This window comes from Sphaerodactylus townsendi, unplaced genomic scaffold (assembly GCF_021028975.2).
Source record: "Sphaerodactylus townsendi isolate TG3544 unplaced genomic scaffold, MPM_Stown_v2.3 scaffold_18, whole genome shotgun sequence".
Lineage (NCBI taxonomy): Eukaryota > Metazoa > Chordata > Lepidosauria > Squamata > Sphaerodactylidae > Sphaerodactylus > Sphaerodactylus townsendi.
This window is the reverse complement of record NW_025950341.1, coordinates 160,528-304,706: the sequence shown is the minus strand read 5'-3', so window position 1 is coordinate 304,706 and position 144,179 is coordinate 160,528.

The window sequence follows — 144,179 nt, the reverse complement described above, 5'->3', positions numbered from 1 at the left end:
TCCTAGCAGATCCGAATCCATGGGAATCCATGGGATTCGGATCACCAGCCGAATTGCGTTTTTATTTTTTGGTGTTTTTTCACGTTTCGGCCTGCAGGGGGCGCATTTTTAAACATATCGGCACCAGAATTTCAGGGTATCATCAGGAGACTGTCCTGATGATACCCTCCAAGTTTGGTGCAGTTTGGTTTAGGGGGGCCAAAGTTATGTACCCCCAAAAGGGGTGTCCCTATCCCCCATTCTTTCCAATGGGAACTAAGGAGATGAGGGCTACCCTTTTGAGGGTCCATAACTTTGGCCCCCCTGAACCAAACTGCACCAAACTTGGAGGGCATCATCAGGACAGTCTCCTGATAATACACTAAAATATTGGTACTGATCCATCTACAAATGCACCCCTGCAGGCACCCCAAAATTTGCACAAGATTCTTTGTTCTGCAGTGACTTAGCTGCATTGCTGTCAATAGAATTTCTGATAGAGGAGCTGTGGAGTGCACATTTTTCATGGTAAACCCACAAAACTTTCAGTGTATCTTCAGGAGAGTCTCTGGATGACACCATCTAGGTTTGGGGAACTTTACTTCAGGGGGCAGTGGGAGATGGGCCCTACCCTTTTGTGTTCCCATAGAATTAAACCCCTGAAGTAAAGTTCCCCAAACCTGGATGGTGTCATCCAGAGACTCTCCTGAAGATACCCTGAAAGTTTTGTGACCATACCTTCAGAAATGTGCACCTCACAGCCCTCTACCAGAAATTCCCCATTGACAGCAATACAGCTAAGTCACTGCAGAACAAAGAATCTTGGGCAAATTTCTGGGGGTGCCTGCAGGGGATGCATTTTGAGATGTATCGGCACCAAATTATCAGGGTATCATCAGGTGACTGTCCTGATGTTGCCCACCAAGTTTGGTGCAGTTTGGTTCAGGTATGGACCCTCAAAAGGGGTGCAACTATCCCCCATTGTTTCCAATGGGAGCTGATAGGGGATGGGGGCTACACCTTTGAGAGTCCATAACTTTGGCTCCCCTGAACCAAACTGCACCAGTCTCCTGATGTTACCCTGAAAGTTTGGTGTCACTAGCTTTAAAAATGCTGGTTTGCGTGTTTCACCGCTCACTCACGCCAGCAGGCTTCATGTGCAGGAGCGGTAAAAAATGAAAACCGGAATTTTTAAAGCTAGTGGCACCGAATTTCAGGGTATCATCAGGAGACTGTCCTAATGACACCCCCCAAGTTTGGTGCAGTTTGGTTCAGGGGGGCCAAAGTTATGGACCCTCAAAGGGGGCCCCCTATCCCCCATTGTTTCCAATGGGAGCTAAGGAGATGGTGGCTACCATTTTGAGGGTCCATAGCTTTGGCCCCCCCTAAACCAAACTGCACCAAGCTTGGGGGTGTCATCAGGACAGTCACCTGATGATACCCTGATATTTTGGTGCTGATATGTCTAAAAATGCACCCCTGCAGGCACCCCAAAAATTTGCCCAATATCCTTTTTTCTGCAGTGACTTCTGCATTGCTGTTCAATGGGGAATTTCTGGTGGAGGGCTGTGGGGTGCACATTTATCAAGGTACAGTCACAAAACGTTCAGGGTATCTTCAGGAAAGTCTCTGAATGACACCATCCAGGTTTGAGGAACTTTGCTTATGGGAACAGTGGGAGATGGACCCTACCCATAACATTGAACCCCTTGAAGCAACGGTCACCAAACCTGGTTGGTGTCATGAAGAGACTCTCCTGAAGACACCCTGAAAGTTTTGTGGGTTTACCATGAGAAATGTGCACTCCACAGCCCTCCCACAGAAATTTCCCATTGGCTGCAATTGAGCCAGCCAGCCAGCCACTACAGAGCACAGAATCTGGGGAAATTTATTTGGGTGACTGTGAGGGGTGCACTTTTAGAGCTACTGTCACCAAAATTTTAGGGTATCATAAAAGTACTGTCCCTATGATACTCCCCAAGTTTGGTGAAGTTTGGTTCAGGGGGTCCAAAGTTATGGACCTTCAAAAGTGTAGCCCCCATCTCCTGTTAGCTTCCATTGGAAACAATGGGGGATGGGGCACCCCTTTTGAGGGTCAATAACTTTTCCCCCTCTGAACCAAACTGCACCAAACTTGGGGAGAATCATCAGGATAGTCCCCATATGATATCCTGAAAGTTTAGTGCTGCTAGCTTTAAAATTGCGTCCCCTGCAGGCCAAAACGTATAAAAACAGCAAAAATTCAAAAAAATAATAAAACGGACCCGAATTTTTCGGATTTACCTGAATTTTCGGGCATATCCGAATTGGCTATGATTCGGATTCGGGTATACAAATCATTTTATGCCCCAAAATACCCAAATCCGAATTTTACCGAATTTTTTTAGTATTGACCAACCCTAATGTCTACCAATTGCATTAGGAAAGACAGATTCAGGAGTCAAGACAGAATTTAGGGAATAAATTGAAAAAAGAAGGTTTTAAGTACAAGGATAATAGTTTATGGCAGAAAAAATACATCTTGTAGTATGATTGAATGCTTAGGTGCTATTTTATATAAATAAAATTATTAACAAGAGCAATGTTAAAGTATTGGACTAGCGTCTGGGAGACCCAGGTTCGAATCCCCACTATGCAGTGGAAGCTTTCTAAGAACTTGAGCCACTTACACACTCTCAGTCTAATTCAGTGATGGCGAACCTATGTCACGGGTGCCAGAGGTGACGCTCAGAGCCGTCTCTGTGGGCACATGCACACAGAGTTTGTCATGTGGGGGATGGAAAATCACATTGGGCTGCCCACACACACATCTAGGCTGGCCTGGGCCACTGAGCCTGACGTGTACGCACCACAGTGAGCAGGGAGGACTCGGCTGGCAGGCCTGGTGCCTGTGCTCCAGGTGGCTGCTGCCCGAGGGAGGGGGGGCGCAGAGGAGGCAGAGATGCTAGAGAGGCACAGAGTGGTGTGCATGGGACTTGCTGGAGGCTAGAGCTGGCTGGCCACTGCTCGAGCATGTGGGGCAGAGGAAGAGGGAGCCAACCGTTTTTTTCTAAACTAAAACCTCACATTCAGGTTAAATTGCCAGGTTGGCACTTTGCAATACATAAGTGGGGTTTGGGATGCAATTTTGGCTCTAGGTCTCAAAAAGGTTCGCCATCACTGGCCTAATTTATCTCAGCAAATAAAATGGAGGAGAGGAGAGTGATGTGAGCCTCTTTGAATCTCCACTAGGAGAAAAGCAGGGCATCAACAAAGTAAATTATGGCGTAGCTGAATTCTAGAAGAATAAAAATAATAAAATGAAATTTTTAAACCTAATTATACTAAGGAAAAGTATGCACACATTTAAACCTGGCTGTTTTCAGATGAGGTTAATACTGCTATTTAGAAATCAGTCATTCAAACATATTACTCAACTGTTAAATCATATGACAGATATTTAAAATGAAGTGTCTCTTAACTACTGGGCATGAAAGATCTCCTTGTCTGTTAGGCATGTAATATCAAAAAATAAATATTGAATCTCATATACTTGTAATCTAAATAAACATTTTGCAATTATTGATCACGGTCATTTAATGGACTAATGGCTGTCAAGACAATAATTCAGGTTGGCAGAGGATGTTCTCATTGGATACAGAGATGCCTAATCCTATTGGTTAGTGAAAATTTGTGGGCCATGTAAAGACATGCATATCTAAGGGTCATTACTAGTCATCAGAACATCTAGATTAGAATAGAAATCTCATGGATTTAGAGATTTCTTGTCTACAGTTACCTGGGAAAATCAATGTTGAATTTGCAGCTGACATCATGCGAAGCGCCCACCACAGAGCCCACCCGCCACAATGGCAGCCCACACTAGGCAATCCTGGTGCTGAATGCCCATGACATCTACCCTGGGAAAAAAATAACGCTGTTTGCAAAGTACAGCCATGCGAAGTGCCGTCGTTCAGCCGATGTGCAACCTGTCCATGAAGCACATGCTCATGCGAACATTCCACTGCTGCAGCATTGTCAGTGCACAATGCACAGCACAGCAGAATGCTATAATTGGCTGTGCAGAAACGGCCTGTTTGTGACTTTCTCACTTTTTCTGCCACACCATCTTTGACACTGCCTGCTCCAACTTTAAAGGCACACTGCTAAAATTACACAAAATACATTCTACAATTCTTATTGAGACTGATTCCTTTGGTGTCTCTGTGTGCCTTATCAGGATAATGTAACTTGCTGTCTATTAAAAGTTGCTATCTGAATTCAGATCCATTTGTGCATGAAAATTCTTGCATAGCTTCATGGGAGTTGTAGTTTGTCTCTCAAAGAGATGTATCTTAGCAGGCTTGATGCAATGCAGTGTTTCTGGCACACAGAGCCTGCATGCACAGCTAAAAGACAAAGTAGCTGAACTGTCCCTGTCAGGGATACATTTGTGCAAAGAGAGGGCAGTCAGTGGCTGATTATGCACAAGGTGTCTAGCTGCACAATGGGGGCAAATGTCTGTTGCAGTAGTTTCTTGTACAGCCATATTTCCTGAAGCCCTGCTTTCACTTGCCATTTTCTGTGTGGCCAGAGAGACCACTTGTAGCACGATTTTGATTTTCTTTGCCACCAAAGCAGTACAGCTTTGCCAGTGAGTATAGGATTGCTTTGGACCTCTTCTCTCTGCTCACAGCTAGCCTGCCTAACCTCATCCCTCCCACGGTTTTGCATGCCTTCCCCCTTGCCCCCTCCCTGTTGCCGACTCCTTCCCCCTTCTTGACCTGCTGGATTGTTTTTATTGCCTGTGACTTCCCCCCTCCTGAGCAGCAATGATGTAGTGGTTAAGAGAGCAGGTGTACTCTAATCTGGAGGAACCAGGTTTGATTCCCCGCTCTGCTGCTTGAGCTGTGGAGGCTTATCTGGGGAATTAACATTAGCCTGTCCACTTGAACGCATGCCAGCTGGGCTAGTCACAGTTCTTCTGAGCTCTCTCAGCACCACCTACCTCACAGGGTGTTTGTGGGGGGGGGGGCAGAAGGGAAAGGAGATTGTCAGCCCCTTTTAGTCTCCCACTGGAGAGAAGGGGGATATATATATTCAATTCTTCTTCCTCTGTATATCTTTTTTTTTAAATTTATTTATTGATTTTCAAAAATTAAAATGCATAATGGTAAATTAACAAAAAGAAAAGTACAAATAGTGTTACATAATCAGAAGCTGTCCATAAGTTCTCCTTTTCTTCAATAAGGGAATTATACAATAAAGAAAAAGAAAGAAAGGCACAAAGGCCTTTACTTACATGCTGTTATTTCACAACGTTACCACATTAATATTAATTATAAGAATTTTTTAAGAAAGAAAAAAAAATGTACAGTTAAACAAGTCATTATTGCATATCTTCCCCACTAGTACAATAGGGTGGAGATTCTTATGTAGCTACTAACCAGATTAAAAACTTGTCTTGCTACAGAGTGTACTAATATTCCCCTCCCCTGCTTCTAATTACGCTCTGTAGTTAACCCCTCCCCAGACCTCCCCGACAGCATTCCCGTATAAAATTAAAAGTATAAGCTCCCAAACTACTCATAATTGTCTTTAAAACATTTTTAATTCTAATCTACTATATTATTACTAATTATCTAACGTTTAAAACCAGTTATTCATTTATTTATTTCAGACATTCTATTCTTGTTCTGAAATATCTGTTGCTTCACATCTGTAAAAAGAGAGAAGAATTTGTTAGTATTTCAGTTTCATGTGTTTATATTGTATGAAAGTTTTATTAGTTCGTTTATAATAGTATATTTGTGTTATTCTATCAGTTTATGATTAATCAGTTAATAATTCCATGTTTTAAAGTTAGTATTCTATCGGTTTAATTGTTTGGTTATGTTTCTCTGACAGATATCTAAACCAGAATGTCCATTTTTTGACGTATTCTTCAGAGTCTTTATTCTTTAATTGGTTTGATAGCCTGTCCATCGTTGCATAATATGACATTTTATCTTCCCATTCTTCTAACGTTGGTATATAATCCATTTTCCAGTGTTTTGCCAAAGTAAGACGAGCTGCTACAGTCATGTATGTGAACACCTGTTTATGTTCTTTCAGTTTTTGTGTTTCCTCTAGTTCAGGGTCTAACAGGTAAGTTAAAGATGTCTTCTTAAATTGAATTTTTAGAATTTTTTCGATGCAATTATGCACCTTTACCCAGTACTTCTGTACCTCCTTACATGAAAAAAGGTTCCAATCTCAGTTTTACACTTCCAGCATAACGGTAGATACCCCTTTTGCATTTTTGTCAATTTTACGGGTGTTATGTACGTTCTATAAAACATTTTTAAACTGTTTTCCCATATGTCCGTATTAGGTGTTAGCTTATAAATGTCTATCCAGAACTTATTCCATTGGTTTAGTGTTATTACTTTCCCTGTGTTTTCTGCCCATTTCACCATTGCATTTTTAACAACTTCAGTCTCTGTAGCTTGGGTTAGTAATATGTGGTAGAGTTTGCTAAGTTCCTTCTTCCCTGTATATTTAATTCCTTCTTCTAGTTCTTTGGCTTCTTTAGTGAACCCCCAATCTTCCTTGTCCTTTATAAACTTGTCTCTTAGTTGTAAATATGAAAACCATTGGATCTGACATTCTTCCTTCGTGATTCTTATTCTCGGTTTAAATTCTATTTCTCTGCCCACCCAGTATGTGGTATCTTTATACATTATCCAGCTATTATTATTAATTGTATCCTTTATTTGCAGTGCTTCTGCCCTTGATAACCACTGAGGTATACCTGTAAAAAATGTGTCTCTATATTTGTTCCAGATCTTATATAATGGTCCTCTGACACAGTGGCTTTTAAATGCTGTGTTTCTTACCTCCTTACTTGATTTGTTTGGCCATAAATAATTGTGCCAGCCTTGTGGTAAATCAAAACCTTCTAGTTTAAGTAATGTTTTGTTGTTTAAATGAATCCAATCTTTTACCCATGTCAGTGCCGCTGCATCATGGTAGATTCTCAGGTCTGGTACTGCTAAACCACCTCTCTCTTTTATATCTATCATGTTTAAATATTTTATTCTTGGCTTTTGGCCTGACCATATAAACCTAGTTAAATCTGTTCTCCATGATTCAAAATATTTTATTGATGTAATTAATGGGATGTTCTGGAATAGGTATAACATTTGAGGGAGTGCTATCATTTTAAATATGTTAATTCTTCCTAGTAATGATAAATTTAACTGCTGCCATTTCTTCATGTCCTTTCTGATTTCTGACCATTTCAGCTCATATTTATTCCTCAATAGTGCATTATTATTCTCTTCCACTGTAATACCTAAATATTTTACTTTCTTTGCAGTTTTAATGCCCGTTTTTCTTTCTAGTTCCTTTTGTTCTTCTTTTGTCATGTTTAGTGCCAGTAAGTTTGATTTTACATAGTTAATTTTGAAACCTGCTACTTTTCCATATACTTCCACAATTTCTTTTAATGTTTTAATTTTGTTCAAGGGTTCGTCTAGAAATATTACCAAGTCATCTGCATAAGCTCTCAGTTTGTAAGTTACACCTTTAATTTTGACTCCGTTAACTTCTTCACTGGTTTTTATATTCCGAATCAAATGTTCAATCACCACTATAAATAATAGTGGTGATAAAGGACAGCCTTGTCTAGTCCCTCGGTTTATCTTAAATTGTTTTGTTAAATCACCATTTATTTTTATTTTCGCTTCCTGATCAGTATAAATACTGTTAATCGCATTCCAAAATGTCCCATTTATTCCTGTTTTCAATAACGTTAGCAGGAGGAAGGTCCAATTGACTCTATCAAATGCTTTTTCTGCGTCTAGAAAGCATAGCGCCATTTGTTTTCCTGGTGTACTGTTTAAATATTCTATTATGTTAATTAAAGTTCTCACATTATGTTTAATTTGCCTGCCTGGTAAAAAGCCTGTTTGTTCTTCTGAGATGTATTTATTTATTACCTTTTTGAGTCTGCTGGCTAGTATACCTGTAAATATCTTGTAATCTAGGTTCAATAATGATATGGGTCTAAATTCTCTCACTTCGTAAATTTCCTTCTTACCTTTAGGGATCAGCGTAATGTTTGCTTGTTTCCATGATTCCGGGATCTCAGCACCTTCTAATATTTTATTCATCGTTATTTCCAAATATGGGCCCAATGTCTCAATGTAGGTTTTGTAATATACTGCCGATAGACCATCGGGTCCTGGAGTTTTATTTTTAAGTCCTCTAACTGCTTCTACTATCTCAGTTAATGTTATTGTTCTGTCCAAGGCTTCCTTATCATCTTGTGAGATCTGATCAATTTTTTGTTTATCTAGGTAGTCCTTAACTGCCTGATATGGTATATTATCTCTGTATATCTTCAGATCTTTAAAAAAAATTAATTTCTGACATCAATATATCAGTATCTTGATGTAAAAATAATAATCCTAGTAGATCCTTCCAAACAACCGATTTCCCTATGCATTGTCTCCCATTGTCCTTCTTCCTTCTCACTGATCAACAGACTTGGATGACTCCAACCATCCTAGTTTCACAACACAAGCAATCAGTTATTTGAGATCACACTGGGAAAAGGCCCTTGATCTTGATGCTTGGCATTTACAGCACATTGGGAGAGGGATGATCCAGAACCTGGGGAGCTTAGCAAAAGGCAGCTCACATTGTCCTTTTGTGGTCTGCATGTTGCCATTACTCCTCTATCACTTCCTGCCAGAGAAGATATTCAGTGATCGGGCAAAGTGTGCAGGTGCCTTATAAAAGACTTTTCTGTAATAGTTCATCTTTTTATAACAATGCTTCACTATATCAATATGAGAATTTAAACATTAAATTAAAAATTAAAGCACACATGTGTGATAGAGTCTGCAAAAACAAGCTGAGATCACAGAGATCCCCCCCCCCCGTTCACAAGCAGAAAGCCAGCTGCTGGGTAATTCTTCCTGCAAACAGGGCAGTAGGTAATAGTACCAAACATGTCCTGAAACAAAGAAGGAGGAGGAGGAGGAGGAGGAGGAGGAGTTTGGATTCATATCCCCCTTTCTCTCCTGTAGGAGACTCAAAGGGGCTTACAATCTCCTTGCCATTCCCCCCTCACAACAAACACCCTGTGAGGTGGGTGGGGCTGAGAGAGCTCAGAAGAACTGTGATTAGCCCAAGGTCACCCAGCTGGTGTGCGTGGGAGTGTACAGGCTAATCTGAATTCCCCAGATAAGCCTTCGTAACTCAAGCGGCAGAGCTGGGAATCAAACCTGGTTCCTCCAGATCAGAGTGCACCTGCTCTTAGCCACTGCTCTTAGCCACTATGCCACTGCTGCTCCTCTGAGACTCTGAGTCTGCAGAGAATTTTCTTAGGGTCATGGGAAGCTTGCCATGCATAATCGACCAGTGAGTGATTTTGGAAAATATGTGCAGTCTTTCCTTTTTAAAGTATTTTTTATTTTCTCAGCATACAAGCTCCCCCACAAACATAAACACTTTCACACCACCACCACATCAATACAAAACAAAAATATGGAATATTTTCCAGTGACCCAAAAGATTGCCAATTGTGCATATGTAAGAGTGCAGACTACAATTGTGTAGACTTCAGCATAGAAATAAATGAGAATTATATAACAAGGCATGGATGAGCCATGAATGGGAACGCAAGTGGCTACTGTACAGCTGCAAAGCTGTTCACCATGGCATTCGAGTCAGGTGAAAAGCAACAAGGCAATCTGGTAAGGGAGCTCCGGGGTAGGGCGTTATACAAGCATGATGATAGATAGATAGATAGATAGATAGATAGATAGATAGATAGATAGATAGATAGATAGATAGATAGATAGATAGATAGATAGATAGATAGATAGATAGATAGATAGATAGATAGATAGATAGATAGATAGATAGATAGATAGATGAGAGAGAGAGAGAGAGAGAGAGAGAGAGAGAGAGAGAGAGAGGTGAGGAACTCAGTCAAGATATGTTTAGCAAGCAATAATGTTTGATTAAAGTTTTCTGCCCAATAGCTAGTTTTCTGCATTCTAGAGCCAGTCCACTAACCAAATAATGTAGTCCTCCTCACCCCATTCTTCCTACTCCTGCACACATTGGCTGTTTCTACATGGGCAAGCAAGTGTGGGTGCACTGACATAGTTGCAGTCAGTGCACCCTCCGGGGCCATTCACACGCCATTCTGCAAATGGCCCCAGTGCCCCAGCGGCCTGTGGGGCAGCCTTCGCATGGGGCATGAAACTTCCCCCCCTTACCTCCTCTTGGCTGCTGTTGCTGTAAAGAGGCCGGGGACATGCCCCCGCAGCCATGGTGATGCCTCCAGGGACGGAGGCCAGGAGGTGTGTCCCCTGGCTTCTCTACAGTGATGGCAGCCAAGAGGAGGTAAGAGGGGGGAAAGTGGCATGGGGAAAGCACCTGCTGTGTGAACAGCGCCCCAGGGATGGTGTTTTTAACCATCCCTAGGGCTCTGCTATTGGGCTGTGCAGAAACAGCCATTGTTTCATATGCTAAATTCTTTCCCACTCCTCCCTGTCCTTCCTCAGTGAGAAGAAATAGTTACCATTCAGATATTTGAATAAAACACTAATGAGAAATTAAGAGATTTTTCTAAGATATCTCTGTGTTCCTCCTCTTAGCAAATCTTCCCTTTCTTTTCATCCCTCCTTGTTCCTTTCTGGTGATTTTTGGTATTTGGTGGTTTTCTAAAACTACATAGAAGTATGCCCTCTGTTCCAGAATATCACAATATCCCTCTTAGTAAATGCTTTAATTCTGTATTCCACCCCCATCCCAACTTCAGTTTCTTTGGAAAATGAAGAAAAATATAGCTGGGTTATTTTTTGTCAGTGCTTATAAAGGCATTAAATTGTAGGATAATACACACAGCCAAGCTTATTCAAGCAGAAGTAAGGTTCATTAAACGGTAGAGTGCTTTATTTGGTTTTTATTCCTAATGCACAATAGGTCTCTGGTGAGTTCCTCACAGTGACTGGAAGAGACACATATTCTACTGAGGTTATTTCCCCCCTCTTTTTTTGATAGCTGAAACCAACATGAACTGAAATTCATAGTATCTGAGGATTCGAACAGAGACAATGGGAGTTACATTAACAGAGCTCCCCACAGTTCCCCCTTTAAAAACCAAGCATACTAGAACCCATATTGGATTGGGACCAGGACCCAAAGGGGATAAGGTTACATCTCCCCTCCATGATGTTATCTTGATCTAAAATGGCTCCAAAGACTTGCTTTGTTTACCCTGTTGACATAGCAGACAGATTCTAACATGAATCTTTCATTCTGTATTCTTTACTTTACAGAATCTTACATTTTGCATGATGGGTGGATGCGTTGGCAAAGTTCTTTGCACTGGACTTGAATTACCTCTAACTTTCTCCAATCATAATGTGAAAAAGGGGAAGAAGGGATTTCTACTACTGAAGGGAGGGACTGAGGGAAGGAAGTCAGTGTTCCTTGTCCCTCAGTTTCTTTTGAGGAATGCAGAATTCTCTGCCATTACATATACATTTGCTTTGAAACCTGAGAAACTTATGGTTGTTAAGAAAGTAAAATTAGTATCTAGAGACTCAGGTTCAAATCCCCACTTGTGCCATAAGCTTGCTGGATAACCTTGAACCAATCATACTCTATTAGCCAAACAACCTCCAGGTCTGTAGTGAGAAAAAAATGGAGGAGTGGAGAATGATGAATGCAGCTTTGGATCCCCATTGGGGAGAAAGGTGGAGTATAAATATGTGCATGTTATGTTTTTAAGCTGTTTTTATTACTGTTGTTCACCACCCTAAGCCCCTAGGGGGAGGGCGGTCTAGAAATTTAATTAATTAATTAATTAAATCAATTAAATAAATACATACATACATAAATGTTGTAATGCAGTAGTGAGTTACCCATGGCACTAAGACAGAGGTGTAATGTACTCTAACATTTACTGTTGTTCAAGACATTATTTATTAGTAATACAGCATTGTTGTTAGACTGGGATTAAAAGCCCTGGGAGAATTTGGGAGGGGTATAGAACCTGGGACAGTTTGTCAAACTTCAGGGGAGTCTGGAGATCTCCTAGAACAGTGGTTTCCAATTTTTTTTTGGGGGGGGGGGTTACTTGCCCCTTAGCTTTCCTCCCCTCCCCCACATACACATATGAACACAAACCTCTTTCTTGGAATTAAGTCAACTGGAAATTCAAAACAACAGTGGGAAGAGTGATACTGCTTTTCCTTTAAAAATACATCTTGGCTTGCAAAGCAGTCAGCCAGCAAGCCCAGCCTGACCCTGCAGTCAACCTCGCCTCCCTCTCCCTCAACCAAACAACACACACATGGGCCTACATGCATCCTTCCACAGGCTACATAGTGAGTAGAGTGCTGCTTTCCCGCTTTTAAAAATTTTGCCTTGCAAAGAAGCAGTGACAGGACCCTTTGTCTTGTCTCTCTGCTCCTCAGGGCTACAAAGCAAGGATAGTACTGCTGCTACTGTTGCTGCTAAATAAATCTTGTCTTGTGAAGCAGCAGCAATGTGGCTCTTTGCCTTGGCTCAACCCCCCCCCCTTATTTCCTTGTAAAACGTTTGTGAATGAAATTTGTTTTTCCAGGTGATCCTGCACACATGTGGTTTCCCCCTTTTTTTGTTTAAAGGGAGTTGTATTTGTAGCTACAACAACACAGATAAGAGAATCACTGCTACTCAGAGGACTGTTCTACCACCTATTAAGAAGCTTTGGGTAGACCTGTTTAGAGGACAGGAAATAGCAATCAGATGAGCTGCAAGCAGAGAAAACCTCCGTGAGAAACAAATCCAGCCAATGGAACTCTCAAGTAGCAGTAAATGGTGAACACAAGCAGCTGCAAAAATGAAAGTAAGTGTGCTAGTGGGGAAAGGGGGGGTGGGGAGGCAGGAAAAATAAAATGTATGCTGTACAGACAAAAACCCAAGAGGGTTTTTAAAAATGTCCTAAGGATGTTTTACTTGTACTGTGCAGAAAGAAAAAGCCAAAATGTTTCTTTCTGAGACAGTGGTGGCGAACCTTTGGTCATGCTGGCAGGGGCTGATGGGAATTGTAGTCCATAACATCTGGAGTGCCAAAGGTTCGCCACCACGGTTCTAAGATGTGCTAACGATATCTTATTTGTGCTATGCAGAATTGGCCACAGTGTTACTAAAGTTTGAGGGCACTGAGCTCCTTCACCTGGAATAGGCAAAACATGAAAGCCAAGAATTCCCTCATGCCATCTCTGACCTTCTTGCTCTATGGAAAATGAGAACGGTGTTAATGTTAGAGCAGTGGCTTTTCCTGACCTTGGACTGTTAGAAATGCCTGTATCTTTGACCCTGAGGCTGGCCCTGACAGACAAACAGCCAGTTTACAAAAGGCAATGTGCGGTTATCTGTGGATAATTATATGTACTTATCTAGTAAGTGTGTAGACGTTTTTCAAAATTCAAGTGGAAAGAGCCATGGTTGAACATCAAATTGTAATCAGTAATCTAATTAGGCTCCCTCTGTGAAGTTTCTCACATTTTCAGCAAAAACTGTTTTCAGGCAAATGGGTGGGGGGACTGCAAGGTGTGAAAAAGAATGAACAATAAATGGTAGTGTAAGCCTTCAAAGAAGCTGTCCAGAAAGAATGAATGAAAACTTGGTGTTAAAATTATGCTCAAGGATGTCAGCCTTCAGTATCTTCTATTTTCATTTAAAGCTATTTTTCCCTCAGCATCACAAATGAACAAAAGCAGATCATTAATTGTGGAGTCCATTAGAAACATGAATTGGTTAGGAAGGCATTTTCCCCCTGTAAATTTAAATAAAACATATCAGATATGCATGTCTTTAAAGACAAAACTTTGGCATGTTACAAAAGTTTTCAGAATTATTGTGAAACAATTTTAATATCAGTCACCCCTTACTAATGTTCTAATTTATATACTAAAAATCAAAACCAGCTTTACATTTTTTTTAAAAAAAGCTCAGCTCTGCACAAGCACAGGCCAAACTAGATTCATTTCAGAACACAAACATAAATTACATCATAAGATTACACAGGATGATTTTGTTTTCTAGAATACTTACAGTACTGAACAATAACAGTAACAGTCAGGGGCCAAATGTTGTTTTTACTTACTGAAAAAAATATTTTTACTTCCTGAGAAAATTCCCAGCAGGTAGCAAGTCTAAAAGATCTCTGATCTCCAAACTACAGGAAATCAGTATCTCTTGAGAAAATGGCAGCTTTGGAGTCTAGACTCTGTAGCACAGGCTGACCAGACGTCCTGCTTTTGGCGGTACAGTCCCGCCTTCAAACAATTTGTCCTGCGTCCTGCGGGTTATTGAAATTGTCCCGATTTTTGGGAGGCTGCCGCACTGCCTTCTGGGGCGCAAGGCAGTGCGGCAGCCTCTCTCTCACGCGGCCGCAGGAGCACGGCCTTCTGGGGCTTGCCATTTCAGGTGGGAAACAGCATGCCCCAGAAGGCAGTGCGCTCCTGTGTGTGCGTGCGCATGCGTGTGCGCGTGCAGCCGCCTACCCCTTGTCCCAGTTCAGAAAGGTGACCATCTGGTCACCTTACTGTAGCATTATACCCTGTTGAGGTTCCTGTCTGGAGAAGACAATGAAAAAAAGACAATCCCATTGTCATTATTGTCATTGGCTAGGCCTGAATTGATTGGCTATGGCTGCCAGGTAACCAACTGAAGCCAGGTTCCTGCAACAAATAACTGTACCTTTAAATAATTGTATGCTTCAGATTTACTTCTTCTGTCATTAGAAGGGGAAAATGACAGTTCCACTAGTTTTGTTAAATTTCTGTGCTCACTGCTTCACTCTTAATTAACATAGTAGCCAATTATACAGAAGATATTTGCAGTGTGGTCAGAAGCGGAGCAAGGGGGAACTGCGCCCAGGGCACAAACACTCCTGCCATGGTGCCAGCCACCTCCTCCCCACCATGGAACACCTCCAGAATGTCCCAGAATGCCCCTGCCATGCCCCCCACCCCCTGGCCATGCCCCCACCCCAGCATGTGCCCAAGGCATCGCGCTCCCCCCCGTTTGCGCTACACCACTAAGTGTGATGTGGACAAATGTCCTTTGCAGAATTATTTTTTGTACGGAACTATTTCCTGGAGCCCCACTTTCACTTTCCACTCTCTCTGCCACAAGCAAGTCCACTTCTAGCATGATTTTAATTTTTGGTTTACTGCCAGAGCAGGGAGATTTGCCAGGGAGTGCAGCTTTGCCCTGGACGTCTTCCCTCTACTGTCAGAACCTCCAATAGTTCCTCCCATTCCCCCCCTACTGCTGTGTGTGTGTGTAGGGGAAGGGAGGGGGAGAGAATATCAGCTGAAATCTCTGTGCCTTTAAGGCTGTTGATGGGTGAAGTTAAGGCCCGTGCAAGCAGCTACATGGTAGACGGTGGGCTGCCTCCTTGCATGTGAACAGAGAACACAAGGAAAGTCCTCTGGAAGCTGAGTTTGCAGATAACAGCCCCAAGGTAAGCTTCCCATGGGTAATGGGCCTGTGGGTGCTTTAGAAGATTATGCAAAAATAACTTTGATTTTGTAATTGGTATCTAGATAATAATAGCACACTAGATAGAAGGTGATGAATACATGGTGACTAATATTCACCATCTGTCCAGTGACTGATATGTTAAGAAGTTTCACAATAATTCACAAAGCTTTCAATGTGCCAAAGCTTTTTCTTCAACCACATGTACATTTACTGTGTTTTGTTAAATCCACAGATCAACAACTGCATCATTAATCCAAGTTCAGAGCCCGGAAATCTGTATCTATATATATATATATAAAGCTAGCAGTGTTTTTGTTGATGACAGTATACCTCAGTAACTGCTGGGCCAATTCCTCTGAAAATTCCCAGCCACTATAGTCAGCCAGGTGAGAGTGTTTTTAGATGTTCACATACCTGAAATTTCACACCTGGCCCAGGTAAAACCTTTTTCCTGGCACTCCCTGGTGAAGGACATGCAGCTGCCTGTGTGTAACTGTCACTTTTAGAATGTTTGTGCTGCTTAGAATGTTCACTCAGACGGCCAGATATGAGCAGTGAAAACAGTACATAGGCAGTAACTTGAGTGGAAGTGAAACACATACACACACATACACACGAGGGAGAGGAAAGGGACAGAGGGGGAGGCATGCAAGGGAAGAGAAGTGAGAGAGGGGAGAGAGTGAGCGGTGGCATGAAAGGGAGGGGAGGCAGGGGGCCCACCATCTTGATATGACCCACTTACCCTAGCGAAGGGAAAGGGAAGGGAAGGAGGGGGAGGGGTGGCATGCAAGGGAAGAGAAGTGAGGGAGGGAAGAGAGTGAAAGGCGACATGCAAGGGATGGGAGGGAGGGGCCAGGCACCCTAGATTTCCTGAATACTGCAGTTACAGTTAAGAAAACCAGGCACGCATTACTCAGGAGTAAGCTTGGTACCGCAACCGTGACATACTTTGAATGGCTGCGTCGCGCCTCTCAGAGGGTTTCCTCAGAAGAGACACCCATTGCCACCAACCAAACTTACTCCCAGGTAAAGGATCATGACCAGCCAGCCTAGATGTGTGAGAGGGGTGCCTTTCCATCCCCCCCCCCCGCAAGGAATGCAGGCACACACATCACTGACATCGCACAGTATCAGGCTGCGTGTTTGCATGAGCACGTACTGCTGGCCTCTTCCATTGATTTGCTGCTACTGTTCCTTTCCCATTTCACCACAATAAGCCACAGCAATGCATGGCCGGGCCCCGCTAGTTACATATAAGTCTTTATTCAAACTTCTCAACAAGGAGGTGGCTTAGCTAGCTGACCTTCAGTTGGGACCTGGAGATCTCCAAAATTGCAACTGATTTGTACACTACAAAGATTGGTTTCCCTGGAGAAAGCAGTTGCTTTGGAAGGTAGATTCTATTGTATTATGCCATGCTGAAGTCCCTCTGCTCTCCAGACCCCACCCTTCCCAGCACCACCAAATTTCAAGAATTTCCCAACCTGGATTTATAATCTTAGTTCTAAAACAATAAACATACTAATGAAGATGCCATCAGAATGGATCTAAATCATTACTGAATCTCAGTTTTCTAGCTGAAATAGCTTTTTCTTAGCCACAGTTTTATGGAATGAATGAAGAGGAATGATGACATGTTCTGTATTATGACCTTATAACTTGGTGTTCATAAGTGGACATTCTCATCTCCGGCTTTTCCTACCATTATTGGCACAGGGCAGCCTGATTGACACAGAAGGTAAAAGGTTAACTAAGGTTCTTCTTCCCAAATGTCATTCACTTGCATCACCGTGGTACAGAACATCATGTCTAGGGCGTCTTTTTACAATGAGTTCATGACCTGTTCAGCCTGGTCTGACAACTTGCTGCATGTTAATTAATGTCAGAACTGTTTAAACAGCAGCACAGAAGCAAACATTCTAGACACCAAAGGGAATCTTGGAGACGGTTGTGTTACTTTTTCAGTATTTTACTCCCCCCCTTTTATTTCTTAATATTCATGTGAAGCCTTGGACTTCAGCAGGTGGTTTCCGAATGAATTACTATCGAGCAATCAAACTGACAGCACTTGGGGTGCTAGATAATGATGTCATGTGTGCTTGTGACATGGCTAGCATGTTCAAATGTTTGATTTGATATTTTATGTATATACTGCCCTCCCCCAAAGGACTCAGGGTGGTGTACAACATGGTAAATGACAACAACAGCAATACAACAAGCCCAAGCATAATAATACAACATTTGCACCAGACCCTGGCAATAATCCAACAGCTAAATATAACTAACAATAATATTCCTATCTCAGGTTAATTACTAACAACATAATCCGCATAGCACATAATAAATTTTTCAATAGCATACAACATAATACATAGCATACAATATAATTCAGCATCTGCAGTAAGCACCTGCATAACATATCACATATAAAATATCATATACTTTAGCACCTACAATAAGCATCTACATAACAGTTTGCAATAGCCTAACAATATAATACATAACATACAAAACAACTATCCCTATACAAAATGTAACTAAAGCAGTGGAAAAGGTTGAGAATTAGGTTGAAAATTGTACTTGTAATGCAGGATAAAAATTAATAAAAATTATTAAAAATTTTCACATGAGCTTAAAATCCAACTCATGGGAAGGGGAGGCTAACAGATAATTGGTTATCCACAGAGACAGTTTAAAGCAGGGGCTTTAAAGCAGAGTTATCCAACTCATTTGTTACAGGGGCTAGATATGACATAAATTTGACTTGGTTGGGCTGGGCCCAGGAAGAGAAGAGTTTTTTTGGCTGATGAACCCCCAGCAGGCTGATAAGCTGGGGTGGGGGAGAGTTGATTGCCTCAGCTATTAAACATGCAGTAGGCTTCCCCACCTCAAACAACATTGGGTGAAGTGGTCAGCACTGGGGGGTGGTGACTACCTCAGCAGGTGAGCCCACAGCAGCCTCGCCAGCCCAGATCAGAACTGGGGGAGGTGGTCAGCACTGGGATGTGTGGCTGCCTCAGCTGGCAAGCCCACTGCAGCCTCACTAGTCCATTTCAGCATGAGTGACATACCTCAGCTGGTGAGGCCTGCAGAAGTGGTCAGCACTGGGAGTAGGTGTCCCAGCTGGCTAGCCCACTGCAGCCTCGCCAGACCAGATCAGCACTGGGGGAAGGTGCCTCAGCTGGTCAGTTCTGGGGGAGGAGGTTGGCATTGGGGGGGAGGCTGCCTCAGCTGGAGAGCATGCAACAGCCTCACCAACCAAGATTAGCACTGGAGGAGGTGGTTGGCACTGGGAGGTGGCTGCCTCATCTGGATAGCCCACAGCAGCCTTGCCAGATCAGATCAATACTGGGGGAGGTGGTTGGATCTGGAGAGTGGCTGCCTCAGCTGGCAAGGTTGCAGCAGACTCACCAGTCCAAATCAGCACTGGTGGGGGGAGTCCACAGCCAACCTGCCAGTCCAGGATGGTTCTGGGGGAGGTAGTCAGCACTGGGGAGGTGGTTGCCACTGCTGGCAAGTCCGCAACAGACTTGCTAGCCCAGGTTGGTACTGGGTGGGAGTGGCTTCCTTAACTGGTGAGCCTGCAGTGGGATCACCGGCCCAGATTGGCCCCAGGGTGGCTTTCCAGGACAGGTTAGGATTAAGGTGGTGCAGGTGCCTTTAGTGAGCCCGCAGTGGGTTGGGATGGCTGCCTAGGCTCACAAGCCCACAGCAGGCTTGACAGGCCAGATTAGGAGAAGGAGGTGGGTATGTGTCTGGAGTGGAGTGGGCTCTTCAGGCCAGATCAGGAGGAAGAGAGGGGTTGCCTCAACTGGCTTGTGAACTGGATAAGCTTTCTCAGGGGGCCAGATCCAACCCTCTGGGCTGCATGTTTGACATCCATGGTTAAAGTAACTCGCCTACCCTGAGATGACCTGGGGCAGAAGCAATGTCTTTTTATGCTCTTGTGGTCTGCCTCACATTGAATGCACATTCCCTTTGGGTTGGATTTTTGATTATACACTCATTTTGGTCTCTTCAGAAGTTACTATGTTCTCAGATCAGAAAAGCTCCAGATCAGAAAAACTGAGCAAAGTGCATCCATTATACTTTCATAATAAAGTATAGCATCTGTTACCCTTCCTTTGGGTTTTCCAGATCCTCCCTGCAATTTCCTCATCTACACAACAGCTTTTCCAGCCAGGATTGAAAAGGCTGTTTGTATTTATTTATTTTGATGCTGCCAGTCTACTGGTGGAGCAATAGACCTGTGTAATTGACATTGTTTATTATCTTGCAATGTTAATGTTAAACTATTTATTTGCCATTAAAGGTATTCGAAATCGAATCGACATTGTTTATTGCAGCCTTGATAGTCCTGAATTCACAAAAAGAAAAGTGGCAAGCAACCTCCCCAGAAGCAAATTAAAAGTCTGCAAAAGCAAATTAAAAGTCATGCCAGAAGAGGTGTCGCTTGCTGCAGAGAGAATGGAAAGTGAAAGCAGGGCTCAAGGAAATACATCTGTACAAGAAATCTTGCTGAGACAGACATTTGTCCCCATCATACAGAAGACACCTTGTGCGTAGTAGCCCAGTCACTGTGGAAGAGACACTTATCCCTTAAGGATGATGATTAAGTCATTAAAGTGACTTATTGATTGCAATGGCAAATCATTATTGCAATGGCAGATCATCTCCTCCTTGTGTGGTCTCACTTGCATGCATCCTCTACATGAACCTACATAGGACACATAGTCTGCTATTTGCACACATTCAGCCAGCGGCATTGACAGTGAAGTCAAAAATGGAGGTAACACTAGTGTCCCAGATTTATATGCGAACACCGAGTCCCCATCTCAGAAGGCAAGCAGAGATTCTAAATTCAAACATCTCAAAACTTAATAAAAACAACAACTGTGCACCTTTTAACCATTGCGGGGACAATTGCAGATGGGTCACATGCAGAAACTGTGTGAAAGTGTGTTATTAGGCACATGTACAGAGCTGATCTGTTTAGACAATTCAACACAATGGCCCTGGTGGGACATCCCTTGTATTACAGTTTTCATTGCTTATAAATATAATCAACAAGGACCTGGGAATGCACACAGAGGTGTTAGGGATTAAAAGCATTTTTCCGTGCACTGTGTGTCCAAGCTTGAAGTTTGCACCCCTTTTTTGGCCATATGGATTGATTAATGATTTGTGGTGCATTTTTACATTTTGCTTGTTTCTCATAAGAAAATCATAAATCCCATAGAGTGATGTACTTTTGTGAAGATAAGGCTAGAATATTAGCCAATGAGAATTTTAAATCAGCCCTGTCCCTCTACAGCAAGGTATTTCAGCTTCTGTATATCATAAAGATGCCTTGAACCTGGAGGAAAGATATGGTGGAAATGTTTTAATAAAAAATAATTAAAAGAAAATGTGCAAAACAATTTTCAGATCAGTCGTCCCTCACCCAAAGAACACAAAGTTAGTTTTAATGATTACTCAAAAAAGCACAAATACATTATTTATCTTTTGATTATGTGAATAAATTATAAATAATGAGTTATTAATACTTCCCATTTATTAGGTATCTCATATGCTGCCCAGATGATATATATATATATATATATTTTTATATATATAAAAATCTGTGAGTTGGGATGCCATCTGGGCAGCATATGAGATACCTATATATATGTATGTATGTATGTATATATATATATCTGGGCAGCCATCTGAGATACCTATACACAGAGAGAGAGAGAGAGAGAGAGATCTGCAGGGTCATTGATTTCAACCATGAAATAAGCCCTCCGTTCATGATGTCATAAACACCCAAGAGTATGTGTTAATATCACTGAGCTTCATTCTCATCTTTCTTTTCAAGCCTTGTGCCTGTCCTTCTGCATATCTGCTTATAGTCATTACTTGCTCTGTTTCAGGCAAGACGTTTTAGCTTGATCCTGGATTAATTCCTCTCCTTTTCTTCTGAGATTTTGTCCATTGTTGTCATGTTACTAAGCAACTTATCTCTTCCTCCTTGGGAAATATTCTGGTTCACACTCTAATCATCTCCAGAGTTGATTACTTCTACCTCTTCTAGCTGGCTTTCTACAAACATATCTTAGACTTTTTCCATACTTTGACTTACTCTTGATTTTTTGACAGTTGATCCACAAGTGTTTGAATCAGTGTGTGCATTGCTCTTCCACATGTATGCCCTCCTTTTACATTTTCACAGTTGTGAAGTCAGTTTATTTTTCTTCTGCTCATGCCTTCAATAATAAGAACTGTCAAGAGAAGGTGTTCTCATCATCAGTTGCCTCACAGCATCCCCTTGTTGTCTTTTTAATGGCCCTGGAATATCAACATATAAATACAGTATTCTAATATTTTAAACAAATTATCTGAATTCCCAACTTTTTTTAAAAAAAGTCTCTAGTTTCTCCCTCATGCAGATATGATTTTCTCATTTTCCATTATGCCTTCCATGATGCAAGAGATAGGAGACTTACTTTAAAAAAAAAAGGAAAGCTGGAAATTTAGAGAATCTGCTTAAACTATCATTACAATACTATATCAATATATATTGATATTTGAAAAAAAGCTGAAACCACTCATCTTTGAGGTGGAAGGGAGTAGTTTCAGTTGTTTTTTCTAAAGATATGAATATAGCACTGTAGTGTTTGAAGTTTAAGCAGGTTCTCTAAATTCGATGCTTTCATTTTTTTAAAAAAAGTAAGCCTCTAGCCCCTTTCCTAGTGAAGATATGCCTTTTCCCTTTCATCTCCATGGGAGAATGAACTAGAGACATCCTTTGAAAAAAATGAAAGCCAGGAATTTAGAGGACCTGCTGAAATTATCATTACAATGCTATATCAATATAATCAATATTTTAGAGCAGTTTTTTATTAAACAAGGGGGTGTTGTGATACTACTGATGATGATGCCAATGACAACAGCTCATTGAAAATGGTCATTATTTAAGGCACATGCAAAAGATAATAAACTGATTCAACTATTATGAAAATACACGAAGGTGGACATGCTGAACAGCTGTGCCTGAATTGATTTCAATGCTTGTGGATCAACTACCATGAAAATCATAAATAAGGTCTCATTTGCTCAGCAGCTGAACTCCCATCTCCATTTCAGACATATGGGAAAGTAAATTTCAAGAAGCCAAAAATCTTCATGGCTTTTTTATCATGCTCAGTTATACCCCAAATTTATTTTGCTATCCAGACCCTAGCACCAGTTAAGACACATGCCAGACGCAAAGGCTGAGCTTGTGTTTCTCCTTGCCAGCTTTGCCAGAAGTCCCAAAATCTCTATGGATATCCACTTCACCCTTGGAATGATCTTAGATGTTTTGTAGCTGCATCACATCATAAAAACACTGAATAACTTCTGTCATATATTACAGACCCTTATATATATATATTAGAAATCCCTAGAGAGCCTTAAGATGAAAGAGATATGAAGAAAGTAAAGCTCTCATCTTTGTGGACCAGCCACAAGGGGGGGCCTGGGAATCTCTCAGAGGCCCTTTCCACACGGGCCAATAACGACGCCCTGGGGACGGCGGGAGCTGTTCGCACAGGTGGCGCTGCCAAAACGCAGCAGCGCTGACCTGGCTCCCTTCCCCCTCCCCCAGGGTGGCCTCAGGCCACCTCCAAAAACCTCCCTCCTGGAGGGAGGTTTTTGAAATACAGCGCATTCCCGGCAGCACGATGCGAACAGCACCACCAGGAATGCGCTGTTGTCCCCGTCCTTCCCCACTCACCTTGTCACCATCATCGCCCTGCTGGCCTCCGAAGGCCCTCCACTGTCCTCCGACCCCTGGAGGTCAGAGGGCAGTGTGGGTGGGTCTACGGAGGCCAGCAGGGCGACAGCGGCGATGAGGTGAGTGGGGAAGGATGGGGAAGAGGCGGGTTGGCCGGGCGACGGCGCTTCGTGGCGCCATCGTCCCAGCTGGTTCTCGGACCGTCCATGTGGACGGTCGCAGCGTCGTCGGGTTGCCGTTCATTACGCCAACCCAACCACTTCCGCCTCCGTGCGGAAGGGGCCAGAATTTCAGCCCATCTCCAGAGTACTGAGATCATTTCCCCTAGAGACAATGGACACTTTGGAAGATGGATTCTATGGCATTGTACTCCACTGATGTTCCTGTCCCTTTCAAGCTCCATCTCCAAATCTGCAGGAGTTTCCCAACCTGGATCTGACAACCCTGCCCACTCATCCCCGCTGGTGGCTAGGAGGTTTCTATAAAGTGGTTCCTTTAAGAAGTGCATTCCCATCCACAGGATGTCTTCCTTCCTGCTGGCAGAGTTGTATGCAAAATCAGCTCTCATTAATATCATTATATTGAGCCCCCTTTGCATTGGCAGCCTCTTTTTTATAGATGTGATGAAAGAAATCAGTCATATCTATATGTGCTAAGATTGTCCAGCCCAACCATACAGACAGGTCCAGCCATACAGATTGTCCAGCCCAACCAGACAGGTCCAGCCCAACCATATAGACAGACCAGAAAGTTTATTAGGGTTCCGCAAGATGGCTTGCTCCAGCTACTAAAAACTAGTTGTGTGGGGAGAACCGCAGCCTCTGTCTTTGGATTTAACCACTTACTTCAGCGTATGCTTTAAGTAAAAAGTGGATTTTAATCTATGGTTATTGATCAAGCCTAGGACTTCAGTGGTGATTGTATCTCTGCCTTGTTGTCTTACAGCAACGGAGACAGCATGTCGTTTTGGCCAGTGAGAGATGCAGGGGACAACTCTGCTGTCCCGTTTTGCCCCAAGCCCTTTTATTGACAGTTTACAAGAGGAAAAACAAACAAGGCAGGCAGGCAGGGGTTTGCAGCACCTGGATACAAGACAATGAACAGGGCAAAAGGGTGCTGTGGGATTTGGGCAGGGGATTTGGCAAAATTGCACGTACACATTGGAGCCAGGACGTCTTGCAACCTCAGCGGTTTCTTCGAATCCACACTTTGGAAGGAGAGGTCAGTCGGGGGAGTGTAAGAGACCCTTTTCTGGCGGTGTGCCCCTGTACTCAAGCGTTTCCCAGGCACTCATGCCCTCCAACACTGCCTTAATGGATGGGGTCCATTAACAGTGTGATAGCTAAGTTACCTTTTTAAAAAAGAAGAAAATAAAATAACATTCTTCTCATTTTTGATAATATATTTTTATGATGCTCAGCACTAGAACAAAATAACAAGGATTTTGAATTCAACTGGAACAGCATCCAACTATTTTCTTCTGTGAACTAAATACAGGTCTGCCAGTACTAAAACAGGAAAAGATATTGACTAATTTGGTGTCCTCACAAGCAGAGAGAAAACCAAATATTACCCAAGAGCTGGAAAATTTGCTCTAAGCAAGACATTGCACTTTCTCTCTGTGAAAAGTGAACATACTAGTTCTTTGTTTATTATTTATTTTATGCTCTTCTTTTTAAATTGGGTATTGTTTACAGTTTAGCATTATTAAGAGAAATTCTCTTCCTCCCTCTTCATTGGATTTCTCCTAAAACCCAACATTCCTTTCTCTGTTTTTTAAAAAAGAATTTTGGTCAATAGAGAAAGCTGAAGAGAGAAGGAAAGGAGGTTCTGCAACATTTCAAAATTTACTCTACGGATGCTGAAAGGCAAATAATGTCTTCCCAAACCTCCCTATCTTTCTAGAGCATCACACTGTGGTGTGTAACTTCAACAAAACCTGCAAAAAACGAAACCTGCAAAAAAGGGCTCAAATTATGAAAGATATAACATACTGTAATACTACAATGATAAGTCAAAAAGAAATGAAAGAGAAATTCTTCTTTTGATAGGGAAAAAAGAATGAGAATCAATGCCTATATCTTTAAAAAATGGAAAAAAGAAATTCTGATCCCATGACAACCCTACTATTACCTGATTTCATCTCTGCCAGAAGGTTTATCATTTCAAACACCCTTACCTCCACATCCCTATTTAAGTGCTTTAGCATGCAATGGCCTTTTTACCTGTTCAGACTTAATAGGATTAATTCCCCTTGTGGTGCACACAATAGTTTCTTAAGCATTAACTACTTTTCTGCACTGGATGTCATATGCAATGCATTATAGAATTCCAATTAACTTTTCTGTAGACAACTCATATGCCTTAAAAATCAGGCCTTGGGAAGCAGAGAGACAGAATTCTTTGTGATAATAAGTGTTAGATCCCCTCTGCAATCAGAAGCAGACTTACTGATGTACCCTTTAGCCTCCATTAGACTTTCTAGTGGTAACCCTTAAATTGTAATTAAAGTGCTCAGCAGCCCCAGAATAAATGGATAAAATAAGGGGGCAGAGAAGAATTGAAAATGTTAACCCCCCTCCATAAATCATGACCCCCACAAGAAAACACAATTATATATTTAACAATCCAAATCTCACTATCCCAATTTCCATTAATTAAAGACATACTAGAAGAACAGTACATTTTCCCCACCCCCATTCAGTTGGCAACCTTAGTCATAAGGGACAACTTGCAAATTATAAATAAGGGCACACTCTGTCTCTTACCCTGGAGCTACTGTGCTGACATTAAGATGTTCAGAAGTGCATAGTATTCAAGACAAACATAGCACAACAGCAGAAAGGGATCTGTCAAGGAGACTTGACTTGCATGTGAATAAGGGTTTTGGTCAAGATAATTCTGGCTACATTCAAACACCTACAGCTACCCCTGTAGAAGATCCACTTCTATTTCCCCAATGAACAAAAGAATTTTGATATAATTAAGTTTACAATCCAGGCAATAAAACCAAGACATCCACAAGTCATTACAGCTCCTGAAACCGAGAGCTCCTTTATTTATTAAATATGAATTCATAATGCCATGTGAAAGCACCATGTGTCCTGTAGCTTTGTAAAACTCCTGTTATGAGAACACACCAGAAGTAGACTCATACAGGAGCATGTGTGTAATGGACTGATCCCTCACTGATTATTCTAGAAAATTCTTGCTGCTCTGTATACCAATTAAACAGATAACCGTGCAAGCCCTAGTAATGAATATTCCCACATGCAGCAATTATTTTATCTTGATTTTACAACACCAAAAGTGCATGTGAGGAACACAACTAAATCTCTCCACATGGCTGGCTCCCACTTGAACTTAATTTCTATTTAATTGGCAAAAGTTTCCAAAGGTGCTTCTGTTACATATAAGGTACTCATCTTCACTGTCATTGCTACAATAGTTGATGATATGTATTCTGCTACATCAAAGAATGGAGGTTGAGAATCACCAATCTCAAACTGTAATAGGGGTCTTTTTTGGGGGGCGGGGTGGTGGTGGAGGTAATTTCTCCCTTCCCAAAAGGATGGCTACTGTAAGTGCTGGATAAAGTTGTTATTCCTGCAACATATACCCTAAGAAATTGAGGAAGGTATTATCTTTCTCTGCAGCACAGCATGCAGAAAAGTAGGGGAAAATTTCCATCATTACTTTGAATTATCACCTCCCTGATGGATCTGTAAAGCTGCACAGATCTGAAGGAGTTTGTTGTTACATTTATCAGCATCTATAATGTAAAAGGTTGTTTGATGTCTAATGGCAAGATCACAGTGATAAGTATGATATATGCATATAAATAGGCACATATCCCAAGCACAATCTTTGTTTGGTTTTTCATGGAAATGATTGTAAGCATGTTTCAGTCATCAAAATTCATAAAACAGCAAATTTTCTCACCAGTGCAAACCTCCAAAAATTCTATACATTCATTGTCAAGTCTTCAGAGGAAAAGTTAAGAATGCTAAATCTAATCTGGAAATCACCCCATAGATTTTTAGTAACTACAGAAGACTAGGATTGCCAACAGGCCTGGAGAAAATTGATGTGTGGCAACTGAAGTTTTCCATGGCTTAGGGACAAAGGGGCAACTGAAGTTTTCCATGGTTAAGAGTTAAATGAAATTACTGGGCAATTAGCATCCCTTCTGGCAAATATTAAAGGTAGAGGCAGAAGCGTATGGGGGGAAATGGCGCCCATAGACAGCCATTCTCCAGGCGCCCCCCCGCTACACCAGGGCAGGGCTCAGGGGGTAGGCCCCCACCCCCTGAGTCCCACCTCCCAGGCCTTGCCCCCCTCCCAGCTCCCAGCTGGAAGCTGGTAGTTCCTTCTGCCCTCCCCTCTGGGGAACACAGAAGCAACTGCAAGGATCCATCCTTGTCTCCTTTGACTTAATAAGCACAGGGGCGGGGCTTGCAATGGGGGTCCACCCTGAGCCCTGCCCCGTGCTTATAAAAGCAAAGGAGCCAAGGACATAACCTTGCAGTTGCTTCTATGCTCCCCAGAGGGGAGGGCAGAAGGGACTGCCAGCTGCCAGCTGGGAGGGGAGGCAAGGCCTGGGAGGGGAGAGCAGAAGGGACTGCTGGCTGTTGGCTGGGAGCCGGGGGTGAGGCTTGGGGGGGATGGTGTCCTCAGGATTTCTTGGCCTGCCCACATCGATGACAACATGGGCAGGGCTGAGGACAACCAAGACGACAAGACAGCAGGACTTCCTGCTGCCTTGCTTTCTTACTGGTCATGTGAGGGGCTGATTTTGTGCCCCCCACATGACCAGATTAGAGGCGCCCAGGGACAGAGGGTCCTCCCCATCCCTGGACAGATATGCCACTGGGCACAGGACATTTTTTTTCACTCCAGGGACTTTGCAACTGTGCAGTGGACTAGTGGAGTTGCTATCCTTGCAAATAATGCACTTGAAAATTGAGTTTAGCCTGCTCATAATTCCTTTGTGTCACCTATACTCTCAAATTGCACATGTCTATGTCCGCAATTTATCATGTGCTGCCTTTCAAGTGTATCTTTGCAGTTGGTGACATTCACCAGTGTGCAGCTGATTAGTAACTAGAATTGTCAGCTTCCTTGGGATGGTGGGGCTGGATATCTCCTAGAATAGTAACCGATCTCCTGACTACACACATCAGTACCTCTAGAGAAAATAGCAACTTTGGAGGATGAACACTTGTGGAATCATAAACTGCTGAGGTCCTACTTGTCCCCCAACTCTATGGCCATTTCCGCACGGCGGTGGAAGCGGTGGGTCGGTGTAGATGATGCCAACCCGACTCCTCTGGGACCGTTCACATGAACGGTCCCAGAACCACCCGGGTCGATGGCGCAGAGCTGTGCCGTCGTCAAGCTGACCTACCTGTCCTGCGGCCCTCCGGCACGTCGCCGAGGCCAGTGGACACGCCCCCCTGCCCTGCGCGACTGCTCCGGAGTCACAGGGCAGAGGGGGTGTGTCCCCAGGCCTCGGCGACACGCTGGAGGGCCGCAGGACAGGTAGGTCGCCCGGACATAGGGGGAGGGAAGGCCCCTTGGAGCCACTGCCGTTCGCATGGCAGCAGCTCCAAGCTGCCGTTTTCCAAAAAACTCACTGGGGAAGTGAGGTTGGAAAACGGCGGCTTCGCACCGCTTGGGCGGTGTGGCTGCGAAGCAGCTGCACCCCCTGTGCGAATGGCTCCCTGGGGATGGCTTTTTTGCCATCCCCAGGGCGGCGTATTCCGCCCGTGCGGAAAGGGCCTACCCCTCAAATCTCCATGAATTTCAGATCCCAGAGTTGGCAACCCTATGGCCAATCTCAGTCAAAAATTAGCCAAAATGGAGCCCCAGCAGGTTCCCTGAAGTCACTTTCCATCCCAAACTCCACTTTTCCTAAGCTGCACCCCCAAAGACCCTGGAGGTTGGACCACCCTACTCTTCTCCCTACTCTTATGCAGATTCTTATTGAACTGGACCTTGGCAGTGGTCCCTAATTTAATTTTGTTTGCTTTCGTGTGTGTGCTCTTTACATGGAAGGGGGATGCACCAAGCATTGGGGGTCACATACAGATAGGACATTTGGGTAACAATTGAAGTGATACGATTGAATTGATCCACTCCAGTCAACACTCTGACTGAAGCATTCTGTACCAACTGCTGCTTCCACAGTGTTTTGATAGTTCTGTTCAAAATTAGAGATGTGGGAAACTTCCTGAAGAAATATTGGTAAGTACTATTGAAACACTTCTATCGCTCAAAATCCCTTGGATTTTTCTTTCAAACCGTGCCTTCATATTAGTGGTAAGTCTACTGTGAGGTCTTACCAATTTTGTTCATAGCTGGTAGAAAAGAGATGATACTATACTGCAGCCTTATAAGCAAGCTGCATTAATGTGTTTTGTGGAACCTGGCTAAGCACATGTGAAATGTGGCTCAGAGGAGGGGCACCTGCTTTGCACACAATTGGCTTCAGGTTCAATCCTCAACATCTCTAGTTGAAAAAGTCTGATGTAGGCAATGTGAAAGACCTCCACCTGAGGCCTGGAGAGTTACTACCAATCAAAGCAGATAATACTGAGTTAGACAGACCCATGTTCTGACTTAGCATAAGACAGCTTCAAGTGTATACCTTGAAAAATGCCTTTAGCTATGAGAATAATTGAAATTCCTCCAGTTTGTTTTTCTGAGCGGGAGACAACTCTAAGATTTTTCCTAGGTCTGTACAGCAACATCTTAGATTTATATAGTAACATCTTGCCACTGTGTAAACACAAAAATTACAGGAAGCCATAGTAGACTACTACTGGTAGTGGATGTAGTATCATTGAACAGTGAGTCTAATAGATAAACATTAACATTTGTTGTAAAAAAAACAATTGGTACTGTTTCCCTGATGTTAAAAAATGTAACTCTTCCATAAGTCAATTTTTTTCAAGAACTTTGATGTTCAGAAAAAGAAAATAGAACAACCAGAAGCTTTCCTTTTGTCACATTGCAGTCCACTGAAAGGACACAACTAGTGAAAAGATTTTAAATATGTATTGTACTCTTGGTCATTTCCTGAAAGTGGTTGTCATCTTTCTTGGAACTGCAGATTAATATGTAGATTTTCTTGGCAGCCATTGCCATGTAAAGCATTCAGTGATCAAATGGCCTATCATGACTCATAGGAGAAGGAAGTCTGGAAAGTTACCTATGCCTTGTATTAATTATTTTTTGATTTACGAGTTTGTCATTTAGAGGACTCTTGACATTCTGGGCCAAGGAATGCGTCAAGGAGACAAATGGAAGTTGTATTATTTTGGCTGTTGTTCCTATTAGATGGTAGAATTTGAGTTTGTGACAATGCATTATGCTTAAAGTGACTATATACCTCAGAGTCCCTTATTCCCATATTAGTATGATTCCCCCTTGAGATAGTGTAACCACCAAATTTCAAATAAATATCTGTAGATTGCTGATGGTGAGATACAAATAAGTCATACAAATAAATAACCTTCTTTAATACCACCCTTCTTTTAACAACAGTAGAATGAAAATTATTGGAAACAGGGTGAGTTTAGGACATTAATATGTGTGTTAGTTTTTCTGTACTGAAGGGAAAATGTCTTCTAGTTCTTTGTATCAGGAATGATACATCAGTCACTGCAATAGTAAAATGTGACCCAGGATTGAAAATATTTAAGGTCACCTGAACCACCAGACATCAAAGTAGAGTTACTTAAGCATTATTATGTGAATTAGTTTAATACCAAACATTGGAGAATGGGCAGAATGGACTATTCTGACCCCTTCTGGCTTCTTCAGAATGGCTTAAATAGACTACAAAGAAAGAAATTAGATTTATATTTCAAAAGGAAGAAACTATTCACTGTGCTTACTAATCTCAAACTTATTAATAGGTTATAGTTCACAAAAATTGGATTAGGAATGGCAACTGAAACAACATTTTTCCCCAAAATCGGTTCCTGAGTTAGTTGTATGAGAAACACTGTCCAAAAATATTTGTGTGGATCTAAATGATGACAGGAGAAGTGTTCATGGAAGTATATGTTTCATGCTTTCCGCTTTTAAAAGAAATCCTATTTGACCCCCAAATGATATTTAAAGAGAAGGAACTGAAAGGGTCCTCTGACCTTCTACAGGAACTGGGAAATATTGACCAGATCAAAGAAGCAGCTCCTCTTGAGCTTCCTACTTATTAGATTGGGGTCAGTTAATGTGTCACTAAGGGTTCTGTCACTCTACAAATCTCATATGGATCCATGATGTCCCTTTGAATAGGCATTTAGCCCATTAAATTCTTGGCTAATGGAAGAAAAAGGCACATACTGAATTCTCTTTTTTCCTCCCTGGGATTTTGTGCCCTCACCCAGAACAACTTCCAAGTTTGTGAATGTGGGCACTATATTGCTAATCTGAAATTCTTTTTGTGCATGACAGATCATCCTTCTGATGATATTTTCTCCAAATGAATTAATGGCCTTATTATATTTCCAAAGCCTCTGTGTATTCAATAAATAAATAATTACTGCATGGTTGCAATAGAAATGCTCTGTAATCTTGGGGGAAGAAGTCCCACCCCAGAAGCAACATTTTGTGGGCTCAGTGTCAGAAAGCTGAAAAATCAAATGGGAATTGCCCAAATCATGCATGGTGGCTGACTGATAATTTTGCTGTTTCGGGAAGACAATTGGATCCTTTTCTACAATACTGTCTACTCAGTCATGAGCTTTGCATTCAAATACATGTTTAGTGTCTCATTCTCAAGGTTGCAAGTTTGAAATTTCAAGGTCATCAAGGAGATGATTCCCTTGATGGTTTCTTTTAAGACTGCTTTGCAAGTCAGATTGGGGAACTATAGGCTGTGTGGATTGGAGATGGACAAGGGAGGCAATAATCTAGCATTCAACTACATCTTTCATTTAGCACATTTTTATTTTTGTGTGAGTTCTGTCTCTTTGGAGCTACATAATTGTGACTCTGGGCATTCACAGACACGATCTAGTGCACCTCTTAGTGGTGTGCAGACATATTATCATTTCTACTGCTCCTCAATAGTATAAAACCAGATACCTCCTTATAAATCCCAAGGTTTGGGATGTGGGAGACCTAGAAACCTTAGAGGATTGTTTTTACTTTAATGTATAGCTTTGAAAAGTTCTCATTTGCTTTCAAGGCCTCCCAAGCACTGTTGTTCCCATTGACAGTGATCTCACTGGGAATGCTAAAATATTGACAATATTTAAACTCTATTTTTATGGGGGAAGTTTTCACAAACTAGCAAGAAATGCAAAACATTGTAGCACGGATGTCCAAGCATCACTAGGAACCACTGGCTTATCCAAATCCTCTGCCCCCCTGCTCAGAACCATTATGTGCAGCAGAGGATATTAAGTCATGTCCTAGAATTGTCTGAGGCCAGAGCAGGCGGGCAATCCCACCGCTGAGAACCGCTTGGCCCCAGAACCCCCCACCCCAGAAAGAGAGGGGCTGGCAGCTCAAATGACCTGGCCAATGCTGAGCAGCGCCAGGCAGGGAACAGGCACAGTGGAACCCTCCCACGCTGATCGGAGGCCTCAGGAGGAGGGAGACTCACTGGCTGGGACAGGGAGTTGGGGTGCTGAGTAGCCATGCCCCAAATGCCTCCAAAGGAGCCCAGCACCCAGCTGAAGCCACAACAGGCCCCCTGAGTGGCTCGAAGGGGGCCAACTGGGTGATGAAGGTTGCAACTGCCTTCAGGCAATGGGGGCAGCCAACAAATGCTGAAGCCCACAATGGTAATGCAACCTGGCCCCTGCCCCAACAGGGAACCTGGGGAGGCCTGGGTTTAAAACGGCCAGGCCAAGGCCAGGGCAAGCCCAGGGAGAGGCCAAGGGGAGGGGTCTGGTTGGTTGAGAGGGTTAAAAAGTATGAGGGATGAGGATAAAAGAGGAAGAGATGAGGCAGCAAGGGAAGGAGCAGAGGAAGGGAAGAAGAGGGAGACAGGAAGAACACTGAGAGAGGAAAAGAGAACCAGCATTGGTGACAGGGGTGCAAGCCAGCTGAGGGAAAGGATAGGGGAAGGGTTCTTGCAGAAGACTGGTGAGAAGGCCCTGAGACAAAGGTCAGCAGACTAACACTTTACCCTGTGGCTGAAAATGCTGGTTGAGTTACAACACTCCCCGGCTACCGGGAGTGAGGATGGGCATTCCGTTGTCTGGGAAGGGCAAGGCAGGTTAGCACCAGCCCCAAGGGGCATGACTGGTGTGGCAGAGTACTGGTCAGTCATCTGGGCACTGGTCAATAATATAAATCATCATCATTGACCTGCATATGTCTTAGGCTTCCAAATGTTCTTTCTTCATGGTAGTTTTCCCACATAAATTCATTTCTCAGGAGACCCAAAAGACTGCCAAAGCACTGAGTGTGTTGCAAAGGATTCTGTAGAATATTCTGATGCACACATCAAGTTCATGAAGGACATGTCAAAATCTGGAAGCTTTATTGTGTCCCTGTGTGAACCAAGAATGGAAGCCAAGATATACTCAATGCTTGTTTACTACTACCATCTTTCTCCATGAAGTACTTTTAAGAAGCTTCCAAAGAACCTGAGAGCAGAACAACATCATTTGAAAACCACTGTATTTTGGGCTGGGCTGACTTGAAAAACATTCAAAAGAAATAAGACTTTTTTTTTAGATGGCACATTTCAGCTTTATTGCAACATGTGCACATCCCCACTGGAAGCTTTTTACTGTCTGTCCTCTCAGCATTATATGTCATATTTAATAAAAACAAAAAAAATAAGAACACTTCACATTTTACTTGCTTCTTCTCTGGACTCCTGCAAGTTTTGCAAATCAATGGAAAGTGTCTCAAATATAATGAAGAAGTAAACAAGCTGTCAAAAAAAAGGGATTTTTGAAACTGAAGGGATTTTTAAAACTTTCTTTTGAATCATTCCACTCATTCTAAAATAACCTGACATGAATAATGAAATATTAAAGGCAGTGTACAACTCATTTTGACCTGCTGTATTCTGCCAGGCAAGCTATTCTTCTGAAATGACAAACCGAGACGTTTTTTTTTTTTTTGGTTTCCCTCTGGGTGTGCTCTTGAAGCTTCTGCAAGCCTACAAAAAAAAAAGCTTAGATTGTAGTAAAGTGCATTGGATACAGGGGGACACTAAACACATGGCTACATCATGGAAACTGTTCAGCCTCCACAAACAGCAATTATGGCATAAGCAGATAAATAGGAAAGGACTAGTGGGGAATGCCCTGTGGAAGCAATCTGTGGAAGCATCTCATTTTCCCTTCTCTGCTATTTCCTCTCCCTTCCCTGAAAGCCCCTACAGCCTATTCCCTTTTTCTGCTTCCTTCTGACCTCTTCACCCATCCGCCAACCTTCCTATATCTTCTCTTCTTTCTTCCACTTTTCCTACTTCTGTTCCCCTGGCAAGCTCTTTCTGGGAAAACTTTACAAAATTTCAGCCCTGGAAATTTCAGCCACACAAAATTTCAGCCACTGGAAACCACACTTGCCTTGTATCCCTAGTTCATGCTATTTGCTCTTGTCCTCCTGGAAACCACCATACTCTCACTTTTCCCAGCTTCCTTCTATCCTTTCCACTCACCAACTAACCTACTTTTAATCTCCCCCCCCCCATCTTCAGTTATATTGATCATTTCTTTACTTCAGTTATACCCCACCTTTCTTCTCAATGGGGGCCCAAAACAGGTTACATTTTCACAGCAACCCAGTGGGGGAAGAAAGGCAGAGTGTGTGTGACTAACCCAAGGGCAACCAGTGAGTCTCCGTAACAAAATGGTGATTCAAACTGGATCCCTCAGATCGTTGGCTGAAATTCTAACCATTATAACACACAAGCTTTTATAGGCTGGCTACTGCTGAACAGTGGCTAACTGCCAGCCCTGGGTGAATCAGGAAAACTAAAGGCATTAAGTTGCCAAGTGACTGCACAAGGTTTGGCCTCAATGAGTCCTCTTTCAATCAAGCTCCAGTCACAGAACCTTGAAATGGGCAACTGTGAGCCATGAAATACTCCTGTACTCCAGATTTGCATTCTTTCCCATAATCTGGCCATTTCTTTTTCTACCTTCCCACATCCTTTTAATTGGAGCATGTATATGAGCTGGCTATTCATGGCTATTGACATTATTTTAAATATTGTGGGTTTTTTTAAAAAAAAATCTGCTGCCCTAGCAATGTGATACCATTTTGCCAGGGCTTAAATTGTATCTCTTGTAATATCATTCTCACGAGATTGTCATAGATGCATGATATCCAGGTTCCCCCTTCCCCACCATGGAAGAGGCATAAGAACATAAGAAGTACATAAGAAAGAGCCTGCTGGATCAGACCAGAGTCCATCTAGTCCAGCACTCTGCTACTTGCAGTGGCCCACCAGGTGCCTTTGGGAGCTTACATGCAGGATGAGAAAGCAATGGCCTGCTGCTGCTGCTCTGGAGCACCTGGTCTGCTAAGGCATTTGCAATCTCAGATAGTTCCGTGGGAATGTCAACTTAATGCATGACAACTCAATGCAAGGCAAACTGCTCACTGTCTACCTGCCTGTCCTTCTAGGGTTCAGGCAGTGGCTGGCTGGTACATTTCTCCACCCATCCACTCAGGGACTCAGCTGCCAGCTGGTTTTGTGGTTGCCTGTTTCTGAGGCTCAGACTGTGACTGGCCATTCCTCATATGCACCTCCTCAGGGGCTTGGGCAGCAGATGGTTAAGTCAGTGGCTACCTTGTACATGCCCTTTCATCCTCTTTAAGGCTCAGGTAGTGTCTGACAGGTATGCGTATTCACCAACACTTTCAGGGACTTGTAAGATAGCCATCTTGACAACTAGATGCCCTCTTTGCTTGAGCCTGGATGGCTCAGGCAAGGATAAGTGTACAGGCAGGGTAGTGATAGCAGCGATTCTTGGGCCTATTCTGGAATTTTGCCTGGCTTCAGAATCACTAAAATTGCCCCTTCTTGCTCAAGGTGGAGTTTATTATAATGCTCACTTTCCATCTGTGATATAGAATTGTTATGGCCTCAGAATTACATGTGGTTGTCAGAGTCTTCAGTTTTGGAATGTTTGTATTCCTTTCTTTTACTTTCGGGTGAAAAATTAGTTTTTCTTTACAGTATCTCTCTCTATTTTTTTTCCTGGAGTCATAATATGGATCAAAGGTTGCTTTGGGCCACAGAAAAATTATAAATATAAATAGCCAATGGTTCCATCGCAACATAATTCAGCCCTAATCCTACAGCATTATGCCCTCTGATCCCCTTCACCCAACCTAGCTAAAAGCTAAACCTTCTATATTTCAAATCAAGTTCATAGTTATCTGTCCAAGAGTTCTATTGTCAAGAATTCTCACCATGAAGGCATCAGTAGTTACTATTGAGGAATGCTTCTATCCAATGTGTCCTGTTTGAGACTCCTGGATCATGGGTGGCATATCAGATGCAACAGCAGTCTTATATTTGCAGCTGTTTTCCAAATTTCCCCAGTAATTCCCTTTGGGACCAACATGAACAGAAATAACCCCCTAATTATTTACATTTTTTTCCTAATCAAAAGCCAGATGATGCCTGTTTGTCTTTTTCCTTTGTTTTGGCAAAAGTGAATTCTCCTGACTTTTATCCTTACTCATTGGCTCTACAGGAGAAGCATATTATGTCCATCCCTGTCTATTTTATTTTTTCTTTTCCTTGTGAATTATGCAGCACAGAACAGCTCTTAATAATGGTCACAGTGTCCATGAATATCAGGATCTTATAGTCAGCATATACTGAGAAATATAGATTTTTGCTCATCATCACTAAACCTGTGCTAAGCCAGCACTCAGGCCTTCTTTAAGTCAGCACATCATAATAGGATTTGATAGGACCAGACTAACAGTACAGTGAGCCTATACACCACTAATGATAGATTTGCTAAAGTGTATGCCCAGAGAGAAAATTTGAATTGGGATACTGAAGCAGTTGTTTTCCAGAACCTGGAAATGTTTGGCTGAATGAAAATTAGCCAAAGAAGTTAGCAAAGATTGGGATTTGAAACAGCTTGCATTTGAAGCCATTTAAATTGGGAATTATGCCCATACTTGTGTATTTTAATGTGTATCTTAGACTGAAATTGCATCAAATTCCAGAATTCAGTGACCTCCACCTTCAGAGACCTTTTTATGTGACTGAGGGCAAAGGGATCAGATGGGTATGCAAAGGTCAGCATATGTACTTAAGCAGACATCTGTGATTTCAGCAGTGATACTCCAGTCAATGCACAGAGAGATTCCATCCATTCAGAGAATGAACCCAGAAGTTTTACACTGAAGGCAAAGTGTTGAAGGATTTAGTGAACCTTGTTAGTTGCTATTTGGAAGGAAACCCAAAATGGATTGTGAGTTCTGTAAAATTCTCATCTTCTATAATAGTGCTGCCAATTAAATTCCCCAATTAAGAGGATGATAAACTGCGGTTATTTATAGACAAGGAGGCTTATAATGCAAGGTTAAGCAGGTTATGGATGTTTATAATGCAAGGTTAAGCAGGTTATTCTGTTAACTAGGGACACACAGATGAAATTGTTGGCCTAGTGCACAGCGGAAGGACTAGGTGCCAACTCACCCTTGCTAGAACAGGAGGTAACTGCTTGCAGTATAAGAAAAAGAAACACTCAGACAGTAGATTTAGTTCCAACAGGAATACTTTATCTCTTGTTTCTCAAAGGAACAAAAATAACAATAACTATCCACTCTCTACTCTGACAACAATCTGAGCCCGAACCTGAAGGTGAAGGAGAGGTACTGAATTGGGTATGCAGTCTTCTTATATAGTTTTGTCCAGCAAATCATTAGCTAGATGATCTAATCATCCTGGCCTGTGACCTTTTCACTTCTGCTGACTGTTACATGCCAATCACTGCAGACCCAGACAGAGAGGCTCCGACCTTTACAATTCTGCTGACTGTTACATGCCAATCACTGCAGACCCAGACAGAGAGGCTCCGACCTTTACAATTCTGCTGACTGTTACATTCCAGTCATTCTAGACCAGCATATGACCACCTTGCAATTTTCAATATCCTGACACCTTCTCCATATCTGGATTTGGAATGTTGCCTCATTACATAATAATATTTACAAAACAAAATAATTACAAACCAAAAGTCATTCACATTATTTACACTCATTACATAGTTAGTACATAGTCAATTACACAGAGTTACTTTATTCACTCACTTTGTACAGAGTCCCTTGCCAAGTGTACATCTGCTAAACCCAAACCAAACCCCACCAAGTCATTATGTTTTGTGTGGTAATGGCTTTGTTAAGATGTGTTGGCTATGTTTGCAGATGATTCTGGTACTGCAACTTAATCATATTTGACTGTATCAGTTGTTTTACATTTTGGAATTTCCACAGCTACATGTTTAGTGACTTTTTAAAGGTTTTCGTTCTCTGCCATGGCTATACATGTCTGTGAGTCTTAAAACTGTTATAGGTTGTTCACATTTCTCGCAGGTCTTTTTAGGCTGCATAACCCATTGTAGCTCATTGCATTGCCTCATTAATAGCCGCATACTCTGCCTCAGCAGTTGAAGTGGAAACCGTTGTTTGTTCTCGGAGATCTCCAACAAATCGGATGGCTGCCATATTGCATATAATAACCACTCACTGACTTACATCCTGAGTCCCTCTGCAAATGAGCTTCGTCCGCATACACCACTAAGTCCCTGGTATTGTTTTGGTTAGAAAAGTGTAAAACCATAGTTAGCAGTTCCCTTCAAGTAACGAATTACCTCTTTTTGAGCCCCTGCCAGTCTCTTTCTCAGTAGGTTTTGCAACTGTTCTACTTAATAAACCTACAGCAAAAGCTATGTCTGGTTCTTGTCCAGTTAGCAATGTAGCAGCAGGCTGCCAATTAAGGAACGACATATAGGTCTTGCCTTTCAAATGCTTTTGTTGTTATCTTGCTTTACAAAAATCCAGCCACCATTGGGGTTTCTGTGCCACTTTGGCATCTTGCAGACCAGCTTTTGTATGTACCCTCTATCTTTTGTTTTTTGTGTCAGAAAACACATCCCCTTCTTCAGATTTACTGGACTTGAATACCCAGGTATTGCCTTCTTAGATGCCCAAGTCTTTCAGCTTTAAAGTGTTTAATACTCAACTCAGTGTGTAAAAGTTGTTTGATTTGGTTGTCTGTTCGCTTTGCAATACACAGAGATCATCAACATAAATCATCAAAGTATGATACATTTCATCACCAGTACCTCTGGGTATATATACAGGCATCGGCCCACACTTTGGTCAAATTTCATTTCACATAATGCTTTTGTGTATGCACCTTGTTTACCAAACATCTGGCTGACTGTTTCAGCCCTCGGCGTACAAAGCTTTGTTGAGCTTATAAACTTTTATCAACTTGTTCATGCTCACTTAACTCCTGGTGCTTGCTTCATGTATATGGTCTCTTGCAAATCTGCATTTAAATAAGCTGTTTCAAAATCAAAGTGCCTCATTTTAGTTAAAAGTCTCTTTGCTCAGCCAGAGCAATCACTAATCTCATGGATTCTGCCTTTGCAGTGGGTGCATAGAATCTGATCATAACTGTCAAACTTTGTTTGGAGAGAAGCCTGTCGCTTAATTAATCTTTGCTTTATATTTGCAAGTAGTCCCATCGGGCATAGGTTTACTACGCTTCTGTATACCCATCTTGCACCTAATGATGCGGCTTATCAGTAGGTTTATCAACAATGTTAAACACTTTTAAGTTCACCAAGGATTCGACTCATTGTCCATAGCGCCTGATTCCATTTTTTCCCTGTTCCTCAGGTGGACATTTCTAACATATCATGGAAACCTTGTGTGTTCTGTCCCTAATTGGCACACTCCCTCACTTCTTTTGTACCATAAACCTTTTGGTGGTATGCTCTTTATTTGCTCTTTTCTGATCTGCGTGGTATAGCTATTTTCTCCAGTTTGCTCCAGCCCCTCCTCTCCCCTGGCTTCCTTCCTGATCACTATCACTGTTCAATTTGTTGTTGCTTAAGGCTCCGGAGCAGATGTGCTTGACCTTGAACAGGGAGTGGGGGGGGTTGATGATGCTGTCACTCTAGGTACTGTGTCATGGCTTACTGGTGGTAAGAACACATCAGAAGCTCTTTGATGCACATGTTCCCAACCCATGTATAAGCTTTTCAAAGTTGGCACCATGCGTGGAGATAGCAATTCTTCCATGACCCAATGAAAATCTATAGCCTTTGAATTTATTCTCGCGATATCCTACAAAACGCAGTCTCTGCCATTTCTTTTGTCCCCTTTTTTTCCCGTTGCTGCTCCTGGGAATGAGGGACGTTAGCAAAACTCCCAAATATTCTAAGGTGTTTCAGGGAAGGCCTTTTGCCAAACATTCTGAAAAAATGGTGTTTCTATTGATACTTTGAACTCCACAACCTGTTTATTACATGTGTGGCAGCTAAGACAGCCTCTCCTTGCAGAAATGGAATGGAACCTTTGGCATCATTTGTATCATGCAATCCCCGCATTGTTTGAAGAATGCCTTAGTCTCCTCTCAGCCTAACGCCATTTTCAGCCCGGGCTGAACGGATTTGTTCTCCTGTGGCTAATACCTTTTCTGTGTCAGGCCATGTTTGGAATTTGTTCCCCATGAACTCACCGCCTCTGTCAGATTGCAGGCAAGCCACCTTGTGAGGGAACCTCCGTTCAATCATTGAGACTCCATTCCTTAAACTCCCTTGTAAAGCGCTTCCATCCTTAGATTTCAACAACAGCAAGCAGTAAGAATATCTGCTATAATCATCAATCAGCAGAAATATATATCGTAAGTACCCCCCCTTCAGCTTGCCATTGGAAAGGGACCAGCTAAGTCTGCATGGACTAGTTCAAAATGGTCTTTCCATTTGTCCTGTAGCTCTTTTTTGGGGATTGGATAGGATTTCACCGCTAACTCCCCACTACAGACTGAAACAGATCTTTAGGGAATACTTTGCAAGGCTTTACACTCAAATCACATACTTTTGCCAACTGCTTGATTTGGCTTAAAACTTTTACATGTCCTAGGACTCTGTGAAGATAGTGCACACAATCATCATGCATAGGCTTATTAGCTAGACTTGAAAACATTCATTACATTTTCATTTTGCCCTTTATCAGTCATAACATACATTTTGTCGCATGGGTGTACTCTTTTGCACACTCCTATGTCATTATTCTGCCATACTGTACAACCCTGTCTATCAAATATAGTTTTGTACCCTTTGTTCAGCTGACTAAACTTGGGACGCTTCAACAAACAAAAAGAAATCCAGTCCAGGAACACACAACACATTTTGCAACTTTTTTTACCTAGGCATGGTATGTGAGGCAGTTCCTTTGCAGCGTAACAGCAGCAGCTGGTGATCCATCGGTAAGCTGACATGCTTCACACTTGCCTTGGACTCCCTCAGTCAATAGGTGATGAGCATTTACTACGACATGCTCTGAGCAGGCAGAGTCCAAGAGCCAGATGGGTTGGTTTCTCTCTGGACATCCGGTTCTCAGCAATGCCGTCCAAGTAGTGCTCCCTTCTTTCCTCTTCCCCGTTGTCCTTTAGCTGGCCCCCCTTCTTCTCCCCCCTTGTGGGCATTCTCGAGAAGATGAGATTGAAGTAGAAGCCACAACGGAAACTTGTGAACTGCATACTTGACCTTGGACAGTTCAGGGAAAGCTAGGTTTTCACTTTTGCCTCTGGAAACAGCAGGCTTCTCTCTGGCTGTATGGCTTCAAGGGGCAAAACTCTCTTCGATTTCTGGAGCTCAGAAGCCGTGCAGTCACATAGTCTAGAGTCAAATAATCTTCCTTTATGCTCTGCATACTATAGACAAAATTGTCCCAGCTGTCATCTAGGGGAAGTATAGGCTACAATATAGGCCCTATGCTGTTCCAGTGAAAGTCATGCCTCTTGTCTTCCAGCTCGGCCAATGGTAATAGTGTAATGCGCAGCTATTTGGACATGGGATTGGCCACATATTTTCACCCCTCCTTTCAGCTTCAAAATTGTATAAACGCTCGCTGGGTCAAGATTACCTTTGGAACCAGCAGCTCATAGCGTCTGGTACAGGTCCTTCAACAACACCTTCCAGCAGTCCAGAAGCTCCTCTCTCAGCAGCCGATGAATATAGATGAGCTGGGAGTTTTCCACAGCCAACCATTATGGACGCCCATGGCACTTTGGCATCTGCCCCTCTGCTCTGCTGCTGTGCCTGGGTTCGGTGGGGTCTCACTACAGCCCATAAATCTTCAACGTGATGAGTAAAAGCTCTGCATTTTCACACTCCATGCTGAAGGTAGTTCCCTGCAGTCCAGCCGCTCAAAAGGCAAACTGCACATGGTGGATGTCAATAGAGTGTCACACTGCCTCGACACTCTCTAGCTTCACAGTGGTTAGGGATACTGGGCCCATGTAATTCAAATTGTTGGCCCTGTAATTGCACGAAGCGGAAGGACTAGGTGCCAACTCACCCCTTGCTAGAACAGGAGGTAACTGCTTGCAGAGTATAAGAAAAAGAAACACTCAGACAGTAGATTTAGTTCCAACAGGAATAACTTTGATCTCTTGTTTCTCAAAGGAACAAAAATAACAATAACTATCCACTCTCTACTCTGACAACAATCTGAGCCCGAACCTGAAGGTGAAGGAGAGGTACTGAATTGGGTATGCAGTCTTCTTATATAGTTTTGTCCAGCAAATCATTAGCTAGATGATCTAATCATCCTGGCCTGTGACCTTTTCACTTCTGCTGACTGTTACATGCCAATCACTGCAGACCCAGACAGAGAGGCTCCGACCTTTACAATTCTGCTGATTGTTACATGCCAATCACTGCAGACCCAGACAGAGAGGCTCCGACCTTTACAATTCTGCTGACTGTTACATTCCAGTCATTCTAGACCAGCATATGACCACCTTGCAATTTTCAATATCCTGACAGAGATAACAAAACACTTTTGAGATGTATTCCTTTTGAGAAACCAATAGTTAACTACTCCAACAGAACATCACAAAATTCTTCCTGGATTTTAGCACCACATGAGGGTTGGGAAAGTTTACATGTCTGTATGCTCCCTGCATGTGTCAGGATAGAAGATGAAAATCAAATATTTTATCCTGATAACCCTGTTTTCTATTTGGTGGAAACTTGAGCAGCAGAAGACTGGGGTGCGTGGAGTTGCTACGTATGTATGCAGATATAGCCATGAAACATAACTTTCTGTATGACGTCTTGCCAACTAGTGCTTGTTTCCAATAAGGTCAATTTAACTATTTGCAAATATAAAGGGAAGGGCTTTCCCAGAATACTAAGCTGCTTGTGAAAAGACATTTAAGAACATTGTTAGGTGGTGTGATGGGTCCACTAGATCTAATAGCTGTGAAAATTGTGAGCAATATAAATCAGACACAGAGGGTAATGTTAAGTAATGTTTATTGTTCCAAAATATTTTCACATTTTTTGAAAAACAAAGTTTTTTGACTTTTTGGGTCTCTAGGAGTGAAACACTATTGTCACAAATTCTGGGCCTAAAATATCAGATCAGTATAAAAAAGCCAAAGAAATAGATGGTGGGCCCAAAGAGGCCATACGTAAATCTAAGCTAAAATACCTGGGGCGTTTCCCCACTCTCCACGATCCCCCCTATGCCGCGCGCTGCTCTCAGTGCCCGGCATCCCTGGCGTGTGCCCAGGCATCCCCAAAAGGCGCCATTTACAAGAGTGCCAGGGATGCCGCGCGCTGAGGGGGCGCGACAGCGGCAGCGTCAGGGTGGCTGCGCTGTCGCTGCCCCTGTCGTGGGGAGTGCCGGGGGACCCAGCGCTACTTGAGGAGAGTACAGTGGGGCTTAAAGTAAGTGGGGAAAGGCCCCTGGTCAGCTGTACAGATCCACTAATGAACCCAGTTCTTTACTGAATTTACCCCTGGATATTTACATTTTGGAGGACAATCTTTGGCTCTTTCCACATGGCACAGGGAGAACAGTTTGCAGGCAGGATAAAGGAACACATTCTCCCCCTTGCTCTATTCACACACCTCCATGCAGGCAGTGACCAGAGCCTGCGGAGGCAATGCAGGCTGCTGTTGTGCCTTCGTATTGAGACACAACTTTTAAAAAGATACTCACCTCCCATGCTATATAGTCATGAGGTAGGGTAGGCATGCCCCACACAGCCATGCTGACATTTCACACTTCCACAAGACATCCCTGCAACCCAGCATGGCTACGCAGCCACAAGGAGGGGACATCAAAAACTGGGAAGCCCAGTTGAGTAAAGCGCTTCCCAGGGCAGCTGTTTGCTTATGAGTGGCTGCCAAACACATTAAAATGAAAGAATAGCAATTAGCGAGATTCTCAAAATAACCCATTTGGTGGGGAATGCAGGGCAACCTCACTTTAGGGGTGGGAGCTGTGTGAAGTCCCTCCCCCCGACACTGTTTTTTCCCCCATCCCAGGTTTATTGGCCCATGGAGAAGGTACTTTAGACAAGCATTTTACGTTCTACCAGGTCAGGAATACAAAGAATTATGAACAGACAGCCCCTATAATGGCTTCAGTGCACATTCCTGCTAGTGGCCCAAAGGTGGTACCTAATACATCTACTGCTGTAGCACTGACAGAGCAGGCCATCTTTTCTTTGCCCTTGGAATCTCTATCAATGCTTGCATCTGGAGTGTTCTCTGCCTGTTCATCTAGGATGTGGCCTCAGTCCCTGACAGATAATTTTATGGAGAATCGAAACTCCCTGCCAACAAATACTCTTGGTGGTGATGGCTCAAGTTCCCCAGCTACAAAAAGCCAGGGGTATATCCATCTAACTTCCAATGTTCAATGTCCATTGATAGATTTGAGTCATAATGATATAGGCTTTGCACCATCTGTCTCAAATATTTCACTTCTAAATGGAAGCATTTTTAAAGACTCTCACAAGCTACTGGACCAAATCATTGAAATAGATTGACTGCCATCAGAGGTCCCTACTCAGAATCTCCATTTTATCTCCTGTAATATCACTGGTTGGAAAAAATAAGTTTAATGACTTTGATTGTATTAATTACATAAGAACTTTTGATTGTATTTTTTATTTCAAGAAACTTTTTGTATGAAGCAACATATGTAGTGTCCCAGGCTTCTCACCTTCTGAGCTGAAGTATGAGCCTTTCAACACCTCTCCCCAGGTTTTCTCATATGTGCACCAATGTGGCATTGTGTTTAGGGTGTTTCACAAGGAATGAGGAGATTCAGATTAAAAACCCGACATTCCCATGGAGCTCACTGGATGACCTTAGGCCAGTTACTCATTCTATCTAAGCCTTACCTGCTTCACAACATTGTTGGGAAGATAAAATGAAGAAAGAAGAGCCATGTATGTGACTCAGGTTCTTTGGAAGAAAGACAAGAAAAAATACACTGAATAAATAAATATCAGATCACTAGAATCAAGTTAGAATTTAGTAAATTACAACATTGCAATGAGGATGAAAAGTAGAGCACAATATATGGTAAGTTGCAGAGTCTGACACTTTCTGAATGAATGAGACAGCTGATTATTATAATTTAGTTTACCTAAATAGATAAGACAAAGAGTGATCTAAGATAATACCAACGTGTGTCCAACTATCCATAGATTTCACAGAGTGGGATAGTTCCACTTCCTGTGGAGCCCACTGAGTCCCAGTGGTGTAGCTTGGGTTGCCAGTGCCTGGGGCAAGGGAAGTATTGTACCCTAACCCTTGAACTGTTAGCACTTGGTGAGTCCCTTACATCAGTCCAGAATTGAACTCCTCCCCCCCCCCAGCACATGTACTGTATTTTAAGAAAATCTGGCCTGCCTAAAATGTAAGCCTATTTTGAAATTAAAAAGCAAGTGATATGTTTTCCACTCTGGTTTGGTATCAAGGCTAACAACCCAAAGTAAAGAACAATATGGCACTTATTAGTTTGGACAGTACTTAAATCCCTCCTTACTTCTCAATTGTTGAAAGATAAGATTTGTAATCTACCTCAATTGTTATTCAGCACTCCTCGTTGTCCAGTGGTGTACTGCTTATAGCCGTGGTGGCAAACCTATGGCACTCCAGATGTTCATGGACTATAATTCCCATCAGCCCCTGCCAGCATAGGTTCACCACCACTGGCTTATAGGGACATGGGATATCTCATGTCCTTGGGGTATCCCATGTCCTCGGGTGTACGTTGTTTTATCACATGACAAAATGGTGTGTGCACAAGCTGCCCACTGCAGCACCTGTCCCAGGCTCCTGCAGGCTGGCTTCTACCCTCCCCAGGCCCTGGGGAGAGCAGGAGCCATCCTGCAGGGATGCAGGGGGGGCTCCATGGTGGTCAGTGGCATCCTGTCCTCCTGGGCTCCTTGCAGGCCAGCTTCTGCCCACCCCAGGAACTGGGGATGGCAGGAGCCAGCCTGCAGGGAAGTGGGAAGAGAGGTTCCATGGTGGGCAGTGGTGCCCCTTAATTTCAGGCTCCCAGCAGGGTGGCTTCTCCCTCCTGAGGTCCTGGGGAGAGCAGAAGCCAGCCTGCAGTAGGGTTGGTCAATACTAAAAAAATTCGGTAAAATTCGGATTTGGGTATTTTGGGGCATAAAATGATTTGTATACCCGAATCCGAATCATAGCCAATTCGGATATGCCCGAAAATTCGGGTAAATCTGAAAAATTAGGGGTCCGTTTTATTATTTTTTTGAATTTTTGCTGTTTTTACACGTTTTGGCCTGCCGGGGACGCAATTTTAAAGCTAGCGGCACTAAACTTTCAGGATATCATATGGGGGTGCCCCATCCCCCATTGTTTCCAATGGAAGCTAACAGGAGATGGGGGCTACACTTTTGAAGGTCCATAACTTTGGACCCCCTGAACCAAACTTCACCAAACTTGGGGAGTATCATAGGGACAGTACGTTTATGATACCCTGAAATTTTGGTGACAGTAGCTCTAAAAGTGCACCCCTCACAGTCACCCAAATAAATTTCCCCAGATTCTGTGCTCTGTAGTGGCTGGCTGGCTGGCTCAATTGCAGCCAATGGGAAATTTCTGTGGGAGGGCTGTGGAGTGCACATTTCTCATGGTAAACCCACAAAACTTTCAGGGTGTCTTCAGGAGAGTCTCTTCATGACACCAACCAGGTTTGGTGACCGTTGCTTCAAGGGGTTCAATGTTATGGGTAGGGTCCATCTCCCACTGTTCCCATAAGCAAAGTTCCTCAAACCTGGATGGTGTCATTCAGAGACTCTCCTGAAGATACCCTGAACGTTTTGTGACTGTACCTTGATAAATGTGCACCCCACAGCCCTCCACCAGAAATTCCCCATTGAACAGCAATGCAGAAGTCACTGCAGAAAAAAAGGATATTGGGCAAATTTTTGGGGTGCCTGCAGGGGTGCATTTTTAGACATATCAGCACCAAAATATCAGGGTATCATCAGGTGACTGTCCTGATGACACCCCCAAGCTTGGTGCAGTTTGGTTTAGGGGGGCCAAAGCTATGGACCCTCAAAATGGTAGCCACCATCTCCTTAGCTCCCATTGGAAACAATGGGGGATAGGGGGCCCCCTTTGAGGGTCCATAACTTTGGTCCCTGGGCAACATTTAAGCCTTGTACACCACTGCTAATTTTCCTAGGGAATTAATTGTTTGCAAGGCTACAGATTTACTATGTGAAAAAGGCCTTGTCCAGTGTACAGTGCATATGTCCATAGAAAGGATAATCAAAATATTTCCAGCCATAGCTGGGAGAAATGTAAAGAATAAACTTGAATTGATATATCTGTTGACCTCACATTTTATTATATTGAGCCCTTCATTTAATGTTGAGATGAAGCAAAAAAAATGGCAGTCTTCCTAGAAAAATATTCCTCCCCTAGTACCCCATGGAGACCATTATGTACAATGGACTTGCAATATTCTCCCCTCTCAAGAAGAGGAATGGAAGATCATGCAAACTGGAGTTTCACATGAATGTATAGGCCAGTGATGGTGAACCTTTTTGAGACCGAGTGCCCAAATTGCAACCCAAACCCCACTTATTTATTGCAAAATGCCAACCCGGCAATTTAACCTGAATGCTGAGGTTTTAGTTTAGAAAAAAATGGTTGGCTCCCTCTTCTTCCGCCCCACCTGCTCGAGCAGGGGCCAGCCTGCTCTAGCCTCCAGCAGGTCCTGCGTGCAACGCTCTGTGCCTCTCTAGCATCTCTGCCTCCTCTGTGCCCCCCCTCGGGCAGCAGCCAATTGGAGCACAGGCACCAGGCCCGCCAGCATAGTCCTCCCTGCTCACCACGGCGCATGCACATCGTGCTCAGTGGCCCAGGCCAGCCTAGATGTATGGGGGGGGATTTTCTGCCTCCCACATGACAAACTCTGTGTGCGTGTGCCACACAGAGGGCCCTAACCCATGTCACACATTACTTTAGGTGACAGGAACCACAATCACTGCAGCACTATGTAAGCTGAACCACTGTCAAGATGTTTTTGAAATGTATTATTTTACACCAAGTAATATCTCCTTTGAAGACAAAATGATTTCATTGCTTCCCCTTTTCTATCAGCAATGGGGATTTTTTTTACAAAGAATCAGCATGTTTCCACTCATTGTTGATTAACAATGTAAACTGTGAGATGAAATGACCATCAAATAATATATGCAGCTTGTTCTGTGAGCATTATCAGAAATCCTGGTGAGGGAGTTCAGAGCTAAAGTGTCACACTGCTGAGATTTTCAGTGCACACGGCATAGAAGCTCCACACTTTAGGGAAGGCTTATTACTCAGTGAGTCCACCAAAGAAAACAAATTATCCCTGAGGGACAGCAGACTCTCAGGAACAACATAGGGAGCAAAATTGAGATCTGCACCAGCAAGGGGAATTGCCAGAAATCACTCTCCCCTCTTTTGCAAATGGAAATGCTGGTTCTTCCTTTTTGCCCTACCCTTCACACCCCGCTGTACTGAAAATATGGATTTTATATTTTCCCTGCAATATGTACTGGCAAATGCCAATTGTCATATTTGTGTGTGTGTGTATGTAGCAGAGTGTTTACCTAAAAACAGGCCAAATGTAAAAGGTCTGTTTGCAAGATTAGATTAGTGAATGAGTTACTCCAATCAATAGAATCTGGAAGCCTCATGGACCATGGACATGCATCTTGAATACCACACCCCGCTAAGCTGCTGAAACACAATGATTCTAGGCTACTCCCTGTCACAAGGTTTTTACATTTCCTCTGCCTTTAGATACCATCTCCCTAACAAACGATCCCTTCCTGATTCATTTAAAGCCTCAGCCAAATTTAAATACCTGGGCAGAGTCTTTTAGAAGACACTCTGCTCAAAGCCATTCAAGGCTTTCCTGAAACAATCAAGAAAAATTTGGCTCTATTATCCCAACCCTTAGAAACAATAGATGAGCCATTGATTAGCTCAAGCAAGCAATCCCAGCATGGGAAACCCCAAAAGATCCAGGAAAACGAAACTGAAACTTACTAGCTCCTGCCCCTACCTGCACAAAAGGGTATAAAAATACTGTGCACCCTAGACTCAGTGCTCTTTACTGGCTAAACCTCTCTTGGTATAGTTGGTTGGAGACGTGATATATCGTCCTTCGCTTGGGTCCCCATGCTGGCATAGGGATCCTTGCCTTCTTCCAGACTTCTACAATTTGGTTTCTTTTGCATTTTCTGTAGAATGTTTCAAAAGCCGTTTCTGGTATAGCTGTTTTAAAGATCCCACCTAGCCTGCCTCTCGCACTGCCAAGCTGAGTTATTCCGCATTACTACTTCAAAAATATATATTCTAACTGTTAAGCTAGGTAGCATCCTCATGAGAAGGAAAAGGTTGTACCTTAAAAAAACCCTGAACAATTTACCTTATATATTTTGAAGATATGTTTCAGTATGAGGAAGACATTACTTAACAATAAATGACTTGGAAGTCACTATTCAAAGCAGCTACCTAGCAAGGGTTTTGACAAGGGATGAACCAAACATATCCACTTAGCACTGTGGGGGGGGGGGGATGAATGTTTCATACCCTCTCCTTGCGTACACATAAAACTGCCTCAAAGAAGGCTGTAACATCTACTTGGACAGGCAGTGGCTCTCCAGGATCTGCCTGATCCTTTTAATGGGAGATGAATCTGGATTGAAGCAGATGCGCTACCTGAACCATGATGCTATGCTCCCTCTGTTCAACTATTTCACCTTTCCAGCTCGTGGCAGCTATCACACTTACTGCTGCTGCCAGCCACCTGTTTGTCCAGTAACCAAAAATGTCAGGATGAAGGCAAGAAGCCTTCAGGGATAATCGTGTAGTCAAAGCTCACTGAGTTTTGTAACATCATCATGGGTCTAAAAGAGAGAGTTGTGCTGTTTTGAAGGTTCTCTGTGCAAAATTGATTATGTGTTTAAAAATGTGTGACTCTGAAGCTGTGTGAGCTACATTTTAATCAATATTTTATTGTCACAGTTTTTCCTTGTTTAAAAACAAAATAATGATTGGCATTCCAAGGAGGCATCCTACTGGTACACTAGGGCTGTATTTATTTAAAATTGTAAATGCAATAAGTCTATTTAAATGTGATAGTGGGCAAATGAAAGGTTACACAAAGATATGCTTTCTCTTAGTGAGCATATTGTATAAATTGGGCCTTAATGCATGCCCATTAGAAATGAGAGTCCTGGCTGTTGTGCTGTGATGAAATTAATCAGTGATTGAGATGGAAACCACTGAACAATGTGGGGGAAAAAAGAACAAGGGAAAGCAAGGAAGAAGAATGAGAAAAGTAAAAAAAGTCCTGCCAGTAGAACTAAAAAAAAATGTGTGTAGCATAAATATTAGACTGGGAGTGTCCCCCAAGCTCCACTGAATTAGTCTTCATTACACTGTCATCAATACTACTCTCTCAGACTAAGCAGCTTCACTTAATGAGCTGAAACATTCTTTTATTCTTGGATCTCTCTCTCTCTCTCTCTCTCTCTCTCTCTCTCTCTCTCTCTCTCTAAGCACAGAGGACCTGAACTGAAACCTCAAGGCAATTATGCCACTTTAAAAGATAAATGCATTTATCTGTCCACTCTCTCATGGTATTTATTGGGAAAATCACAAGCCATGCCGAAGTTTGACTTGGACAAACAACTTATGAGAATCAGAGAAGCTTTGAGGCAGTACTGGATTTACCTATAGGCTTGGCAGGCTGAAGCCTAGGCCTCAAAATCTAGGGGACCTCCGGCCAAGGTGTATCGTATTTTTGAAACTGTCATAGGTTTTTCTTACACATGCTGTCATAAAGCATAGTAGTCTTTAAACAACCCTGCACTAATTTTCCTTGCACTCCATTTCAGAACAATACTATCTAAAGCCAATAACTTGACAGTGGCATTGATTTCTGTATTGATTTTGCCTTCCAGGATTTCACTGAAGTGGACCCCATTTTGTGACCACATTTTGTGGACCTATCTTCCTCCAGTTGTGAAGGTGGGAGGTTGGAAAGGTCTCACAAGTGGAAAAGGGCCTCTCTTTATCTAAATCCAGCACTGCTTCGAAGTATGTCAACATCTGACATTATATAGAACATTACAGTGATCTCCTGAACATGAAGGAGAAACTGTTTTGTTGAGGCAAGTTGTCTAGACTCTAGCAGATAACATGCCTACTGTCTGTATTGTGGTGGAAGCTGCTCCCCTGTGACTGTCCTTACAGGTCAGTGTGTATTTTTGAAGAAAGAACATGAGCAGTCATGATTCCTTTCTGCACAAATGATGCTCTCCCTCCTGACCAGTTGATATTTGTATAGGAAAGACCTATATTGTGGCTCCCATTCCAGCCATGATTCTTTTATAACACTGATTAAAACCAGGTGACATCAGCATGAGAAGAAACTACACCACCATCATCTTGTTTCACCTCCTTCATATATCTGTGCTTAGCAACTCCCACCACACTAACAACAAACAACAAAAAGCCTTTATTGGCATGTTAAAAGAAAACCGCAGCTACAAAACAAACCAATACAGCAAAACACATCCAATGCAAGACCACACTATAGAAGGGAGTGAACTGGCACACAGTTAGGCAGCACAATCAGACGAATGATTGACATATGTACAGAGATTCTGTTTCAGATTTCATCAGGGAATACAAAGAAATTGTAGAGGGCCAGGGAGATTCTCAGCAAGTTTTAAACTGCATGTCGGCTCTTGGACATACAGAGTGATTATGATTTAGGTTTGCCAATCTCCATTTAAGGCTTAGAATTACAGTTCTGCTGGAATTACAGTTAAACTCTAGGGCCCTTTCCACACAGCAAATGTACAGTGGGTTGCAGTCGGGATAAAATAACCCACTTTCCTGTCTTTGCGTTCACATGCGTGTGCGCAGGCAGTGATTGGAGCCCACAGAAACAGTGCAGGTTGCTGTCGCACCTTCACACAGAGGTGCATCTATTTTTTTTATTTACCTCCCACTGATGTTTAGCTAAGCAGGCATGTATGAACGAACCCACACAGCCATGCTGTCTCACGATATGACCCATTGCACCTGCATGGATATGCAGATGTAAGGCGGGACATTTTAAAAAATGGAAAGCGCAGCCGATTAAATCTCCTCCTGTCCTGCCAGTTCGCTCGCAAGCGACTGCAACCCGGGATTTTTAACAAAGACTCACGAATAGTGTGATTCTTGAAAAATCTGGGTTGGGGGGGGAACATGGGGCAGACTCGCTATAGGGGCAGGGTTGGTGCAAAGTTCCCCCCAAAATGTTTTTTTTACCATCCTTAACCCGTGTTTATTGGCCTGTGTGGAAGGGGCCTAGGTTACAGAGTTCATCAGGTCTTCAGGAGAAAATGGTAGTGTCAGATGTTGGACTCCATGACTTCTCATTCCCTCTCCAGCCATGACCTCCAGATCTCCAGGAATTTCCCAAGCCATGTTATGGAAATTGGGGTACAACATTTCCCAGCCCAAGATTGCTGGGGCAAATAGGAGCCAGACACTTTTTCTCCTCCATTTTGTTATCACCTTACAATTTATATTACAATCTCAGGGCCTCATCAACAGTTAGAAGCCTCTCTAGGAATCCATAACCATTCATTTTAACCCTTTTCCTAATGAATTCATAGCCCTTGATAATATTTAAAGTAAAGTAAAGTGTTAAAATGTGTTACTTAGCAGTCATAAAGAGGCTGTCCCTTCTCTATTCCATTAAGAATTGGTGAGTTCCTTCTCTTCCTCATGTCTATCTATCTTCCTTTCTACAGGGTTTTATAATGGTTCTTTGCAACCCAGTGATATATTCATAAATACATTTCAAAAGACATTTATTTTAAGAGCACTTATGGTAGCCTTCCTTAAATGATACACCGGAAATGGCTTTTCCTTCCAGGGATTTCATGTGCTATGTATGCACATCACTGCCACACAAACCTTGAGTGGAGCCTTTGTGGCTTGCTCACTTATCTGCAAAGTAATCAGTGAGTGAAAATTAGACCCATCTCTGGGGTGTTACCAGAATTGAAATTGGACTTGGGAAGGCAATACATCAAACAAGGGCAATAGGGTTGCCAGCCAAGTGCTAGATAGTGGTGGGAGACTTGAGGGATGGGGAGACACAAATCACTGTTGCACAGGTGACACAACATCATTTCTGGTGCAAACCTGGAAGTGATATCAACGTATTAGAGCAACACTTTCATGATCAGCCACTGGACTAATGGTGATCTTCCCCATATTTTCCTCCCATTGCTGTACTGAGTGGGGATGGATGTCAAGGACTGCTCTGTAGCATGAGATTTGGCAGCCTCTGTGGAAGACATAAAGATAGCAGAGAGCTGAAAAAAGCATACATCACTGCCAAAAGGATGCAGGGTCTGACTTTTAATCATCATCTCATCAGCACTTTATTAGACCTGTGATATGATGCAATAGGAAGGAAGGAGACCAGCCTGGACTGTGCTTTTAGACTGCCTTGACAGTGATTGGCTGCAGCAGCTTTTAACAGAAGCCGGTGCCTCCCTTCCCATGTTCACAATGAAAATAAATCCTAATATTCCTCACTTGTTCCAGATCTTTGCTAATGAGACTGTGGTGCAGCACAGAGGAAAGGCAGATATAGCCAGTAACCCCCTTCACAGCTAATAAATTCAGAAGGAGTGCAGCAGGGACTGCAATGTGCAAAGCTTTAAATAAAACAAGCTTTTCAGGCTGTTCACTCAGGAATGAGTGGCTGTTGGGAATAATGCCTGAGCCATCTTTCAAAGAAGAACATCTTCCAAGCTTGCTCTGATTCTGTTTGACCCCAGGCTGGCTGTTTAGTGGTGACAGCTGATTAAGAGCCTCATGTATAAAGAAATAACCTGTAGAATAAGGATGTGTTTGGCAACATTTAGGTTTTGTCTGTAACTGAGAAATTGCCTAGAAAAGGTATCTGGTTCATAGTTGTTAACTGAGGCTCTTTCACCTTTTTGGCCTCATTCGTTGTTAGAAAGACAGTATAGGATAATGGTTGAATTAGGAGCTTGTAGTACCAATTCAAATTCCCATTCAGCTGTGCAGCTCAGTGGATGCCCTTGGATCTCTCTCTCTCTCTCTCTCTCTCTCTCTCTCTCTCTCTCTCTCTCTCTCTCTCTCTCTCTCTCTCTGTGTGTGTGTGTGTGTGTGTGTGTGTGTGTGTGTGTGTGTGTGTGTGTGTGTTTCTGGTGAATTCCACAAAGCACAAATATAACATCTTTAGGACATTATAAAAATATTTTGGGGAAGAACTTCACACAACTCTCCCACAATAAATTCAGCCAGTTATATTTCTCTCAACCTGGGTTTTTGAAAAATCACTACATAAGAACATAAGAACAAGCCAGCTGGATCAGACCAAAGTCCATCTAGTCCAGCTCTCTGCTACTCGCAGTGGCCCATCAGGTGCCTTTGGGAGATCACATGCAGGATGTGAAAGCAATGGCCTTCTGCGGCTGTTGCTCCCAATCACCTGGTCTGTTAAGGCATTTGCAATCTTAGATCAAGGAGGATCAAGATTGGTAGCCATAAATCGACTTCTCCTCCATAAATCTGTCCAAGCCCCTTTTAAAGCTATCCAGGTTAGTGGCCATCACCACCTCCTGTGGCAGCATATTCCAAACACCAATCACACGTTGCATGAAGAAGTGTTTCCTTTTATTAGTCCTAATTCTTCCCCCCAGCATTTTCAATGTATGCCCCCTGGTTCTAGTATTGTGAGAAAGAGAGAAAAATTTCTCTCTGTCAACATTTTCTACCCCATGCATAATTTTGTAGACTTCAATCATATCCCCCCTCAGCCATCTCCTCTCCAAACTAAAGAGTCCCAAACGCTGCAGCCTCTCCTCACAGGGAAGGTGCTTCAGTCGCTCAATCATCCTTGTTGCCCTTCTCTGCACTTTTTCTATCTCCTCAATATCCTTTTTGAGATGTGGCGACCAGAACTGGACACAGTACTCCAAGTGCGGTCGCACCACTGCTTTATATAAGGGCATGACAATCTTTGCAGTTTTATTATCAATTCCTTTTCTAATGATCCCCAGCATAGAGTTTGCCTTTTTTTACAGCTGCCATGCATTGAGTTGACATTCCCATGGAACTATCAACTAAGACGCCTAAATCCCTTTCCTGGTCTGTGACTGATAGCACTGACCCCTGTAGCGTGTATGTGAAGTTTGTATTTTTTGCCCCTATGTGCATCACTTTACATTTTGCTACATTGAACTGCATTTGCCATTTCTGAGCCCACTCACCTAATTTATCAAGGTCCGCTTGGAGCTCTTCGCAATCCTTTGTGGTTCTCACCACCCTACATAATTTGGTATCATCTGCAAACTTGGCCACCACGCTACCCACCCCTACTTCCAGGTCATTTATGAATAGGTTAAAGAGCACTGGTCCCAAAATGGATCCTTGGGGGACACCACTCCCGACATCTCTCCATTGTGAGAACTTCCCATTTACACCCACTCTTTGTTTCCTGTTTCTCAACCAGTATTTAATCCATAGGAGGACTTCCCCTCTTATTCCTTCATTGCTGAGTTTTCTCAACAGTCTCTAGTGAGGAACTTTGTCAAAAGCCTTTTGGAAATCCAAGTAGACAATGTCCACTGGTTCCCCCTTATCCACATGTCTGTTTACACCCTCAAAGAACTCTAGCAAGTTTGTAAGACAGGATTTGCCTCTGCAAAAGCCATGCTGACTCTTTCTCAGCAGGTCTTGCTTTTCTACATGTTTTATAATTTTATCTTTAATGATAGATTCTACTAATTTACCAGAAACAGATGTCAAACTGACTGGCCTGTAATTTCCCAGGTCCCCCCTAGATCCTTTCTTAAAGATTGGTGTGACATTGGCCATCTTCCAGCGATCCACTAAACTAGCGATTCCCCCCCCCGCCCAAAAAAACCTGGGTGAAAGACAATTCCACCCTGCTGAGCAAATGCCAGCAGTCAAGAAACATTTTATTTATCCTGCCCAAACCTCTTCATTTCTGCCACTCCCCACCTCCAATTTGTGTCCTACTGGAGAGTCACCATGAAGATTCCCCACAGAGGATTCCTTTGCTTGCAGCTCATCCATTGGCTATTTCACTTTAAAAAGTAGATGAATAAAGTTGTTTTGCTTAGCAATCCTGTGCACATGCCATTTTCCTTTTTTGTGTTGTTTTGATGGGGTTTTTTGTTTGCAAAGCTATGACAACACGACTAGAGAAGCTGCAATATGCACATATTTGGGTTTCTGTAGCTTCCCGGAGAGCCCCCTCCAAACAACAACAAAAAAGGAAAAACATCACATGTGCAGGATTGCTAGACAAAACAAACTTTAGTCAGCTACTTTTTATAGTGAAGTAGCAAATGATTGATCAGCAAGCAGAGGAGATGACTGTGGGGAATCTCCCTGGAGACTCTCTTGCAGCACACAAAATGGCAGGTGCTACTGTGAAACTGACAAGAGCTCCTTGCAGCAGGTGAGGGAAAAGATCTGTTTTGGCTGGCAATGCTTGTGTTCTCCCACGATGTGGGGACCCAAAATCCCAAAGCAGATATTTTTATAATGTCCTAAAGATATTATATATATACAGCGCAGGAATGTTGTTGGAGGGATGGCAGCATGTGATCAGTTTTGTTGATGTAAACACTGACATTATGTGTATTTAGTTCACATACCCTCTAGAGGGACCTGTAATGTATGTTTTCTGCTATTCAGAGCTCACAATGCTTCTGCTATTTATCCCCTCTTCTTCTTGTGCTTTCTGTCTTCTTGTAAGTTCTTGTGGCCTGAATGTTACCCAAACGGCTCGCATTTGTATATGCTCTGACTAAAGACCTGTTCCCTTTTTTAATAGGTCAGAAGCCAATAACCGCTTGTGCTCAGGGCAAATATTATTGGAACTGTCTTGCTTATATAGACTGAGGTCCAGGATTTGATCTAATGCCTCATAAGTTTGTGACAGATTCTTGGAAATTCTTAGAAAGTAATAGATTTATCAAGAAAAAAACACAACAACAAAGGGAACATTGAATAGAGTTTGAAATGCACACACACACTAAATAAACATTTGACAAATCCTAATTCTACTAAATCCTAGCCTAAACAAATAGTATTAATGTAAAGAAACTCTAAAGTAAAAGTGAGGAGAGAGAAGGAGGAGGAGAGAGGAAGATATACAAGCCTGTCCTAGTGAATTAAGTCTTGTAGAGTTTGTCAAAAGAGGGAGAAAGCAGAGTGGAAGAGGGCAAGGTGTTGGCACTGAGCATAGTCTCCATATATACCTACACTGGATAGGAGGACTGATGCAAAGTCCTGCATCAGCTAGGTTATAAAGATTATATGGTCACCTTTGAGTTGAATTTAATTCCAAGGGAAAACATAGTAAAGAAAATAAATATATCAAAATCAGAGACTGATGATTTGATATATCATTTCTAATTCATAAACAGATCTTGGTAAAGTTTTTGGAATGCCACATTTTATTTGTGGCCAGATGTGCAGATGCTTTGTAATAATCACAGGACACAGCTTGGATTAAATTGGGCTGCAGCCCTTTATTATACAGAAGCTGGACAAGCAAGAGGGGCGCATCGTTAGGAGCCAGTCAGCCCCCATTGCTGCTCCCGGTGACAACCCCAATCCTTATTGGGGAGGACAGAGAGGTACTGGGCTAGGGGGCATCAGCCCATCCTTGTGGCCCCCAAACTGCTAAGGTGTCGGGCTCGCCTGCAGAGGCCTCCATGGCATGCGCGTTGAGCCCGCCCCACCCCAAGCCTCTTATGGAGGCCCCCATATTTAGGGAGGTCTGGCACACAAGCTCGGCCCCACCCAACAAGGATGTGCTCGTCTGCCCAAACCACCCAAGGCTGTAACAATAAAGAGAAGACAAAACCCCAACTCTTACCTCAGGGAGGGAGGGTGGGTCAATTTGCTTCCAGGTGCCGAAAAAAGGCTGTGCTGCCTAATATATGGGAGCATGCTCTACCCTCAAGCCTCAAGCGTGTTGCATAACCATTGCTGGGTGGTGAGACTCAGCCACCCGGCTGGCCCAGGGTCACGCATGCTCCCTGCCTCTAGGAGCTATTACCATGTGCCCTGCCCCCTGCCGCAATTACAAGCCTAGTTGATTCTAGTGCCATGTTTAAAGGAGATGCTACTACCTTCATATGGGGGGGGGGTGAGTCACAGTCTGGCAGCAATGAGGCACATACAGTTTTAAAGTAATTAGAAAAATAAATATATGATGGTGTGAGAAGTGCTGCTAGTTCCGTGACTGAAATTCTTTGGTGTTTCTTACAGTTTGGCAGATGAGGAACCTCCAACTGTTCTTCAGTTGAAATCCACAGGTATACTTAGTCCTACAACAAAATTTCAAGAGGAAATTATAGGTTCTAATTTGAACAAAACCCTGAGATAATTTTAAGGGAAGCAAAAGAACAACTTTTTTTCTGAGAGGTGTTTTGTACACTTTGGTTGATTCCCCGTGATCAATTTATCGTGTGATACTCATGTGAAAAAACTTGGTTTAAGGAAGAACTCCCCACCACTTAAGTGGTAAACATGGATTTATCCTGGTTCTGGCACGCACTCCTCCCTTATCTTGTGTTTTTTCAGAACCTGCAATGAGATGCACCTTTTCCCCCAATCATGCTCCAAAGCTGGATCGGTGGGGAGAAACAGGGGACAGATGCGGCTTATTCTTCCTGCCCTTTGAACCTTCCAGCCAATCAGAGTGCAGTGGGCTGTGCGCAAACTGCGCGCAGCCTTTTTTTGTGCCACGCTGGGCATGGCTATGAAGGAACGTAAATAAGAAGCTATGCCGCAGTGGGGAGGGAGAAATGGTGATGAAAAGGTGCTGTTTCTTTTGAAACCTGGTTGTATTCAGCTTTAATTTCTCAGTGGGGAAATGGCCTTCATTTACTAACAAAATGTTCAAATAGTTGATCTGCTGCTTTGATGTGGCATAGTCCAATGAAAGCTGTGTTGTATTACTGACCAGATTGTTTTGTAAAATGAAAATGAACACGCATAAAACACTGATTGAAAATGTGGATCATAGTGTATGAATGTGTATGAAATCCAGAAACCAGTTTAAAACATTAAGCAGACAGAAATCAGAGTGATTTTAACCCTGACACATTTAAAATCATTACTAATACTTGCTTCTGTTTATAAAAGTCTGTATATGCTGTCAGCAGTGCTCCTGTGTTGAGCTGGAAGTACAGTTTAGATGAAATACAGGTATATTGATTTTTATAGTTTCTGCTGAGAGGTGTTGTCTTCCTGACTGTGAGAAACTAAACAAACAGAAAAGTGGAGTTCAAAGTTTCTGCAGTAATGGAGAAAAGAAATTAAAGGAGCTCTTTTGGTTATTGCTGTTATCATTATTGCTACTATGGTACACTGATATTTCCCCCCCCCCCTCAAAATGCTTTTTAAAATCCCCTACTGATGAAAGCACAAACACATTTTGGCTTGTTTGCTTTGGGTCGTCAGTGCCAACTAAGATATAATCAATAGAATAGCTTCAGTTTTCCCATGAATTAATGGGAAATATTGATGAAAATACAGTACAGTACATAATGTATTACCAAAGGAAACTATTAGCTGAAGTTAGCTAAGACTAGATTTTAAAGATAAGGTACAGACATTATTGCTGACTTGTCCATGAAGTATTACTAATGGTGCAATCCTGAGTGGGAGGAACAAAATTGCTCTGGATGCAATTTGACCCTGTGCTGGCAGGGCGGGGCAGGATGTGCTGCTATGACAGCACCAGCACTGAGAAGGCTTCTGAGGCAGGGAGGCACCCTGACACAGAGTCAGTTAGTTCACTGTCAGGTCTAAGCACAACACAGCAAGCCAGTGGGAGAGAAAATGCAACTTAGCGTTGTAAATGCTACTCAGTGCAGAGTAAATGGCATCTATGCCAGAAACAGGGCACTTATGTTGGTGTTAAGGGGCTGCTGAGCTACTTGATGGCTAGTTGCAAATGCTGTCATGGTGGAAACATTCCTTTGGCATAGCAACCCTTGCTGGAGCCAATAGGGGCATTCTCAGAAGTGGAGCTGACTTTAGTCTGTTTCATGAGCCCAGGAATGCCCCAATTTGCTGGTGTGGACTTCATTTTTTAAAAAGTTGGTGCAGCCCATTGGGCGAATAGGGGCTTATCACTGTGCTTGGGGAATGTTTCCTATGTTCTTGCTGGACATCCTCTTTGGGGATGGCTGGGGAGTGATGTGCTTGGCTGCCACTCAAATGCTCCTCCCCTTCAGGACTGTACTGCACTGCCCACCTAAAACAAAATATAACCTAAAAGTTCCTTATCAGGAAAAAATTACTGAGAAATTTTGAAGGATGCCAAAATAGAAAGTGCTTAATACTAGCATTTGGGGGGGGGGATGTATCCCTGGGTTGTCATCTGATTTCCTTTACATCAAAATCAGAAGCACATTGCTTCCTAAAATGATTATATGACATAGTCTGAAGAAAAGCCAGCAGAGTTTTTATAAAACTAGTCATGATTCTCTAAGGGCACTTTTACTTTTTCATTTTAACCTGGCTTTTAAAAAAAATGTTGGTGCCCCAACTTTCTGTAGGGGATGTACTAATGTTTTAAACCCCATCTACGTCTGTTTTTAAAAAGTATGCATATTGCTGTTTCCATTTACAACCACCTTGCTTTTTTTCTGGAGCTGCATGGTTGTTGTTGTTTTTTTGTTAAATGATTCCAGCTTTTGCAATATAGAAATATACTGATGCAGTGATCAAAAATCTATATCTAAATTTGGGTTTCAGGGGTTTTTTAAAAAAGGAAATTTTTGAGGAAAAGAATGTGCTGGAAATGGATGGGGGAACCAAAAGGCAGCATTTTCAGAATTCAAGATACTCTGCAGGACTTCCAGCCTACACAGGATTTTGCTGCGGTAGAGCTGACAAACAGCTGAACACCAACACATTTGCTCTTCCAACCAGTAGGGGTACCCCTTCTGCAGCGGAGGAGGCAAATGTGGCAGAATAAGGCTGCACCATTCCCGGAAGCTGTTTTGCTTCCCCCTCTCTTGATTGGGATGGTTATCACATAAGAACCAGGAGACAACGTATAAAGTGCTAAATATAGGTGGTTGGCATCTAAGATTCGGCGAGATGCAGTTAAACCCCTTTAGGAATCTTGATGTTGATATTAATGGTTTAATGATTCTGTGATTTTATGTTTCTGTAATGTTATATTATATTTTATGTTAATTATTATGTACAATTTTTTAATGCACTGTATGTACTATTATATGTTTTGGTCATGAACTGTAAATAAATGATTTGATTTGATTTAAGCAATAGACACATGGATGTACCAGCTCTAGGTAATGTCATTTTCATTTTTACAAACAGCAATAATATATAATTTAGGAAAGAAAATATTCATGGAAACCCATGAAACTAATCTTGCTTCATTTTAAATTGCTGTTAAGTTTCTTAAAATAAATTAACACAGTAGATTATGCTTTTAATCAGGTGTCTAATTACACATCATTAATAGCCTCATTACATCTTACAAAAGTTTCCTTTTTAGTAGGAAACTCTGCTTGAACTTTCTTTGTAGTCTGTTTATTTTGCAACTGATATAACTGGTTGCAGTTTTTAAGGCACTTAGGAGCACTTCCCTGCTGATAAAATTCTTACACGGAAGTCACTTCCATATAACAATCTCTATGAATCTTGCACATAGACTATTATATCTGGTGAACATACATTTATGTAGTAAATGCTGTATATATGAGGTATTCAGATGCTGGGAAAGCCTGGCCAATTGTGGCTGGCAATCCATACTCACACAGCAATTTACATGCATTGAGTATCATCAAATGTGACCGGTTATCTGACATATATTTATTTAAAATTGTATAGTTTTTCTAACTATTCAGAGCACTCTGCAAATAAAACACACAGAAAACCAATTCAAAACAATTACAACTCATCAAAGCAGTCCATAGCAAATTCCAGTAATTATGTTGCCAAAAACAAGCTCATAAGAAAAAAAATGCACTGAATCTCATTAGAGACTTAGCTGAGAAAGCTTGCTGAAACACAGCTCCATTGCAAAACTGCCTCCCCGTACTGTTTCAAGATTTCTACAGCAACCAGCTGAAGACTGAGGGGAAAGGATATGGAAGTATTGTATTGGCCAAATTGCCAAATATGCATGGTGTCATTTCCAGGGAAACCCAGGAGTAATGTCATACTTCTCCAGAAAGTGCAAGAAACTTTATGGCAAAACTATAACAATTTCTGCAATTTATAGAGAGGATGGATCATAGAATCATAGAGTTGGAAGAGACCACAGGGGCCATCAAGTCCAACCCCCTGCCATGCAGGAACATACCGTCAAAATACTCCTGACATATGATCATCCAGCCTCTGTTTAAAAACCTCCAAAGAAGGAGACTCCACTTTTCTCTGAGGCAGTGAATTTAGGATTGGCGATTTGGGTAGCCCTAATCATTGAATATGCCCAAATTGGGGCCGATTCAGGCACATTCAGGACACATTTGAATTCAGTGGCCCCAAATATGAGCCAATCTGAATATAAAATATTTGAATCAGCTTGTATTGACATTCAAGATTTGGCGGCATTCGGAAATCCCTTTAAACAATCCCTGCATGCCATGGAGACAGTTCCCAAGCTCTTTGTTGTGTTGTGTCTTTAAACATTGTTTCAAGGGAGTGAAATCCCATGAAACAATATTTAAATACAGAAAACAACAATCTAAAGACTCTCCTCCCTCCCCCGGGAACTGGCTGCATGTGGGTATTGTTTAAAGGGACTCCCCAATGCAGCCAGTTGCTGGGGGAAGGGGAGGAAATATTTAGTTTGTTGTTTTCAGTCTTTAAACATTGTTTCAAGGAAGTACACTTCACCAAACTTGGGTGGTATCATCAGGAGAGTCTCCTGAAGATACCAAGCAATTTTGGTGCTGCTAGCTTTAAAAATGTGCCCCCTACAGGCCAAACTCCCCCCCCCCCAAAACACCTAAAATACCAAAAAAATTGGACGGACTTTTCAGGATTCCCAAATACTTGGCTAAATGCCAAATAAAGGTTACTGAACTGAACTGAACTGACTTATTCGGGTATACTGATAATTTTAAAACTGAATAAAGCCGAAAGCAAATTTTGCGGAATATTTTCAGTATTGCTGAACTCTAAGTGAATTCCACTGTTGAACAGTCCTGACAGTCAGAAGGTTTTTCCTAATGTTTAAGTGGAATCTCTTTTCCTGCACCTTGAATCCATTACTCTGTGTCCTAGTTCTGAGGCAGCAGAAAATGAGCTTGCTCCCTCTTCAACATGATATCCCTTCAAATATTTAAACACAGCTATCATGTCCACCCTTAACCTTCACTTCTCTTGACTAAACATCCCCAGCTCCCTAAGTCTCTCTTCATTCATAGAGCATGGATTCCAGACCTTTTACCATTTTGGTTGCTCTCCTCTGGATGTCACTTCACAGTTTTCCCTGCAAGTGCTATCAGGCCTTTCTAGGAAATGAACATTTTATCAGCCCTCTCTGGGCAATTCCTAGCTCCACTGTTGTGCTGCCACACCACCTCTAAAGGGCTTTCAGTCAGTGTGGGAGTGCAGCCAAAAAGAAAAAAAAACTTAGCTACTTTCATTTGGGCTGAATGGAGGCCAGCCGCAGTGTTCCCAGCTCTAAAGGACTGGTGGAAGCCATGCCCCTGCTGCACCAACAGGCCCAGGCGTGACATGAGAGCACTAATGTGCTGCCGAGCACCAGGTTCAGGTATTATGGAGGGCTGCAGTGTCTGCCTCCCGACATTTTTTGCCCCTCTGCCAGGGTAAAAACCCCAGGGAGGGCAAATCGGCCGGCGCGGGCCTATGCCATATGCACAAGGCAATTCCCCAGATTGGGCTTCACTATTCTTGTTATACCTTCCATCTTTTGGAATTTCATATATTAATGAAGCTTTATTTGTCTTAGAGATAAAAACGCACCTGTAAGATTGATATAGAACATGTAAGATAAATATAGAAAAGAACCCATGACAAGAATTGCACAGATCTCTTGTCAGTAGCTTTAAATTTGTGCCTGAACTTTAGCCCCACATAGGGGTTCAAAACATTCACTGATGAATGTCAAATGGAGGGAAATTAAAATAATTTCTGCTGGCATTGGTGAACCAAACTGCATAACTGTACAAGCCAAATATTATTAAACAATTACTTATGAATATCTTGCAAGAGTAGAGGGCACATAGCAAGCACACAGAACCTAAGTGTGTGGATACATAAATCTGTAGGTCCTTTGAAAGATGGAATATTGAATCATGGAGGTGAGGCCGGAAGGTGTGATCCTGCTTGGTCCATCCACACATTTATCTAACCACACTGCAAATATATGCAAAAGGTTGTTAATTACCATGACTACATTGTGGTGCCAGACTACTTTGTTGTTCATTGTATCACAGTTCACCTCTTTATTTATGGTGTCATGGCTATTACAGGTTGTGCAGCAAAATGTTGGTCTGATTAAAAGCACTTTAGTAGCTCCAGCTGGAAATGCCCGTAAATAAACAAAAACAAAGTACTAAATCTGAGATTACCCTTCCCAGAGGTGCTGTTATCTGTTAATTAATGCTTCTGATAAAACAGTTGGCTGTCAAAGGTGCACTTTTTTGAACCTTGTGTATATGGGTTTATATGGCCATCAAATATTAATGCATGTAGATTGATGTAAGCTCAAATAATCATTTACAATCATGGCAAACACAGCTCTGTCAAAGGGACCTTTTGTGCTTTTCTCTGATCATTTTCTTGCTTGTTTGTAAGCCATTAGTTCTCATAATCAGTATAAGAAGGAATGAATAGGAGGTCAAAATGACTTGTGCTCCTTGGTTTGATGGCTAAGAAGAAAACAAGGCTTCAATATGCATATTCATTCTATGCCTGTTTAGTCATAATGAATCTTAATGGATTCAAATGTCCCATGACAACCAGAATAGATCCCTGCAAAAGGATTGTGCAAAATAGATCCCTGGGGAAGGACTGTGCCAAATTTTAAATACAGATATTATTTGGAAAGAGCAACAGTGAATTCAGGTTCTGTTCATTGGCCATTGGGATGGGCAACTGAATGAGTTTCAGTGCAGTTGTTAACATAGTTGCCATTAAAATGATTGCTTATATACAAGCTCTGCATGGCAGAAGAAGGGCAGTGGCTCAGTGGTAAAGCATCTGCTTGTCACAAAGAAGGTCCCAGGTTCAATCCCAGTATCAGGTTGGAGGAAAAAACTTTAACCTAAGTCCCAAGAGAGCCACTGTCGGTCTGGCAGACAGTAATGACCAATATACCAATGGTCTGATTCAATATAAGGCAGCTTCATGTATCCAAATATTCAACAAAATTTTGGCCTGTCAAAATAAATATTTGCTCTGCTGAAATCATTGCACACTTGTTAATGTCATTTTGGTTGATCCTAATAAGTTCTGGCATGACTTCTATTTTGGCATTTTCTTTGGACCAGCATGGCTATCTGCAACCTCTTTTAACATACCTATAGTTGTTATGAGGTATAAAATAGAAATGAGTTCCAAAATATTCCATAAATCGAACATTCCATATTATTCTGCGCAAGAATTGCTTCTTTTTAAAGTTTGCTTTTAGTTTGGTGACGAGCTCAACACTTTCCAAAGCAGTAAAAAAAATCCAGGAGTAATACTTCAGGATTTAGATTCCTTTGAATGCATTTAAGAAAACAAACAAGCAAACTTCTATCTTCATTGGAAGATCACCTTGAACCATAAAAAAGGAAGGATATAATTTTTATTAATTCATTAATTATACTCTAAATTTTTTAAAAATGTGTACTCTGAAGCACTAGCACCACATATTTTGGAAGTCAGATTTTTCAATAGAAACCCCCCCCCCCCGAACATTTATTACTTATCTTACTACTAATTTTAGATGGCATCACTTTCCAGTAAGCACCAAAAGTTACATGCCTGCAGAAGCAAACCTAGACCTAGATTTCCTGTGAATGTCCCCACCACCCACCTCCTACCAGTTGCCAGTGAGTACCTGGCAACACTACGTTGTTTCAAACTGGGAACTATGATCTTATTATTGAAAGGGTTCACGGATCCCAGGTTCAGATGTGGCATACAACAGCCAGCCCAGGGCTATAACCATCCAACTAGCGGACTCTGCTATTAAAGAAGACATGATGGTGAGTTAAAGAGCTTGGTGAGATATTGTGGAGCACAAATAAAATCAAATACAAATACAATACCTTTAATGGCATATAAACAAATAAAATCAAGATCTCCCTCCCCCAAAATTCCCAAATGCCAGAGTCCTAGCCTGGGAGAAATCTTTAGAAGCCAATATCACTTATCTAGCAGTTTTCTGCGTAAGGCTATGATGGATCTCGGCAGCATGCAGAGGCAGAAAACCTGACTGTAAAGTGTTAATCCCTCACAGAATCTGAGTATGTGAGTAATATGCTAGGAGTAGGTGGAGTTTGGAAGGCAGTCAGCTTCTGACAGGAATATAAGAAGTTGAATGGTGAGATCCAAATTGATCAGATGTATCTAGTGTCAGTGAATAGACCTATGGTTGCAGGGAGATGGGGTGATGGGGGAAATGACTGTACTTTCACCATAGAAGGGAATTATCTTCTAAGCAGAGAATTCCTAGTTCAGGTTCTAATTACATAGTTACATTGTCTTCTAAACAGGAACTGAGACAGCTGACTAGGTGAGAGTGAGTGTCAGAGAGGAACCATTCTCAAATCAAGAGGGGAATTTTACACTGCCTGTGGGAGAAGAATTCCCATCTCTAGTTCTAAGGAGGAATTGCTTCAACATCATCCCCCTTCTGATAGCTAGGGAATCTTTTCTATTCTATTTCCATCTGGCAATATTTCTTGTGTCTCTTTGAGCAGTGGTACCATACCTTCTTGGTTCCTTTCTGGCTGGATCCATATGGTCACTTCTCACTTCTCCCTACCTTCTCACTTTCTCCCACTTTTAAAAATCTTTACTCTTATCTGCTTGTGTGTGTACAGCTCTTACTTCTCTTGTTGATAGGTGATATTAGAGAAGAGGGTGTGAGAAAAGGGTAGGTGGTATTGTTAGAATAATTTTGTTGTTATATTTATTATCTTATGTGGAAAAAACAATTTCAGAACTTAATGGGGAAAATACATTCTTGTTCAAAAATATTTACAATCCAATTCCAGGCATTGTAGAACATTTGGGGGGAAACATTATTTTCATGTTCAAGACAGCTGATTACAATTTGTCAGCAAATTGTGATGGGAGGATAGAGATAATTGAATATCCTCAGCACTCAGTTTTGAAGGGAGTCACATTCCAAGCATCAGGAAATGTTTCTAACATTAGGAGCTAGTAAAATTATTTTGTTATTACCCTCTCTACTATTTATCAGTTAAGCATCTAGACTACTGAGAAGACCAAATTCACACCACTGTTCACTATCCTTTGGACCTTTTTGTGAATCTGTCCTTCTGCTAGCAACGTCTGAAGCAACATGCTGAACTCCTGTCAGAGGTGTAGCTAGGGACCCCCATGCAAAATCTGAGTTTTGTCCCCCCCACCATGGGCAGCCACTGTGATGCTAGAATCCACCCACACACAGCATCACTTTTAATGGTGTTTCAGCAAGGGAGCCCAGATTCTCCTTTTAAATCCACCTTGAAGGGAGAATCTGGGATCCCCAGTTAAAACAACATTGCAACATTTTAGGGTAGATTCTCCACCACCTTGAAACAGCATCACTTTCAATGTTTAAACTGCGGACCTCAGATTCTCCCTTTAATTCCATTCCGAAGGAGATGGATTTAAAAGGAGAATCTGGGGAAAATTGGAGGGTGCCTGTTGTCAGGCATGCAATTGTTAAGATAGCAGCACCAAACTGCAGGGTATCTTTAGGAGACTCTCCTGATGATACTACCTAGGTTTGGTGAAGTTTGGTTCAGGGGGTCGAAAGTTATGGACCCTCAAAGGTGTAGCCCTTCATCTCCTATTAGCTCCCATTGGAAACAATGGGGGATGGGGGCACCCCTTTTGGGAGTCCATAACTTTGGACTTCCTGAACCAAACCTCACCTAACTTGGGTGGTACAATCAGGAGGGTCTCCCAAAAAAATCTCTGAAATTTTAGTGGTGCTAGCCTAAAAACTGCACTCCCTGCAGGCCAAAAACTGAAAACACTAAAAAATACCAAAAAACCACAAACAAACCTGCAATTTTTGCACCCCCACAAGGGAGCGCCCGGTGCAATGTGCACCCCCCCCCCATTCTTCTGGTAGCTTCACCTCTGACTCCTGTTTGAGAAATTACTAGAGATTTGAGAATGGGGCCTGGAGAGGGCAAGAACTGGGAAGGTGAATCATGGCATAGAGTTCAGTGGGTATGATGGCATAGAGTTCAACCACCAAAGCAGCCAGGGGCACTGAACTTTGTAATTTGAAGATAAGCTGTAATTCTAGGAGATTTCCAGATGGTACTTTGAGGTTGGTAACTTTACAGAAGTCTTGCAGCTAATACAGAAGCTTTATAAGTGTGAATGTTTGCCTATTAATGACACGGATAGTAATAACAATAACAGTGATAATAACTGTGATAATGACAACAACATCTAATTAATCTGCTAAAAAGAGAGAGAGCTGAGTAATAGGAAGTTACAGTCTCCTTCCTCCCGGCATGTTTAGCTATAGAAAGCAGGCCTTTGTTCTTTTAGCAATTAGAGTGTATGTTAGAGAAAGGCATCTCATTGTTATCCTGACAGTTTATAATTAGTCAACTGGTGCAGAAAATGGTTCTTCAAAAATTTATACAGCTAATCAGTGCTCAAATAAACACTTGAAGAGAGGCTGCCAGCACAGTCAACGCTCAGCTTGATAAAGTTAAGGATTCCCCCATCTTTTTTTGTATAGGTAAAGGTGTCACTTTTGAAGTGAAAATAACTGAGTACTTGTGAATATTGCCAATGAAATGAAATGAAAATTGATTTCTGCAGTCGAACATCAGCCATCCTTAAAGCCCTTTCCTGCCCCACACCCTTTACCACATGCTTTGTATACTGGATTCTGTGGCTACCAATTTGAAGGGATCCAACCTCAAATGAGGATTATGCACATGTTATTTTCCTGTGTGGGACAGGCTGTTCAATTTCAAAGTCAATGATAATTGCACGTGTAGAAAGGAAAAATTATAAAGTGAACTTTGTAGATTTAGAAGGTAGACCTGTCAGCCCACAAGTGGGCGCTTCAGTCTCGCAGCTTGTATGCAGAGATTCAAACTACATGAACATGCCACAAAGCACTATTTTCCTATTGCTTTCAACTAACAAGAGGAATACATGTGATTATTAATTCTGGCACTGGAATGATGAGAACTTGCATGTGCTCTGACTATATCATGTCTAGATCTTGGAAAGGAGCTTTGGCCCAGTGGTACAGAACCAGCTAGGGATATAGAAGTTCCCAGGTTCAATCTCTGGTTTTTCCAGTTGAAAGGACTGAGTAGTAGGTGATGTGAAAGATCATTTCCTCAGACCCTGGAGAGTCACTGCGAGTCATAGTAGACACTACTGACCTTGATAGATCAATAGTCTGACTCAGTAAATCTAGAACACTGGCAGGTTTATGAGGAACTAGTTTAATAATATACTGTCTCTTTGTTAGTGACAAAAAAAGATACAAATTGCAGGATACAGACTCAACAGCAGATTAATTTTGCTAAGTGTTGTACCAAAAAAACTCCAAACAGACAAGTTTTTCCTCTCAATACTACCAACAACTGATGCCACTGATTTTCTCTCATAGATGCTCCCATTATAATTTCTAAAGGGGACATTAAATATGAATATAAAGCCCTTTGTTTTATTCTGGAAAGAGGGGGGAATCTAATTAACTGTTTAATGCTGCTCATTGAATGGCTTTTGTTGTTTCCTTCATGGGCTTCATAATTGCACTGCTGATTTTTAATTAAGCGTGCATTATGTGAAAGAAGCTACATAAATAATGGCACCAAGACGCACTTTAATATCTATTCATCATTCATTTAGAAGGTACAAAGGGCAAGAAAAATAATTATTGAAGCACGTTCAAACTGTGTAAAGCACGAGAGATCTCATAGCCATGCTCGTTATCTGATTAACTTTAGTGACAAATTTACAGCATAAAATGCACTGAAAAGATAGGAAAGATTTATTGGAGCATTTAGTTTATTGTTTGTTATCCTGATCTGGTGTTCTATGGATCATAACCTTGACATTCCTCACTCTATTTCTCTTTGGCAGGTTAGTATTTGTGACTTTATTTCCTTTGCTCAAATTGAACCTATAATTGGTTTTCCATTTGCCGTATGACTGGACATTCAGGAATTAATATGCTGCTATGTTGAGGATATGGCAAGGTATAATATGAATGTGAATTTTCCCACTCTTTTATTTTTTCTATGGACACTTTAATAGCAGCTTGGGTGCAAATTAGACATTGCTGAATTCTTCCCAAAAAAGACAGCATTCACAGGTTGGATCCATCGACACCATAATATTTAGTGTGACCCTTTAAGAACCCTCATCCTGTGCAGCAACCATGAAGCAACGGAGAACCATTATCTCCTCAGACACACTTTCTGTCACAATTTTTTGTGAAAGTTGCAATTCAGACATCATGCTATGCCTTGACATTCCTCAGTGTCATGGGAGATGAAGGAACAATGATGCATCTCTTTTCTGTTGTTTGCCAAGCTGATCCCTAATTTCTGCCTTTCCACCAATTGCTCATCACACACAACAGTTAAAGTGTGTACTTTTGATGGGTCAGCCTGCTGAGACCTCCTCAGACCTCGCTAGACAAAGAGGAGGTGGAAGGAGTCAGCCTCTGAACATGGCTATAGCTGAGAACAGGGAAACAGGCAGAAGTTGTTTCATTTTGCCCACAGTCCATTTGCCCAGGGACCCCAGCTGTACCTGAAACTAAACAACAATCAGGTTCAACTTAGGTTTGCTAAAATCCCTGGAACAAATGAGGAGACAGTTCCAAAGAGAAATTCATAGATGGGGGATCACCTTGTTGTATGGAAAACAAGGTTGATGCACTCTGCCTGGCTTGGATTGCCAAACAACCTAATTAGCAACAGCTGGCTTACCTCTCTCAGTTAGATAAGTGCCTATTGAAGCAAACAGCAAAGCATGGATGTCACAGGAATAACTTATCACTACTGCTTAAGTATTGGTCTTTCTACCTGTGCTGTATTTTGGACTCCTGATAGCCTGACTACTTTGGACTGAACCTGACTCATGGCTTGGACTGGTCTCTCTTGTGCTGACACCTTACATGTTAAAAGAACCATGCTTAACCTTGGATTACCCCACTGGCCACTCCTTTATTATATACTTGCTCTAGAATAGTAGTATAGCAGTTGTAGAAGAGGACAGAGAGTAGGACAGGGGGAGAAGCAAGTGAAGATTGATTATTGCAACACTTGCAAAAGAATATTTATTCATTTGTATCTTGCCTTTCTCTCCAAAGTGACTCAATTCAAAAATGTCTCAGCCTCTATTTCTACTATTGAGAACAACCAATCCAAAATGGAAGCCAAACAATTTCTGGAGCAGCCACCATTACCTGAATGAACAAAAACATGTAGCCATCCTCCACATACCAAACAAAAAAACAAAAAACAACCCAAAACATTTTTGAAAAAATTTGATCTGCAGTAATGCACAATAATAATAACTGCAGCAATCCCCGATCATATCCAGCATTTACTCCTGGTTCTCTTTTCAGTTGCCCCAGCATCTCAGCATTCTATTGCAGATGCCCCAGCTTCAAAATCCCTTTCTGCCCTAACATTGCGTCAGTTGTTCTATGTGAAACTAACAAAGCTGATTGAATTAACCTTGCTTTTTTATATCTTTGCCTGAATTTTAGCAATACAAGTTCTATGTGAAATTGACAATGCTGATCCAATCGACCCTGCTTCTTTGTATATCTTCTCCAATATTCCATTATTAGTTTGATCTGACAAAGAGAAAAAGAGAAAAAAAATTCTTGAATGATCATTTTGAAAACAGAGAAGGAGGGGAAAGAGAATATGGCTGAAGGGGAAGCTGGGTAACTACATGGGGTATGAATAATGGCTTGGTGTTTGGTGAGGTGGAGAAATAATGACCACTTTAATATGATTGCATGCTCAAAAAAAGGAAACAGAAAGAGATTTTTAAAAAAACAAGAGAAGTGAAGGGAAAACATTTCTGAAAACAGAATGAAAATGTGTTGAATTCAAAGAAAAAGCATAATGTTTGGTGGCAAGGCATGTTGTAACCAACTCATGACAAAAAGACCATTATTATATTTTCTGTCATTATTTTTAATTCATATTTGAATATGAATGTTATTTTGTCAATTTTGAGCTATTTTGTACATTATGATGTGCTGATTTGTTTGTATAGAATTTAACGAGTTTATTGTAATGATTGAAATGGTTAATAAACATATATTATATTTTTTTAAAAAATAAAAAAAGAAAGATTATTTCATGCAAAACTTGCTTTTACATTATGACACCAAACATATGAAAGCAGATAAAGACTTTGAGATCGGATTCACATGTTGTTGGATATTCCATCCCCATTGCAAGTTTCCTGCCTGGACAGGACAGTCAAGAGATAAATGTGTATTCTAGCATAACCATAGCAAGCAGGTGGCCTATTCTCTATTCTATAGAGAATAGTTTATTTAGGAATTAGTAAGTTTGTTTTGTGAGTCCCTGTGGTGGGTGTGTTTATTGAACCATTGGGATCAAGTCTAATCTTCTGCCACTGAAAAAAGCTGAAACTTTTTTTTTAAAGTGAAGGATTTTTTAAAAAATGGTCTCTTGCATGTAAAAGTACCAAAAAGGATTTAGAACCTTAGATGGCATCAGGGAAAGAGATGACATCTGTTTTAAATGCTAATGATGTAAGTGACATTTGGAAGAACTGTATTCCAAAAGTGAAAGAAAATACATGGCTTAGTACAAGTGCTAACCTTTCATTCTGCACAAGGCTGAACCTCAGGTATGCTTTAAATATCATTTTAAAATAACAGCAAACCACATTTGTCTCTGATGGCCTCCTGGATCACAGCGACTGTTCTCCCATACGGTGTCCATGTTTCAGATTTGTACTTCTTGGTACTTGGCTTGCCTTTTAACACAGATCACACTTTTTTAGTGTTGATAGTTGCTGTTTCTTTTTCCATTGAGACAGCGAACAAAGCAAAAGGTAGAGCTGATGCTTACAAGGTGACAAGAGTGTGCTAATGTTAGTTGAACAAAAATGACAGGAGATGAACTGGCAGTGCAAGCCATCCTAAGCAATGAATTAAAAGGGTGTTACACTGTTTAGGACTGCACCATTAGTGGCTTCTGTATCACATTAGTATTCCATTTTTCTTTCAAGGGCAACTAAATATTAATTTCATTTTACAACACTATTGCATTTTATTCACACAGCAATTCTGTGATGTAGGCTAAGTCAAGAGGTGGTGATCGAAGCAAAGATGCTGAATGTTCTTCATAGTTGCATAAAGGTGTGAGCCCTTGTCTCCATGGTTGAAGCCTAGGGATTTCGTCATTGGATCTCAGTGATGGGACTTTCTCCTATGAACTCTCACAAGAGCTGACTGTCAGGGACTTTCCAGGCTGTGTGGTCATGGCCTGGGAGTTTTTGTTCCTAACATTTCACTCACATCTATGCTGGCAGCTTCAAAGGCAGGTCATGGTAAGATGGATCTCTCTCCATGGCATCTTACCATGACATGCCTCAGAAGAAGCCGGTTGATTCTGCCCATGAAAACCTTTGACAATACATCTCGCAGAAGCCTTAGCATCTTCCTGAAGCACTGCAAATAAGACTGAAGCCTGATTGGCAGTACCTGAACTTTCAGGCTGTCTGGCATTGGGGCGGGGGGTAATTTTGATAGGTAGCCTTTGGTGAAAAGGCCTTTGGTGAAAAGGCAAGGATGAATTAGGAACAGTTTGGTTATCATTCTGTGCTTGGAACCCAGGTGGGATTGCCCATATTCCCGTGAATTCATTGGATAGCTCATAATGGATCCCTTATTAATTGAAGTACTAAAGATTTTACCCACTGCTGTTCAGCTATAAACATGATATCCCAACTGTACCTGTATGTGGCTATTTATGCTTTTTAAAAGAGTGTAGTCAGGGATCCCTAATCATATTGATCGCATGAGCACTGCCAAAATTTTGAGAACAGCTACTGAGAGCTACAACAAAATGTCTATAATGGGTGCGGTAGGGGACCCAATAAAAGTTTTGCAAACTATTAGAAGGTTCCAAGTCATACACCTTGTTATGATGGCAGCAGCTGTTTCTGAAAGGATGCTTACTACAGATGCATAGGCAGTGCCCCTTGGGCTCTTGCCCTATTATTGTGAAGTGGAAGAAAGCCATGATTTGTTATTTGCTTTGGGGAAGAAACCTGCAGGCATCAGAAAAAGCATCAGTGTGCACTATTGGGCTCATGGGCACCACACTAGGGAAACTGTCCTAATTCAAAAAACCAAATAAACAAACTGGCAGTTAGAGATGCTGCTGAAGTGCTCCACAACAGCTTAAAGTTCAAACATGTTGAATTTGTAATTCCTAGAAGTATGACAAGAGAAAACTTATGCCCAAAAATGTCTCCTGCCTGTAATTTTATTTTTTCTCTCTAAGGCCCTTTCCGCATGGGCACTAAAGAGCGCCCCAGGGATGCTAAAAACAGCGTCCCTGGGGAGGGGTTTGCATGGCCACCGCTGCTGCATCGCAGCAGTGCCGGCCTCGCAACCCCCAAGCTGCACAAAGACGCTGTTTCCAAACCTTGCTTCCTCGGCGAGGTATTTGGGAAGCAGCGTCTTCCAACTGCTGCTGTGCGAATGGCAGCGGCAGGAAGGCACCATTCCCCCCCCCTTTCCCAAACACCTTACTGTCCCCTCTGGCCTTCCGGTGCATCACACAGGCCAGGGGACATGCCCCCCCCGCCCTGTGACTTCAGAGCTGTCGCGCAGGGCAGGCAGGAGTGTCTCCTGGCCTTTGCAATGCGCCGGAAGGTTGGAGGGGACGGTAAGACATTTGGGGAATGGCGCAGCCTCTGCGCAGGCTGCACCATCTTCCCCAACCCTACCGGGACCGTCCATGCAAACAGTCCCAGGGGAGTGCGTCGGTGTCGTTTATGCCAATGCACCCCGGCACCATTGCAGTGTGGAAAGGGTCTAAGTTCTCTCTTCCCCCCTTCTTTTGGCATGCATTTTTTTGGCCTGGCTGCTGAAAAGGCAGATCATTTTGACATCAGCCTTAATTTGATAGTTGTTGTCAGTTATCTCACTCCGGGATGTGTACCAATTTTTTTTAGTTTTTTTTTTTTTTAGTTTCAGATTTTAAAAATCTGAACATTTTCAAAAATGGAAAAATAAAAGAAATGGTATTGTTGGCTTTTTCAATTTTGGGTTTTTTTTCAACTTGATCCTGAAAAATTCCAGGTCACAGAGCTGAATGCTGGCCTTGGCTCAGCAAAGACCAGTATTCAGTTCTGCGCTTCCACTGCCGCTGAATCCATGCGGACTCAGAGGCAGCATTCAGCAGGTAAGTGAGGAGTACAGGGAGGGGGAAAGGGTTTTGCCCCCTATGGAGAAAGGACTCCCTCCCCCTTTTTTCCCTTCCCCTTCTCCATCAGGTATCACAGATTTGGAGGACTTAAAATGCCAGAGAAACATCAGGAAGAGCTAGCTGACCTAGGGGGAAATGATATTTTGACCCATCCTGACCCTGAAAGAGGGGTAGGGTCTGGAAACTGATAAAACAGAGTAGACAGTCTTGGTGGGAGGAGGAGTCACAACTTCTCAGCAACTGCTTTCACTTTGGCAGTGTCTCAGGCTAAATTGCCCTTCTCCCCACCTTCAGTCACAAAAGACAATGAAAACTGACAAATAATAAATCTAAGATATCTCTTTCCCTTAGAACAAAAAGCAACTTGTAATATTTTGTTTTTCATTTATCTTTGCAGTAGCATGTTGGAACCAATGACACCACTGATTAAAATTGGTGCCCACTAATTATTCTATTGATTAAACTGATTAAAATTTGCAGTGCTAATTGCAAGACCTTCCTATTTAAGGGTTGACCTACATGTTCAGAATAATCACATATTTCATCTCTACTGCTACTGTGCCATTTCAGATTGTAGATGTAATGCTACATGCTAGAATGTTCCCCATTTTTAAAAACACTTTTCATACAGAAAACAGTTAGGTTTGAAATTGCCTTGCTGACTAAGTGAAAAAAGTTTTGACATAGGGAGTGATTTAAACATGGGTTTTCATGCTTATTTTTAAGTATTAGTCTAAGCAGCAATATACTGCTTGATCACTATAAGTAATTATGTCTACTAGAATCACAAATTGATCACAAATTGACAAAAGCATCATCAAATACTTACAGAAAATACTTAATATTTTATTGAAATGCTGTAAATTGGGTTGCAAATACTTGGTACATTGCAGCTTGCAAACTAGGGTTACTGTGTTGTGAAAGGCCTTTTGTGCACTTCTGGTCTCTTTAAGTTAAGCTTGCATTTCCTTCAGGTCAGATTCTCAATTGCGCATGTGTTTTCTCTTCTTCAGAACTCACTGTGCCACAGATCAGAGAAGCCCTGTGGTTTCCAAGAACAGAAAGCTTTCAATGGAAAGCTCTACAGAAATGAGATTTTCACCCTTCCTGTGGAGGCAGAGTGGTATGATTTTTGCTTCTGTTGGCTTTTCTGCTGCTCTCTGCCTTCCCCTGCCCATGCAGGAGCAGTTCTGCTAATATTTTTGCTAATAAGCCTTCTTTTTTTTCATTTAAGCACTTTTGAGTCATCTCAGGAACAACAGATAGAAATGATGGCCTTTTAAAAAAAATTAAGAAACAGGCAACAAGCAATGACTCGATGAGTAAATGAGGAAATTTGAGGAGACCCTACAGTGAAATATATAGTTGCACCAAAAGCCACAAAGGGTCAAAAACTCCAGATTAGAATCAAAGTATGCAGTTTCCCCCCCTGCCCAACTCATCCAAAAGAGTGTGGGGAAAACACTAACCCCCAAGGCATTTTGTTTGTTTGGGATACTTGGCTGGCTTGACCATTTTGCATACCTGCTTCTCAACCACATGACTTGGCTTTGTTGTCTTTTTGCCTGGCTTTCCCTTTTAATTGAATCCTGATATTCACTATCCTGTCAAAGACTGTTATTGCTGGAATATTGCTTTCAATGGAATATTGCTTTCAATGGAGACCCAGGTGGCCCATGTAACCCGGGTTGCGTTTTTCCATCTTCGCCAGGCCCGGCGACTGGCCCCCTTCCTCTCCCAGGCGGATCTGGCCACAGTGGTCCATGCAAAGGTCACCTCCAGACTAGACTATTGCAACTCACTCTACGTGGGCCTTCCCTTGCGGCTGATCCAGAAATTAAAACTGGTCCAGCATGCGGCGGCACGTTTGCTCACGGGCGGTGCCTTTAGAGATCACATCATGCCCGTGTTACGTCACCTGCACTGGCTCCCAGTTGAGTTCCGGATCGTCTTCAAGGTATTGGTTTTAACCTTTAAGGCCTTGCGCGGCCTGGGACCCTCGTACCTACGACCGCCTGGCCCTGCATATGTCCCACGCCGGTCCCTGGCGCGTCAGCAGAGGCCAACTTGCTGGTAAATCCCCACCCCCTCTATGATGCTGCTGGTTCTCTACCAGGGCCAGGGCTTTACGGTCTTCTGGCCCTGGCCTTGGGTGGAATGCTCTTCCTCCAGTTGTCCCTGGCCCCGCGGGATCTCAATGAGTTCCGCAGGGCCTGTAAGACCGAGCTATTCCACCGGGCCTTTGGTGAGACCAGCCGCTGATATGGGTGCCCGAAACAGCTTAAGAAATATTCTGATACCCACTGTCCCCCCCACCTTTAAGAGGAGTTTTAAATAGCTGGATGCCATCTATTTTAAATATTTAAACCTACTTGGATTTGGAAATTGTATGCTGCATTTTAAATTTTTTTAAACTTCTTGTTTTATTTGTCTGTTGATGTTGTGCACCGCCCTGAGCCCTCCGGGGGAGGGCGATATAAAAATGAAATAATAAATAAATAAATAAATAAAATAGCAGTGCCCGATTTTTCATGTGAAAATGCCCTGTGATAGATCTGGTGAACGTACCTGACATGAGGCTTTTTGCCCTGCTGTTGACTCTTCACTGCTCCCTGGTTCTTCGTGGGATTTGAGGCAAGGCTGGCGTATTATGCCGCAAATCTTTTTTCACAAGTCTGGTGCTTCTTCATTTGCACTGTGAGCTCTTCTGCAATGTCTTCCATGCATGTGTGGATGACCTCCATTTCCTGCATTCAGATTGGCAGAGTCTCCCCCCATTTCCCCCGCTTTCACTATTTTACTTTTAAAAGACTCTGAAAATAAAACAGGCACTGAGAATTGGTGCCCTCACCGCAACCCGTCTAAAATCCTTGTGTGTGCAATGGGACCGCTGTCCTCAACCCCTTCCTAAATCTAAATCCTTGCATGTGCAAGAGAATTGCCACCCTCCCGTTTGCGGTGCCTGCACACGCTGCGTTTCTGCCCAAGGTTTCTCACTCCTTTCTAAAAAACAAGGTTTCTCCCTCAATTTTTTTTCACAACAAAACGGGGGGGGGCATGATTCTCAGCACCTGCCCATTGGTGGGGCAGGTTAGAGAAGCGAGGCAGGAAAAATGGCCCAGTTCTGCTACAGAGAAATTTTGTACAGTGGTAGAAGCCTCCAGAGGAACAAAGGGGCATTTCAAAAGAACCTCAACCTTTGTGGTTCAGGAAATTTGCAGAGCAAAGCCAATGCCGTGGGGTGGCTCCAGGGCAGGGACATAGGTATAGATTTTAATGAGGGGTTGGGGGTGGGGCCATGCTCCCACCAGCCCCTAGGGCATGGCCACACCTTCCCAAGCCCCACCACTGGCCTGAGTGCTTATAAAAGCAGATCTCTGATGATGGGGATGGCAGACTCCCCTGCCCTGCCCTCCCCCCCCCACCAACTGGGCTCCCAGCCGGCAGCTGGCAGCTCCTTCTGCCCTCCCCTCCGGGTAGAGGTGTAGCTAGGGAAAATGGAGCCCAGTGCAAAATCTGAGTTTTGTGGCCCCTCCATGGGTGGCCGCTGTGAATTTGGAATCCATCCCCAAACAGCATTACTTTCAATGGTGTTTAAACTAGAGAGCCCAAATTCTCCTTTTAAATCTACCTTCAAGGGAGAATCTGGGGTCCCCAGTTAACTCATATTTTGCACCAGATTCCATTTTCAATGTTTAACTGGGGACCTCAGATTCTCCCTTTAAATCCATGCCAAAGGGGGTGGATTTAAAGGAGAATCTGGGGAAATTTGGGGAGTGCCTGCTTTCAGGGGTGCAATTGTAAAGCTATCAGCACCAAACTTTCAGAGTATCTTTAGGATAATCTCCTAATGATACCACCCAGGTTTTTTGAAGTTTGGTTCAGGGGGTCCAAGGTTATGGATCCTCAAAGGTGTAGCCTGATCTTCTATTAGCTCCCATTGGAAACAATGGGGAATGGTGCAACCCCTTTGGGAGTCCATAACTTTGGACCCCCTGGACCAAACTTCACAAAACCTGGGTGGTATCAGTAAGGGACTCTACAGATGATACCACTCAGGTGTGGTGATGTTTTGTTCAAAGGGTCCAAAGTTATGGACCCTCAAAGGTGTAGCTCCCATCTTCCATTAGCTCCCATTGGAAACAATGGGGGATGGGGCACCTTATTTGGGAGTCCATAACTTTGGACCCCCTGAACCAAACCTCACCAAACCTGGGTAGTATCATCAGGAGAGTATCTGAAAAAATACCTGAAATTGTGGTGCTACTAGCCTAAAAATACGCCCCCTGCACACCAAAAACCGAAATAACACTAAAAATACAAAGAAAACCACAAACAGGGGGTGGAGCTTCAGTCATGTAATGGGGGAGTTGAACCCGAGAACCCCCCCCTTTCCTACATACTTGCTCTGGGGCAAAAACACAGCAGCACTGGGTGCCTTGAAGAACTCCTGGTTGTATCAGGGCATTCCCCGTGGCAACAGAGGAATAATTTTGACATGAAAAATCAGCCAGTGCTTACTCCAGTTATTCCTGGTGTGGTGCCATGGAACCTGTAAATATGATTCCTAGTGCTCTCTTTTTTCTTAATCCAGGGGTAAAATCCAAAGGGTCTTCAATGAAACAGGTGAAAAAAAGCAGATAGCATCTTTTTGCACCCTACCAGATGACTTACTAGAAAAGTGCTGAACTCATATTGGATAGGAATGGTTGCGAATTTTTTCACTCAGCTCACATTTTAACTTATCTGTCATAAGCAGGGAGCTGACTTTTTATTTGGGGGTTTAGATGTTCTTGAGCAGCTAAAGATTCTTTGGCCAGTTATTTTGTGTGTACTCAAACATTACTGTATAGTGCAAACGTCAGAATCCCATACATTTTTATCTATACATATCCTTGTGGGAATCTTAGTTCTTCTCCATATAGATCTGTACTCTCCATGCACCACAGCCAACAGCTTACATACATTTTCAAGCACGCTAATTGTAGGATTCTATGACTGCAGGATTGTAGAATCACTGGTTCTGAATGTGAAGAATAGCTCAAAGTTACAGATAGGAGAAGATTTTCTAGAATTAAAAGGCGCACCCTGAACCTAAGGGGAGAGGGGGAGAGGGTGGCCAGTTCCAGGTTTGGAAACGCCTGGAGATCTGTTGATAGCCTGAGGAAGACAGGGATCTCAGTGGGGTATAATGCCATAGAGTACACCCTCCAAGGCTTCCATTGTTTCCTGGGGGACCTGGGGGACTGATCTCTGTAGTCTGTAGATGAGATGCAATTCTAGGGGATCCTCAGGTCCCACCTGGAGGCTGGCATCCCTATATGCATATGCGTTGTAACTTGTCTAATCCTCATTGTGTTTCTCATTTCAAAGCATGGACACACTACTCACCCTGTTCTCTGTTCCAAAGCACATCTAGCAATTTGTTTGTTTAGGGCAGGTTACAACAATAAATTAAACCTTTAAAAATTGCAATCAGTCCACTGTAAAAAGGTGCCAGAAAGCTCAATCCCTAACTAACTAAAGGAGGTGAATTTAAGAAAAGGGAAGGAGGGAAATAGGGAAAGGAAGGGAAGTAATGGAAAAGGAAATGAAAAAGGAAAAGGGGAGAGAGAGAATGGAGGCAAACTATGTGGGAATGCCATTGCTGCCTTCAATCATAGACCTGGTGGAACAGCTCTATCTTAGGGCGTTTTCCCACTTACCTTCTGCCCCACGCTACTGTAGGCAAGTAGTGCGGGGTCCCCCGGCACTCCCCATTACAGGGGTGGCGACAATGCAGCCGCCCCGATGCTGCCACTGTCGCACCCCCTCAGCACGTGACATTCCTGGCGCCTTTTGAAATGGTGCCTTTTGATGACCTTCCACGCAGAGCTGGTCAGGCAGCTCCAGGCTGCTGTCAGAAATGACATGCACTGGGAGTAGCGCGCAGCGACCCCTCACCCAGGTAAGTGGGGAAAAGACCTTACAGACTCTGCAGAACTGAGGTAAATCCTGCAGAACCTGGGTCTCATTTGACAGAGCATTACACCAGGTCAGAGCCAGAGCCAAACAAGTCCTGAACTTGGTTGAGGCCTGATGGTTATTTTTCAGGATAGGCACCCAGAAGTTGTAATTCATAGAACAAAGTGCTCTCTTGGGGGTGCATTTGGAGAGGTGGTTTTGCAAGTATGAGGGTCCCAGACAGTGGCATAGCAGCAACAGGGCAGGGGGGCATGACTCCCTGGGAGTGCTGGTGTGGGGGAGTGCCAGGGACATGGCAGGGGCATTCTGGAGTGGGGGCAGAAAACGCTGTGGCAGGGGCATGCGCAGCTCCCCCTTGCTCTGCCCCTGGTCCCAGACTGCTTAGGGCTTGAAAGGTTAGTACCAAAACCTTGAACCTGATTTGGTAGGCAATGCAGCTGGCAAAGCACTGGTTTGTGCTACCACCATGACATTCCTGTAAGATCTGTTACAATTGCATTTTGAACAATAATGCAAACCTGAATAATTTGTTACATGTCCTGATTGGCTAAGTTGCAGAACAATGCAATTAAGCTGCCACATTTGACTGCTGTCAAAAATCTAATGATAATATGGGCAAGACTGTTCCCCGTTACTGCCCATTGAGAGATTTATCTGCAATATCATTTGTGCAAGTTTAGCTTTGGTGGGGAAAAAAATCAGATTTCTTTAGCCTCAGTAGTTCCACTTATACTTTTTTTTAGAGAATGTTCATGAATTTCTTTAGGACATCATGCTAGCAAACCATACACCAACTGATATATTTGTAGACAACACAGAACCATTTAATGGATCATCTGAATCAATTTGATTATTTGAAGTGCAGCATTTTTTGTTGGCTTAAGTGTTCTGTTCCCTTTAATTTTTATTAGGCACTGCAAGTACTGTAGCTGCCTGAGTGAAAATGATGTTATCATAATAAATATATCCTTGCAAAAACTTCCCTTGGCTGTCTGGCATCTAAAGAAACCTAATGATTTACTTATCTTTGCATTAGTCAAATAACCCTTGAGTAAAACTACCAGCATAGAACAAGATGGCTAATATATGGATCAGTGGTGTTCATTTTCTAAACCATTTGTAATGGAAATAATCATAAAAAAGATCTTTATTTTTCATCTCAATTCATCCCAATATGTTTCTACATTAATATTAATAAAATACTCAGATAAACTACCATATATTCATTTTTAGAGCACCATATTAGAAAAGTAAAATAAATGAAATACTTTTGGATATGCATGAGAATAACTCCCAATAAATCCAGATGAACACAGAAAAAGAGGAAAAATTAAACCCTCTAAATAAAAAAGAGGAAAAAACTAATCCCTAACTAATAAAGTCACAGTCCTATAGTGGCATAGATACAACAGGGACATCAGGGGACAATTGTCCCAGGCAGCCCCCATTGAGTCACATGGGGGTGTAAAATCACCCCTACCCCTCCCCCTTCCCCCTTGCCCCTGCCCCACCAGACTGCTACTTCAGCCGGCAGAGCCAGCTGAAGATGCAGTCTGGCAGGGCGGGGCCAGGCCATGGGGGAAAGGAGACCTGGCCCTGCCAGCTGCCCAAGATCGCCACCATGCCATAAAGGTAAGTGGGGCATGGGGGATGGGAGGTAGGGGCACGTCCCTGGCTGCCGGGGGCCCAGCAGAGGCCTTCCCTCCCCTGCCACCTAAAAAGACCAGCCAGGTCTGCAGGGGCCTGGCACAGGCCTCCCCTCTCACCCCACACCACCCAAAAAGGCCAGCTGGGTGTGCATGGGCCCTGAACAGGCCTTCCCTCTCCCCCACATCACCCAAAAAGGCCAGCTGGGTCAGCAGGGGCCCATGAGAGGCTTTCCCTCCCCCTGCCACCCCTTCCCATTTTCCCCACCCTAGCCATCCTTTGCCACCTTCCCCCACCCCTAGCCACTCCTTGCCACCCTTCCCCACCCCTAGACACCCCTTGCCACCTTCTCCAATCCCTACACCACTCTCACCTCTAACTCAGCTGCCATTGTTCTGAGAGATGGTGATTTTGGGGTGATAGTGCAAAAATCATGAGGATCCAAGAAGATCTGTGTTTTCCAAGCAGGTTTTTGCACCATTGCAGTGCCACGGAGCATGGGATGTGTGATTGTTGTGTTCAGACATGTGTTTAGGGGTATGAGCTGTGACTGTGTCCAGTGTGTAACAGACTTCCCTTTGTGATGCACCTCTGAAGATGCCAGCCACAGATGCAGGCAAAATGTTAGGAACAAGATCTACCAGACCACAGCCACACAACCAGGAAAACCCACAGCAGCCAGTTGAATCCGGCTGTGAAAGCCTTCGACAAAACTTTGGATGAGATCACTGAACACTGCATTTATTTCCAGGTGAACACTATATAAATAATTTGTTGTACAATTACTTAACGTAAAAGTTTATTGGCATAAATGTTTGGAAATAATTTCTACTAAGGTGTGTGTGATTGATATCCAAGTTAACTGAATTCAGGTTAACTGATGTATTGTCCAGTTCTACTTAGTCTTTTATATGCAGCTCTAAGTATCATCATGCTGGCATTTTACAACTAAAATTTGCTGTTTTTAGTTCAAACAGAGATTTTGCAGTGTTAGCTATTGTTTTCCAACAATCATAATTTGATTTAAAGGGGTTTCTCATGTGTGTCACAAAGGTGATACTGCATGAGACTTAGTAATACACAGGTATCTTTGAGAAAATGTCAACAAATATTAATAAAACTCTTTTGTTTTCCTTGGAACTCCTCAGATGGCTAAGGAAAAAACCTTCCACATTTGCATTGACTTTAGAGTGAGTGAAATTATAAAGGCAACTTCAAAAGTCATAAATTGTAAAGGAAAAGAAGAAAGAAACTAACTTTTATACAATGAAGAGTTCAAAAAAGCATACAGTGGTAAATCATGAAGTCTCCTCAGTTCATTCTTTAATAACTAAATGGTTTAGTCTAGCTTCGTGACAACTCAACAAACAACATTAATCTCTGTCCTGGAGCCAGTTAGATGCTTCAAGACATATGTTGAACAGGATTTTAAAATAGCCATTGGGAATTCAAAGCAGTGGCTGAAGAGAAATGAAAGGCCCATAAAGCACAGGAAATTACTGCTCTGGTGTCTCCACTTATCAACACTGGTACTAATGGACACATGTGTGATAATGAATTAACTGGAAATAAATTAGATTAGTAGGTGCCTGGCAATGGGCAAATGGAGCTTGAGGTGGGGGATTTCCTGACCAGGGAATGGAATCCCTAGTCACAAATGATTCTCAGATAATGATGGACAATGTGTTGATTATGGTCTATGGCTAAGAGTCAGTGGGCAGTTGTTCATAGACATGGAAACAGTAATTGATTGAGGAAAAGCAAGATAAAATAAAAGGCCAAACACAGTCTAATTAGAGGTAGATGGTGTTCACAATGAAATTTGCTCTGATACTAAAATAAATGCAAGTTTATTTGCTGGAATGGGTAAGGACATTCCCAGTAGCACTGAAGCCATGGCAGCTTGACAGTCCAATCCAGAAAGGATTGGTGAGCCGGGACAGCACCACTCTGGTGTTGCCCCTCTCTCTTTACAGGGCATTTCCATTTTAAAAAGTTTTTTAAAGTTAAAGAAACATTTCAATGAATTGAGATATGCCATGGGCCCCTAAGGCTGGCCCTGGCCCTGATCTGCCCCAAGAACATCCCTGGCAATGCCGGTGCAGCATTTTGCACTGGCAGGTCTGGGTTATGGAGGCAGTTTCCAGGTCAGTTGTCCAGCTACCATGGTAGGTACCCCTCCCACTGGTGCATATGCTTCTTGTGCCAGCGGGGTGGGCACTCATGCTGGCACTAGGTTGCACCAGCTCCAGAGTGGGATTTGCTCCCCACCCACCAGATTGGGCTGCCCACATGATGGATAACTCGGAAAATCTCAAAGCAAGCAGTGGAGCATCCACTGATCTTATCCCTGATGGAAGACCTTGTCCGAACCTCTGAGGAACTCATCAAATTATCTCAAAGCCAAATGAGAGTGGGTGGCCAGCAAACTTCTGATCTGTAACTGGGGGTATTATTTGTAAACTGGTAGGAAAAGGAAAGTGACTCCTTCAGTTGTCATTGGTTCAAAGGAGGAAGGGAGCTCTTGACTGCTCGCCTAGAAAAAGGGGTGCCCAGCCAAATGTCTCTTTACCTCATCTTTTGGTTTGTTCAGTCCTGGAAGTTTGGGAGGATAGGGGCAGACTCATCCCTCAGATTATGAATACAGGGGATGATCCTCAAAGTGTTGGTTAACTCTGGTTAGCATTTGTTTTTAATGTTTTCCCCTCAACAACTAAACTTGCTACATGTTTGCCTGCTATGTCTTTGCTTCCCACTTAAATTAGACTTGTAGAACAATAAAGCTGTAATTAGAAACCCAAGAGTTTGATGGCTTAAAAATATTCACTGGAATTTACAGTGCTAGAAAGGACAATTATGGCTTTAGCTAAGACAGAAAAAAATAGAAGGTGAGGATGAGACATCCGGGAGAGTTAAACTGCTAATGTCTCTTTCTCATTGGCACAGACACACCTAACAAAGGTGAACCTGGAATCTTCTCTTCCAGTATTGGGAAGATAGTCCCTCACAAAGATTTTTCAGGTGGTGGTGGCACTGTCCTGGTTCTGATGTAATATAGGCAGAAGGAGGTCAAACTGGATTTCCTATAAAGCCAGCCTCCTCAGCCTCTTAGCATAATTGCTGAGCTTACCTGTGACATGTTTTGTATGCCCAAGTAGCCAAGATCCATTACAGCTGGCACTGGATTACAATGATGCACAGATGACAACGGTATGAATATCTGTCTGAAAATAAGAAGCCTGTGGCCTGTGACTAAAGGCTGGAGTGTGATGAACTTGATGAGAGTTACCCAGAAAAGTAGTGGAGACTTCCAGGAGCAGTATGTTACAGTTCTGTCCTAAGCCCTTCTAAGCTCATTGACATCAATGTATTTAGAAGAGTGTAGCTCTTCTTAGGATTGTACTGTGGCTGTTTTCATTTCGCAGTCTTCAGACAACACTCCTGACCAGTGAGAAATCAATAGTTACTCTAGCTGCGCATACATTTTCAGTATCCAGGACAATCAAGTTATAGCCCAATAGACACATTCCACAGAATTCTTCTGTAGGATGGGCCTCTTAAGATTTTATGAACAGTTTTGTAGTTAGTAAAGGTCTCCTGATGATTTTCCTCAAAGGAAAAGAATTAATTCCTAGTAAAACTAATTATCTGCACCTGTTAAACCCCTGCTGGAAACGTGAATGGTTAATTGCCTCAGATTATATCCAAAACTTTGATGTGCAGAAACATTTTTTTCCAATCTGTTTCTGCTTGAAAAAAAAAATTATTTATGATCGACCTCCTCTGGAAAGGCATTTAGTTTGGGATTTTTTTCCAGGCTGCCCCCCGCCCTTGCGAAACCAGTTTCTCATCTTTTTGCATTTTGAATACATTTGCCCCTAACATCTTGTTTTTTATATTCATGTTTCCTTTTCATCTGAGTTTCTGCTTTTCCAAAAGGTGTGACGTTACCAGAGGCTTGTGCTAAGTCATTCTCCTGAGGGGCTGTTGTATGGTTTTTGAAGAGTAAATCACATGGAAGTTTACAAAGCCAAAAAATAACTAAATGCTAGATGGCTGAATGTCTGCTACTGTTATAAGTGATCACAACTTATGGGACCTTCAAATCTGTCTGGTCTTCATTAATAAGGTCTCTTGCCATTCCTTTCTGTATTTCAGAAGGGCAAGATCACCCTCGTACTGGCCTTTTAAATATTTGCAAAGCTGCTTGTAGGAACTACATTCTATTCAGGGAAGCTGCAGCCAGCATAGATGTTTATTTATTTATTTATTTATTTATTTATAATTAGTCTTGTATACCGCCCTTCCCCCGAAGGGCTCTGGGCGGTGAACAACATGATAAAAACAATAATTACAATACCCCCATTAAAACAAATTAATAACAATGCATTGCAGTGGCATCCAACATAAACACAGACTTCATAAATCCACCCTGGAAAAACAAAACAGAGAAGTGAAGAACCCAGAAAGTAAAGGGGAGAGGGAGAAGGAAGGGGCGGGGCGCACCTCAGCAGCCGGCCTCCCCAAACGCCCGGTGGAATAATTCGGTCTTACAGGCCCTGCAGAACTCTCCAAGGTCCCGCAGGGCCCAAATAGCTGGTGGTAAGGTGTTCCACCAGGCAGGGGCCAAAGCTGTAAAAGCCCTGGCCCGGGTAGAGGCCAGCCGCATCATCGAGGGGCTAGGGACCACCAGCAAATTGGCCTCTGACGAACGTAGAGGCCGTGTAGGGACGTATGGGGTAAGACGGTCCCGAAGGTACGAAGGTCCCAGGCCGCGTAAGGCCTTAAAGGTAAGCACTCATACTTTAACACCGGAACTCAACTGGAAGCCAATGCAGGCGACGCAGCACAGGCTGGATGTGTTCTCGGAAGGCACCACCGGTGAGAACACGTGTCACAAAGATGCTTGACCAGCTTCAGCTTCCTAAGCAAACGCAAGGGGAGGCCCGCGATAGAGCGAAGCTACAATAGCTCCAATCCTAGAGGTGACCGCTGTATTGATCACAGTGGCAAGATCCGGCCTGGGAGAGGAAAGGGGCCAGCCGCCGGGCCTGTCGAAGACGAACAAACCCAACCCCGGTTGTGGCGGCCAATTCGTCTCCATTGAAAGAGACCTAATTCAGGTGGACCCCCAGGCTGGTGCACGGAGGAGTGCTGGTGCCAATGTAGCCCCCTCCCACCGCAGTGACTGAAAATCCCCCACCTCCCCCCCGCCGCCCAGCCAAAGGGACTCCGCCTTCGATGGATTCCTGAAGTTTTAACCTGCTCTGTTGCAAACCAACCAGCAACCGCTTCCAAACAGTGCTGTAGAGCTGCAGGGGCGACGATTTACCGCCCTCCATCAACAGAATGAGCTGAGTGTCATCAGCGCATTCGGTGACAGATCAGCCCAAAGCTCCGCACTAACCGGGAGCACAAGGGGCTCACGATATAGATAAAAGAACAACAGTGGGGATAACAGCGCTCCCTGGGGCACCACCCCGCATCGAAGCGGGCACCTCTGGGAGGCTTGCTCCCATCATTACACCTGTTGACGCCGGTCCTGGAGAAACGAGACAATCCACTGAAGGACAAAGTGCCCCGCGACTCCGGAAGCCGCCAGGCGGTGGGCCAAAAGCGGTCGCGGATCGATCATATCAAACGCTGCTGTAAGATCCAACAATACCAGCAGCGCCGATCCGGGCCTCGGTCAAGTTGTATGCGGAGCGTGTCTGGTGACAGCGACGGTGACAGTCTCACCATGCCCAGCACGGAAGCTGGACTGGAAGGGGATCAAAAGCCCGTAGGTCCTCCAGAAAAGCCCTGAAGCTGCTCCAACATCACTCTTTCAATTACCTTCCCCAGAAACTAAAGATTCGGAACGGGTCGCATCAGCCAGATCTCCTGGATCTAACGATGGTCTTTTCAAGAGTGGGCGGACCATCGTTCTCCTTCAACCCACCCGGAAAGACTCCTTGCTCAAGGGAGCCATTGATGATCTTCAACAGGTGGGGTTGTAACTCCCCCTGGTAAGCCTTAATAAGCCAGGAGGGGAATGGATCCAGAGTGACAGGTAGTAGGTCTTAACAGCAGCCAGGACCCTAGTCAACATGGGCTTGTGAGAGTTAGGGAAAACTGGGCCAAACAAGGGACAGAAGACGGCAAGGGAGCCTCTAGTTCGCTTAATTGTAGTCAACGCGGCAGGAAGGTTCCGGCGGATGACGCAACTCTTTATCTGCAAATAAGCTCACAAATGCCTCACACCCAATCTCCAATTCGGTGTTTGTAGCACCTTTAGATAGTGAGGCCAAAGACTGCACCAGACGTAACAATTGGGCCGGGCTATGTTTCTAGCCATGTAGAGAGCAGCAGGAAAACTCTCTTTGCCTCCTTCGTCGCCATCTCATAGGCCTTCATAAACGTCCTATAAGATGTTCGCGCAGCTTCATCACGAGATTTCTTCCACACTCGCTCCAGCCGTCTGAGCTCCCGTTTCATATGGCGTAGCTCCTCGGTATACCACGGAGCTAGCCGAGAGCGGGGGCGCAGCGTACTGTTGTTGGTGACCCTCCTTACAAGACCTCTTGAGTTTAGTTAAGTTTTCTCTGTAGGTTCAGTTTTATAGGCCTGATTTAAGTAATTGGCTGAGCTGAAAATTCTGCCAGTTTGATTTTCTTTCAAATTAGTAATTTCAGGGAGTAGACTCTTCCAGAGTTTCTTAATTTTGCCTTTTTGTGGTTGCTCACAGCTGTTTTCATGCACTCCCCCCTTTTCTGTTGTATGTGTCCCATTCCTCACTGCATTATTTATACTTAAACAATTCCAGCCAATCAGGTATCAGAGACCAAGCATAACATCATAATGCCACATAGACAGTTTCTTGTATTTTTGTCTGTCCCCTATAAGGTGGGGCAAATACTGAGGTACAGATCTATGTAGTGAGAGGGAGCAGCCATGGATCTTTCCCACCAGAGTTTATGAAGGTGGGTGTCCTCAAGAAATCAGCAGAGAAGTAAAGTTTAACAAATTTTATTAGAAGGTAAAATAATAAATTTACGAACATGCAGTTGGGGTACAACGCACACACAAGAGTACGCAAAGAGTCTTAAGATTAGAAATGGAGGAAAGATAGGTTTTGGAATAGTCGACAATGAGATATTTAGCTGTCCTAAAGAGACAAGAATCTAGAGCAGGGGTCTGCAACCTGCAGCTCCAGAGCCGCATGCGGCTCTTTCAGCCTTATACTGCGGCTCCACGTGGCCTGGAGGTAGGAGGGTAGCGTGGGTATGCCCCATCCAGCCCTTCAGAGCAGTGCTGGAAGGAAAGGTGAGTGGAGGGGCCAAACTGGAGGCAGCTCCGTGTGTGAGGGCACTGCTTTTCGCATCCCCTCCACTCACCTCTCCTTCCAACGCAGCTCTGGAAGGTTGGAGGGACATGCCCACAGTGCCCTCCAACCCCTGGAGGTCAGAGGGTAGCATGGGCATGTCCCTCCAGAGCAGCCGCCACCCCCCCTGCCATTCCTGCATCCACCATCCCCCCTCTGCCCCACGGAGCAGGCAGCTGCCTGCTCCATCGGGCAGAAGGGGTTTCCCTGCCTGGCGCCTCCGCCTCCCAGCGCTGGAAGGAAAGGTGAGTGGAGGGACCAAACCGGAGGTGGCTCTGTGCAGAGCCGCCTTCCGGCTTGGTAGATCTTCGGGGTCATGGAAAATGGGTCCAAATGGCTCTTTGGGTGGTAAAGGTTGCCTACCCCTGGTCTAGAGGAGCAGAGTTCAGTGCCTGCAGTTATCTCCAACAAGGTGGGTGAAAGTAGGTCTGGGAACAGTATAACCAGAACAAAGCATAATCTAGGAAATACTGAACACTGACTGCCAGGAGGACAGCTAATTTATAGGAATGTTTGGCTGTCTAGCAATAAGAGAGCTAACCTTCCCAGACAAAGGCAGTTCCTGTCCTCTGAATGAAGTGGCCACTTGACTTGATGGTTCAAACCAGGGAGCATCCTGCAGTTGCTTAGATTTGTGGTAGAACATGGTAGCATCATATTATTAGATCAATGGAATACATTCTGGAAACAAAATTATTCAAATTCACCCCGAATACAGATTTATGGGAGAATAGTTTGAAAATGATGTACAGGGATTATTTGACTCCAGAGAGGTTATTTAAAATAGGCAAAAATAATTCAGAATTATGTTGGAAATGCTCCCTAGAAACTGAAACATTACAACATGTGTGGTGGGATTGTGGTAAAGTGAGGAATTACTGGTTACAAATACAGGAGCAGATCACTCAGATTGTTGGGCAACAATTTACGTTTCAACATGTCATATATTTGATGAGTCTTGCTCTTTCCAAGAATGAGATACCAAAAAGGTATGAGCATTTATTTTTTCATCTAGCAGCGGTGGCCAGAATTATTCTTGCTCATTTATGGAAGTCAAATAAATTACCAACACTGGAGGAATGGAGGGAAAAGGTGGAGAACTTGTCATGGATCGAATGGCACATTTGTTGAGAAAATTGCCTTATGAGAGTTACCAAGACAAATGGGAACCTTGGGTTGAATACATTAAAAGTGTTAAAGATGATAAATTTATACTCATAGAATATTAACAATGACATTTCTTAAAATAACATTTTTCGGAAGTTGTTTGAAGATATGTGGCCTCATATTTAATAAAGAATTGTAACGAATGGTTATTCAAGGGACATTTAGTATAATATGCATTATATTAGTAAAGAGTGTTATGTGTGTATACATTTAGAATGTATTTAGTATGTTGGTGGTTGTGATTGTTGTTTATTTTGGGTTGAGTATGATAGAAACTGCAATTTATTTACGAGGGGTGAAGTAAATAGAAATTGTTTCTGTATAGCATTATTTTAAATATTGTTCCAGGTGATGTTAGTCATATTGGGGTTTCTTTTTGAATGTAATATTCGGTGGTTAGGAACAAATAATTATTTTTGGTTTCTATGATTGAAAATAGTAATATTGTTATTGACTGCAATTGTTATCGATTGGTAGAGTTGGTTTTTCTTTGCTACTACTACTACTACTACTACTACTACTACTACTACTACTACTACTACTACTAATAATAATAATAATAATAATAATAATAATAATAATAATAATAATAATAATAATAATAATCAACATCTTCGAATTAACAAAATTAACATCTGTCAAATTCAGAAGGCAGCCCTGCTGGGATCCGCATGACTACTATGCTGATACATTACAACTTGCTAGGCCTCTGGGCAAGGATCGAATTGTAATGAAGGCCAACAACCAGGTAAAGATCTGGCAGCTGTGAAATCTACCATCATCATCATCATCATCATCATCATCATCATCATCATCATCATCATCATCATCATCATCATCATCATCATCATCATCATCATCATCATCATCATCATCATCATCATCATCATCATCCTGACCTCACGATTGTGGAAAAAAGAAAGGCTGTTTCTGCACGGCGTCGATGGGGATTAGGTCGGCGCATTCTGCGCTGACCCAACCCCCCTGGGACCTTTCGCATGAATGGTCCCAGAAACAGCCGGGCAGACGGCGCCACGGAGCACCATCACCCGGCCAACCCGCCGTGTCCCTGGCCCTCCGGCGCATCGCCGAGGCCTGGAGACACACACCCCGGCCCTGCGCGCCTGCTTCAGCATCACAGGGCAGGGGGGCATGTCCCTAGGCCTCGGCGATGCGCTGGAGGGCCGTAGACAAGGTAAGTGAAGGGAGGGAGTGGGGGGGAGGCACCTGGAAGCCGCTGCCGTTCGCACGGCAGCGGCTCCAAGCCAGCGTTTCCAGAAAACCTTGCTTGCCAAGCAAGGTTTGGAAACGCTGGCTTCGCGCCGGTCAGGCGGCGCGAGGGCAGCGCGGCGGCGGCGCAGCAGCTGCGCCCCCTGTGCGAATGGCTCCCTGGGGACAGCATTTTTGCCATCCCCAGGCCACCATAAAACGCCTGTGCGGAAAGGGCCAAAGTGTGAATAGTCGATGTTGCAATTCCTGGTGACAGTAGAATCTAGCTACTTGCACTACATCCTTCCAGACACTGAATACTTTTTTATCAACCTCACATCCCCACCCCAAATTAAGTTTTAGGGTTTTTTTTAAATGCACCTAACCTAATCTTGCTTCAGTGGTCGTTTTTAAAAAAGAACTAGTTTCTTTCTATTCTAAAACCTAAGGTTTAATGGAAAATATCCTTGAGATGGATTTTAAACCTTTAAAAAAGTTTAAAGGAACTGTAATGAATTTTTCTGACTGCTCCTGTAATGAAAATCTAATTATTTTTCAAGAATTCTGGAGCTCTCTTCTGAAAAATGTAACAATAGAACAGTCTAAAGCACTTTAAAAACCTCCAGGCTTCAATTGTTTTGAAGCTCAGACTGGACACTACATTTTTTTTTCATTGATCTATGCTTATTACTGTTTGACAAATAACCTTACTTCTTTTTAATTGCCTAAATGTTGCCTAATTAGGAAGGAACAAAAACTCTATGCTGACATTTAATTTCAGCTATTTTAATAAATTTCAAAACAACAAACTCCACCAACCACAAAGAACACAGCAGCAGAGGTGTATCTAGGCAAACTGGAGGCCAGGGACATAACTTGAATTTGGCGCCCCCACCCCATATGGGTGGCCACCCTCCCCCACCCATGACCAAACAATGATTTTTGTACCAGGTCACAAAACACCTACCACCCCCAGCAAAACATACATGGCTCTCTCCCCACCAACTCTCTTTCCTAATTTTGTCCTCACACCAACACTATGACGTATATTGTTAGCCTGAGAAACAGCTCCAAGCCAATGCAAGTGTGCATTAAGCATGTAAATCTCTCACAAATCACCCCAGCAAAACATTTACCAAACAAATGTCAGCATCATCTCTCACGAAACACCTCCAGTGGAATCCACCCCCCAAAAGCATCACTTTCAATGGTGTTTAAACTATGGAGCCCAAATTCTTCTTTTAAATCCACCTTAAAGGGATAATCTGAGGTCCCCAGTTAAAACAACATTGAAAGTAATGCTGTTTTGGGGTGGATTATCCCCCACCCTGAAACAGCATCATTTTCAATTTTTAAACTGGGGAGCTCAGATTCTCCCTTTAAGTCCATGCCGAAGGGGGTGGGTTTAAAAGGAGAATCTGAGGAAATTTTGGGGGTGCCTGCTGTCAGGGGTGCAATTGTTAAGCTAGCAGCCCCAAAATCTCAGAGTGTATTTAGGAGACTCTCCTGATGATACCACCCAGGTTTGGTGAAGTTTGGTTCAGGGGGTTCAAATTTATGGGCCCTCAAAGGTGTAGCCCCCATCTCTTATTAGCTCCCATTGGAAACAATGGGGATGGGGCACCCCTTTTGGAATTGGCACACCTGGTCTTTAAACCTCAACTAACTTGGGTGGTATCATCAGGAGAGTCTCCTAAAACATCCCTGAAATTTTGGTGCTGCTAGCCTAAAAACTGCGCCCCCTGCAGGCCGAAAATTGAAAAAACACTAAAAATAGAAAACATACACAAACGAACCTGATATTTTTGTGCCCTCCACTAGGTATCCCATATCCCTAGGAAAATAAGCCACTGCACAGCAGCAATGCTAAACTTCCACAGAACAGTTTCCCTTCCAAAAAAACCCCAACCTTCTAGAAATTAAAGGGGGAAAATAGATAACAATAGACATACATACCCCCAGTGCAACCAAAAAGCAGAACAGAAATATTTCCACAAATAAAACAAGCAGAAAGTGAAGGCAAAGTGGGTGGAACAACCATAGAAAGCAATGGAACCCCCACACCCCACCCCCCAGCAGACCTAAAAGAGAAAGGGGGGGATCAATGGATGGCAATAGTAAGAAGGTAAGTAAAATAGCTTTAAAAAGGACAAAGTAGAACCTCCCCCCACCAAGCACAAAAAGGATTAAAACACAGTCCAACTTCAACGTAAGCAAAATTATAGCAAAAGCAAATAATAGCAAAAGCAAAGAACCAAAGGAAACAAAAGGCCTTTAGGTCTTAATAGTCCCTTTGCTCCTCTTCTCTTCTCTTCTCTTCTCTTCTCTTCTCTTCTCTTCTCTTCTCTCCTCTCCTCTCCTCTCCTCTCCCCACCCCCCACCCCCACCCCAATGAACAAATGTAAAGATAAAGAACTAAGAAAACTTTAAATAGTTTGTAAATGAGCCACTTTGTTGATAATAAATGATCAGCAATCTTTTCCAGGCTGGCATTTTCAGGCTGGTATTTTCAGATCTGATACACCAAATGCATATCTCTACAGGATACTGTAGAACTGTTATACCAGTTCAGTAAAATAGTATGATTGAAAGTCTGCTATAGTTTCCATTTTGAGCAGCAGTAGCACCCTCTTGTAGCCACAATATGTCCATGTTGTTTATATAACACATGCAAAAAATATTTCCTCAGTCATTTTATATTTGGAACATTTGCATGAAATCAGGTCATTGAATTTGAGGGGTTTGATACCTGCTGCTTAATCCAGCCTTAGATCCTAATCCTCTAGTTTGAGCCATCACAAATGATTACTTTGGAGGTAATTATGATGTCACTAAAAGAGCATTATGCATTTGGATGGGAATTAAGCAGCAGGAGCTGAATAGCTTTTAGAAACAAGGATCTGTTTTTCATGCAGGTTTCTGCCACACTCTCAAAACATTCATACACACATATACACACATAAAAAATACGGTATTGTAGAAAGGTAGAAAACAAGATTTCCTTCGTTTCCAAATCATTCAGGCTTGTTGACAATATCACGAAGGTAACAGGGTCTATTTTATGGCAACATTCTTAAAAATACACTTTTATGTGAATCCAAAACTAAGAGAAATAAAGCTTGCACCATCACCCAATAGTATGAATTAAAATTGCCCTTATGCCGAATACATTTCTGGTTTACATGTATGTAGTGTAAAATCTTGAAATTATATGTTCGCTTACATACAGGGAGTCAAAAGAAAACAGCTTTTTTTAAAGTAAACTGTACATATTTACCCACATGTAAAAGTTTGATATCTACCTAAAATGACTTGCTGCCTCCCCACTCCCCAAATAAAATTTTGATCAGCTTTACTTGTGTGATGTTGCATGGTAGCAGAAGATCTAGATGGTAAGTCAAATTTTCATCCATATTAAGTGGATCAAGCTTAATGGAGACCACATTTGAGTGCAATAATGTGAAATCATTCGGGGGTAAATTTATATTGCTGAATTGCCTGATTTTGAGGGGAAACGCATAAACTTTATATTTGCCTAAGCCAGGGGTAGGGAACCTGCGGCTCTCCAGATGTTCAGGAACTACAATTCCCATCAGCCTCTGTCAGCATGGCCAATTGGCCATGCTGGTAGGGGCTGATGGGAATTGTAGTTCCTGAACATCTGGAGAGCCGCAGGTTCCCTACCCCTGGCTAAGCTCACAGAACTTGGCTTGCTGGATTTCCTATCAACATCCTTTTTCACTAGGTTCGCAATGAGTTAATTGAAGCAGCATTTTTCCCTACCCCAGTTGTAAAACTTGGGTAGCTAATTTATATTTTACGAATTTATCGATGTGTCTTGTGCAATTCGGTGTCTCCTGGTCTTTAAAGTGTAATTGCAAATGGTAAAAAATACTGCTTTCCTCTTTCTATAGATTGATTTCAAAGGCACCTTAATGAATGTTTCTTGCCAAGCTAGGGTCAATAAGATGATCAAAGACTTTGTGGCTAAGCTGTAAGCAGAGAGCAGAGCAGTCTTTAGTTTGCTTTTGAATAATATTCATTTTCTTCTGTCTTCATATTTGGACCTCCTAATAGACCAAACTGTTCCTCAGTTTCCACAGTTTGTTTGTATAGTTCTTTTGCACATGTATGTCCTATTTAATCTGTTAAGAATGGACATGATCCAGCCAAATGTCAGCACTTCTACAACCCAATCTGTATATATTTATGCCAAGTAAATCTTCATGCTGTCAATGGAGCTTACTCCCAAGTGGGACATTACTCCACACTAGTATACCAGTACTAAATGTCAATTTTCTTGGTGGCATGCCAAAATTTTGACTATTTTGGAGTACATTTTGTCGTCTTTAGATATTTCTAGTTATATGAGTATCTTTCTCAAGACACACAGAACTCCAGCATTTTTTGTGTGTTATTGTGTTGCACAAAACACACATAACACAGAACTCCAGTGTTTTGCCTTGTGCATAAGTACCTTCATATTTGAGATTCACCAGTGAGCCAGGAAGTGGGTGTGTTCCAAGTTAACTAGAAATAACTGGAAAATCTTTCTCCTTTAAAAATCTTACCCTGAGCAAGTAACTTTGTTCATTGTTCTGATGTGCAATACAGTATGCTGTAAAAAAAAGAGAGAGAAAGTTTAAAAAGTTTTCTGGCTAGTTAATGTTTCACATGATAACTGAAAAAGTGACAGTCTGAGTTTCCTCTCTTACCATTAATTCTTATATTGTGACACTATAAGGTGAGAATAGAATCTTGAAAGTATCGTTTTTCTTATAATAGCTCTGTATTCTGTGCTTCTAGCTTAATGATGACCATGACAGTGTCACTGTGGATAATGCAGTGTTATCTTCAACAATATCCTATTGGCCAAACTGGTCAGATGAGTCAGCTATCCTTCGATTCTTACAAAATTACACAAGGCAGAACTCTGTTACACCATTTACAAAATTTGGTCTACCTACTGGACTTCTACACATTATAAAAGTCTGAGTTATTCCAATGGGATTTCAAAGAGATTTTCTGCTAAGCTAGGTGCTGGGCTGAATCCCAGGGGGTGCTCCATGTTGGTATGTCACATAAGCATCTACAGTAACCTTCATAAGGACCGCCTCTGTGGCAGGGACCAACAAGAGCTAGCTGTTTAGGCTGTATGGCTAATTTTCCACAGTGAACACAAAGGTTAAAAATCTAATTCATGTGAGACTTCTCCTGTCCTTCAGGTATTTTGCAGAAGGGAAGGTAAAAGGGATACAGAGAGGTAGGGCAAAAGGGAAAATTCACCAAGATCTACAAGGCTAAGAGTCCTATCTTGGGGGAGGGGGGAGAGAAATCCACTTGTGAGAGTGCTGCATAGCAGCTTGGCAGATGTGCCCTCCCTGGGGGCATTTAACCTGGTGGAGAGGTGATTCCTCCACCTTGCGACCACCATGGCCCTCCCCAGAACTGGAACACTGTGCCAGCATCCCAGCACCCCCCACCACTGCCACCAGTGTGGCAGGGAAAGACGGTAGGTATGACCGGGGGAAGATGACCACCTCCTAGTCATTCAGTATGTTACGTCAGTGGCCAAGAATACAGACTTACATAACCCTTTCAGGTGGCATAAGCCTGTTAAATCCATTAGGTGCTTCTTGATTACAGTGATGCTTTCATGCTTGCAAAGAAATCCATGCACTACTGAGAAGACTCTTGGGAGGTGGCCGCTGGGTACAGCCATGGTGCCTTGGCCGGGCACCATGTTCTTGGGACTGCCCAGGTCACCAGTGTATTGGGTCATACTTACTTAAATTACTGGACATTACTGGGTGTGCATGTCCAATCTTTCACCCTTGATTTTTTGAGTAGTGGCTTATAAGAAGTGTATTGGCCTATTTAGGATATCAGCATTAATGTTTTTAGTGAACTAGTCATTTTATATAGCTGCACACTAAGCTATATGTAATTATTATGCTGCCATCCCATGCCATTAAATATACTATGTTATCTAGTGACAGACAGCACTGGGAAGCACACTTCCTGTGTCCCTGAAATTAGCCAGCGGGTACAGAGGTAGTGGTCCTTTGATAATAGTTCAGTAAAATTGTTGGAGATTTAATTATTCACAATAACTAGTATGGAATAATGGTTTCGAAATCAAGCCATAACCCCCCGAAGTTGAGTTCAAATGTTGCATCTGCAGTTTTGTTATTGTTAAAAGGCAAAGGCGTATTTTCAGTTGTTTAGAGCAGAATTGTGGGGAAGAGCAAAGGGCTGAGTCCTGTGGCACTTTTAAGACCAACCAAGTTTTATTCTTGGTATAGTCTTTCATGTTCATGCACATTTCTTCAGATACACCAAAACAGAAATCACCAACCATTATGTATGTAGAGGGTGGAGAGGATGTCACCTAGGGCCAATAGGAATAAGTAACTGAGCTTTAAGTAAGATTGGATTAACACAGATGGTGAAACCTGTGAATGGCAACAAAATAATATACAATGCAATAAAAGAGTTTACAAACAGATGCAGAAATGTCTAATGTCATTCAGTTGCAACATCTTTGAACTATTTTATTATGCCGTATGCTAGCTGGTTGCATTCCCAGGTTTTACCACTTGTGCTAATTCAATCTTACTTAACACCCAGTTATTTATGGATGTTGCCCCCAACCAGCCCTTCCAGGCAGCACCCCCACCCCACCCCACAATCTACTTTTATATAATGGTTGGTTACTTCTCCTTCTGTGTATCTGAAGAAGTGTGTAAGAACACAAAAGCTTATACCATAAATAAAACTTTGTTGATCTAAAAGGTGCCAATAGACTCAGACTTTTTTCTGCTGCCTCAGACCAACATAGGTACCCACCTGACTTGAGTAAAGCACTGCTAAACCTACCCAACCATGGATACATTGGGTATCCTTTGGCAAGCTGTTATTAGTTTCAGCCTCTCTCTCTTTTCTCTCTCTCGCACACACACTCTAATTCTATGATGATAACAATATTGATTAAGTTTACAAAGTTGTTATAAGGTTTACTGAGATAGCATGGGCAATTGCATGAAGGTCTCAAAATGACCAAATTGGGTCAGTGATGCAGATCTACATTGCATTGATTGGAAAGAGAGGTGGTTCTAAATAGAGAAGATGATGTACAATCTACCTGTTGTAGATTTTGTAATATATATGCAAGAAGCAACAATGATTTGGATCTGAATTCTGAGAAGCATGCATTTTTTTATTGCTTGCAATGTACAATACCTGCCAGCATGCAGAATTTTTTTTATAAAGACAGATTTTACACATTTTTAATGCACATGTTACTTGTTAGTTTGAATATTTTGTTACTTCTCAAACCCTGATAATGTGCCAGCCCCCATGCTTGCCTTTTTGTGTAACAATACATTGGGTGTCATCCTGAAGAAACTCAAACCATTCTGAATCATTGCAGAGCTAAAGGATATATTGTGAGGATAAACTATCTTGTTGTCACTGCCTGTTTTCTATTGCCATAAAAAATTGATCCCAGACTGAGATCTAACTTTGCCAAGTTTCAGGCAAGAGCAAAGATTTTAAGATAGTATGGGGGAAGTGCTGAAAAAGACAGACGTTTAATGACTTTGGCGCTCAGAGACGCCACTTGTGATGCAATGCAAGAAAATAAGTGGTGCTGCAGAGAATCAAAACAGCCAGATATTGGAATATATTTACAAAGTCCCACAGAACTCTGAATTCAATTCTTGATGCATGGAGTATTTCAGTTTCATGCATATTTCTCTCATCATCATATTTCCCCCTAATACCCAAGGGAAGGCTCCCCTGCTGATCAGCATTTTTAAAATCATTTTTACAGTCTGCTTTGATCCTGAGAACTGTTTTATGGGATTCTTTTAAAGTTGCATTAGGGTGTTTTTATGCTGTTCCAGTGTTTTAAATAATATATTCATCATTGTTATGGTGTCTGATATTTTTATTGTATATTATTTATTTAGTACATTTTAATCTCACTTTTCCTTCAGAGAATTCAGGGCGACCAATATCAGTCTCCCCTCCATTTTACCCTCACAACATTGTGTGAGGTAAATTAGACTCAGTGTGTGTGTCTGGCCCAAGGTCACCCAGTGAACTTTGTGGAACAGTAGAGATGGATGTATTTGTTTGTTTATGTCCTGCTTTTCTGTTAAACCCTACCACCACCTTATTTGAACAGCACTTTACCCACTACACCAATCCAGCTGCCTTTGAAAGCTACCTTGCCTTTGGAAGCTACCTTGAGGTTCTCTGGAATGCAGGTACAGAGTTTTCTAAATAAATAAATAATGCACTCCACAAAGATGAGGCAGGTTTTTTTGCATACCTGGAAGAATGCTGAGGAAAATACATATTTCTTCATACACTGGCTAATGGGAAGCTCCTGTCCCAAATGGGGAAAAAAGACTGCTGCCATGAAGCCTTGGGACCAAAAACTACACGCTACAACTCTGCAAAACTGGGAAGCAATAAGCTGCTTTCCATTTGCTTACCTTCACCTACAGGTGGAGGAGGAGAAGGAAGTTCTGGTATCCGTAATTAGCCTTAAGGGATGAAAGGGTAGTCAAATAGTTAAGAAGGGAGCCAACTCTCACTTTTGTCAACCTGTTGATATTTCATCCCTGTGAGTGAGATTCCATCCTGGATAGTTTTTTGGGGGGCAGCAAAAATTCTGCAGAACCTGCTTTGTCCACCCTTGCAAACTGACCATGTCCTTCACAATATTGAGCTTTGGAGGATCTTCATCCCTCCAGATAGGCTGTATACAAGGCTTCTTAGGGAGGCTGGCTATATTCCTGTTACAAACTAAAGAGGCTTCACAACATTTAAAGCCTCCATGTTCCCTCTAAAAGCAAACTTCATGGTCTGGTGCATATCAGTAAGAGAATGAACTTGGTTCATACACAAAAATGGTAGGACTTTGTGCAGGTTCAGTGGACTCCCCAGACAGGCAGAAAAAAAAATCAGTTTGTTAATTAAAGAAAACTCTTCCAAACCGTATAGAGCTACCGTGACTGCCTGAAACTATGGAGTCTTAAAATGAGCGTATACGTGGTGATTCTCATATCAAGTCTCCATAGTTTCAAAGCTGCCTCCCTGAAAATAAAAAGGGGAAAACATGTTGCCAAAATCAGTAGGCAAAGCTGAGTTGATTCATGTACTTAAATCAGTGAAAGATCACCCAGCAGTGATACCAACAGAGGAAACATCCCTGGGGAAAACTCTGCAAATGGCAGGCAGCATGAGGAATCACAAGTAGTGCAAAATGGTGGGTGCAACAGAACAAACATAAGAACATAAGAACTAGCCTGCTGGATCAGACCAGAGTCCATCTAGTCCAGCACTCTGCTACTCGCAGTGGCCCACCAGGTGCCTTTGGGAGCTCACGTGCAGGATGTGAAAGCAATGGCCTGCTGCTGCTGCTGCTCCCGAGCACCTGGTCTGCTAAGGCATTTGCAATCTGAGATCAAGGAGGATCAAGATTGGTAGCCATAGATCGACTTCTCCTCCATAAATATGTCCAAGCCCTTTTTAAAGCTATCCAGGTTAGTGGCCATCACCACCTCCTGTGGCAGCATATTCCAAACACCAATCACACGTTGTGTGAAGAAGTGTTTCCTTTTATTAATCCTAATTCTTCCCCCCAAAATTCTTCCTTTTATTAGTCCTAATTCTTCCCCCAAAAGTGAGAGCTCTTACAAATAGAATGTTTCCTGCTCTCTTCACAGCAAACACAAAACATTTTGAAAATGTTTCAAGGGGAAAAGTTGCCAGTTGAGCATTTTCAAAATAAAATGTTTTGAGGAAACATAAAATGTTTTCCAAATGTTTTGAGCAAAAAGCTGTGCAGATATCCTGCAAGAAACATTTTATTTTTCAAACCTCAAAATGTTTTATTTGTGTTGTACGGCATGGACTACTCCCTCCCCCAACCTGCTCCTCTAATGTGACATAGCACATAAGACTTATGTGTTACAGCAGGCAAGAGAAGAGAACAGCGGGACAGACCCAGGCTGGGGCAAGAAGGTCTTGTGTGGCTGTCAGAAAAAAAAACAAAAACTTTCCTCTACCCTGTTTCTTGCACATTGTATGCCAACAGTGGAGTGTGTGTTTTTTCTCAAGGATTTCCTCCTTAATTGCTACTCATTTTTCTCTGTTATGGAGGAAAGTGACTGCATTCACTTCAATAGAATGAAAGCGCAGAGCTACAATCAGGATAATTATGAGACACGGTTGTCCATCAAGATAACCGACTATATGTTTTTCTACATAAAGATCAAAGTAGAATTGTAAATCCATCCACCACATGTTAGACCATCTTTGTTTTAGAATGTTCCACTTGGGTCCTAGTGCCTGCCTACCTAGTTCTGCTAGTTAGGCACTAGGACCTAAGCAGAGCATTCTAAATTAAAGACAGTCCAGCATGTGGCAGATGAATTTAAATTCTACTTTGATCTTTATGTAGAAAAGGGTACAAAAAGGGGGCGGGGAATGCCCTGTCTGTTGCAAGAGGTTTATTGAATGGAAATGTAGGCAGTTGAAATGGAATAAAGTTAAATAAATTCACCCGATAACTGTTGCTAGATCAAAGTAATATTAAAGAAATGACTACAGAGGCCAGTTTAAAAGATGGTAGCCCTAATGCTTGCACCCTCAGACCATGTTGATTGGGCTGGCCCTGGTATGAACTAGAGTTGTGCTGACTCCATATTTTGGTAGCGGTTTGCATTTCAACCATTTAGTCTATAATAAAAAAACATACACAGGACAGTTTATCCCTATTATTCTTGTAGGATAGCAGACTTGTATGTCAAATCAAACATCACTAAACCCTACTTTGAATTTTGAAAATGTGTCTGAGACAAAGAAGGTCATTGTAGCAAATATTCTTTTAGCAGCAAGAATTTGTGATTGCAGTTTTGTAAACTTACAAAGTAAAACCACGATATCTAATACTAAGGTCACTTTCTCAAGGAAGATATCTCTTGTGTAAATGATGAAAAATGTCTCTTACAAAGAAATGTAAGGGTCACCAATAATTTAGGTGACTCCCCAGGAATGGGAGTCCATATCTATATCTATATCTATATATATGGAAAACCCTCAAAAGCTGGCCTGGTGAAGGGGGAGGGGATAAAATATTGAAAGCCACTGTCAGGTAAAGGAAAGGAGGCAGGATAATTAGCCAGCTCAAGATACGGTGAGTATAGAGAATTGGTGGTAGGGAACCAGTGTCTAGAGTAAAAGGTGGAAATCATATAATGAACCAATTCTCTAAACAGAAGTTATAATTCCTAATGAATGAATAATTTCCTTCAAAATATTAAAACAACAAGCGTAGCACCTAGGCAAACCATTTCAGTGTAGCAGATAGCTCTGGGTTGGGTTGCAACTCCAATTGAAATACCTGCTTAATCACAAAGCTCATCATGTGACCTTAAGCCAATTGCTACACATTTATTAATTTAGATTTTTATATTCTGCTTTTCTCTCCAACAGAAATCCATCATTTCCTTTCTTTCAGTTTTGTCTCCATTACAACCTTGGGGGATAGTTAGGCTGGGAGAGAGTGTGTGGCCCAAAATCATTCAGAGATATTCCATAGCTGAGTGGCAGATTTAAAAATGAGTTCCAGATCCTAGTGCAACCACTCTAAACCTACTGTACAAGCTAACACCTTTCTTGGTGCCTACCAAGGTTTTTTTTAATGGGCAGGGCATTACCCAGCAGGGCTTCTGATTGGCTGTACAGTTATTTTAAATAATTATTTTGGCTGTGGTGGTCACCACAGCATAAGAATCTTCACTGTGACTGAAACTAATCTGTACATAAGAAAGAAAATATTTTTGAACAACATGGTTAAGCAGAACTTCTGCCTGATATTGCAAATATTACTTTTAGAGTTATATAGAACCTCGGTCCCTAACATTTCATCATTGGCTCCTCCTCCTATGGAAGCCATCTTGTGGTTGCATGCACCACTTTAAATCAGAATCCCAAAGGTTGCCCCCTCACTCAAAGAGGTTGAGGACCCTCTGATCTAAACTCTGCACTTGACTGTCCTCTTGACTGATCTTGCAGGGTAGTTGTGAGAATAATAACGATAACGATAACAACGATAACAACGATAACAATGATAACAACGATAACAACGATAATGATAACAATAATAATATTTACACTGCTCTGATTTCCTTGAGAGAAAAGTAAGATGCAAATACCATAAATTAACATTTCCTACTTTGTCAAATGAAGAACCCAGTATTTATTAACAATACTGAGCAAGCAACCTTAACCTATAACATCAATCTCCCATTTGAACATTGTTAAAGAATATTTAATTAAATGTTTGGGAGTATTAGAAGGCTTGGTATCTAGTAGACAACAGTACTCTATTTAATTAGCTTTAGAATAAATCCCCTCCACCTTCCAGTGACTCTTAACCATTCTGCATACAACAGTCTTTGCTGGGGACATATTTCAACCTGAGGACACTGCCCTGACATCTAGAGTAGATAAATGGAGAAACTAATCCTATTGATCAACATTTCTGGCATTGGCTGTAATCCTATTCTCAGTAACTCCCAGGTGTGAATTGATGGCTGCTCTACTGTAGAGCACTTTGCTCACATCAGATTGCCTACCTGCTGTTAAGTGAATCACTTTCACAGCAATATCTGTTTGAAGGCATTGAAAAGCTATATTCATTTGAGTTATGAGAAAGAAGTGATCGCCTTAAAAAAATATAATTCCCTCACTGTAGAATTCAGTGCTTGCAACTGCTGCTTGAGCTGGCATGCTTTAGTCTTTGGGATCAAGAAGACCAGGGAAAAGAATAACACAGCAGCAAAACTGGCAAGGGAATATGCTTTAAGCCTTTTTCTTTAGCACTGCTTACAGATGATATCCCTCTGTCCCATCTTTGTTTTTGACCGCAGTTTAATAAAAAGGGAAGTTCCTCTAGATAATTCCTCCAAGCTGGTTAATACTTGCTCAGCCAAATTCTATTGAACCATGAACAGAAATTGCCTATTTCTACATGAATACTCAGGACCCATAGAACAGCATTATTAGGAACAAATAATGGATATACAGGTAAGTTCCAGATGGGGGGAGGCACTGGAGTGCTGAGGTACCCCTGTCCACCCCCAGGTTCTTTGCTTGCACCCTTCTTCTTGCCCTCTCACCTGCACACACACCCCAGCTTGTGTTCCCTCACCTGCTTATCGAGCCCTTGTGTTGACAACTATCTGCGTTGCAACAGCCTTTTCCCTGACAACAAGGGATGGTGTGTGCTTCTGTCAATAACTCAGAGGTACTTGATTTCAGAGGTACTGCCTGCACACTTTTCTCTTGTGGTACTGAGAAGTGTGTTCAGCTGGGAATACTAGCAAAGTGCTTGTTACCTGCAGATAGTACATGTGCAGGTAAAGTGTTCATTAGCTAGGGGGAGTACAAGTGTAGGTGGCAGGAGAAGAGTTAGTAGCCAAGGGCCCTGTCATAACACTAGACTACCAGCAGGTGCCCCACCCAACTCACAGTATGTTGAAGCCCACCTTGTACATATATATAACAAAATGTTTAATTAAAAGAACATTTAACTTAACACTATTCCTTCACTGTTCAAGAATTTCTCTGTATAGCATCCCACTCTTTGTAATTTTGGTTTAACTGGGAGAATTTCTATAATGAATTTCAGAATTCAATCACCATTAATTTGCCATAGATCAAAATAAACTTCTGTTTATTTGCAGCGTTTTGCCCACCTGTGTTAGTGTTTTAATAATGGTGCAGGAACACACATGAATACTTAGTCAAATGCTACAGAAAAAAGAATCTATGCATAATTGCAGATTTAATCACATCAAGATTGCTTTTTTAATAATATTTTTATTTTTTTAATTAATTACGGTTTATTTGATTTACAAAGTTACAGAAAAAATGACTCCTGTATATCGTTTAAAATTTCCAAAAGCATACAAATGAGAAAAAATATAGATGCTAGAATCCCCTAAATTAGGGGTTGTCATAAAATAGTTAGCTACATAGTTATCTACATTTCGTTCTTGTGGCTTCACCAATCATTAACTAGTATAATCTAAAGAGTGAAAGTTGGTTAATTATTTGCTCGCCTGCTATATAAGTTTAAATAAAACGTAAGTTATCACACTTCTGTCAAAGTTGACAAATCCTCAAATCAGAAAAATACTTTTTCATTTTTTTCATTTTTAATTGTATCATTTGAATTTTACATTTTATAATAATATCCTTCTTCATACATTTTCAAATAAATTTTCCCCCTTTTCTCCCTCCCCGTTTCATCTTCTTCATAGTTTTGTCACACAAACAGCAGTAAGTTCATTCTCTGTAGCCTCTTTTCCCATATTTCTTTATTGACTTGAGCTTCTTTTATCCAGTCCACGTAAATTGTCCATATCTTCAAAATTTAATTCTGTTTATCTTGCCACGTCTTATTTTTGGTTAGTATATCGAAAAAAACAAGTGTCACTTGTCCCCAGATATATTCTAGCCATTTCTGAAATGTCCATTTTTTCTTTCCAGCCCAAAGCTATTGTTGCATGGGCTGCTTTAATCATTATTTTATACATACAACTATATTTTTATCCACCCTTCTATCCTCCATTACACCCATGAACAATAAATCATTATTTAAATCAATATTAATCTTCACCAGTTTCTCGATATATAACAATATAATTATCCAAAAAATTTTCACTTCTGCACATTCTATCCACATATGGCTATAATATGCTTCTTGGTCTCCACAGTGCCAGCATTTGGAACTAAGTCCTTTTATCATATATGCTAGTTGTTTTGGTGTTCTGTACCATTTCAATATCACTTTTCTTTCTAACTCCATATATTTCTCGATTTTTATATTTTTTCCAACTGTCTATTAATTTTTCAGTATTTCCAATGTCTAGAAATCCTTCCTTCTCCCATTTTTGACTCAATGTTCTTGTCATGAATTCCTTATCATCTACCATATATTTGTATATATGGCCTAGAATTTTCCCTTTACATTTTTCATATACTTCCAGACATTTTGACATTATACGTTCTCCTTTTATCCGTGAAACCTTTATCCTTTCCCAAATGCTTCTCAAAACCAACCAGTTCTCATTTCCTCCTATCTCTATGAAATTTTGTAATGTCATAATTTCTCCTCCTTCCCTAATCAAATTTGCCACAGTTTGAATTCCTTTTCTTTTCAATATTTTATCACTTTTCCCCCTTTTTTTCCAGCCACACTTCCCAAAGGTGCCACATCCAGGGTGCCAGGCATCCATTTACTTCTCCATTTTCCCCATATATCCAGCAAGACCTTTCTTGGCCCTATTGCTGTTTGATTTCCTTTCTTCAACTCTTTATTAAAGATACCATGGACACCAACTCCTACGTTTATTTCATTTTCGAACTTAACCCATTTTTCGACATTATCCTCATTTATACTAATCAGACTCTTAATCTGAAATGCTTCATAATATTCTTGCATTTTTTGTCATATATATGATCTTATTCATAATTCTTGTTTTTTTATTATTTTTCATAATTCTTCATAATTCTTGTTTTTTATTATTAAACACCCAAGCTTTCAGCTTTCTATCCCAATCCTCAAATTGCTTCTTCTTAATTTCCAAAGGAAGAGTTTGAAATAGATAAAACATTTTCAGCATTATACCCATTTTTAATGCTTTGATTTTTCCTGTGATCGATAAGGTCTTCTTATCCCATTCTTTTATTTCCACCTTCATAATTATATTTAAACATCTTCTCCTTTCTATGTATTATTGTAATACCCAAATATTTAATCTTCTTTTTTTACTAATCCTCTCTCTAATTGTCTTTTTTCCACATTAACTCCCATTATTTCTGTTTTCTCCATGTTAATTTTTAATCCTGAATATTTCTGAAAATCTTCTAGAATTATTTTTAATTCTTTCATTGTATTAGCCGGATTCACTGTTATTACTGAAATATTGTCTGCAAATAAGTTTAACCTTATTTCTTCATGATTCACTTCATAACCTTTTATCCTTCCATTATTTTTAATCCTTTCCGCCAAAAATTCCATTGCCATTATAAACAGATATGACGATAGTGGACATCCTTGCTTTGCTCCCCTTTCAATATTTATAATTCCTGTCCACCCATCATTAATTCTTATTTTTGCCCTTGTAAATCCTATTTTTTGTAAATCCTAAATCTTATTTTTGCCCTTGTAATTCTTTGTAAATCTCTCATATGGTGTTTATAAATTGTTTTTCAAACCCAAAATTTTCTAGAGTTTGAAATAAGCAATTATGACTAACTGTATCAAACACTTTATATACATCTAACTTTATCATGGAAAATACTTTTTCAAATAGTATTGAATCTGTTTGCAAAAAATTCTTTCAGTGAAGACCAACCGTCTTCTTTCTGCCTTTGTGTTTCATTATTTTGCAAGGAGAGAGTCAGAAGATCAAGGTCCATGTAGATCCATATTTTGACATACCAATCGTTAAGAGAAGTAATCTGTGACATCTTCCAATACTTTGCTTATTCGATACGAGCTGCTGAAGCTATGTAAGTCAACAATTTAAAACGAAAGGTAAGATTCTTATCCTTATACAATCCCAATAGATATACTCCTGGTAACATCTCAAAATCGGTTTTTAGAATAATTTGTGTTTTGTTATGTATTTTTCCCCAGAATCTGTGTACTTTTTTACATGATCACCATGAATGGAAAAAGGAACCTATTGTTTTTCTGCATTTCCAGCAGAGAGGTGAGTATTTACTATTCATTTTGGATATTTTTGAAGGTGTTACATACCATCTATGTAAAATCTTGCCTATGTTTTCTCATATATCTGTACAAACATTTCATTAATGTGCAAGTGCATCTAAATAAAATGGGGGAAGTACCCAAAGAATGGATGTAAATGGGAATTGTTGCAAACTGCATGGGCAGACTACTCTGTAGAAAATGTGACCAAAAAACCCCCAACAAAACTGAGCATTGGGGTATTTTTTATGCATCCTATCCCTCTTTGAAAACAAGAACAGCCAATTAAGAATGCCAAGATAAAAGGAATATGTATTGATCAATTGATTGGTTTAGGGGACTTTAACCCTCTCTCTTTCACTTTCTCAGTACACACACACACACACACACACACACACACACACACACACACAAGGAATCTTACAATAAATCCAGACATAAAAGTCCATTCCAGTAATTTCTTTTTAAAAATCATTAGAACAAAAAAATTAAAAAATTAAAAACATCAACAGTTTAAGAACTTTAAAAAGACATTAATAGAGATATAAAAATCTTTGAATAATATAATCAGTGGCACTTCGCAACTTACAGAATACCAAAAGTAACAATAATAGGTACATCTCGCATTGCCTTAAGTCTCAGTGAGAAAGGAGGACTACAAATAATGTAAATAAGGAAACAAGATAAAAGTTATACAGCCAGAATATTAGTTACTTATTCTGATGATGTATCTACTGATTTTATATCAAAAAATAATACTCAAAGTGATTGACAAAGTACAACGTTATAACAAATAACAATAGCACATAGAGAATCATCTGACTCTCTTCCACTAAGGAAGAAGACTTGGTTTAAAGGAAGGAATGTAGCTCCAGAGGGGAAAACAGTTTTAATCTAGATCAAGACTCCTTCACATGGAGCAAGATTCTTTACCAAGTAGATCATTCTTTCCAGCACACAGTTAATTCTAAATCTAAGAAAAAGTGAAATATGATGGATTGGTAACAAATCAGGCTACCAACATCTGACTGGGATTTGGAGTTCTACAGAAGTGCATCTAATCTCCAGACGATAGGGGTGAATTCCTCTAGAGAAAATGACAGGTTCAGAGGGTGGACTCTACAGCATTGTGTCCCTGCTGACTGCCCTTGTGTAGGCTCTGCTCCCAAATCTCCAGGAATTTCCCAACATGGAGTTGGCAAACTTAGCAAGAAAGGAGAATTTCAGGGAGGGAGTTCCATCAATGTTCCTACCCAGGCCTTAAACCGTGAAAGTCATTGCTGGGATTTGACTGTAATTGTACTTTGGAATGAATTAAATCAAACAATAACACTCTTCAGATAGAGAAACAAACAGGGGCATGTCACATCACCATTGGTGGCAAGCATTTGGGAAACAAAATGGATTGGCCAGGATGGTTGGAAATGCAAGAAGTCTGACTTCTACCCTTGAACTTTAGCTTCTGACTCCAGGGACCCTTGAGCTGGAGAGTATATTATCCATTCTGTATTAAATCTGGATTATCACAGCTTCAGCTGAACTGTGGCAGTCCAAAAGTTAAGATCAACTTTAATTCTCTCCTTAGAAAAGTTTGCAGTCTTTATTCATTCATAACATATGGTGCTCTAACAGCAGAGGCATGTTTTCTTCCCATCACCAACATGGATTCTTACAAAAATTCAGTGCTAAAAAACAGTCCTTTAGTAATAAATACTTAATTTTTAATCTCAAAATATCTCTCTGTTGTTCAATGTGCCATCAAATGCGTGATTGTTTTTCCTCCTCAGTGGCTTACTGTGAAATAAATGCAATTATAGTCAGCTCTAATGACAAAAGCATTTAAGATTTTTTCTTAATTATTAGCACAGCAATTGTGTATACTCCATAATGCTTAATGATCCTTCTCAAGCTTCATGGAAATGTTTATTCTTTTAAAGATTCTGATTAAACAAATAGCACAAGAAGGGAGTGATTTTCTAACTAAGACTTTTCATATCGCTGTAGGATGAACTGTACTACCTCTGTTACACAAGATGACCCTGCATGCCTCAGAATGAGTGTATACCTTTGATCTGTTCAGAGCTAAGGACATTCTACAAAGCTAAGGACATTCTGCAGAGACAGTTGCACTTGTTGCTGCAAAGCTGCGTTAGGGGTAGCTGCACCTGTTAAATTTTTGTTTCCAAATGGCTCTGAAGAAAATAAAGAAGATGAAGAAGAGTTTGTAAGCTCTCTGACCAATCCTATAATATATATATATATTTCTCATAGCAGTATATTTTCCTTTAAAAATCATATTGGGAAAAGCCAGTTGCCAAAAGCACTCCTATGGGTGTAGGTAGCCGCATGATCACCTGACCACAGCCAAAAGGTCAAAACTACTTTAACAAAAGCTAAGATAATGAGTTACTCCAGCATAACCTGGAGGTCTCATTTGAGTCACTCTAGAATGCTTTATCACTACACCCTTGCTATAGAAACTGTTAAAGGATAAAGAAGATGGAAAGTTAGATTAGCATCAGTTGCTGAATTTCACTATCTCTTCTAGCAACAGATGGTTCCTTCCTTGCATTTCCCCAACCTCTAGATATGATCTCCCTAACAACAAGATCCCATCCTGAATCAATCAAGCCTCATTCAAATCTGAATACTGAAGGCACAGACTGTAAGAGTTACTTTGCATAAAGCCATTCTGTGCTTCCTGATATAATCTAGGACCAATTGACTCCCATTGTCCCAAGGTTTAGAACAATAGAAAAACTTTTAGATAGGGCTCAGCCCAGCAAGCCCAGCATGGGATGTTCCAGAGAATTTAGAAAAATGAAACTTAAAACTCACTTGTTCCCACCCATACCTGGGCAAAAGGGTATAAAAGTTTAGTTCACCCCAACACATGTGCTCTTACTCATCTGTACCTTCCTTGGTCTGGTCAGTTTGAGACACGATATCGTTCTTCGCCTGGATTCAGATGCTGGTCATTTGAATCTTGCCTTCTACAAGATCTTCTTCAGCTGAATTTAGGTAACGTATTACCCTGAAAAACCCCCTCCATTTCTATCATCCAATCTATCTTTTAAAACCTTTTAATATCTTAGGAACTTGAATGTATGTGCCCTTATGTCTTACTGTGTGTTTGTATTTTTGAACAAATTTATATAAAACATTTAAATTCAATTTGGACTCTTGCTTCTCTGTGGAATATTCATTGCCAGAATTCCTTCCCTGTATTATACAGTCTAAAAGATCTCCTCTTGGCCCCTCTCGCTGCCAACGTGAGAGCTCATTCCTCTTTGCTACTTTTAAAAGCTATATGTGTGCTGTTACACTTTTAGCAGCTGGTGGAGAATCCCTTTAATAAAACCCTTACCCCTGTTAAGGCCATAACAAGTTGATTATTGTACCACACTTTTCTTTAACACAAGAAGTTTTAAAACAGCTTAAAATCATATTTCCTTCCCCCCTCCAGTCATCTTGTGAGGTTGGTGAGACTGAGAATTCTGAGAGAACTGTGACTAGCTCAAGGTCACCCAGCAAACTTCTAGTGGAGGAGAAGGGTAAACAAACCTGGTTCATCAGATTAGAGTTCGCGTTCATGCAGAGGAGTAGGGAATCAAACCTGTTTCTCCAGATTATTGTTTATCACTATTAACCACAACACCATGCTGGCTCTCAGACAGAAGAGACATTAAAGAGACAGACATCCCATTCCATATTGTCACTTTTGTGTTTGTGTTAAGAAAGTAGTATAGTTGCCATGTCCCTATGACTCCAGGCTGTGATGCTACAAATGGGGGTATTTTATTAGAAGGGTTGGGGGAGGGTCACTTAGGAAAAAACAATACTAATGCCATCTGCTTTTCAATCTGTACTCTGATGCTAGTGTGGTTCTTTGCAAATGGGCTCAACAATCCACCTTTTATGCTTAAAAGTTCCAACATGATTACTACTGGTTACTCCTCCCCAATATGGATAAGTAAACTGACTTCTTCCTCATGATTAGCTGCCTAGTATGTCAAGAAACCAGAAGCAGACATTTCAATGATTTTGTGATCTGTGGTATTAAATATAACTGTCAGTTCTGAATAGTGGGCATCTAGGTAATTGATATCCCCTGTGCACTTCAGCAAAGTGGAGAGAGGTAGAGAAAGCAAAGTGGAGAGAGGTAGAGAAAGAGATGTAGAGGTATTGTCCCCAGTGAGCCACAATATAAGCCTATTGGGGCTTTGTTTGGTTTAACAGATAATACATTTTAGTGTCCCTATATATACTAAATATAATATAAGGAAGGGGTCACTCTGAAAACACATATATGTAACCCTGTTCACGGCAAACTCAGTGTTTTTCACTCTGATTGAAATTCCCTTGGTGACCCCCCTTCACTGAGATTGTTATTGACTTCAAGATGAAGAAAAGGGCATGGATGGAAAGAATAGGCAGTTTCAGGAAAGGCAATGCTTGTTACTTTTCCATAGACCCTCATCGTTTCACTGTAATCCACCAAGGGAGAAGCATACAAGAGCTGAACTTCACTCGCAACACCTTGTTTCATGTTCTGCATGGCCCTGGAGGCCCCTGTGAGCATATGAATCAATACTAGAATTCAGACTTCACCTCAACAGCAGAAAAATAGCCTTCCAACTATAGGCCTATTTTCTTTATCCTTCAGAGCCTAGTGTGTAACCTGTCAAGGGGAGGTTATGGCTGGCAAAAAAGTTTTAAAATAAAAACCCCATTTTCCATATGTCTACTCCATAATGGGTTTCAGCAAATAACCCACAAAATGGAAAACTGCAAAGTCTGTTTGATTATATTGCAGCAGCAATATTGAAATCATTAATACACTTACTATTACTAAGCAATGCACCTTGCATTATAATGACAGACCAGTGCCTTTCTGGCCAGCCTGGAGGCACCACCAACATAGCCACCCTGCCCTACCCTGTCTTGCATGAGATACACTCCTTTCATTCTATACCCAGCCTGCAGAACCTCTGGGTCCAGAGAGCCCCCAGCAGGATTGTTAACTCCAGGTAGAGAAACTCCTGAAGATGTGGGGATGGAACCCAGGGAAGGAGGGATTTGGGGTGGGAAGGATCTTAATGGAATGTGATGTCAAAAAAATCACTCTTCAAAGCAGCTATTTGTTTCAAGGGCACTGATCTCTGTAACATGGAGATAAGTTGTCATCTGGATAGCCAATATAAAAATCAAACTGATCACATAATTGGAAATGGAAGATGGTAAAGCTCTATTATCTCTAATAAAACAAGACCAGGAACTGATGCTGGTACAGACCACACATTGTTAATACCAAAATTTAGAATACTGCTGAAGAAAAACACCAAAATATTCATAGTGCCAAAATACAATCTAAGTAAAATTCTTGAAACGATTCAAGATCATGTAAAGAACAGAATTCCATTACTAAGTTCAAGTGAATGTGGACCAGAAGAACTATGGGTTGAAACTACAGATACTGTCAAAGAAAAATTTTCAAAGACAATTCCTGTAGTCAAAAGAAGTGAAAAACCTCTTTGGATAACTGAAGAAACTCTTAAAATGACTAAATAGAGTGTCAGGACCTCATTATCTGGTCTTATTCCAGATAATTATCTGGTCTTAGTTTCCAGATGGGAGCAGAATATTTGGTATGGGGGAAGCATCTTGCCTGTGTGCAGGATGTTTACTTGCTTTGACTATGCGTGCTTGTTATGGAACTACCTTCTCATGAGAACTTCAGAGTGTTGATCTGGGGCTTGTGGGAGTGCATAATTGTACCAGTTTGAGAATAACTGTTGCTGGCTTATTGGGATTGGTAGGAGGGGCTGAGGTAGTTTTGCTGGGGTTTTCACACCCATTTCCAATTGGACAAAGTGACTTTTGAGAGTGACTTTTGTCAATAAAATAGATTTCATTTTTAACCGAGTCTGCTTTATTGAGAAATTTAGAGAACATGACGGATAAAAAGCAAAATTAAAAAGTACAGAAACAGAATCAAAAGACTAAATGCAGTGTTCCAGCAACTGGCACATAGAAACAAAAAGAACTATTATAAAAACCAGTGTAAAGAAATAGAAAAGAACAAGAAAAAAAGAAAAACAAGAGATCTGTTCCACAAGAGCCAAGATATTAAAGGGAAATTTAACTGAACAGGACAAAATAAAGAAGAAGGTGGGAACAATACACTGAAGAACTATATAGAAGAGATGAAAAGATGACAGATTTCTTCTAAGAGGAATTTTTTGAAGAAGAACCTGTAGTTTTAGACAGTGAAGTGAAAGCGTCAGTGAGAGCAATTGGAAGAAACAAATCACCAGCAGAATATGGGATATTAATAGAGCTATTCCAAGCCACAGAAGCCCTTTCCACATGGGCCAATAAAAGCGGGGGAAAGGCAGGTTACATGAACCTTCCCTATCCTGGCCCCTTCGCACGGCTGGCTGTCCCATGGACAGCCTGTGCATTGGCCAGTGTGTGTGCCTTCACACGAAGGTGCATCATTTTTGTTCTTCCCTGCTGGCTCCACCCCCCACCCCCACCCCCACCTGCCTGCAAAGCAGGACTGACCCCACAGGCCATGATACTGCCCATTTCCCCTGCATGGCTCCACAGATGGGAGCCAGGGAAGGGGTTTTCGAGAATTGCGTTATGTGTGATTCTCTTGTTTTAATGCAGCTCACAGCCCCAGCCATTCACTTGGCCATGGCTGTGAGCCACGTTAAAACAAAAGAATCACACATAACGCAATCCTCAAAAAACCTGGGTTGGGAAACGCGTTGGGATCAGGATCAGTACAAAGCTCCCCCCCCCCCCGGTTTTACTGGTGTTATCCCAATTTAATTGGCCCGTGCAGAAATGGCCAGAAACCAAGTTCATCAAAATCTTGACAAGAATATGCCAACAAACATGGAAGACAAAAAGAGGCCCACAGACTGGAAACTCTCAATTTACATTCCAATCATTTTTAAAAAGAATGTCAACAATTGCAACAAGCATCAGACTATTACCCTAATTTTTCATGTCAATAAAATGATGTTCAAAATCTTACAATAATGACTGTTGCCATAAATGGAATGAGAAATGCCTGATGTTCAGGCTGGATTCAGGAAAGGGATAGGCACTAGATGTTGTATTGCAAATTTATGTTCGTTTCTGAAGCATACTAGAGAAATTTAGAAGAACGTTAGCAGGTGTTCCATACATTATAGCAAAGCTTTTGACTGTTGTTCACAAAACTAGGGTTGTTTTTAAAAGCAATGGATGTATCACATCTGATCAGATAAGCAACCTGTAATCTGGACAAGGGCTACTGTTAGGACAAAATGTGGAGAAACAGATTGGATTCCAGCTGGCAAAGGTGTTAGTCAAGGATGTATTTTACCTCCCTATATGTTCAATCTGTATGCAGAACACATCATAAAGATGGATTAGATTTAGATGATGGAGAGAAAATAGGCAAGAGAAACATTAAAAAATGTGAGATACAGAGATGATACTACATTACTGGCAGAAAATAGTGAAGATTTGAAACAACTATTGGTGAAATTTAAAGCAGAAAGTTTCAAAGCAAGACTACACCAGAATATCAAAAAGACAAAAGAAATGAGAACTGAGGAATTACTCAATTTTAAGGTTGACCATAAGGAAATCAAAATGGTTGAAGAGTTTATATTCCTTGACTCCATCATCAACTAAAAGGGAGACGCTACCAAGAAATCAAAAGATTGAAGCTGAGAAGAGTAGCCATAAGGGAGCTAAGAAAATTTTTTAAGGGTAAGATTGTGTCACTGGCAAGCAAGATCAAGTTAATTCATACCGAATTATTCATTATTACTATGTATGGATGTGATAACTGGACAGATTACCTTCACAATATATGCTATTCCTTTATATATGCCCTTGTTTCCATTTACAAGCTACATTATCAGATCAAGCATTGGAATATAAGATATTGTCTAAAATGTAATTGGGAGGGATCTCCTTAGGCAAAGCATTATTAGAATTTCAAAAGAAGACAAGAGAGTTCAAATAAAACTATACAAACACACATACAAACTTGTGAGGATTTTCCCTATCTTTACAATATATGTTGAGGTTTTTATATTTGATCAGTTTTATGTAAACTACATTCTTATATTAATCACAGTAAGATCTGTGTGGATTTTCTGTTCCATAAAATTTGCATTGTGAAAAACCATACAGTAATAGCTTTGAGCCTGTACATATTGTTTCATTGTTGTGACCCTTTCTTTCTTACTGCCACAGAATATAAAGAACCATGACTAGAAAGACCCATGATAGACAGATTACCTTCACAATATATGCTATTCCTTTATATATGCCTCTGTTTCCATTTACAAGCTACATTATCAGATCAAGCATTGGAATATAAGAACATAAGAACAAGCCAGCTGGATCAGACCAGAGTTCATCTAGTCCAGCACATCACTACTTGCAGTGGCCCACCAGATGCCTCTGGGAGCTCACATGCAGGATGTGAAAGTAATGGCCTGCTGCTGCTGCTGCTCCTGAGCACCTGGTCTGCTGAGGCATTTGCAATCTCAGATCAAGGAGGATCAAGATTAGTAGCCATAGATCGACTTCTCCTCCATAAATCTGTCCAAGCCCCCTTTAAAACTATCCAGATTAGTGACCATGACCACCTCCTAGGGCAGCATATTCCAAACACTGATCACACGTTGCATGAAGAAATGTTTCCTTTTATTAGTCCTAATTCTTCCCCACAGCATTTTATGCCCCCTGGTTTTAGTACTGTGAAAAATTTATCTCTGTCAACATTTTCTACCCAATGCATAATTTTATAGACTTCAATCATATCCCCTCTCAGACGTCTCCTCCTCAAACTAGAGTCCCAAACGCTGCAGTCTCTCCTCATAAGGAAGGTTTCCCAGTCCTTCAATCATTCTTATTGCCATTCTCTACACTTTTTCTATCTCTTCAGTATCCTTTTTGAGATGTGGCGACCAGAACTGAACACAGTACTCCAAGTGCGGTCACACCACTACTTTATATAAGGGCATAACAATCTTTGTAGTTTTATTATCAATTCCCTTCCTAATTATCTCCAGCATAGAGTTTGCCTTTTTCATAGCTGTCATGCATTGACTTGACATTCCTATGGAACTATCAACTTAGATGCCCAAATCCCTTTCCTGGTCTGTGACTGATAGCGCTGACCTCTGTAGCGTGTATGTGAAGTTTGGATTTTTTGCCTATGTGCATCACTTTACATTTACAAGTGCACTGTATTGATTTCATTGCATTTCCCATACATTTGCCTATGTGCATCACTTTACATTTACAAGTGCACTGTATTGATTTCATTGCATTTCCCATTCTACAGAATCCTGCCTACTTCACTGACCCAGCAATTGCATCATGGGCCTTTTCAACAGGGTGGTTCATCTACTTCAAATGCCAGCTCTACTGACCCTGAGACTTACCTGCAACCGATGAAGAATATGTCAGGGAGATTACAAGGGGGGCTGGACAAATGATTCTTGAACTACCTGCTGCTTCACCATATCTTTGAAGCTTGTTGGCATTCTGATGTAGAACAAGGTTTTAGTCTTACCTCTGGAAGCCATTAATAGACCAGGTCACCACATCATTTCTGAACTTTAAGGACTCTTTCATCCCATTCAGATCCAAGGGAAAGAGGCCAGTTGTCACCAAAATTGAAAAGGAAGCTCAGATCCATCTTTTCTATCTGAAGTATGACCTTCTCCTAGAAATGCACAGCAAGAGTCATCTCTTTATATCGTATCTGGCAACATCTTGCTATAAAATAGCAAATAGGAAATTCCCAGTGATATATTTGCTCATTTTCTTACTAAATCTAAAATATGATGATGGGGAAATTTGAGATGTTTGTCTGAAGGGGTCACAAAGAAGATCAAAACCAAAGTGATAGAAGTAAGCTCTTTACTGTAGAATCCTGCCACCTTCTCTGACTGTTTTATGGGCAAGTACCTGTCCACTAAGTAGGGTCTGCTGTATTGGCAGTGCTCCAGGGTTAAGACAGATATAGTGCTCCAGACAGATATAGGATCTTCTACATCAGCAGGATATTAACATACAACCATTATACTCTTCCCCACATGTCAGTGACACACATCGGTGCTCCATCAGTCCCTTAAATCTTCTTCTTCGCTCAAGTCTCCTGGGCACCTGTGGCATGGTGGTAACTGGTACCTTGTGTATCACTATACTAACTAGGTTCTGTGATTCATGTGTAATAAAGTGGGGGTTACAAGGAAAATCATGTTTGGCACATGCTCAAGAGAGGACAAAGGTAAAAGATAGGAAATAGGAGAAGGTCATAAAGTAATGGAATGTATGCTATCTGTGTTAGGAGATGAGGGATGACTGGAAGCTGTCAGGACAGCATGTGTCTTTTTTCTAGGTTGCTTTTCTAAGCAAAGTTATCTCAACTGGTGACATGACTACTTATGCCAATGATTTTCTACGCAACACTAATAGGGAATAAAATAATTTCTGAATTTATCTTTTAGTGGCCAGGTGATCTTTTAGACGCCATTGTTTAACACTGCATAATCTCTACGTAGCTGGTATCAAGTTATGATGATCTAAATGGAAGAAATTATATTTTATTGTCATGGGTCTGGATCCACAACATATGGAACAACTGTGGCAGACTCATATCTAATGAACTGAATTTGTTTCCCTGCTCCTACACATGAAGCTTGCTGGGTGAACTTGAGCTAGTCACAGTTTTTCAGAACTCTCTCAGCCCCACCTACCTCACAAGATGTCTGTTTATTTTATTTATTTTATATCCAGCCCTATCCCCACAGGGCTCTCAAAGGGAGAGAAAGGGGAAAGGAGTTTGTAAGCAGCCTTGAAGCTCCTTACAGGAGAGAATGGTGGGGTATAAATCCAATTCCTCCTCCTCCTCTTCTTCTTCTGCAATGGCACTCTGAAGACTGTATAAAACTAGCCAGAAATGACAGAACTCAACAAACATAATGATACTGTGAATAGCCATGATTCTCACATGGGAGCTGCATCAACACATCAATGTTGCTCATAGGCAGTAGCATAGCAAGGGGTTCAGTGTGTATACCTCAATTTATATGTGTACCGAAAAATTTGGGTTTGTTAGCATTTTTTGACATTTTAAGTGTATTTATGTTTTTGGCCTACGGGGGGCACAATTTTAAAGCTAGCGGCACCAAAATTTCAGAGTATCTTCAGGAGCTACCCCTTTGAGGGTCCATAACTTTGGATTCTCTGAATCAAACTTCACAAAACCTGGGTGGTATCATTAGGAGAGTCTCCTGAAGATACCCTGAAATTTTGGTGTACCCCTGTCAGGCACCCCAAAAGTTCCCCAAATTCTCTGCTTTGTGTAAGCAGGGTGCACATTTTGCAAGGTGGAGGCACCAAACTTTCCGGGTGGCTCCAGGAGAAAGTCCTGGCAAGAGCATCCAGGTTTGGTGAAGCTTGGTTCAGGGGGTTCAATTTTATGGACCCCTAAAAGGGTAGGGCCCATCTCCCACCATCCTCCAAAGCAATGTTCACAAAACCTGGGTGGTATCATCAAGAGAGTCTCCTGAAGATACCCTGAAAGTTTGGTGCCTTGAAAAATGTGCCTTAAAAATGTGCACCCCACAGAAACCCCCAGAAATTCCCCATTGGCTGCTATAGAGCCAGTTCAGAGCACAGGATCTCCCAGGCTCTTCTGCAGCAAGTTCTATGGTGGGAAAAATTAATTGTTTTTTTTCCCACCATGGACTTCAGTAGGTCTTGCTCCCTTTAAATCCTGTGCCCCAATCCACACAGAAAGAACAACACTTCTCAAACACTTCTCAACACTTGTTTAACGGGAGCCCAGAGGGTCTCTTTATATCCACCCCTGGAGGGGGGGAGGTTGGATTTAAAGGGACCCTTTGGGCTCCCTTTAAACAACATGGGAAGTGTTGTTTTTTCGGCATAGATTGGGGTGCAGGATTTAAAGGGAGCAAGAGGGGATCTTTACATCCACTACTTTTAAATCCTTTGTCCCAATCTACGCTGAAAGAACAACACTTCCCACAATCCTTTTCACCAGGCATTGTGACTTGCTTATGGGTCACAACTCAAGGTTGGGAAACCTATTCTAGAACACCTGGAAAAATTGGTTGCAGTGAACAAGATGTCTTTGAGGTCATCTTGTCTGTTATTTATCTCACTGAGAAGCCTTTCAGTGAATTGCAGAGGTTCCTGGAACGTAACTGAAAAAATCCTGTATATTAACTGGGAGGGGGAAACATCTTACAATCAATCTCAAACAGAACCAACTCACTTTTATTTTTATTGTGATTTTGATACACTTTTTTATTTATAAATTATGACTTATATCTCATCTCATTCTGTGTTAACTTTCATTTCAACAAAGCACAGCTGGAGACCATTATATTAGATATAGCCTAATGGATAAATAGATGTATGTGAGAAAGGTTTTTTTTTTTAATTCATGCAAATGTTTCCTTTATTGGCATGTTTTTATTTTTAGAGCAATTTCAAAATAAGATTCATTTGGATTGATTTGTAAGCATAAGTGAAAGTTTATATATGAGAGAAGAGGAGCTGTTCTCTTTGGTTATATGATAATGAGATTCTCATTGAATTTTTAGTTGAGTACAAAATGAGCTAGGGAAAAAGAAATAAAGCTAGTTTGGTTTTTATCTTGACTTTCAATATACAAACAAAATGCCGCAAACAATTGGCATTTTGATTGTTTTTGCAGAATTGTCATTTTGTCTGATAAACATGAAATCTATTTACTCAAGACCATGGTGAAAGTATATCTATTAACTTTGAAGGTGCTTACATAAATATCCTTCTTTCACATATGCAGTTTGGTACATTTGCAGGTTATCAGTATGTTGTACTCATAAGAATAGTTTGTTATGCGAAACACTGATTTGTTCAGCCCAGACGACCTTTGAAAGTATAGATTTTTATGTAAAACTACCAAGCTAACTAACCAGCAGTAAACATTAGTCTGCAAAGGCAGAAATCCTTGTGCAAATCTGGAATTTTCTTCTTCACTAGTTCTGGAATCATTGTGGATATTTTTGCCTGATTCTTTCCTGTCCTAATCTCTATTGCCTATGATTGCATGAGTTGGTAAAATTTCAGTGGGTACCATTTCTCACATCATGAGGTGTCAGTTGCAAGAAAGATTACACCCTATTAAACTTCTATGTGGAGGAACTGCTGGTAGGCGACAGCATAAGGATTGCATAGGTTGATTTGTAACATTAGCAGAATTGGGGAAATAATCCAGTCCCATGCATGCAGAGTTGCATTATGTTAAACTTACTGCAACAAAGGGATTTGCCAAAATCCAACAAAATAAAATAAATCCAACAAAATAAAACACATGTAGGACTTCCAGCACCAAAAAGTCCTTCAGGATTCAAAAATTTATAAACAGAAAGAAAACACAAGAGGCTGGGAACACAAGAGAACCATTAAGTAGGTCCCAAACAGTAAAGAGAATATAGAAGTACATACTATGCCTCTTCCTAGATGTCATGTGGGTTAAACATACCTTATATCAGTATTTACAGTAATAAAATAGCTATGTTGTTGCTTCTTGCTTCTTCTGGCAAGAGATGATCCTTTAGATATGTGAATCCTCAACTGTGCAAGTCTTTAAAGGTTATCAGAATGTTGAACTAAACTCAGAAACAGACTACCAATGTAGCTGTTTTAAGATGGCAAGATACAGGGCTGCCAGGTGACCTTCCCAACCTCTGCCGCTAATTGAGAGGCTGGAGGTGAATAAAAAAAATCATTTTTGGTGGAACTCAGAAGTGATGTTACTGAATCCTAGGCTCATTCCGCACATGCAGAATAATGCACTTTCAAACTGCTTTCAATGCTCTTTGAAGCTGTGCGGAATGGCAAAATCCACTTGCAAACAGTTGTGAAAGTGTTTTGAAAATGCATTATTTTGCTTGTGCGGAAGAGGCCCTAGAGTGGCATAATGTCATTTTGGGTTTGGCTGGGAAATGATGTCTTTCTGTCAGTACAATGGCACTGGCTGGCAACTCCAGCAAGGTATATTCCTATTAGCTATATTCTCACAATAATTGGGCTGCTGCATTCTGAACTAGTGGCAATTTCTAGGTTGTCTTTAAGGCCGGCTCAATAAAAAATAATATAACAGAAGAATTGTAAATATAGAGACACTAGCAATAAAGCCCATTTAGGGAAAATGCGATGGGCTGTAAAAAAGAGGGGGGATGCAATGGGCAGGTGGGTGAACTGTGGCCCTCAGAGCCTTTCTCCCCCATTACTGCCTGCCCAGCCGCTGGTCCACTTGCAATGAACAAGTGCAGGTAGTCTCCAGTCTCCACCTCTTTGCTGGCCACAGCTGCCTGGTGAGTCTCCCCCTTCCACCTCCTTCCCCTCCCATTCTCTGGGCCCAAGGAAGTGCCCCCACCCTATCATGCCTCCAGCTACTATGTCTGTGCCCACAGATGGGTGATCTGGTGGTGGAAGGCCCATCCCAAAGAGGAATTGCTGTTGGTAAGCATTCTTTTTTGGAGGGAGGGAAGGAGGGGGCTTGAAAGGGCTTGAGTTGGGCCAGGCAGAAGAGCAATTTGCTGCCACTGCCCCATCAGGCCCAGCTGGGGTTTTTTGTGGTGGAGGGGGATTGGGAGGGCTTGTGCCTGGCCAGGTGGGAGGGCACATTGCTGCTGCACCTATAGCCCCAGCTTGTTCTTTGGGGAAAGGGTGGGTAGGAAACTGGAATGGCAGGATGGAAAGCATGGTGATTGGTTAGCATTGAGTCATCACCCCACATTCCAAGCTTAGCAAATTATGTCTTAGGATGTCTGCTGACCACATCTTTAAATATTTCCATGAAAATACTGACCTATCCCATAACCTTTATCTCCCATTCGAGCAAGATAGCTTCCTGCTCTAAACTGAGTTCTCCCAACTTTCACACTTGGACAACCCACATTCCCATCTCAATGATCTCTGTATTATGATCCTCAGTCTTGGTGAAAGATAACTCATCACAGTATCAGTCAAGGCAATCAGGAGAAACAGGCACTTGGCAGGCACTTGGGAACAAATTCCTAATTCTACTAGTTAGTAGTGACATTAAGGGAAATGGAGTTTTGTTTGTGCAGAATTTAGATGCATATATTTAGTTATGTGTTGATATGGGGTTCACACACATGCAAAAACCACACACTTATCTGCCAGATTGGACAGCAGTAACAAAAGCAAACAATAATCAAAGAGGCACTTCCAATGAGATGAAGAATTATGTTTCCCATTAATCCTGAAATGTACTTTCCCTGCAATAATGGGAAGATACTAAATATTCATTGCAGCTCTGCAAATGTTCGAACTTGAGACTTTATTCTTGGCAGTTTTGTTTGTAGAGCAAGTCTGATGGCAATACAAGAAATAAAGCTATTCATTTGTTTTAAAATCCCACAGAAGCTGGTTTTCGGATAGGGATTTATATTGGAGATAAACACAAATATGAAGGGGAAACAAGAATGAAAATAATAGAATTATGAGAGTGGATGAAGCATTAGAAACTTTGTCCATGGGAGACAAGATGCATGAAGAACCATACCAACAACAAACAATTTAGCCTGGGAAATTGATTTTGTATCAGACCACTATGGAGGGGAGGGAAAGTGAAATCCATTTTGCTGTCCTCAATTCATTCAAAACAAAAGAAATCTTCCACCAGTGGGAAGGTTCAATCTGGAACTGGAGAGAATGATTAGGGGGTTTTCCTTCTCACAAAACCAACTTTTCCTTAAGGAAGAAGCCGCTTGAAAAACAATTACAGGCTGCTCGCATGGGGAATACATCATTATTCAAAACAAGCCAAATGAAAATATCTATTAACATGGGACAAATATCATACAGGTTCTTGGTTGCTGTCATGAATATATGCATGTGGCTACAGGCACAGCACAAATGTGACCATTTGTGAAATTCTGTGCTCTTTAGCTTTCTTGTCAGATGGTGAAAGCTTTTGACTTCTGGCGAGGAACCAACCAAAACTAGCACTACTTGTTTGGGAAACTTAATAAGGCAATGTTACCTGTGGCATCTTTTTGCTGTAATCGCACACTTTTTAAAAAGAAAAAAAACACCAAACTTTTAATTAGAAAGGAAATTTCCTTTGGCAAAACAACAACAGTTATTTCACATTAAATGTTACACTTCAATCATTCAGAGCTCACAAATATTAATGAATTCGAGGGAAAGGAAATTGGAGAATGATTGCAAAGTATGTAATCACACATTACATACATTTTTCAAATAACTGGGAAGTTGTAGCTTTCAAACAGAAAAAAAATGAGAGTTGTCTTGCAAGAAAGAAATGCGACAGATTCCTTCCTTTATAAGCCAATACTCCTGCAGCAAATAAGTATTTTACCTGTGGTGTATTAGGTAGTAGTCAGTATTGGTTACATTTAAGGCAGTCTCCACATATATTATGTTTGTTGCGTTATTTTCTATTTTTGCAATCCAGCTCTATTACATTGTCTATCATAAAAAATCCTGCATTTTACTGCATTGATTTCCAAACCTGTAACCCCTGAACTACTGTTTATATTATACTATGCCTTGGACCCCATCTAGATTTCTGTGGGTACAAGATTTATTGCTGATCCCTCCTCCTGTGAGATACTCTAATTCCCTCTAAGTTAGATCTAGGGTCCCCTGTTCCCAAATTTGTTGGGGGTCATTTTGGATTGCCACAGGAAGAAGGAATCAGTTAAAGTCAACTCCCTCCATGCACAAATGATTTATTGATTTATCCCCCAATCACACAACCCCTGAATGGGGTTTCCTCATGAAATATCCTGGAACATCTCCCATTTCACCTTAGTTTAATCTTAATTTAAAGTGGACTGTCTGGGTCACAACCTAGGATGATTGTACTTTCATCATAGTATTTCAGACTCCATATGTGCTGAAATTGTACCTCAGCTTAGTGTAAAATACTTTAATGTATCATACTGGCAACCTATAACCTGGAATACCTGAGAAATACATTGGGAGACTGGCTTACCTTAATCTTGTCATCAGAGTTCATTCTGACTTAGCAAGCTGTGTGTTCTGAAGAAATAAGGATAGTTATTACATTGACCTACACAGTACCCATCAGTTTCCTTACAGAATTGTTCAGAAAGGGTAGTCAGACCCCCAGATCTTTGTGAATATTCCACTAGCAAGAAACAGCCAGAAGAAAGGGTACAGCATTATGTCTTTCACCTTTCTCTCTTTCTGAAGTACATTCTGTATTTGGTCTCTGTGCTGAGATACTGAAATCATCTATTTATGAGAGGTGATAGACTCCAACTTTGTGATATTTTAATATGTCATTAATTTTTGAGACATGCTTAAACCTGGGTATGATTTTATTTTTTATTATTCCCAATTTTCATTTTGTAAGCATAGCGATCTTTCCCCTCCCCAATTCATGCTACACTTGCTTGATTCTTCATTTTCAATAATCAATTAATATTAACAGACTAGAAAAAGGCTTACAAAGTCCAATATGGGGAGGACAAGGAGGAAGGGTATATGGAAAAGTAATTGATAGAGGTGGAGCAAGATACCTGCTTTTCCAAACAAGTCCTCCTGGTCCTTAAACTAAACACATCTCCCTTGACCATAGAAACAGATAAGGACTACATCTCACCTTCCCAACATAGCTGTATTTTCTTACTTTCTCCCATATGTAAGTCTTGTGCTTTTGTGATGGGGGAGGGGGCACAGAATACATTGCTCTCTTTTCTATCACATGGAGAAAATACCATTAGGAGGGAAAGGTGGGGAAGCAGCAGTCCCACCCTTGATTTTCTGGTTTTCATAGTCCAGAAGATATAGTGGTTGGGTCCTGCACTGCACCATTGCATTTACACACACTGTTTCTCCTCATAGGAAAGAACTGCAGCCATACACTTTTAAAAGAAAATGAAGGGGAGTATTTCAGGGTATTATTCAAATGAAAACTTACATTATAATCCTATGCAGCATTATTCCAGTCTAAGTACATTGGCATCAATCAGTTCAGACAGAAGAAATTGCATAGGATTTCATTGTAAATTTCTTCCCTGCCTTGGCAACTGTCGCAAATTAAGATCCAAGTCTTCTTGCCTGGGACTTGTCTCTTGGCCACACTAAAATGTGACAGAACATTGTGAGATAGAATATTAGGACCTGGTTTAATAGGGAAATGTCAGGGAAAATGTACTTCACCTACATTTGAATTCTACACTTTTCCAACTCTACATTGTGATATCCATTGATAACAGACATTTGTCACATCCCCAAAAACATGTTCAAAAGAATAGAAGAAAAATAGAACAGCATCCCAATGAGACTAGCTACTCATTTGGGCTGCCAACTATCCAAGCAATACAATTTTGTTCTTTTGATCCGCGCCCTTCCTGATTGGTGAAAGCCAGCAGGGAGGTGCTTCGGGGTCACCTGTTGAACATCATCAATAACTCCCTTAAGCAAGGAGTTTTCCAGGTTGGCTTAAAGAGACAGTAGTTCATTCGTTCCTGAAGAGATCTCAATTAAATCCATTGGATCTAACCAAATACCGCCCAGTCTTGAATCTTTTGTTTCTGGGCAAGGTAATTGAACAAACAGTAGCGGACCAGCTCCAGAAATTCCTGGATGACACAGAAGTATTGGATCCCCTCCAGTCCAGTTTCCATGCTGGCCATGGGACAGAGACGGTTTTGGTGGCCATCATGGATGAACTTTGACTCCAGGTAGACTGAGGTGGTTTGGTGCTGCTGGTGTTAGATCTCACCGCAGTGTTTGATACAGTAGATCACAACCTTATGGTCCACCACCTCACTGAGATCAGAGTCTGCAGGACAGTCTTGAACTGGCTGTCCTTGTTTCTTCAAGACTGGAGATGGCAGGTAACATTGGCAGGTAAGAGGGGAGAGAACTCCAAATGGCATCCCATGATCTGTGGGGTGTCACAAGGGGCGGTCCTATCCCCAATGCTTTTTAACATCTACATGTGCCCCCTGGCTGGCTTAGTTTGGAGTTTCAGGCTGCAGTGTCACCAATATGTGGATGACACCCAGCTCGTGTTTACGATGGCAGTCTGTCCGGCCTCTGCCCCTGGGGCTCTCCAGCATTGTTTAGAGGCTGTGGTTGGCTGGTTAAGAGCAAGCTGACTGAAGCTGAATCAAGAGAAGATGGAGGTTTCTGTGGGTGGGTCGGGGAGGAGGTTGGTTGATTTTGCCTGCCTACACTAGACAGCGAGGTCTTGCATTTGGCCTTGTCAGTCAAAAGCCTGGGGGTGACCTTGGACTCAGCCTTGTCGCTGGAGGCCCAGGTCATTAAGACTACCCAGATTGCTTTTTACCATCTGCATCAGGCATGACAACTGGCTCCGTACCTCTCCCATTCTGACCTAGTCACAGTAATCCACACAACAGTCATCTCCAGACTGGATTATTGTAACTTGCTATATGCTAGCTTTCCTTTGTCTATGACTCAGAAATTAAAGTTTGTTCAACATGCGGCAGCCAGGCTTCTTTCTGGAGCGCTAAGCGGAGATGGGATCACTCCAATCCTATACCAACACCACTGACTGCTGATCAAGTACTGGATCATATCCAAAGTGTTAGTGTTAACATTTAAGGTTGTGAGCAGTCTTGGACCTGCATACCAGCAGGACCACCTCTCCTTGTATTGCCCTACTAGGTCCCTCTGCTTGTTGGAGGGAAACCTGCTGGAGGTCCCTTGCCCAAGGGAGGTTTGGCTGGCTTTTATGTGGGCCAAGGCTGAAAAAGCCCTGGCCCCTGCCTGATGGAATAAGCTCCCCAGTGAGATCAGGGCCCTGGAAGACTTGAATGAGTTCTGCAGGACCTGTAAGGTGGAGCTTTTCCATCAGGCATTCCCATCTAGCCAGCCGGCCTGACCATTATCATCATTGGCCTGCCATGGGTGCAGTAGAGGGGTGGGTTTTCTTTGCCATCTGTTAGTTGCTTCTACTGTTTGATTGATGCTTTATTGCTGTTTTATTATTATGTAAATATTTGTTAGTGTTCATTGCCCTGAGCCCTTAAAATGGGGAGGGCAGGGTATAAATATAAATAAATAAATCTTCCTTGGATGTGGTTGTCCCTGTCAGTACACTGCCCTAGCCAATTTCAGTGTGTCTGGAGTCACACTTCTTTGCCATTCCCCATTACCCCAGCATCTGCCTCATGCTTATTTTAGTGCCCTCTTTCTGGTCTCTCAAACTCCTTAGCAAAACACTCTCATCTCCCTAGCTGGCAGTATGTTTAGTGTCTTTCTATTACCCTCCACTAATCCTCCTGATTCTTCTCTCCTCTTCCCAGGTGTGTTCTTTCCCCCAGATGCTATGTTACTTCCTCCTGATGCCATCACCTGTGTGCCATTTCCACTGGGTTATGTCTGTGCTCCCTCATTCTCAAAGTTTGATCCTGTATACCTGGAGCTGGCTGTAGTCTTGCTGCTCCTCTTCTGCTGTGATCTTCTCTTTCCAGGTCCTTCCCAGCCCAAGCTTTCTCTCCTTCCTTGTACCAATGATGCCAATGGTGGCAGCAGCCAGTGTCCTGACTCTCTTTCTGATGGCTCAGGCTGCTCCCTGTGCTTCCTGCTGCAACCCTGCCAACTTAGGCCTTTGACTGGCATACAACTTGTGGCTTGTGTTTTGACTGAGCCACTGAGGTCAGAATTGGGGGTCACACTTGACATTTTGGTGGCATGTCTGGGAATGGTAGAGGGCTTTCGCACCTCTCTGTATCTCTGGGGGCTGGTGGAGGATAGTGTTGGTTTGCAAGTCCATAGCAAGGCAGGGGGCAATTTTTTGAAATGCCCAGTCAGTCATGTCTCAGCAACATGGACAGTCCAAACTAAGATAAGAGGCCAATCTTAATTCATGGACATTGATACTAAGAGGGGTTTTGCCAGACACATGCGTTTCACTTCCCAAATCAAGTATGCATACCAGTAACCAATGCCTTCCCTGAATGCTCAGCAACTTGGATTTGGATAACAATAGTGCAGCCTTGAGAAAACATACCTGTCTTTAAAGAACAAGCAAAAGCCACATGCCCTGAATCTATCAGTAAATCAAATAGATCATCTGAATCCTTTTCCCCAAATGTTAATTTAATCTTAAACCTCTTATCCAGCTATTAAACAACCATAAACCTTCTGGAGTGTCTTTGTTCAGCATCCAGGCTCATTCTGACTTAGAATGCCCTTGTCCTAATACCACCAACACAGCCCAAACATCAACAAGAGTTCGGCAAGCCAGGTCTTGATTCAAGCAAGTCTTTTTTCCATAATATTGTTCCTGCCTGGGAATGGAACATTGCTTTGTTTCTGGAAAATAGCCTTTCTTATCATAGCTAGAGGGTTAACTTTTCTATTAATAACTCCCCCCCCCAAAAAAAAAATCCATGGGCATTGTACTTGGATGTCCTCATGAGCAGTGCTGGCACTGTCTTTCTTTATCCTTGAACCACTTCTGGAATTCCCTCTTCTATTCCCTTCTATCTTTCATCTCTATATATTCTAGGCATTTCAAAATTATTTGTGTGTGTGTTCACAGCTTGTGAGTGCATTTTTATTATTTTTAATCCTTAATAAATTGTAAACCTTCTCCATAATTCTGTTTTTATGAGGGGTTCTAAGGGGATCTGGACTCTGTTCTCTGCTAATTCCCTAAACTAAAAGGGAACAGACCAGACTAATTTGGGTAACAAGAAGTTGTAGCAGCTGGAAGGGGTGGGAGAGAGTGGGTGAGTGAGACAGCAAAGTCCAACAGTATTAACAGATGAGTTTGGGAAAGTTTAAGAAATTTGTGTGAGAAGGGGGAAGAAACTTCCTTGAGAAGAAAAGTAAGCAACAGTATTCCAAGGGAACAACCAAAGAATAAAAAGGGCAAGCGCTTAACAAATTTTCTGCTAGCAAACATCAATTCAAGTCAGTTTAATCTCACTGAGATTTAATTGGCCTAGATAAACATATCCCAACATAACCAATTTGTGGAACAAACTTCCCTTTTTTCCTCTAATCCTCCTGTACTTGTTTTCCACAGAAGGATGAAATTAAAATTACATGTACAGGTAAAACTTTCTTCTTCCAATATCTACTGTTATCACTTGAGCCTCACAAGAGACCTACCCCTCAAGGGCTTTTAATGTCACTTCTCACTTAACAAAATTCTGTTTTGCCAGATTGGCTGTATGTCATGTTCAATTTTTCCAAGCTCTTTTATTAATGATCAGTTTGTGTCCCAAGAGGCAACTCCCTATATAGCCACAAAAAATGCTAATAGGTTCTGCAGTCATAGCCCCTGGGGATCATTTAAGGAACAAAAAGCTATCAAATTGTTTCAGACTATTGAAATTAAAGTGCCCTTCTGTGTAAGGTTGAAAAAATGGATTTGAAAAAGTTAGAGGTTCTTTGGAGTTTGGTGGACGATTTGCAGAAAGTGGACAAGAAACCCTTTTCCATCTCTGGCTCATAATAAGTCATAATGTTGATTTCCAATATGGGCCTTGTTTACCTCCTTGTTTACCTTTCATGCACTTGAGATGAATTCTTGAGCAGGATTCATGCTAAGTTTTCCCTGAAGTGAAATTTAATGCAAATTTAGCAGAGCCTGTAAGGATAAACTGTCAAAAGAATCTGAAAGAAGCCCAAGTGCTTTCTATACAAGGAAAAATTTCACAACCAATTCACAAAATGCTAAGGCTTCTGTGTAGCTAACAGATCTGAGGAAATTTTGGAGAAAAAGCGTATAGATAAGGTGAGGAAAATGTCTCAGAAAAGCTGACACATTTATTTTTGTTGGTTATTTAATTTCTTTACAGTCCACCTGTCTCTGAGACGCAGGGAGGGTTACACAGTGCAAGTCAATGCAATCAATAAAGATGTGACATCTAATGAGCAACTAGAGGTACACAAATTTGAAACAAAGCAAAAACTATTAGACATATAATAATGTGTAAACTGGTATTAGATAAGTAAAAAACAATGTGGTGTAAGCAGGATAATACATATAGCAAACAGATGATGCCTGTTATACACAGTGGTTTAGTCCACAGTCTCCTTCTTCATAAAAGGTACCTTCTTGGATGTTGTAATATAACCCTATTACATTTCTAAAAATGCCCTCCTGCACAATTCTGGTTTACATAGTTTGTGGAAAGACGGCTGTGTTGGAGTCCTACTGACTTTTTCAGGCAGGTCATTCCACAAGGTGGGAGCCACAACAGATACACAAGGTGGGAGCCACAACTTTCACCACAAAGCTAACTGGGTCAAGCATAGGGAGACCATAGCCAAGGGTTGAAAGAGTTGCAAAACTATTTTTGCTGCCGTTGCAAATTTTTTTCTAAGGGCGGCAGATTTATACCAGCAGCCCTTAGGGTGTTTAATGCCAAGGTGTCTCAACAACTTCTTTTTGGGGTTCCCATATGGATCGAAGCTTGGCATATCTCTCTGGGGCGAATTCAGTCTGGATTTCTATATAAGCTTTTTGGGGTCCCCAACTGCGTACCCTATACAGTTCTCTGCCTAGAGGCAGGACAACATCTCCTGGAAACAAGGGCATGGTGGATCACTCTCAAGTTCTGGGTCTGGCTATGTTTCTTCTATGACTCTAACAGCTGTATCTATTGTGCCCTTCCTCAACTTCAGCTGTCTGCCTGGTAGGCCCTCATTGAATCCAAGATTTTTTTTCCCCTGGGTTTTACTTGGGACCAGCTCCAAATGCTCTCCCCCAGTGAGATCCTCTATCGCATTACGAAGCGGTTATTTGACCAGGAATATCAACTCCTAATGGGTAAAGCTAGGACTCTGTGTTCTCCCCTGTACTTTGATATCATACCTGGGAAATGTAGGACAGCTGGTTACCTAAATGTTCTGTTTGACCCCAAGCTGAGATGGGTGATCACCAGAGCAAGAACCAACACATTTCTTCTTAATCTATGCCCAGATTGATTTAAGACATCCTTACACCAGACATGGTCTTGCACACATTGCCCAACCTCTGTGGAGTCGTTAGAGCATATTTTGTTTGCTTGGCCAAAATTTACAGAATTCAGACCTAGTCTTTTTCTGAAGGCTCCAATTCTGGCAGGCCCTTACTCTCCTAATTCCAAATTGAGCTATCTCCTGAATAATCAGGATGCTAAGATATTGGAATTGGTGGCCAACTTCCTGGTTAATACCCTGAAATAACTTTCTGGGCTTTCCTCCTTGTACTAATGATGTCTGTATGATTTCAGTATAATGATTTCTATTTTTCTTATTAGTTGCTTCATTCTGTTAAACTTTATCTGGTGCATACCATACTCTTTTTTTTATGCCTAATAAAGGTCGAGTTTGAGCAGATATTGTGCATGTATGCAGAGTTGTTGATTGTGCCCATTTTTGTGGTGGCACACCCAGAAGGCCCTGCTCAGACTGCTCAAGCTATCATGGCAGAGCCCCGGAGGAGAGGTATTTTTGCAGATATGAGAGTCCAAACCATAAAGAACCTCATATACTATAGTTAGCACCTAGAATAGAACTTGGTAACTTATGGGCAACCAATAGAGTAATTGCAGAGTGAGTATAAACTTAACTCGTTGGACATCATGACATTCTGCATTTTAGCATCCCTGATTTATGTCATTGGTGACCAATGATGATGAAAAAGTGAATGTGACATCACAGTAAGAGGTAAATTATATTAGACATTATAGAGGGGGAAAGGGGAGAACTAGACATAGCTGTTTTTGGCGACTGATGTTCATTTTTTCATAATATGTAGCTTGGCCTAAATACTGCAAAGATTTCCCTATTCACAAAAGATTCTTCAAAACCAGCAACATTTTAAAGTTATGCAGTATAGGAGACTTGTGTGTCCTAGTTGCTGAAGCCATGAAAAAAATACCGATTTTATTGCATAATTCAATGTCTCACTTCAACTGTATTGCTGGAGTGGCTGGTTTTGGTTATTTATTTATCAAGGGCTGCATGTTTGTGACAGGCACTTTATTGGCAAGTTTTCTTGTTAGCAATAAGATTTCTGATCTCAGCATTTCATGCTTAAGCCTGGTTACAGCACTCCAAGGAATAGGTAAATGGCTTTGTAAATTGTAGTCCAGCTAACAATTGTGTTAAATTGAAGAAGCAAAGTCTGACAAATAGAGGATTCTTAGGCACTGGAGGTAAACAATATAGGTTATGACCTGCCAAGCTGAATTCAGGTCACTAGCACATATTCTAGCTAGTGGTAGCAGATCTCCTGGGACTTAGACTCAACAAGTGTCATAGGCTGATTCTGCATGGGCCAAAAACAGCAGTGTGAAAACAGTATAAGCCCTTTTACACCGTTTTAAACCCTTTCACATCGTTTTCACACTGCTGTTTTTGGCCCATGTGGAATCAGCCTTATGTTTTTATGACATTGTGGAGAAATGGGCTCCTTCCCCCTTCTCTTCTCCAATCAGGTGTCATAGATTTGGAGGACTTGAAAATGCCAGAGGGATGTCAGGAAGAGCTACCTGACCTAGGGGAAAAAGATAACTCAGACTGACATTGAAAGAGGGTTGGGACCTGGGAACTGATACATTGCTGGGAACAGAAGTGCTCTTTCTCTTTCTGCTGGGTCTACTCTTTCTGAAGGGAGCAGACCCCTTGCCTGGGGTCTGTAGAAAGCAGCCATTTTGGACCATGTGCTCATCCTGGAAACTTACTCAGTTTTCTAGGTAATGGAAACTCTTTGAGAATTGTAACCTTCTAAGCTTTAAGTGCCTACCCTATTTTTAACAACTGCTAGGGTATGTTCAGATAGAGGGATAGAGGATTTGCATTTATGTCTCCTTTGTTTTGGAAACCCTTGCTCGGTCTGGTGCAGTGCTAAAACATACTTGTAACCATTTCATCTATATCTATAAACGCGAAATACCACTGACTGACTGACTCACTGACTCATCAAAAGAACTCAAAAACCACCTAACCTACAAAGTTGAAATTTGGCACACTGGTTCATTATGTGGTTTAGGTGCTCACTAAGAAAGGATTTTTCAAAATATTCACTTTTACTTGAGTTATTGCACATTTACTGTGGAACTCTGTCCATCTGCGTTACTGTTGAACTCTGACCATCTGCACGAACATTCTAAAGGTGACAGTTAAAAACCTGCTTGCCAAGGTAAAGGATGCAGTACAGGGAATAAAAATGATTCGTTTCACGGGAGATTTTAATGAAGGGCACTTTGACGCTCTACTTCCATATGTCGAATCGACAAGTTACGATAATGCCCACCAAACAACAAGCACAATTGAGCCAATGGTGGCCCAACTGGATTCTACCACCAACCTCCACACCACATACAAACCTGCTCCTTCTGTTGAAACAGCTAAAGGGAGGAGAGGGATTAAACGCAGAAAGCGATTTACAGATTCGATTAAAAAAAGACAAGTAAGGGAAGCTGCTGCAAAATATTCAAAAAACAACCCAGAAGTTCACAGACAGGCTGTGATGAGGTATGCTGAATGTCACCCCGAAGTTCATAGAGCGGCTGTGAAAAAATATTCATCTAACAACCCTCATGTTAACCAGACCGCTACAGCCAAATACAATTTTAAAAGATTACAAATCACATTATCACCTTGGACTACAAAATATTTGTCGGGTTTTGAATATGGATCTCATATTGATTACTGTGGAGACAAGGTGATTGATCTCGGACTTTGATCGCCCTGTGCTTGGTGTCATGATCTGAAGTGGCGGGATGAGCCCCAAGGAATGTGCTGCAGTGGCCATAAAGTTCAGCTCCCTGCCATTCAACCCTACTCTTCACAGCCTTCTCATGCATCAGCATCCAATGGCAGAACACTTTCTTTTGCTTCCTGGAAATACAATGGATGCTTTCAAATGACGTCTTTTGGAACCCGAGAGGTGAAAGAGAGCAATTTCATGCCAACATTCAAAGTGCAGGGACAGGTCTGCCACAGGATAGGAAGCCTCATGACGGGACCCCAGCAGCAGCCGTCATTTCTTCAGATATACTTTGTTGGGGGTGATAACAATGAGAAGGACATTCAGAGTGCTCCAGAGTTAGTTCACCTGACAGCTTGGTCATCCTTCAACCAGAGAGAAAAACCAAGAATATTGTTTACAGGGAAGTTTTGAGCACTTAATCTGAGGAAGAAATGAAAACTGTATGCTGAACAAGTTATTAGTATGGCTATGTAGACCACAAAACTAGGGGTGGTGATTATTTGCCTTTTAATGTTCTATCCAATGACAGAAACTCATCTTACCGTTTGTAAATAGTTAATAGTGTTTATGAATTCATTACATTTGAAACTTTCATGGTATTTTTATCAGGTCACTTTTAGATTTTCACAATGTTGTAGTATTCTCAGTGTTTTTAAAGGATCTTTATTTTTATGAATTCCTTAAATTGAAACCTTTAAAGGTATTTTTATGCCGTACATTTTATATTTTCAGTATTTTTCCAGTATGTATATTTTTTATGAATTCATGCCATTTCAAACTTCAAGGGTAATTTTATCAGGTACATTTCATGTTTTTAGTAGTTTTCAGTAGTTTTTTGCCGTGCAAGGGAAGGGGAGGGAGTGAGGGGTGGCATGCAAGGGAGGGGAGGGAAGGGGAGGAGGCCCAGCATCTGGACATGGCCCACCCATCCTAGCGGAGGGAGGGGGAGGGGAAGGAGTGAGTGTTGTCATGCAAGGGAAGGGGAGTGAGTGAGTGGTGGCATGCAAGGGAGGAGAGGGAAGAGGAAGGGGCATTTTTTATAATCTCCGTAGCGAAGCACGGGTATCCTGGTAGTTTTTAATAAATCCTGTGGGGAACAGTTCTCTGTACCATGAATGCATCCATCATCTTGGATGCGCTATCTAAATAAGAGCGGGGAAGAAGGCTGGCAGCTGGCAAGCAGCTTTTCCTCCGGGACCTCCAATCTGCCATGTGGAATACAGAACAGGGGAAACAGAGGCTAGACCTCAGGGTTGCAAAGGGAGCTGGGGGGTCCTGACCCTCCCCAGTGGGCAGTCCCTCAAATTGTCAGGTCATGGCAGTGATACCTTATGTCAGCAAATGAGGGCATTCCTAGCCCAAAAGGGCTCAGAGAGAAGAAAGCAAACCCTTTCAAGGAAAAGTTGGCGACTCCTAGGAGAGGCTTGGGGGGTGGAACAGGGCCTGCCAGGCAAAGTGGGCCCATTCCTCCACAGACACCATTCTTGAAGCTAGAGTTCTCTCAGAATTACTTTGACCTCTAGACTGTAGAGATCAGTTCTCTTCAAGGAACTGGCAGCTTCAGAAGGAAACCTCTACAACGTCATGTCCTGGCTGAGTGGCCTCTCTTCCAACTCTGTACATTTCCCAGACACCACCCCCAGATCATCAGGCATTTCCTCAGCCACATTGGGCCATGACAGTTCTTTTCCTTCTGTTTTTTCTTCTTCAGATCATTCTCTTTCTCTCTAACACAGTATGGCTTTTTACAAACTCTGGCCAAGCCACTTTGTAATTATTGACCAATGACGTGCCACTAGACATTGTCGGTTCTCCACTGTTGACCTACTTTGACCCTGGATGGCCCAAGCTAGTTTGACCTTATTACATTGCAAAAGCTAAGGAGGGTCAAACCTGGTTAGTATTTGGAAGTGATACTACCAAGGAATACCAGGGTTGCTATGCAGAGGAAGGCAATGGCAAATGTTAGTCTCTTATCTTGAAAACCCACTAAGGGATCATCACTGGCTGTGACTTGACAGCACCTTACACACACACACATAGAGGAATCACTCATAGATGGAAGAACTTAGGCTGACAAAGAGTAACTTGCTTAAGTTAAATGTGTGTGGAGATGAGCCTTGAACCAGAGCACTCCTGGATTTTGCTTTTGGCCTGTTCTCTATTAAGTTTTTTGTGGTCCTTTGTAGTGCTTTGAATGAGGTTTGCTTTATGTACCTTATACACTGACTACCATATATTGAAAAAAAAATTCTGTTATATGATCAACTAATACACTAACAAAATGTACTTTCAATTAATTACAAGTAGGTTGCTGATGGGGAAAAATCAATATGTAAGGTGCCGTAGGCCTGTGAAAGGGAATATATATTTAATAAGATTTCAAATATCATTGCTCTCCGACAATAAATGTCCCTGCAGTATGGTCTTATAGAAATGTATTTGTGACATTGGTTTTAAAGGATGGAGCAAATAAGACTGTTGTCATTGCCTTTATTTGTATTTTCTTTTCAGATGACAGATGTGAAAAACCCAGTCCTTTTATTTTTACAGAATGTCTGATATAATTGAATTTTGTTGAATTATTTAAATGTTCATTTGTATTTTATGTTGTGTGCCATATTTGGGTATACTTGGTACAAGGAGATCCATCAGTGAAAGCATTTCAGAAACTATGTGAAAATATACATTAAAATTCGGAGTATATTCACTAGACTAAATATTGAATTTCAACAAACACCAACAATCACCAGCAAATGAGGTCATTCCTGGCCCAAAAGGGCTCAGAAAACAGACTAAAGCTGGCACCACTGCAGGATCCTGTACTACAGGAGTGCTGGAGTCATGGTGGCACCAATTCCCAAGCACTGCACTGCCACATAGCTCCACACCATTGGCATAAGTGCCTCATACTAATGTAAATGTCACTTACGGCAGTGCAAGTAGCATTTGTACTGGTGCAAGGTCATGCTGCCCTCTGAGGCATTTTGGTACCCCACCCCACTTAGGTCTTCAATGAGTGACTTACTGTACACAACTTTTGAATCTAAGCTATTAGAAAAAGTAATATGAACTGTAGAAAGAAACACCTACCACTATTAATCCCTAAATAAATTATACATTAATATTGTGTAATAACAATTCATCTTGGAGCAGAATTTCTGTTCACTTGCTTGCTTTCTAATATTCTTTTTATGTTGAGAAAGTAATGGAAACTTGTGAAAATGGAGTTGAGGATACCAAGTAAGCCAGTAATGAGAATTATCCAGTGGCTTGTTAGTTATACTGGATTATGGTAACAATAACAGATGTTCTAATTTCTGTCACCAAAATAAACCATATGTCAGAAATACAGGCAGCAAATAAGATGAGCAAAAGATGTGTGTAGAATATTTATGACTGGGCCATGCCAATTCAGATCACAGGCGGGGATTATTCATTTTTAGCTGCCTTTCTCACTGAGGCTCAAAATGGATGATAAAAATTTGAACAGCAATTCAATCCAATAACAAAGATCTCCATTAAACATTTCTGTAGGATTATGGTGCAGGGAAAAAAAATACAAACAAAAACCAGTGGAGAAAGGAAGTTACTTTGAAACTTCCTTTCTTCATGCAGTGAAAAGGGAAGGGACACATACAATAAAAAATAAATAAACTATATTACTATCTTTTACTGAAGCAACCTCCTGTGTTGCTCTGTATATTACCTTTGTATAAATGCCTTCCCAGATACCTTTATTTTGATTTTGAACACTCCCCAATGTAAAATGTCTTCTACTTACAAAAAGCTACTATGATCCAGAGACATCCTTTCCCTATATATGGTAGATTTATGAACATGTAGTGAATTTTTGTGTGGGAATGGAAACATTTCATTTCTCCCTGCAGCCTGGTAGTACCTTTATTTCCTGTTATCTGACCTAACCATGGTCCAGAAGTCCTTGCAGAAGCTGAAAGTGGGGGGCTGCTTTGGAATCAAATACTTTTTTTAAAAAAATTCTGTAACTAATAATTTTCAACAACATGAGAAGGATAGCATCAAGCCTTTTTGTTCTACCTAGGTACCAGTAACTTCTAAGAGAAATTAAAGATGAACCCATAAACTCTGGTTTGTCACATGCTTCAAGTTTCTGGGTAACTGTCAATTTCTCTTCATCCTTCCTCAGAAAAATAGCCCTACTCATTTATACTCCAACAGTTTACAGTGAATAAACATTAGTGAATTCTGAGAGAATTAATAAAATTGCCCACCTGTTTAAGCTGAATACGTTTCCTCTGTCCCTTTATCATTTCCACAGAGAACTGGGCCTCATGAATTATGGGCCTCTCTCACACATGAGAGAAACATTACCCTCATCCTTCATAGGTGAAAGACTTTGTACTCCTTCTGAATTTTTGCAGCTCTTGCTCACCATAAAAGAAGACCTACCTTTCTAACAAGCAAACCTGTGAGACACTGATGAATGTTACTGATAAATGCCACATAGCCTTATAAAACGCCATGGGATGAAGAATTTTAAAGTGCAATGCAGTCTTCTGGATAACATAAACCAGTGGGATTTTTTTTAAATGAAGAGGACTGGTAGGATAAGAAAAAGCCCTATATCATACAAACTGCAGTAGTTGTATTTCTGGATGTCAGCCACAGTGCTGTCCTGTGCAGAGTCACAATGCCTTAACAATGCCCATTGATTTAAATGGGATGAGAAGGGTGCTACTTTGCTGAGAATTATACAGCCCAGATCTTAAATATTACTCTTATCCTGAAGATGTTTACTCAGAGGATGCTCCCTCTGTCTTGACATCCAAATGACATCCAAAGAAAGACAGCAGTAATGACACAATGTATTGTCGAAGGCTTTCACGGCCGGAATCACATGGGTGCTGTGTGGTTTCCGGGCTGTATGGCCGTGTTCTAGCAGCATTCTCTCTGTTGCATCCTGCAGCTGCATCTTCGAGGATCTAGTCATTTAAAATAAATTAGATGGTCTCTCTTTATCCAAGAATTAGTAATGAAGGGAGTGTCCAGGGTGGAGTAGAAACCTTGTCTATGAAGTAGCAAAGCAGCAAGGTCAATAGTTGAGGGCATCTGAATAGAAGTATGAGTAATAATGAAGACTATAGCCTGGGAGTAACCCTGTAGATAGCAAGGTCACTGGTGGGAGCATCTGAATAGAAGTATCTGTCAGGATATTGAAAATTGCAAGGTGGTCATATGCTGGTCTAGAATGACTGGAATGTAACAGTCAGCAGAATTGTAAAGGTCGGAGCCTCTCTGTCTGGGTCTGCAGTGATTGGCATGTAACAGTCAGCAGAATTGTAAAGGTGAACCTCTCTGTCTGGAGTCTGCAGTGATTGGCATGTAACAGTCAGCAGAAGTGAAAAGATTGGAGCCAGGACAGTTAGATCATCTAGCTAATGATTTGCTGGACAAAACTATATAAGAAGACTGCATGCCCAATTCAGGTACCTCTCGCTTCACCTTCAGGTTCAGGCTCAGATTGTTGTGTTAGAGTAGAGAGTGGATAGTTAAGATGAGTAAAACATTGTTATTTTTGTTCCTTTGAGAAAAGAAAGAATAAAGTATTCCTGTTGGAGGCAGGAAATCTACTGTCTACAGAGTGTTTTATTTTCTTATACTGCAAACAGTTACCTCCTGAACTTTCTAGTAAAAGGTTGAGTTGGCACCTAGTCCTTCCGCTGTACTAAGGCCAACAATGAATTTGGTTAGGCCCAGTATCCCTAACCACTGTAGAGCTAGAAGGCAGTGCGTGATGACATCCACCATGTGCAGTTTGCCTTTTGTAGCCAGGCAGTGACTGCAGAGAACTACTCAGCATGGAGTGTGAAAATGCAGGAGCTTTCTCATGCTGGGAAGATTTATGGGCTGTAGTGAGACCCGCAGACAGGCACAGCAGCAGAGCAGAGGGCAGATACCAGAGCCAAGGCGTCCATAATGTTGGCTGTATGGAAAACTCCCAGCTCATCTATCCTACGGGCTGCTGAGGAAAGGCTTCTGACTGCTGGAAGGTGTTGGGACCTGTACCAAGGCATAGACTGCTGGTTCCAAGGTAATCTTGACCAGGCGTTTATACAATTTGAAGCTGAAGGAGGGGTGAAAATGTGGCCAACCATGTCCAACAGCTCGTTACACTATTAGAGTGAGGCTGGAAGACAGAGGCATGACACTGAACAGCATAGGGGCCTATATTGTACCTCTTCCCTAGATGACAGCTGGGACAATTTTGTCCTATAGTATGCAGAGCATAAAAAGGAAGATGATTTGACTCTAGACTATGTGACTGCCTGACTTCTGGAGCTCCAGAAACAAAGAGAGTTTTGCCTTGAAGCCACAGCCAGAGAGCCTGCTGTTTCCAGGAGGCAAAGAGTAGAGGCAACTTTCCCTGAACTGTCCAAGGTCATATGCAGTTCGTTGTTTCCGTTGTGGCTCTACCTAATCATCTTCTTTCCGAGAATGCCACAGAAGGGGAGAAGAAGGGGGGCCAGCTAAAGGACAGGGGAGGAGGAAGGAGCACTACTTGGCAGCATTGCTGAGAACCGATGTCCAAGAAACCAACCCATCAGCTCTTGGACTCTGCCTGCTCAGAGCATGTCGTAGAAATACTCATCCACCTAATGAACTAAGGAGTCCAAAGGCAAGTGT